Source organism: Ranitomeya variabilis, chromosome 5 (genome assembly GCF_051348905.1).
Source record: "Ranitomeya variabilis isolate aRanVar5 chromosome 5, aRanVar5.hap1, whole genome shotgun sequence".
Taxonomy (NCBI): domain Eukaryota; kingdom Metazoa; phylum Chordata; class Amphibia; order Anura; family Dendrobatidae; genus Ranitomeya; species Ranitomeya variabilis.
In genome coordinates, this window is record NC_135236.1 from 208265965 (window position 1) to 208405672 (window position 139708).

The window sequence follows — 139708 nt, forward strand, 5'->3', positions numbered from 1 at the left end:
ACAATAGCCGCAGGTGGCCGGAGCCTGCCGATATTTGCTGTGGGAATTACAAAGGTGGGGGAGGTCAGAAGGGGGATATCTTGTCCCCTCTGCCCAGGGGCGCAGCCTGTGGGCTGGTGCATTAGGGACATGCATCTCACATGGAACCTATTATACATACATATAACTGCACAACATATTCTGGGTACTGGGGGGTTCCGTAACAATATTCTATGGGTGGCTGTATTACATTCAATGGGGTGCTGTATTATAGTCTATGGGAGGCTGTATTACATTCTACGGGGGATTTATTATATTCTATGGGGTGCTGTATTATATTCTATGGGGGGCTGTATTACATTCTCTTGGGGGGGCTGTATTACATTCTGTGGGGGGATTTATTATATTCTATGGGGTGCTGTATTATATTCTATGGGGGGCTGTATTACATTCTCTTGGGGGGCTACATTATATTCTATGGGGAGGTGGGCTGTATTATATTCTCTGGAGGGCTACATTATATTCTATGGGGGCTGTATTATTCTCTGGGTGCTACATTATATTCTATGGGGGGCTGTATTATATTCTCTGGGGCTACATTATATTCTATGGGGAGGTGTGGCTGTATTATATTCTCTGGAGGGCTACATTATATTCTGTGGGGGACTATTATATTCCCTGGGGCTACATTATATTCTATGGGGGGCTGTATTATATTCTCTGGGGGGCTACATTGTATTATATGGGGAGGTGTGGCTGTATTATATTCTCTGGGTGCTACATTATATTCTATGGGGGCTGTATTATATTCTCTGGGGCTACATTATATTCTATGGGGGGCTGTATTATATTCTCTGGGGGGCTACATTATATTCTATGGGGAGGTGTGGCTGTATTATATTCTCTGGAGGGCTACATTATATTCTGTGGGGGACTATTATATTCTCTGGGGACTACATTATGTTCTAAGGGGAGCTGTATTATATTCTCTGGGGCTACATTATATTCTATGGGGGCTGTATTATATTCTCTGGGGGGCTACATTATATTCTATGGGGAGGTGTGGCTGTATTATATTCTCTGGAGGGCTACATTATATTCTGTGGGGGACTATTATATTCTCTGGGGACTACATTATATTCTAAGGGGAGCTGTATTATATTATCTGGGGCTACATTATATTCTATGGGGGCTGTATTGTATTCTCTGGGGGGCTACATTATATTCTATGGGGGGTTGTATTATATTCTATGAGAGAGGATTGCATCATACTCTTATGGGGCTACATTATATTCTATGGGAAGGTGGGATGTATTATATTCTAGGGGGGGTACATTATATTCTATGTATTAAAATTATGTTATGTATTAAATTTATTATATTCTATGAGGGTTGATTGCTTCATACTCTGTGAGGAGGCTACATTATATTCTATGGGGGCTGCATTATACTATATGAGGAGGGCTACATTGTATTCTATGGAGGGGCTACATTATATTCTATAGGGGCTGCATTATCTATGGGGGGGTTACATTATATTGTATGGCGGGGCTGCATTATACTCGGGGGCTACATTATATTCTGTGGGGTGGCTGCATTATATTATATGTGGTGTCATGATCTCCATGGCCAGAGAACTAGCATAAGCCTCTATAGGAACAAGCTCTTGGAAGATGTAACTGTACTGACCATGAACTAAACCTACCGCATCATCTAGAAGTAGCCAGGTAGCATGTCCTACTTTTTATCCCTATATGCCCAGCGCCGGCCGGAGAACTAAATAATGCTAGCAGAGGGAAATATAAGACCTGACTCACCTCTAGAGAAATGCCCAAAAGGAGACAGAAGCCCCCCACATATATTGGCGGTGATATGAGATGAAACAACAAACGCAGCAGGAAAATAGTTTTAGCAAATTTGAGGTCCGCTTTCTAGATAGCAGAAGACAGAAAGCATACTTTCATGGTCAGTAGAAAACCCTAACAAAACACATCCAGAAATTACTTTAGGACTCTGGCATTAACTCATAATACCAGAGTGGCAATTCCTGATCAACAAGAGCTTTCCAGACACAGTAACGAAACTGCAGCTGTGAACTGGAACCAAAATACAAAAACAAAACATGGACGAATGTCCAACTTATCTAGTAGATGTCTGGGAGCAGGAACAAGCACAGAGAGGCTTCTGATAACATTGTTGACCGGCAAGCATCTAACAGAGAAGCCAGGTTATATAGCGACACCCAGATCTAATCAGAACAGGTGAACAGGGAAGATGATGTCACAAGTTCAATTCCACCAGTAGCCACCGGGGGAGCCCAGAATCCAAATTCACAACAGTACCCCCCCCCTCAAGGAGGGGGCACCGAACCCTCACCAGAACCACCAGGGCGATCAGGATGGGCCCTATGAAAGGCACGAACCAGATCAGAGGCATGAACATCAGATGCAGTGACCCAAGAATTATCCTCCTGGCCGTATCCCTTCCACTTGACCAGATACTGGAGTCTCCGTCTGGAAACACGGGAGTCTAGGATTTTTTCCACAACGTACTCCAACTCACCCTCAACCAACACCGGAGCAGGAGGCTCAACGGAAGGCACAACCGGTGCCTCATACCTGCGCAATAACGACCGATGAAAAACGTTATGAATAGAAAAGGATGCAGGGAGGTCCAAACGGAAGGAAACAGGGTTAAGAATCTCCAATATTTTATACGGACCGATGAACCGAGGCTTAAACTTAGGAGATGAGACCCTCATAGGGACAAAACGAGAAGACAACCACACCAAATCTCCAACACAAAGCCGAGGACCAACACGACGGTGACGGTTGGCAAAAAGCTGAGTCTTCTCCTGGGACAACTTTAAATTGTCCATCACCTGCCCCCAGATATGATGCAATCTCTCCACCACCGCATCCACTCCAGGACAATCCGAGGATTCCATCTGACCGGAGGAAAATCGAGGATGGAACCCCGAATTACAGAAAAACGGGGAAACCAAGGTGGCAGAGCTGGCCCGATTATTGAGGGCGAACTCCGCCAATGGCAAAAAAGCAACCCAATCATCCTGGTCAGCAGACACAAAACACCTCAGATATGTCTCCAGGGTCTGATTAGTCCGCTCGGTCTGGCCATTAGTCTGAGGGTGAAAAGCAGACGAAAAAGACAAATCTATGCCCATCCTAGCACAAAATGCCCGCCAAAATCTAGACACAAATTGGGTTCCTCTGTCAGAAACGATATTCTCAGGAATACCATGCAAACGAACAACATTTTGAAAAAACAGGGGCACCAACTCGGAAGAAGAAGGCAATTTGGGCAGGGGAACCAAATGAACCATCTTAGAAAAACGGTCACACACCACCCAGATGACAGACATCTTCTGAGAAACAGGCAGATCTGAAATAAAATCCATCGAGATGTGTGTCCAAGGCCTCTTAGGAATAGGCAAGGGCAACAATAATCCACTAGCCCGAGAACAACAAGGCTTGGCCCGAGCACAAACGTCACAAGACTGCACAAAGCCTCGCACATCTCGTGACAGGGAAGGCCACCAGAAGGATCTTGCCACCAAATCCCTGGTACCAAAAATTCCAGGATGACCTGCCAACGCAGAAGAATGCACCTCAGAGATGACTTTACTGGTCCAATCATCAGGAACAAACAGCCTATCAGGCGGACAACGATCCGGTCTATCCGCCTGAAACTCCTGCAAGGCCCGCCGCAGGTCTGGAGAAACAGCTGACAAGATAACTCCCTCCTTAAGAATACCTGTGGGGTCAGAGTTGCCAGGTGAATCAGGCTCAAAACTCCTAGAAAGGGCATCCGCCTTAACATTCTTAGAACCTGGTAGGTACGATACCACAAAATTAAACCGAGAAAAAAATAATGACCAGCGCGCCTGTCTAGGATTCAGGCGCCTGGCGGTCTCAAGATAAATCAAATTTTTGTGGTCAGTCAATACCACCACCTGATGTCTGGCCCCCTCGAGCCAATGGCGCCACTCCTCAAACGCCCACTTCATGGCCAAAAGCTCCCGATTCCCAACATCATAATTCCGCTCAGCGGGCGAAAATTTACGGGAAAAGAAGGCACAAGGCCTCATCACGGCGCAGTCAGAACTTTTCTGCGACAACACTGCCCCAGCTCCGATCTCAGAAGCGTCGACCTCAACCTGAAAAGGAAGAGTCACATCAGGCTGACGCAACACAGGGGCAGAAGAAAAACGGCGCTTAAGCTCCTGAAAGGCCTCCACAGCATCAGGGGACCAATTAGCAACATCAGCACCCTGTCTAGTCAAATCGGTCACTGGCTTAACGACATCCGAAAAACCAGAAATAAATCGACGATAAAAGTTGGCAAAGCCCAAAAATTTCTGAAGACTTTTAAGAGAAGAGGGCTGCGTCCAATCACAAATAGCTTGAACCTTGACAGGATCCATCTCAATGGAAGAGGGAGAAAAAATATATCCCAAAAAGGAAATTCTCTGAACCCCAAAAACGCACTTAGAACCCTTGACACACAGAGAATTAGACCGCAAAACCTGAAAAACCCTCTTAACTTGCCGGACATGAGAGTCCCAGTCATCCGAAAAAATCAGAATATCATCCAGATACACTATCATAAATTTATCCAAAAAATCGCGGAAAATATCATGCATAAAGGACTGGAAGACTGAAGGGGCATTAGAAAGACCAAAAGGCATCACCAAATACTCAAAGTGGCCCTCGGGCGTATTAAATGCGGTTTTCCACTCATCCCCCTGCCTGATCCGCACCAAATTATACGCCCCACGGAGATCAATCTTAGAGAACCACTTGGCCCCCTTTATGCGAGCAAACAAATCAGTCAGCAACGGCAATGGGTATTGATATTTAACCGTGATTTTATTCAAAAGCCGATAATCAATACATGGTCTCAAAGAGCCGTCTTTTTTTGACACAAAGAAAAAACCGGCTCCTAAGGGAGATGACGATGGACGAATATGTCCCTTTTCCAAGGACTCCTTTATATATTCTCGCATAGCAGTATGTTCAGGCACAGACAGATTAAATAAACGACCCTTTGGGTATTTACTACCCGGAATTAAATCTATAGCACAATCGCACTCACGGTGCGGAGGTAGTGAACCCAGCTTGGGTTCTTCAAAGACGTCACGATAATCAGACAGGAACTCAGGGATTTCAGAGGGAATAGATGATGAAATGGACACCAAAGGTACGTCCCCATGAGTCCCCTTACATCCCCAGCTCAACACAGACATAGCTCTCCAGTCAAGGACTGGGTTGTGAGACTGCAGCCATGGCAATCCCAGCACCAAATCCTCATGTAGATTATACAGCACTAGAAAACGAATAGTCTCCTGGTGATCCGGATTAATACACATAGTCACTTGTGTCCAGTATTGTGGTTTATTATTAGCCAATGGGGTGGAGTCAATTCCCTTCAGAGGAATAAGAGTTTCCAAAGGCTCTAAATCATACCCACAACGATTGGCAAAGGACCAATCCATAAGACTCAAATCGGCGCCAGAGTCGATATAGGCGTCAGTAGTAATAGATGACAAAGAGCAAATCAGGGTCACAGACAAAATAAATTTAGACTGTAAAGTGCCAATGGAAACGGATTTATCAAGCTTTTTAGTACGCTTAGAGCACGCTGATATAACATGAGTAGAATCCCCACAATAGAAACACAACCCATTTTTCCGTCTAAAATTCTGCCGCTCGCTTCTAGACAGAATTCTATCACACTGCATGCTTTCTGGCGTCTTCTCAGTGGACACCGCCAGATGGTGCACAGGTTTGCGCTCCCGCAGACGCCTATCGATCTGAATGGCCATTGTCATGGACTCATTCAGACCCGCAGGCACAGGGAACCCCACCATAACATCCTTAATGGCATCAGAGAGACCCTCTCTGAAAGTAGCCGCCAAGGCACACTCATTCCACTGAGTAAGCACAGACCATTTACGGAATCTTTGGCAGTAAATTTCAGCTTCATCTTGCCCCTGCGATAGGGACATCAAAGTTTTTTCTGCCTGAAGTTCCAAATGAGGTTCCTCATACAGCAAGCCCAAGGCCAAAAAAAACGCATCCACATTGCGCAACGCAGGATCCCCTGGTGCCAATGCAAAAGCCCAGTCTTGAGGGTCGCCGCGGAGCAAGGAAATCACAATCCCAACCTGCTGTGCAGAGTCTCCAGCAGAACGAGATTTCAGGGACAAAAATAGCTTACAATTATTTCTAAAATTCTGAAAGCTAGATCTATTCCCTGAGAAGAATTCCGGCAAAGGAATTCTCGGCTCAGATACCGGAGCATGAATAATAAAATCTTGCAAATTTTGTACTTTCGTGGTGAGATTATTCAAACCTGCAGTTACACTCTGAAGATCCATTATTAACAGGTGAACACAAAGCCATTCAAAGATTATAAGGAGAGAGAAAAAAAAGAAAGACTGCAGCATAGACAGACTGGCAAGTGATCCAATTAAGAGCACAGAGGAAAAAAAAAAAAAAAAAAAAAACTCTCAGCAGACTTCTTATTTCTCTCCTTTCTCAGCCAAGGATTTTAACCCTTTAGTGGTCCGGTCAAACTGTCATGATCTCCATGGCCAGAGAACTAGCATAAGCCTCTATAGGAACAAGCTCTTGGAAGATGTAACTGTACTGACCATGAACTAAACCTACCGCATCATCTAGAAGTAGCCAGGTAGCATGTCCTACTTTTTATCCCTATATGCCCAGCGCCGGCCGGAGAACTAAATAATGCTAGCAGAGGGAAATATAAGACCTGACTCACCTCTAGAGAAATGCCCAAAAGGAGACAGAAGCCCCCCACATATATTGGCGGTGATATGAGATGAAACAACAAACGCAGCAGGAAAATAGTTTTAGCAAATTTGAGGTCCGCTTTCTAGATAGCAGAAGACAGAAAGCATACTTTCATGGTCAGTAGAAAACCCTAACAAAACACATCCAGAAATTACTTTAGGACTCTGGCATTAACTCATAATACCAGAGTGGCAATTCCTGATCAACAAGAGCTTTCCAGACACAGTAACGAAACTGCAGCTGTGAACTGGAACCAAAATACAAAAACAAAACATGGACGAATGTCCAACTTATCTAGTAGATGTCTGGGAGCAGGAACAAGCACAGAGAGGCTTCTGATAACATTGTTGACCGGCAAGCATCTAACAGAGAAGCCAGGTTATATAGCGACACCCAGATCTAATCAGAACAGGTGAACAGGGAAGATGATGTCACAAGTTCAATTCCACCAGTAGCCACCGGGGGAGCCCAGAATCCAAATTCACAACAATGTGGGCTGCATTATACTGTATCGACTATGGGGAATACATTATACTATATGAAGAACTATGGGGTGCATTATACTATGGAAAGTGAATTGTACTACATGGATGACTATGGCGGTGCAGTATACTATGTGGAGCACTATGAGGAGTGTATTATACTATATGGAGGAATGAGCAGTGTATTTTAATATATGAAGGACTATGAGGAGTGTATTATACTATATGGAGGACTGATGAGTGTATTATACTATATGGAGGACTGAGGAATGTATTATACTATATGGAGGACTGAGGAGTGCATTATACTATATGGAGGACTGAGGAGTGCATTATACTATATGGGCAACTGAGGAGTGTATTATACTATATGGAGGACTGAGAAGTGTATTGTACTATATGGAGGACTGAGGAGTGTCTTATACTATATGGAGGACTGAGGAGTGTATTTTAATATATGGAGGACTATGAGGAGTGTATTTTAATATATGGAGGACTATGAGGAGTGTATTATACTATAAGGAGGATTATGGGTAGTGTATAATACTATATGGAGGACTGAGGAATATATTTTAATATATGGAGGACTATAGGGAGTGTATTATACTATATGGAGGACTATGGGGAGTGTATTATACTATATGGAGGACTATGGGGCACATTATATTATATGGAGGATGCAAATGTGAAACCAGCAACACTGGATGAGTGCAGCAGCGCGCTCCAAGTGTCAGTGTGGGTTCACGCAATGTGGCTTAAGGCTCGCTACCTGTCTGCTCTTGGCTTCACTTTGAACACCTTCAGTAAAGAGGAAGGGTGAATGAGCAAACATTATGTCTCTATATCACTAGGCCTCTCCTCACTGAAGCAATGGTGAGGTCACCTATTTTAATCTCTTGATGACTTTGAAAAGCTGAAGGTGTTAAAAAAAGCTCAAAAGACTGAACCTGGGCATTAAGTGCAGACGTTCATTCTTTTAGTGCTTAATTAGCGCTTTTTAAAGCGTTTTACAGAGTAGATCTGCTTTAAATAGATGTCGTGTGCACAGACTCAGTGTGTGACGTCAGTAAGGGGCGTGACCATGAAAACTGCCTAGGGCAGCATGAATGCCAAATACGGCCCTGGTGACACACATTATATATATATATATATATATATATATACGAGATATATTATACAGAAGAAAAGCCGCGGTAGTGTAAAATCACAGCAGGAGCAGACAGCTGCAGGCTGATATTGATAGCCTAGGAAGGGGCCGTGGATACTGCCCCTCCCCTGGCTAAAACCAACAGCTCTATGCTGCCTCAGAAAAGATGCTCCAATTCTGACATTTAGCCTCGCTCTTCACACTTGCCCTGTAGCGGTGGCAAGAGGGGTGATAGTTGGGGGGGTTGATGTCACCTTTGTATTGTCAGGTGACCTCAAGCCCTGATGTTAGTAATGGAGAGGCGTCAATAACATAGTGAGTCAATAAGACGCCCCCATTACTAACCCCATAGTCAAATTTTATGAAAACACAGACACTCAGAATAAAGTCCTTTAATTGAAAGAATGACACAGACTCCTTTAATAAATCTTAATTAAACCATACTTACGACCTCACCCATTCCACCTTGTCATCTGCAAAAGAGTTAAAAATAACAATATTCCTCACCTTTCCGCAGAGATGCTGCTAAACCATTTGTCCCACAACGGGGTTAGCTCTGCTACATCTAGATGGCAGGCTGCATAGTTGCATGATGCGACCATACAGCCTGTCATCCAGCAATGACACTGAGCACCGTGTGCTCAGCGTCTCCTTGTGAACTCCTATTCCCTGTCTGAGCGCACCACAAGCATGAGAAAGTTCTGCTCGCGGTGCGGTAAGACATGTCCTGGGAGTTCACAGCCAAGGAACTCACTTTACGTTATTGATGCCTCTCCATTACTAACCTCGGGGCTTGATGTCACCTGACAATACAAAGGTGACATAAACCCCCCCCCCAACTATCACCCCATTTGCCACTGCTACAGGGCAAGTGGGAAGAGCGAGGCTAAGTGCCAGAATTGGTGCATCTTAGAGATGCGCCTTTTCTGGGCGCCTGAGAGCTGTTGTTTTTAGCCTGGTGGGGGAGGCCAGTATCCATGGCCCCTTACTAGGCTATTAATATCAGCCTGCAGCTATCTGCATAGCCTTTGCTTGTTATTAATTATAGGGAGACCCTACGTCATTTTTTTTAGAGTCCTCCATTTTAATAGCCAGTATAGTCTAAGTAGACAGTTGTGAGCTGATATTAATAGCCTGGGGATCTCCATGGGTATTACCCCCTTCCCAGGCTATAAACATTGTCCCCAATCCGTCGGCTTTGCCTCTGCTGGTTACAAATATTACGCTGGAGCCCACATTTTTATCAGAAAATTATCTTTTATTAATTAAATACATGTACAGTAAGCTGCACACACACTGTACTAATTGTATTAGTCACAGACATCTGTATATCTACCTATTCTATACGTATTTACTGTATGTAATCCATCTCTTCTATCCTGTCGGCTCCTGCTGTGATGTTACACTACGTGGCTGCTGAATTGCCGGCTTTTCTATCTATCTTAGGGTACTTTCACATTTGCGTTTCCCTGATCTGCGGACGGCTGCGGACTTCCTCCGTGAAGCCCCGCCCTCGGCCGCACCTCCGCCGCTAGCTCTGCCTACTTCTGCATGCCGCCCGCATGCGGCCTGCGTACCTATCTTTAACATTAGGTACGCAGGTCGTGCGGCTGTATGCGGAGGCTGCCGCATGTGTCGTTTTGACGCTGCGGATAAAAAAAAAATGCTACAGGCTGTGTCCTACGCTGGTCGCCGCAGCGTCAAAACGACGCATGCGGCAGCCTCCACATACAGCCGCACGACCTGCGTACCTAATGTTAAAGATAGGTACGCAGGCCGCATGCGGGCGGCATACAGAAGTAGGCGGAGCTAGCGGTGGAGGTGCAGCCGAGGGAGGGGCTTCACGGAGGAAGTCCGCAGCTGTCCGCAGATCAGAGAAACGCAAATGTGAAAGTACCCTAACATATATATATCTATATATATAAGAGGCATCGTGATTACTCGCTAATCCCGCCCCCTGCACAGTAGCTCCGCCCCCCCACATCACCACACACAATCCCGCCCCCACCCCATTACCACACATAGTCCTGCCCCACCACATTACCACACATAATCCCGCCCCCCACCACATTACCACACATAATCCCGGCCCCATTACATTACCACACACAATCCCGCCCCCACCACATTACCACACACAATCCCGCCCCCCACCACATTACCACACATAATCCCGTCCCCACCACATTACCACACATAATCCCGCCCCTTCACCACATTACCACACACAATCCCGCCCCCCACCACATTACCACACACAATCCCGCCCCCCACCACATTACCACACACAATACCGCCCCCCACCACATTACCACACATAATCCCGTCCAACCACATTACCACACATAATCCTGCCCAACCACATTACCACACATAATCCCGCCCCCCCACATTACCACACATAATCCCGCCCCCACCACATTACCACACATAATCCCGCCCCCACCACATTACTACACATAATCCCGCCCCCCCACCACATTACCACACATAATCCCACCCCCCATCACATTACCGCACATAATCCCGCCCCACCACATTACTGCACATAATCCCGCCCCCACCACATTACCGCACATAATCCCGCCCCCCCACCACATTACCACACATAATCCCGCCCCCCCAACACATTACTACACATAATCCCGCACCCCACCACATTACTACACATAATCCCGCCCCCCCACCACATTACCACACATAATCCCGCCCCCCACCACATTACCACACATAATCCCGCCCCCCACCACATTACCACACATAATCCTGCCCCCCACCACATTACCACACACAGTCCCGCCCCCCCACCACATTACCACACATAGTCCCGCCCCCCCACCACATTACCACACATAATCCCGCCCCCCACCACATTACCACAGATAATCCTTCCCCCTGCACAGTAGCTCCGCCCCCACCCAATCACCACACATAATCCCACCCCCCATCACATTACCACACATAATCCCGCCCCACCACATTACCGCACATAATCCCGCCCCCACCACATTACTGCACATAATCCCGCCCCCCCACCACATTACCACACATAATCCCACCCCCCCACCACATTACCACACATAATCCCGCCTCCCCACCACATTACCACACATAATCCCGCCCCCACCACATTACCACACATAATCCAGCCCCCCCACATTACCACACGAGGCTCCGTTCCCACACATTACCACATGAGGCTCCATCCCCACACATTACCACACGAGGCTCCGTACCCACACATCACCACACGAGGCTCCGTCCCCACACATTACCATACGAGGCTCTGTCCCCACACATTACCATACGAGGCTTCGTCCCTCCACATTACCACACCAGGCTCCGTCCCCACACATTACCACACGAGGCTCCACCCTCACACATTACCACATGAGGCTCCGTCCCCACACATCACCACACGAGGCTCCGTCCTCACACATCACCACACGAGGCTCCGTCCCCACACATTACCATACGAGGCTCCGTCCCCTGACATTACCATTGCCGGCTTTTCTATCTATCTTAGGGTACTTTCACATTTGCGTTTCCCTGATCTGCGGACGGCTGCGGACTTCCTCCGTGAAGCCCCGCCCTCGGCCGCACCTCCGCCGCTAGCTCTGCCTACTTCTGCATGCCGCCCGCATGCGGCCTGCGTACCTATCTTTAACATTAGGTACGCAGGTCGTGCGGCTGTATGCGGAGGCTGCCGCATGTGTCGTTTTGACGCTGCGGATAAAAAAAAAATGCTACAGGCTGTGTCCTACGCTGGTCGCCGCAGCGTCAAAACGACGCATGCGGCAGCCTCCACATACAGCCGCACGACCTGCGTACCTAATGTTAAAGATAGGTACGCAGGCCGCATGCGGGCGGCATACAGAAGTAGGCGGAGCTAGCGGTGGAGGTGCAGCCGAGGGAGGGGCTTCACGGAGGAAGTCCGCAGCTGTCCGCAGATCAGAGAAACGCAAATGTGAAAGTACCCTAACATATATATATCTATATATATGAGGCATCGTGATTACTCGCTAATCCCGCCCCCTGCACAGTAGCTCCGCCCCCCCCACATCACCACACACAATCCCGCCCCCACCCCATTACCACACATAGTCCCGCCCCCACCACATTACCACACATAATCCCGCCCCCCACCACATTACCACACATAATCCCGGCCCCATTACATTACCACACACAATCCCGCCCCCACCACATTACCACACACAATCCCGCCCCCCACCACATTACCACACATAATCCCGTCCCCACCACATTACCACACATAATCCCGCCCCCCCACCACATTACCACACACAATCCCGCCCCCCACCACATTACCACACACAATCCCGCCCCCCACCACATTACCACACACAATACCGCCCCCCACCACATTACCACACATAATCCCGTCCAACCACATTACCACACATAATCCTGCCCAACCACATTACCACACATAATCCCGCCCCCCCACATTACCACACATAATCCCGCCCCCACCACATTACCACACATAATCCCGCCCCCACCACATTACTACACATAATCCCGCCCCCCCACCACATTACCACACATAATCCCGCCCCCCCACCACATTACTACACATAATCCCGCCCCCCACCACATTACTACACATAATCCCGCCCCCCCACCACATTACCACACATAATCCCGCCCCCCACCACATTACCACACATAATCCCGCCCCCCACCACATTACCACACATAATCCTGCCCCCCACCACATTACCACACACAGTCCCGCCCCCCCACCACATTACCACACATAGTCCCGCCCCCCCACCACATTACCACACATAATCCCGCCCCCCACCACATTACCACAGATAATCCTTCCCCCTGCACAGTAGCTCCGCCCCCACCCCATCACCACACATAATCCCACCCCCCCATCACATTACCACACATAATCCCGCCCCACCACATTACCGCACATAATCCTGCCCCCACCACATTACTGCACATAATCCCGCCCCCCCACCACATTACCACACATAATCCCACCCCCCCACCACATTACCACACATAATCCCGCCTCCCCACCACATTACCACACATAATCCCGCCCCCACCACATTACCACACATAATCCAGCCCCCCCACATTACCACACGAGGCTCCGTTCCCACACATTACCACATGAGGCTCCATCCCCACACATTACCACACGAGGCTCCGTACCCACACATCACCACACGAGGCTCCGTCCCCACACATTACCATACGAGGCTCTGTCCCCACACATTACCATACGAGGCTTCGTCCCTCCACATTACCACACCAGGCTCCGTCCCCACACATTACCACACGAGGCTCCATCCTCACACATTACCACATGAGGCTCCGTCCCCACACATCACCACACGAGGCTCCGTCCCCACACATTACCATACGAGGCTCCGTCCCCTGACATTACCATACGAGGCTCCGTCCCTCCACATTACCACACGAGGCTCCGTCCCCACACATTACCACACGAGGCTGCGTCCCCACACATTACCACACAAGGCTGCGTCCCCACACATTACCACTCGAGGCTCTGTCCCCACACATTACCACACGAGGCTCCGTCCCCACACATTACCACACGAGGCTCCGTCCCCACACATTACCACACGAGGCTCCATCCCCACACATTACCACACGAGGCTCCGTCCCCACACATCACACGAGGCTCCGTCCCCACACATTACCACACGAGGCTCTGTCCCCACACATTACCACACGAGGCTCTGTCCCCACACATTACCATACGAGGCTCTGTCCCCACACATTACCATACGAGGCTCCGTCCCCACACATCACACGAGGTTCCGTCCTCACACATTACCACATGAATCCAGTTTGCTTTTGATTTTACACTGTGAATAAAATGTATTAGTATTATTCTGATTTTTAATTATTATTATTGTTATTAACTTCATTTTAAGTAAATCTACCACCTGCGTAAGCGCTATTGAATGTTGTCATTATTTACTTTAGTTTAATCACTAGCAGCGTTAATTAGATAGCAATGAGCATGCCGAGCGTTAGCTGGCTGGAAACAGCATATATATATATATATATATATATATATATATATATATATATATATATATATATATATATGTGTGTCACTGACATCTATATATCTATCTATTCTATTCTAACCTGCCACTCTGTGATTTTACTGTATGCGGCACATGAATTGCCGACTTTTCAAAGGACACCGATGCGTAAAAATTGGACAGCAATCGCATGGTCCGAGTGCTGTGCAATTTTATTCTCGCACCCATAGGCTTGCATTGGCGAGTCTCAGCCGAGTCTCAGTGCCAATTGCAGCATGTTACACTGTTAAGATTGGCTACAGGGCTTCTTTTATAAAGGGTGCATCCAGGTATGAGATGAAAGTCTGCAGTCACTATAGGTGACTTCAGCTTCTGAATTCTCACAGCACATGCACTGCACACTTTTAGGATTCTCCCTTCCCTGTGGCAAGAGTGGATGGTCATGTTGGCACACATATGCAATTTGTATACTTCTGACCACATTCCGACTAGACATGTCCAGCTTCGCTCAATTCATTTTCATTGACTGAGGCTACATATGTCTAGTCAGCACATGACTGCAGATATGCAAATCGCATACTTACGATTTCGTAACCTCCCACTTTCACCACTGGACCAGATAATCCTGACAGCAGTTCTAGCTGTGAGTATTCAGAAGTCTGCAGTCACACAGAATGACTGCAGACTCATCACAAACTTGGACAACCCCTATAATGCTCCTCGTTTTTTCTTTTTTAATAAATTTGCAAAAATTTCTACATTTCTGTTTTTTTTCAGTCAAGATGGGGTGTAGAATGTACATTAATGAGAAAACCAATGAACTTTTTTGAATTTACCAAATGGCTGCAATGACACAAAGAGTGAAAAATTTAAAGGGGTCTGAATACTTTCTGTACCCACTGTAAATAAAAACATAGTAATCCTTAACTTGTCAGATTGCCCAACTCTTTAGCCATGTATCACATAATTATTATTATTATTTATTATTATAGCGCCATTTATTCCATGGCGCTTTACATGTGAGGAGGGGTATACATAATAAAAACAAGTACAATAATCTTGAACAATACAAGTCACAGCTGGTACAGGAGTAGAGATGACCCTGACCGCAAGGGCTCACAATCTACAAGGGATGGGTGAGGATACAGTAGGTGAGGATAGAGCTGATCGTGCAGTGGTTTAATCTTACAAGTTTTGGATTGTTACATGTGCACAGGATCACAACCAATAACGGCACAAGAATCCATCACCACAACCAGCAGCAGTACAAAAATACATCACTAGAACCCCCATTAGTACAGAAACCTAGCTTCACAACCCTCATCATTTCAGAAACACATCATGAGAACCACCAGCAGTACTGAAATACATCACCAGAACCACCCGCAGTACAGAAATACATCACTAGAACCACCACCAGTACAGAAATATATCACCAGAACCACCAGCAGTACAGAAATACATCCGTATAACCCCTATCAATACAGAAACACAACATCAAAGCCCTAATCGGTAAAGGAATACATCACCAGAAAAATTCAGTACTATCAGTACATGAACATATCACTAGGAGCACCATCAGTACATGGTGCATCAATTGTAGTTGCTCAACACCTTTAATTCCCTCCTCCACCCACCACTGCCCCCTCCAACCTCCCTCATCTCTGATGAGGAGTTTGCCACGCACTTCAAAAATAAGATCGACCAAAAAAGGCAAGTCTTTGTTGTCCGACCACCACAACCCCTTTGTATGCCAGACCAATGTTTTAACCCCATAACTTCCCTCTCCAAAATCACTGACGGACAGCTTGCTCATCTTCTCTCCAAATCACACCTTACCACTTGACCCCATAACACCTCCTCCCCAAGCTCACCACTACCGTAATCCCATCCCTAACCCATCTCTGCAATCTATCACTTCTGGTACCTTCCCCTCTGCTTTCATACATGCCACAATTACACTTATCCTCAAAAAGCCATCCCTTGACCCGAGCGCTATGTCCAGCTATCGCCCCATATCTTTGCTCCCATTTGCTTCCAACTCCTTGAGCAGCACGTCCACGCTGAACTTTCCTCTCACCTTGCATCTAACTCTCTCTTCGACAACCTACAATCTGGCTTCCGTCCCTACAATTCCACTGAGACTGCCCTGACCAAACTTATGAAGGACTTACAGCCAAAGCTAACAGACAATTCTTTATACTCCTCCTTCTAGACCTGTCCTCTGCATTGGACACAGTTGACCTCTGCCTCCTACTACAGATCCTCTCTTCCTTTGGTGTCTAAGACCTTGCCCTATCCTGGATCTCCTCATACCTTACCAACCGCATATTTAGTGTTCCTACTCCCATACCACCTCTTCATCTCGCCTCCTCTCTGTTGGTGTCCCTAAAGGCTCTGTTTTAGGACCCCTTCTCTTCTCAATCTATAACCTTGGCCTGGGACAACTCATAAAGTCCTATGGCTTCGCGTACCATCTATATGCTGATGACACTCAGATCTACCTCTGGCCCAGATGTCACCTCTCTGCTCTCAGAATCCCAGTGTCTCTATCAGCCATATCCTCCTTCTTCTCCTCTCGCTTCCTCAAACTCAATGTGGACAAATCTGAACTAATTATCTTTCCTCCATCTCGCATACCCTCCCTACCTGATCTATCACAATAAATGAATTCACACTTTCCCCTGTCCCGGTAATCTGCTGCCTCGGAGTAACCCTTGACTCTGCTCTGTCCTTCACCTCCTGTCGCCTCCAGCTCAAAAATATTTCCAGAATCTGTCCTTTCCTCAACCATCACTCTACCAAAACGCTTATGCATGCCCTAATCATATCCCCACCTCGACTATTACAACTTCCTCCTCTGTGGCCTACCTTCTAACACTCTCACACCTCTCCCGTCCATCTTTAACTCTGATTCCCAACTAATTAAACTCTCTCCTTGCTACACTCCTGCTTCCCCTCTTTGCAAATCCCTTCATTGGCTCCCAATTTCCCAGCGTATCCAGTTTAAACTACTAACACTGACCTACAAAGCTATCCATAACCTTTCTCCTCCATACATTTCTGAACTAATCTCTCAATATCTTCCCTCACGTAATCTCCGGTCCTCCCAAGACCTCCTTCTCTCCTCCAAGCTTATTCGCGCCTCACCCAATTGCCTCCAAGACTTCTCCCAAATATCCCCCATCATCTGAAATTCTGTGCCCCAACATGTCCGGTTATCCACCACATTTGGATCCTTCAAATGGAACCTGAAAACCCATCTTTTCAAAGAAGCTTACAACCTGCACTGACCACACAGCCACCTCAACACTATCAGAGCTACTGCAACCCCCGACCTACTGTCTCCCTCCCCTTAATCCTGTAGAATGTAAGCCCGCAAGGGCAGGGTCCTCTTCCCTCTGTATCAGTCTGTCATTGTTAGTTTTATTTACTGTAAGTGATATTTGTATTTTGATGTAACCCCTTCTCATGTACAGCACCATGGAATTAATGGTGCTATATATTGTAGGTAATAATAATAATAATAATAACACTGTCTGGTCAGACTCATATACATTTGTATCGCATGAATCTACAAATTCTTTAAGTCTTTAGCAATGGTAAGGAGATGCTGGGAGTTGTTGGTATCTGTCATCATAAGGCTGCAGACTGTACAGGAACCGCAGTACTGATGACAATTAGTATCACAAATAAACATTTACATCCAGATACCTTATAGATGACATGGTTTCTGATTGGAGTCGTTCTCTTTCTTTTCTTCATCTGTTCAAACTCCATGATGACAGCCCATAGTCATCGATAAAGTGTAATGCACAACCCATAATCATCCATAAAGTATAATGCACAACCCATAGTCATCCATAAAGTGTAATGCACAACCCATAGTCATCCATTAAGTGTAATGCTCTACCCATAGTCATCTATAAAGTGTAATGCACTACCAATAGTCATCCATTAAGTGTAATGCACTACCAATAGTCATCCATAAAGTGTAATGCACAGCCGATAGTCATCCATAAAGTGTATTGCACAACCCATAGTCCTCCATATAGTACAATACACAGCCTATAGTCATCCATAAAATATAATGCACCTCATAGTCATCTATAAAGTGTAATGCACAGCCAATAGTTATCCATAAAATATAATGCACAAACCATAGTCATCCATGAAGTATAATGTACAGCCAATTTTCATCCATAAAGTATAATGTACAGTCAATAATCATGCACAAAGTATAATGCACCTCATAGTCATCCATAAAGCATAATGTATAGTCCATAGTCATCCATAAAGTGTACTGCACCTCATAGTCATCCATATAGTATAATGCACAGCTCATAGTCATCCATAAAGTACACTGCACCTCATAGTCATCCATGTAGTATAATGCACAGCCCATAGTCATCCATAAAGTATAATTCACCTCATAGTCATCCACAAAGTATACTGCACCTCATAGTCATCCATGTTGTATAATGCACAGCCCATAGTCATCCACAAAGTATACTGCACCTCATAGTCATCCATGTAGTATAATGCACAACCCATAGTCTTCCATAAAGTATAATACACAGCCCATAATCATCTATGTAGTAGTATGGCCACCGTGTTCTCACTGATTTTTTAAAAGAATACTCACCTTGCATCCTCTCCCCCGCTGTGCGGTGTCTTGTTGTGAAGCCAGCACCTGACTTTAGTGTGCAAGCGATGGGAGCGCATGACGTCACTGCCATGCGCTTCCTCAGATGCACATCCAGTTGAATGTTTCTGCTGGTGTCGGTGGGACACCAGCCGAATGGCAATGGTTGCGACCTCTGCATCCATGGTTGCAACACCCCAGGCCTCATAAACCAATATAAGCTGCAAGTTTGGGACGAGAGACTAGTGATCAGTCCGAGCATTGCACTGCCTCAAGTGCAGCTGGGAAGGGGGTGCCATCGGGCTGCCTAATGCGCCGGACTGAGGTGTCTTCCCCGACAACTGCATTTTGCGCCCACCGGACTGGAAGTTGGCTGTTCTCTGAGCCCACTGTCAAGCTGACAGCTGGTGCATGGAAGGTGCAGTGCGTTGGCTCCCAGTAAACAATTGTACTCGCGTCTCAGGGACAAGGTAACACTTAGGAGAGGATCTGGACGTTCAATGTGCACTTCTACTCTAGACGATAGCCTGATTTTAAGCTTTTGTCCTGAGTACCAATTTAAAGAAGGCTAGTCACTTGACATTATGTATTTTTTTCCTGATGTAAATTTTGCTGTTCTCCTGACTGACCTTTTTGTTCTTTTCTTCCTGCACCCTACCGTCCTTGAGGTGTGGCCACCTCTTCCTTGTATATAAATTGAGTCTTTTAGCCAAGTTGTCGTGGTCTTAGACTTCACATATTTGTGCGTGTCTTCTTGAGGACCCTGCCCACTTGGTAAAAAGATTAGATTTATATACGGATAAGAGGGGGCTATATCCAGTGGCGTAACTACAAAGTTATGGGCCCCGGTGCGAACTTCCAAATGGGGCCCCCCCGCCATAAAATTCAATGTAAGCCCCATAGAATACAATGCAGCCCCCCTCATAGTATAATGCAGCCCCTCCATACAGGGGCAGTGACAAAGACACGAGCAAATGGTGACGAGGGGGCAGAGGAGAGGGAACAAGGGGGCAAGGAAGACAGGCACTAGGGGACACATGGGGGCTAGGAGGCAGGGGAGAAGGATACAAGGGGTCTAGTGGGCAAGGGAGACTGACACAAGTGGGCAAGGGAGACTGACACAAAGGGCACATGGGGACTAGTGGACAAGAGAGACTGGCACACGGGGACACGGACTAGTGGGCAAGGGAGACTGACACACGGGGAATAGTGGGCAAGGGAGACTGATACAAGGGGACTAGTGGGCAATGGAGACTGACACACGGGGACAAGGGACAAGCACAAGGGGACAAGGGAGACAGGCACAAGGGGACACATAGGGACTAGTGAGCAAGAGACTGACACAAGGGGACAAGGGATACAAGCACAAGGGGACACACAGGGACAAGTGGGAAAGGGAGACTGACACACAGGGACTAGTGGGCAAAGGAGACTGACACAAGCACAAGGGGACAAAGGAGACTGACACAAGCACAAGGGGACATAGGAGACAGGCACATGGGGACACACAGGGACTAATGGGCAAGGGAGACTGGCACACGGGGACACAAGCATAAGGGAGACAGGCTCAAGGGGACACACAGGGACTAATGGGCAAGGGAGACTGGCACACGGGGACAAGGGACACAAGCATAAGGGGACAAGGGAGACAGGCACATGGGGACACACAGGGACTAATGGGCAAGGGAGACTGGCACATGGGGACACAAGCATAAGGGAGACAGGCTCAAGGGGACTCACGGCCCCCTGACCTGCCAGAGCCGCTTGCAGCTGCGACCGTAGTAGTTACGCCGCTGCCTCACACACACACATACTACAGATATCACACACACACTACAGATATCACACACATCATACTACAGATATCACACACACACACACACACACACATCAGTTATTACACACACTACAGATATCACACACACATCATATTACAGATATCACACACATACTACAGTTATCACACACACACACTACAGATATCACACACACACACAGACATACTACAGATATCACACACACACACATCATACTACAGATATCACACACACACTACAGATAACACACACACACACACACACTACAGATATCACACACACACACACACACACACATACACACACTACAGATATCACACACACACACACATACACACACTACAGATATCACACACACACACATCATACTACAGATATCACACACATACTACAGTTATCACACACACACTACAGATACCACACACACACACACACACACACACACACACACCAGAGATACCAGCTCATATACACAACTCACAATCTCCTCTCTGGTACAGGGGTGGCTGATGTAAACCGGCTGCAGCTCCTCAGCTTCTCCTGACTAAGGCTAGTTTCACACTAGCGTCGGGAACAACCTGTCGCTGTGCGTCGGGCCGACGTTCCCGACGCTAGTGTGGTCTCCGCCGCACAACGGGGGCAGCGGATGCATTTTTCCCACGCATCCGCTGCCCCATTGTGAGGTGCGGGGAAGTGCGGGGAGGTGGGGGCGGAGTTCCGGCCGCGCATGCGCGGTCGGAAAAAGTGGACCGTCGGGAGCAAAAAACGTTACATGTAAGGTTTTTTTCTCCCGATGGTCCACTACCACACGCCCAAGCGTCGCAAAACGGACGCGACGTTTGGCAATGCGTCGCAAATGCGTCGCTAATGTTAGTCTATGACGAAAAAACGTATCCAGCAAGAACTTTTGCTGGATGCGTATTTTCGGCAAAACGACGCATTGGCGACGTATTGCAGTTAACGCTAGTGTGAAACTAGCCTAAAGCGGCTCTGTCCCGCACCTCCCCCCTGCTCTCGCCTTCTGTCCCGGGGTTATTTTGGCTTTCTCGTAAAGGGAACCTGTCACCCCGTTTTTTCCGTATGAGATAAAAATACTGTTAAATAGGGCCTGAGCTGTGCATTGCAATAGTGTATTTTGTGGACCCCGATTCCCCACCTATGCTGCCGAAATACGTTACCAAAGTAGTCGTTTTCGCCTGTCAATCAGGCTGGTCTGGTCAGATGGGCGTGGTGTCTTCCCCCAGATCTTGCTTAGTTTTCCGTTGGTGGCGTAGTGGTGTGCGCATGCCCAAGGTCCCGAATCCACTGCACAGGGGAGTGAAAATAGCGTGATGTGCGACATTTCATTGGTGATCGGTGGGGGCGGCCATCTTCCTTTGGCCGCGCGTGCGCAGAAGCGGCGCTCTGCTGGCCGCGGCTTCAGGAAAATGGCCGCAGGATGCCGCGCGTGCCCAGATGGAGATCGCGGCGGCCATTTTCCTGAAGCAGAGATGCGACACCTCGTACACACCCGACTCCGCTCCGTACACCCCCGGCTCCGCTCCGTACACCTCGTACACACACGGCTCCGCTCCGTACACCTCGTACACACACGGCTCCGCTCCGTACACCTCGTACACACACGGCTCCGCTCCGTACACCTCGTACACACACGGCTCCGCTCCGTACACCTCGTACACACACGGCTCCGCTCCGTACACCTCGTACACACACGGCTCCGCTCCGTACACCTCGTACACACACGGCTCCGCTCCGTACACCTCGTACACACCCGGCTCCGCTCCGTACACCTCGTACACACCCGGCTCCGCTCCGTACACCTCGTACACACCCGGCTCCGCTCCGTACACCTCGTACACACCCAGCTCCGCTCCGTACACCTCATACACACCCAGCTCCGCTCCGTACACCTCATGCACACCCAGCTCTGCTCCGTACACCTCATGCACACCCGGCTCTGCTCCGTACACCTCATGCACACCCGGCTCTGCTCCGTACACCTCATACACACCCGGCTCTGCTCCGTACACCTCATGCACACCCAGCTCTGCTCCGTACACCTCATGCACACCCAGCTCTGCTCCGTACACCTCATACACACCCGGTTCCGCTCCGTACACCTCATACACACACGGCTCCGCTCTGTACACCTCATACACACACTGCTCTGCTACATCCACCCAAACCCCTCCTGACCTCACACAAAAGCTTACCCTCCTCCAGCACGATGACAAACAGCACTGCACTACTGTCCTGCACTACACGGAAGCCCTTGTTCATGTGACTCCAACTCCTCCCCTCCTGTGACCTCATCACAGGTCCTGTGCGCACAGAGCAGTGGCAGCTATAGTAGTGGTGTGCGGCTCTCTGCGGTGGAGGGGCTCTGCTGCGGGTCAAGTGCAGTCCCACCCGTGATCGCGAGTGCACGCGCAGCAGGGCCTGTAAGGAAGAATTATTTAAAGGGCCGGCGGCCCATTTTGTAGCTTAGAGTTCTTAGGAGTCCGCCCAGTCTGCTGGACTGGGTGGGCCCCTAAGCACTGCGGGCCCCGTCGCAATTGCGACCCCTGCGACCGCGGTAGTTACACCCCTGGCTATATCTCAAAAATGGAGAATGGAGTACACTTGTGACCATTAGCACAGCATCGTTTTGTGGTATATTGCAGTTTCCCAATTAACTGTTCCTCCGAGGGAGTGATAACGTGTGACTGTTCTTCCTCTTGGATCATACATTTTGACCTTGTTTGGCATCTGTTTTCATGATTTCTATAACGTTCCCCTTGGCACATAGATATATTCTCTTGTTTCTATTACTAAACGTTTGGCACTAACTACTTCGATTCCGTGCAAGTCTGTTAATAGGGTCATATTGACTAAACCACAAAAGCTATTTATTAAAATAAGTCACTGAAAGATAACCTCTATGTGTATGGTGTCGGACCAGCAATGTAAAACTGCTGACAATGGCATTTTTATTTACATCATAAAGTAACAACCATTTATTTTTTTCATTTTTGTGTTGCAGTCTTGATTTTATTTCATATTACTTTGCCTTCTAATTTGAAAGTATTATCCGGTAAGGCATTAACCCCTTGAGCCATGAGCCAATTTTTACAATTCTGACCACTGTCACTTTATGAGGTTATAGCTCTGGAACGCTTCAATGTATCCCACTGATTCTGATATTGTTTTTTCGTGACATATTGTACTTCATGTTAGTGATATCATTTCTTCAATAAGACTTGTGTTAATTTATGAAAAAAATGGAAATTTGACAAAAAGTTTGAAAATTTATCAATTTTCAAACTTTTAATTTTTGTGTCCTTAAATCAGAGAGTGGTGTCACACAAAATAATTAATAAATAACATTTAGGCTGCGTGCACACGCTCCTGATTTTTTGCATTTTTTTCGCGATAAAACTGCAAAAAAAAGCTCACATTAAGCATCCTATTAAAAGAATGCAATCCGTATTTTGTATGCACATTCTGCGATTTTTTCCTGAGCAGAAACGCATTCCAGAAAAAAACGCAGCATGTTCATTAATTTGCGGAATCGTGGGGATTCCGCACACATAGGAATGCATTGATCTGCTTACTTCCCGCATGGGGCTATGCCCACCATGCGGGAAGTAAGCAGATCATGTGCGGATGATACCCAGGGTGGAGGAGAGGAGACTCTTCTCCACGGACTGGGCACCATATAATTGTTAAAAAAAAAAAGAATTAAAATAATTTTTTAAATTTACAAAACCATTTTTTTAGGGACCACCTTACACTATGACAGAAAATACCCAAAAATGATGCCATTCTAAAAACTGCTCTCCTCAAGGTGTGCAAAACCACATTCAAGAAGATTATTAACCCTTCAGGTGCTTCATGATAACTAAAGCACTGTGGACGGAAAAATTTTTTCACAAAAATGTACTTTAGACCCAAACTTTTTTACTGTTGTGCAATTTCTCCTGAGTACACGGATACCCGATATGTGGGGGAAATTCACTATTTGGGAACATGGCAGGGCTCAGAAGGGAAGGAGCACCGTTTGACTTTTTGGATGCAAAATTGGCAGGAATTGATGGCGGGCACCATATCGCGTTTGGAGACTCCCTGATGTGCCTAAAACATAATCCTAATCCCAACGCTAACCCCAACACAACCCTAACCCCAACTCTGACCACAACCTTAACCCCAGCTCCAATCCCAGCTCTAACCCAACCCTAATCCCAAACCCCATCCCTAACCCTAACTGCAAAAAATGGAAAAAAAATTACAATGTTTTAATTTTATTATTTTTATCTAACTTAAGGGGGTGACAAAGGGGGTTTGATTTACTATTGTTTTTTATTTTGATCGCTGTGATAGGGTCTATCACAGTGATCAAAATGAAGTAATAAGAAAAATCTCCTATCGTTGTCTGGTATTGGCCGGCAGATCTTGGCAGGTACACTGCGCATGCGCCTGCCATTTTCTTCCAGGAAGATGACGTGGAGGGCCAGATGATGGAGCAGAAGGATCCGGGGATGGCAGAGGTACTGGGGGGCTTGGGAGACCCCATTTCTCTCTCCTCTGGTATGCTAGATCATATTAGAGGAGAGAGAAATTAATGGAAAATTGGACTTTTCTTTCTGTGATCGCCGCTATTCAGTGAATAACGGCAATTACATGACGGGATGGCAAAAACCGACCCAAATCATGTTCTTCGGGGCCTCAGCTACCCACAGTAGCCGAGACCCCAGAGATTTTCCGACTCTGGGGGGAACTATACACTTATTTCTCAGCGCCATTAAAAAGCAACGCTGAGGAATAAGGCCCCTTAACTGCCTCCGTTAAAATGCGTATCAGCGGTTGTTAAGGGGATAAGGTTGTGTGTCCATGAAGAGTTTTTCACGCTGCGTATAGTATATATATAGAGAGAGAGAGAGAGAGAGTTTACATACGTGATCCATAATAAAGGGATAAAAAAAAATCTTGGAGTGGTGCTATAAGCTTCAGAAATGATCATGTTTATATGGTTATAGAAAGACCTTGCTGCCAATAAACATATCAGTAAAGTGGAAAATTGTGTTACTAAAAAATGGCAGTTATTGTTACACACCTCTTCTATTTCCTTAGGTATGTGGATTGTTCAGATATTTTATGCAAATATACAGCTCCAGTTTTCAGTTGGTGTATGTTTTTCTTGTTTCTATTGTTAATCTGTATATAATATTTTTTTATCTGTTCACAAAAAATGTGTGATGATTAGCTCATCAACTGTTTAATGAGGTAGTCACAGAAATGCTTTTCATTTAAATCTTCAGCTAATTTATTAAAGTATGCATCATAAAATTTAATCAGTTCTACTTGTCCATTTAAATTATAGCCTGAGAGAGACATGTTTGTCTATGTAATTGTGGGCATTTTAGCCTGAGAGTGGCATCTTCAGTAGTATATGAAAGTGGCATGTCCAGTAGGATACGACCCATCAAAGAAGTGTCACCTTGCTGTGGTTGATCGGCACTCATTTTATCCATCTATCTAGAGAAAATCAAAGCAGCATCAGCAAAAAAGGGGGAGGGTAGGGGTGCAGAACCTCCCAGGCATATACCAATCTTCCAATATACATAAAAACAAAGGCAGCACTCCCAAAATAAAAGCTTCATTTTTATTTTTTCCTGCAGAGACGAGTCCTGCCTGAAAGAAGTGATGGCAGACTGTGCTGGATGAAGAAGAAAAGCAAAGATGAATATCTTCTACTAGAGACGTCACTATGCATTATGTACAGATCTCCTGTGTATAATGTCACTGGTGATCGCTGTATTATCTGTACACTGACAGTATATTGTTAAATATGAATTATTAATTTTTGACTTATTCTTATTCTCAATTCTGTACAGAGCACATTGTCTCTCGCTGACATTACAAAAGCTATTCCTGTATATTAAGCTCAGAGTAAGTTAACACCATATAGAGAGAACATGTGTTCTATGGGACATATATAATCACGGTTCTTAGGAGGGTGGAGGCTGCCTCCTCCTGCTGTCACCTGCCTTCTCCTTCACTCTCCACGGACTTCAGACTACTCACAGAAGAAATGAACAGCTGGTCGCCATGATTGCTTCTACTCCATGACAAAGACAGACGCCATTTACCATTCAGAATCTCAAATGGACAATGTCTTTGTAACTACTTCACCTATTTTAAGTTTTGCTGCAATGTGTTTTTTGTGGACAATCCAATAAACCGCTACATTTTTTATAAAAATATCATGACTTTTTTCTTTAAGAGTATCACATCTGGTAAAGAGTCCTGATTAAATAAATGTGCGAAATAAGCATATTTAACATATATACAGAGCTCCTGTGCATTATGGACCAGTGATCCCTGTATTACTTGTATACCCTATACACTATATACAGAGCTTCTGTGTATAATGTCACTGGTGATGACTATATTGCCTGTATACTGACACTATATACAGAACTCCCGAGTATAATATCACTGGTGATCACTCTATTACCGGTACACTTACATTATATAGGGAACTCTAGAGGAGCAAGGAGAGGAACTGCGGAGCTTACCATGCTGTAGATCGAAATCAGAGTTTCAAACTGGAGTTCCTCTTGAAGATGCCGCACCCACTGCTGATCACAGACAAAATGGTGGGAAAAAGGGAGAAGATCCTCAGCACAACCATCCAGGATGATAAAATTTGATTCTTTATTTTAAACTTGTTAAAACATTAAAATAGAAACCTCAGGACCTGACGCGTTTCTGGTGTATGAAAACACCGTTATTCATAGGATTACCAAAATGAAGTGTATTGAGCTGCCATATATATCAGACCTATGTCAGTTAGCAAATATAATTAATTAAAAACGATTCAGTGCTCAGGTGTCAGACTCCTGGGATGTGAATGCTTAGTATATGCATAGACAATTGATCAAGTGTTATAATACACATTATAATATATTGCATGTCGCTATGATGCCCCATATGATTGGATAGCATAAATGAATGATTACTGCAACATGCAAAAATACAAAGAAAACATGACAATTGTATCATAATTGCTTACAGCAAGAAAAAGCATGAACGGTGTCAAAAATTAATTAAATTCTTAATATGTGGTAGACACCTATAAACATTAAAGCTCTATATAACCGTGTTCACACTGACTGTAAAAGCATGGAATATAGCGCAAATGGAATACATAATGCAAAAGATTGTAAAAAAAAAAAATGCTTAAATGTGAATTAGGCTACTTCCCCACATCAGTTTTTTGCCGCCAGGCAGGATAGAGAGAGAGACCCCAGAATGGAAAAATACCATTTCTGGGCATGTGCAGCTGAAAAAAACGGAATCCAACGCCGGAGTCAGTCATTGACGGATTCCAGCGCCATAGGCTTCCATTATAGGAAAAGCCGGACAGTGCTGGATCAGGCGCTGGCCTGTTTTTCGTGGGACACAAAAAACGTTCATCTGACCGCTGTTGGATCCCAAATTTTTGCCTGCAAAATTTTGATCCAGCGAAAAATTTACAAAACGGAAGGCCATCCAGCAAATTCCAGCGCTAATACAAGTCTATGCGGAAAAACGGATCCGGCAGTGTCATTCGCCAGATCCGTTTTTTAAAAAATTTGCCAGATTGTGCCTGACGGCAAAAAACATGTGTGAAAGTAGCCTTAGCCACAATAGAAAGACGTAGTACAATCCTGGACATGAAAAGAAAAGCACCTAAAGTCTAAATTTTTCCTTCAGATATTGGGAGCTCCAATGGGGTCCAAATTTTTCCCATTTCTTGCAATCCTCTTCATGGCATGGTGAGAGGAAATCTACTTTTTTTTCAAGCTCCAGATCACTACACCTCATCTCAGTAATTCTATGAGTAAGGGTGTTTTCATACACCAGAAGCGCGTCGGGTCCTGAGGTTTTTATTTTAACCCCATAGTAACAGAACCAATTTTTACAATTCAGACCACTGTCACTTTATAGCTCTGGAACACTTCAATCCCACTGATTCTGAGAATATTTTTTTTTTGTGACGTATTGTACTTCATGTTAGTGGTAAAATTTCTTCGATATAATGCGTTTATTTATGAAAAAAATGGAAATTTGGCAAAAATGTAGAACATTTAGCAATTTTCAAACTTTTAATTTTTGTACCCTTAAATCAGAGAGACATATTGCACAAAATAGTTAATAAATAACATTTCCCACATGTCTGGCTTTACATCAGCACAATTTTGGAAACATTATTTTTTTTTGCTAAGTCGTTATAAGGGTTAAAAAATTGACCAGCGATTTCTCATTTTTCCAACAAAATTTTCAAAACTATTCTTTTTAGGGACCGTCTCACATTTGAAGTGAGTTTGGAAAATACTCAAATGTGACACCATTCTAAAAACTGCACCCTTCAAGTTGCGCAAACCCACATTTAAGAAGTTTGCTAACCCTTCAGGTGCTTCATGAGAACTAAAGCAATGTGGAAGGAAAAAATGAACATTTTACTTTTTTCACAAAAAATTTACTTTGGAACCAATGTTTTTTTATTTTCACAAGGGTATCAGGAGAAAATGGACCACAAAATTTGTTGTTCAATTTCATCTGAGTACGCCGATACACTGTATGTAGGGAGGTGCTATACATTTATTTCTCGTTAAAAAGCGACGCTGAGGCATAGGTATCCTTAATTGCCGTTGTTAAAAGGCGTATCGGCAGTCATTATGGGGTTAATGTTTTTTAAACAGTTTCCAGTTACCTGTACACAGACATTATATACAGAGCGCCGCTGTATAATGTCACCGGTGAGCATTGCATTACCTGTACACTAGATAAACTGTGTAGGAGGTGTGGGTTAAATCCGCGCTGCCTTAATGAAGTTCCAAAGGATGATGAAATTAGACGGTGGTTTATTCAACGCGTTTCAAGGTCAGTGCGACCCCTTCTTCAGGATATTCCACATACATCATCATACATCAGATGTGATCACTGTATTACCTGTACACTATATGCTATATACAGAGCTCCTATGTATAATGTCACTGGTGATCACTGCATTCCCTGTACACTTACACTATACACTGTATACTATGTACAAAGCTCCTGTGTATAATGGCATTTATGGTAATATTAATATTGTGGTTTTTTATTAATGATCACTATTGTAATATTCAGTCACTATAAGGTGGGAATTTGTGATCTGATCATAGTGTGGTGGTATTTATCCCTTGTATGTGGTATTATTTGGTCATTATCTGATGGTAATATGGGGTCTGGTCATGATGTGATACTATTTGTCCCTTGTATGTGATATTATTTGCCATTTTAAAAAAATGTATGTGATACATTCCCTTAAAGAAAAATAAATAACAATATACCTAAAAAGAGTGTTGAATATTTTAAGAAACTTAATAGGTGACAGTAGAGTAGGGCCCTGCCAAAAAAGTCTTCCTTGTATACCAGAAAATGTTGCTTGTATGGAGCCCTGAAATTCCTGGTGTCAGTCCTTCCTGAATATACTAAAGAATATCAAATATGTTGTGTCATAACTTAAAATACCTTGTAAGTGACAAATTTCTTGTTTCTGTTCCTGATTAAGAATAACCAGGAACCTTCATACCAATCTTGCATGACTTAAAATAAGATTTGAGCAAAAAGATCACAGGTCCTTGGTCCATCATCCACGCGTTCGGCCTCAACGATGATGACTCCTATCACTAAAATATTTGAAGGGTTTCTGAAGGATGTTATTCTGGATTATCTCAATGAGAATAACTGTTTAACTCCATATCAGCATGGGTTTATGAGAAATCGCTCCTGTCAAACCAATCTAATCAGTTTTTATGAAGAGGTAAGCTATAGGCTGGACCACGGTGAGTCATTGGACGTGGTATATCTCGATTTTTCCAAAGCGTTTGATACCGTACCGCACAAGAGGTTGGTACACAAAATGAGAATGCTTGGTCTGGGGGAAAATGTGTGTAAATGGGTTAGTAACTGGCTTAGTGATAGAAAGCAGAGGGTGGTTATAAATGGTATAGTCTCTAACTGGGTCGCTGTGACCAGTGGGGTACCGCAGGGGTCGGTATTGGGACCTGTTCTCTTCAACATATTCATTAATGATCTGGTAGAAGGTTTACACAGTAAAATATTGATATTTGCAGATGATACAAAACTATGTAAAGCAGTTAATACAAGAGAAGATAGTATTCTGCTACAGATGGATCTGGATAAGTTGGAAACTTGGGCTGAAAGGTGGCAGATGAGGTTTAACAATGATAAATGTAAGGTTATGCACATGGGAAGAAGGAATCAATATCACCATTACACACTGAACGGGAAACCACTGGGTAAATCTCACATGGAGAAGGACTTGGGGATCCTAGTTAATGATAAACTTACCTGGAGCAGCCAGTGCCAGGCAGCAGCTGCCAAGGCAAACAGGATCATGGGGTGCATTAAAAGAGGTCTGAATATACATGATGAGAGCATTATACTGCCTCTGTACAAATCCCTAGTTAGACCGCACATGGAGTACTGTGTCCAGTTTTGGGCACCGGTGCTCAGGAAGGATATAATGGAACTAGAGAGAGTACAAAGGAGGGCAACAAAATTAATAAAGGGGATGGGAGAACTACAATACCCAGATAGATTAGCGAAATTAGGATTATTTAGTCTAGAAAAAAGACGACTGAGGGGCGATCTAATAACCATGTATAAGTATATAAGGGGACAATACAAATATCTCGCTGAGGATCTGTTTATACCAAGGAAGGTGACGGGCACAAGGGGGCATTCTTTGCATCTGGAGGAGAGAAGGTTTTTCCACCAACATAGAAGAGGATTCTTTACTGTTAGGGCAGTGAGAATCTGGAATTGCTTGCCTGAGGAGGTGGTGATGGCGAACTCAGTCGAGGGGTTCAAGAGAGGCCTGGATGTCTTCCTGGAGCAGAACAATATTGTATCATACAATTATTAGGTTCTGTAGAAGGACGTAGATCTGGGGATTTATTATGATGGAATATAGGCTGAACTGGATGGACAAATGTCTTTTTTCGGCCTTACTAACTATGTTACTATGTTACTATGTTACTGTGGCTGGTAGGAGGCAGAGCGAACAGTCAGTGATTTCTCTGCTTCTCCCTTTGTTCAAAGTCAGTAGATCTGTATAAAAGATATACTGTACGAATCTAAGTAGTTGTTACAGTACAGTTCAATATCTGTTAAAGGGAACCAGTCACCAGGTTTGGTGGATACGAGTTACGGCCACCACCTTTTAGGACATATATACACACCATTCTATAATGCTGTATATAAGCCCCCAACCCATCCTGTAAGAGAAGAAAAAGACAATTTATTATACTCACCTGCGGGACGGTCCGGGCCGAGGGGTGTCGCTCTACTTGTTCCGGCGCCTCCCATCTTCTTATAATCGCCGTCCTCCTTCTTGGTTCGTGTGGATGATGCGTCCCTGCATCATCTAGGCAGTCTGCTCAGCATAATCGCGGGCTGCTGATGGTAGTTAGAGGTCAGATAGCTATGGTGGCCTGTTAGACCGTGCCAGGTGCATAGCCTAAAAGGCATTCTACCAGTGTAACACTGACATGTATAATGCATAATGACATTTTACATAATACATATATTTATGTAAAACAAAAATAAAAAGAGTACACATATTTTATATCAAAGTGTCTGGAGCAATTCGACCTATAAATCTGTCACAGTAGTTAATCCCTTCAGTGAATGCCATAAAAAAGTAGCAAAAAACTATGCTGTTTTATCATACCACCGAACAAAAAGTGAGATTAAACAAAACAAAATACTTAAATGTAAATAAAAGATGTATCTCTGAAAACATTTTCTCGTCCTGTAAAGACAAGCTGCCATACAGCTCTTTCAGCAGAGAAATAAAAAAGCTATAGTTGTCAGAATGTTGCCAAAAAATTGATTTTATTGTGTAACAGCAGCAAAGTATAAAATAAATTATATAAATGTGGTATCGCTGTAATCGTACTAACCTGAAGAATAAGCCTGCCTTATCATTTTTACCCCATTGAGAATGGCATTAAAAAAAGACAATTCCTGAATTGCTGGTTTTTGTTCATTCTGAAATCGGAATAGAAAAATATCAAAACATGTTATATGCCCGAAAATGGTACCAATAAAAACGTCAACTTGTCCAAGAAAAAACAAGCCCTCAAATGACTCTGTCGGCAGAAATCTAGAAAAATTATAGCTCTGAAAATGTTGTGATGCAAAAACTTTTTTTTTGTAAAAAAACACATTTTTTAGTGTCACAGCAGCCAAACACAAAACCCGATATAAATCTGGTATCGCTGTAATCGCACCGACCCGAAGAATAAAGTCATCTAATCACTTATACCGCACGAGCAACGGCATAAAAAATAAATAAAACCAATTCTTGATCGGCTGTTAATTTGTTTATTCTGCCTCTCAAAAATCACAGAAAGGCTCGGCGCACATTTATGGTGCGCTCTGAGCTGAGGTCTTACATCGTGGTTTACATGATAATTTCTTAGATACGCGATTCAGACTGAACCCCAGCGGAAAATTCCCTATGATGAGGCAAAAAAAGACACTTAGAACTATTTCTGGTCTGTGATCCAGCAGTGTGCATCCTTTTAAGTGTCTTTTTAGGCGTGCACAAAAGCGCGGTTAGCCACAGTTTTGTGCACATCTGTAAAGAAGGATACTGCTGAACAAAGGCCAGAAGTAGTCCAAATTAATTCTGCTGCCTCATTATAGTGAATGGATCTGTTGGGAGTTTCATTTGAATCACGTCACTCAGAGATTTTCATGGAAACCCCAATGTAAGTGCTCAGCGTAGTTTCTGGAAAACACTCAGTAAAAATTTTTCACTACACCTGTAAATAAATTCCCCGAGCGGTGTCATTTCCAAAATGGGGTCACCTGAGGAGGGATTCTGCTCTTCTGGCACCTTGGGACTCTGCATACAGAGTAGACAAATTATTCTACAAAAAATCTGTTCTCCAAAAGTCAAATAGAGCTCCTTCCCTCCGGAGTCTCACCGTGCGGCTAAGCACTACTGTCCAGCTCTCTATGGGTATTGCCATGTTCCGCAGAAATTATATGGAAAATTTTGGTACAATTTTTACCCATTTCCCTCTGTGTAAATGTAAAATTTGGGGCTAAAACAAAATTTTTGTGGTAAAAATGTAATTAGTTTTTTCTACACCGCCCATTGGTATAACATTCTGAGACACACCTATGGTATCAATATGATCACAGGACCCTTCTATGAATTCACTGAGGGGTTTAGTTTGTAAAATGGGGTCTTGTATTGGGGGTTCTGCTGTTCTGGCACCTCAGGGCTCTGCCAATGTGACATGACACCTGAAAACCAATCTGTACTATAATATGGTGCTCTTTCCCTTCTGAATTTTGCCCTATGCCTGAAAAGTAGTTCCTGATTAGATGTAGGGTGTTGGTGGACTCAGAAAAAATTGTACAGTAAACTATGTAGTAATTTTTTTCCACTTAGCCCTTACAGAATTTAAAACTTGTGGCTAAAACAACATATTAGCGTTAAAAATGCAATGATTCTTTCCTCATCACCAATGGTATAAAAATCTGTGAGGCACATGTGGTGTCAACATGCTCATTGCACCCCTAGATGAATTAATTGAGGGGTGTAGTATGTAAAGTGGGGTCACTTATTGGGGTCTGCTTTTCTGGCATGTCAGAAGCTCTGCCAATGTGACATGGCACCCTCAAACCATTCCAGCAAAATCTACACTCCAATATGGCCCCTCTTCCTTTCTGAGCTTTGCACTGTGCCTCAAAAGTATTTTTTGAGCACATATGTGTTATTGACATACTCAGAAAAATGTGTAACAAGTTGTACTGTTTGTTTTCTTCTATTTACCATTTACTCCACCCAATGTTATACAATTCTGTGAATCATCTGAGGGCTAAAAATGATAACTACACATCTAGATAAATTCCTCAAGAGATGTCGTTTCCAAAATGGGGTCACTTGTGGGGGTTTCTGCTGATTTGACACTACAGGGGCGCTTTAAATGTGACATGGCACCTGCTATCTAATCCAGCAGCAATGGTGCTCCAAAATTCAGATATTAATCCTTCCTTTGCAAGTCCAAATAGTAGTTTTCCAGCACTTGTGGGGTATTCATGTACTCAAGAGATATTGCACAACAAATTGTGTAGTCCATTTTCCACTTTTCCGCTTGTAAAAATGAAAAATGTGAGGTAAAAGCAACATTTTGCAGGAAAATGTTATTTTTTCATTTTCATCATTTTCAGTTCAATGGCATAAATTTCTGCGAAGCACCTTTGGATTCAAGGTGCTCACCTTACCTCTAAATAAATTCCTTGAGAGGTGTCATTTCCAAAATGGTGTCACTTGTGTGCGATTTCCACTGTTTAGGCACATCAGGGGCTCAGCAAACACTACATGACGTCAGCTATCTGTTTCAGCCAATTTTGCATTCCGAAAGTCAAATAGCCCTGTTTTCCTTCCGAACCCTGCCATGCGCCCAGTAGTTTTCCACTAGGTATGGGGCATTGATGTAGTGAAAAGAAATTGCACAACAAACTGTATCATTAATTTTCTCATGTTATCATTGTGAAAATGAACAATTTGGGGCAAAAGCAACATTTTTGTGGGAAAAATTCATTTATTCATTCCATATTGCTTTAATTCCTGTGAAGCACCTAAAGGGTTAATAAACTTCTTGAATGTGGTTTTGAGCACTTTTAGAGGTTCATTTTTTTTTTATAATAGTATCACTTTTGGGTAATTCCTGTCACATAGGCCCCTCAAAGTCCCTTCAAATGTGACGTGGTCAGTAAAAAATTGGCTTTGTAAATTTTGTCAGAAAATGAAAAATTGCTGATAAACTTTTGACTCTTCTAACTTCTAACCCAAACCCTAACAAAAAAATTATGTTGTAAAGTAAATATACGGTAAATGTTATTTATTGTCTATTTTGTGCGACATAACTATCTTGTTTAACCCCTTTCTGACCTCGGACGGGATAGTACGTCCGAGGTCAGATCCCCTGCTTTGATGTGAGCCCGCATCAAAGCCGGAACATGTCAGCTGTTTTGAACAGCTGACATGTGCCCGCAATAGCGGCGGGTGAAATCGCGATTCACCCGCCGCTATTAACTAGTTAAATGCCGCTGTCAAACGTAGACAGCAGCATTTAACCGGCGCTTCCGGCCGGAAATGATCGCATCGCCGACCCCCGTCACATGATCGGAGGTCGGCGATGCTTCAGAATAGTAACCATAGAGGTCCTTGAGACCTCTATGGTTACTGATCCCCGGCAGCTGTGAGTGCCCCCCTGTGGACGGCGCTCACAGCACATCTGCATTTCTGCTACATAGCAGAACATCAGATCGCTGCTATGTAGCAGAGGCGATCGTGTTGTGCCTGCTTCTAGCCTTCCATGGAGGCTGTTGAAGCATGGCAAAAGTTAAAAAAAAAGTAAAAAAAAAAATGTGAAAAAAAAAAAAATATATATAAACGTTTAACCCCTTCATGACCGTGGGATTTTCCGTTTTTCCGTATTCGTTTTTCACTCCCCTCCTTCCCAGAGCCATAACTTTTTTATTTTTCCGTCAATTTGGCCATGTGAGGGCTTATTTTTTGCGGGACGAGTTGTACTTTTGAACAACATCATTGGTTTTACCATGTCGTGTACTAGAAAACGGGAAAAAAATTCCAAGTGCGGTGAAATTGCAAAAAAAGTGCAGTCCCACACTTGTTTTTTGCTTGGCTTTTTTGCTAGGTTCACTAATTGCTAAAACTGACCTGCCATTATGATTCTCCAGGTCATTATGAGTTCATAGACACCTAACATGACTAGGTTATTTTTTACCTAAGTGGTGAAAAAAAATTCCAAACTTTGCTAAAAAAAACCCCAAAAACAATTGCGCCATTTTCCGATACTCGTAGCGTCTCCATTTTTCATAATCTGGGGTCGGTTGAGGGCTTATTTTTTGCGTGCCGAGCTGTCGATTTTAGTGATACCATTTTGGTGCAGATACGTTCTTTTGATCGCCCGTTATTGCATTTTAATGCAATGTCACAGCGACCAAAAAAACGTAATTCTGGCGTTTCGGATTTTTTTCTCATTACGCCGTTTAGCGATCAGGTTAATGCTTTTTTTTATTGATAGATCGGGCGATTCTGAACGCGGCGATATCAAATATGTGTAGGTTTGATTTTTTTATTGATTTATTTTGATTGGGGCGAAAGGGGGGTGATTTAAACTTTTATGTTTTCTTTATTTTTTTCACATTTTTTTTAACTTTTGCCATGCTTCTATAGCCTCCATGGGAGGCTAGAAGCAGGCACAGCACGATCGGCTCTGCTACATAACAGCGATCATCAGATCGCTGCTATGCAGCAGAAAATCAGGTGTGCTGTGAGCGCTGACCACAGGGACCTCTATGGTTACAATACTGAAGCATCGCCGACCCCCGATCATGTGACGGGGGTCGGCGATGACGTCATTTCCGGCCGCCCGGCCGGATGCGGTAGTTAAATGCCGCTGTCTGCGTTTGACAGCGGCATTTAACTAGTTAATAGCGGCGGGTGAATCGCGATTTCACCCGCCGCTATTGCGGGCACATGTCAGCTGTTCAAAACACCGCGGAGCCCTGCATCAAAGCAGGGGACCTGACGTCGGACGTACTATCCCGTCCGACGTCAGGAAGGGGTTAAATCACCCCCCTTTCGCCCCATTCAAAATAAATCAATAAAAAAATTATCAAACCTACACATATTTGGTATCGCCGCGTCCAGAATCATCCGATCTAGCAATAAAAAAAACATTAACCTGATCGCTACACGGCGTAACGAGAAAAAAATTCGAAACGGCAGAATTACGTTTTTTTGGTTGCCGCGACATTGCATTAAAATGCAATAACGGGCGAGCAAAAGAACGTATCTGCACCGAAATGGTATCATTAAAAACGCCGACTCAGCGCACAAAAAATAAGCCCTCAACCGACCCCAGATCACGAAAAATGGAGACGCTACGGGTATCGGAAAATGGCGCAATTTTTTATTTTTTTATTTTTAGCAAAGTTTGGAATTTTTTTTCACCACTTAGATAAAAAATAACCTAGTCATATTAGGTGTCTATGAACTCGTACTGATCTGGAGAATCATAATGGCAGGTCAATTTTAGCATTTACTGAACCTAGCAAAAAGGCCAAACAAAAAAACAAGTGTGGGACTGCACTTTTTTTGCAATTTCACCGCACTTGGAATTTTTTTCCCGTTTTCTAGTACACAACATGGTAAAACCAATGATTTCGTTCAAAAGTACAACTCGTCTCGCAAAAAAATAAGCCCTCACATGGCCAAATTGACAGAGAAATAAAAAAGTTATGGCTCTGGGAAGGAGGGGAGCGGAAAACGAACACGGAAAAACGGAAAATCCCAAGGTCATGAAGGGGTTAAGGGCATGAAACGTCAATTTTTGCAAATTGAGACATTTTCCAATTTTTTTGCGAAATTTTCGATATTTTCATAAATAAACATAAATCATATAGATCAAAATTCATCATTAATATGAAGTACAACATGTAAAAAAAATATTCTAAGAATTACTGGGATATGTTGAAGCGTTATTACCACAAAATGTGACACTTATCAGAATTGGAAGATTTGGCCTGGTCAGGAAGTTGAAAACAGGCCTGGGGTGAAGAGGTTAAGAGGTACACGTTGCTTATATGGGGCCGACCAGTCTTCTGGAAATGATTCAGGCACTAGAAATATTGTTTTTCTGTCTTCCATGTATGTTAAGGCAATTAATTTAATAAATTAAATACACAAAATGGAAAGTATTGAGAGTGTGATGAATTGACACATACTAGAGAATTAAATTGTAAAATATTTATTTTTATACATGTCTACTGTATATCTAGTGTCACACACAATAAACACCAGACACAATATAGGAAAGTTATTTATACAACAGTGCATCAGCTTAACGTAATAAATAATATCATCGGCAGACTACTCCTAGTGCAATACAGTTTTGGTGTTCTGTACAGTATTAATATTCAGGATATTATAGGACAGATTGTGTATCTTGCACCTGTGGCACGACATATAAAGACATGGACTACATCTTCTTGCAAGACTATGGGCAATGTCAGCAGAGTGTCGTGGGTGAGAGAATTGCATCAACAGAGTACAATAAAGCAGTAGGAAGGACTGAATCATTAATTTCAAATATTTACTTTTTTCTAAAAACACAAGGTGACACGATACACCCACTCTGTGTGGCATTGTTTAATAAATGATTTTGACAAATTATGCCTAAAATTACATTATTTTCAGATTTTAAAATGTGTAATACGCTGATCTAGCCAGGGAGGATTTACATGTACGGTCTGCTAAGGATGAGAATACAGCCGCTTGGAAAAAAAAAAAAGCCTCTTCACAATGTCATTGCCATAAAAGTCCAGCTCATTGAAATAAATGTCCTCCAAGAGGAGTTTGTCAGCACTCTATACATCAACGTCCACAAGTATCACCCCCCTGATAAGAGTGATGTATTGCGCTTTATATTTAGCATGTGCTAAAGTTGCACCACACCATGTCCTTGTCATTCCGTTCTATACAGTGCCTATTTACAGCCAGAAGTGTATATGCTAAGGGCAGTATATACCCGACATATTCTTACATTTTACCCTTATATATCTATCATCCTGGAAATTACAGAAATATTTCTAGAGAAGAACAGTTGTCAGACTTGGTGCTTTATTACAGTTCTTGGATGACTTGAAATATGTAGGACGTATAGAAATCATTTCACTATCAGCACTGTACACAATCCTGGCACATAAGTAGACACTTGCTTAAAACTAGTCTGTAAATAGTTTGTAATATGTATAGGCTGTATTGAAGCTAAGTGATACTTCGTTGGACATCTTAAAGGGGTTGTCCAGTCAAAAGCGATAAATCTGCAGTCACTTTTGTGTGACTGCAGATTTATGAATCCCCCCAGTGCACGCACTGCGAGCTGCAGGGATTCAGACCCAGGAACGGAGGCTATGTATGAGTTATACTCACCCCCAGCCAGTGGGTGCGACCTCGCTCCATACACTTACATTGCGCAGAAGCTGTGCCCCGACCAGTAACGTGGACGGTCAGTGGGTGTTTTTTCTAGAGGGTGCAGTATTGCTCCATACAAGTCTATGGACAAGTCTATGGCTGCGCCCACTGGCCGGGGGTAAGTATAACTCATACATACCCTCCGTTCTTGTGTCTGAAACTGGTGAATCTCCGAAGCGCAAAGTGCATGCGCTGGGGGGATTCATAAGTCTGTAGTCACACAGAGTGACTGCAGACTTATCGGTTTTGATCGGGCAACCCCTTTAAGATATTTAAAGAGTAACTATACTTTTATTTGGTTATTGATCAGCCATTGAAAAGGCATGAATCTTTTGTAATATACTCCAGTACCTTATTTTGTTTCCTTTTCCCTCAAACACCATGTCGGAAATGCTATTTCATCTGCCTTGTTCATGCTCTTTTAGAAGCTGCTCTGAACTGCTGCTCTACAAAGATTCATAACTTTTTAATAGCTCTTCTAAGTTTAAATAAAAAAGCTTTAGTTACTCAATAAAATGTATTTCTAGTAGTGTATACACTATAAATGATAGTGACTTTAATATTTTAGTGCTGTATCTTTTATAGTAATTGATTTGGATTACTTAAAAGGAGAATACATTGCTATTTCCAATATGGGCTCTTATGTAGGTATTTCTACAGTATTTCACTAACAGAATACCACTCCCTTATGCATTATCTAAGTAGTCACACGAGTCATGGGAATATGGCAGTAATATACATATATTGACAGACATGGAGAGTAAGAGTAGAGATCAGAGAAGGCTCGATCTATACCAGTATGTAGATGACATACTGGGAGAATAAAACCCTCCCCCATGGCCTCTATAGCCTTCAGAATGGTAGCAGCTTGTTACTGGTTCTACTTATAGCAGGAAGATCAGCACTGGAGAACTTACAGATGCCCCAGAAAATGACATACTAATCAGTGTAAAAGCACAAGAACATTCGTGAGCACATGCAGACGTTCTAGTATTTGGCTGAGGAGGCGCTGTATATTGTAGTTTTGATCCATTGACAGATAGGCATACTTATACTGACCACTGGAACATGGATGCTATTTCTACTTTCTGCCTGAGTATCTATTAGATATTGCTTGATTGCTGTATTGTAGACCAAACTAATAAAGTGATGATATAGTTATCATACATACATGTATTTTACTGTATTCAGTTTTTCACTGAGAAGCTATGATGTCATTGGGTTCTGTGGCTTCAACTCAGTGTTCAATCAGATGCACAATACATAGTCCAATATACTTATTTTATTACTAAGTGACTTTAATCTTAATGTTCAGATGATCACTCAAAACTGAACTCATATGTCCCCCAATGTCATCTCTATGATTGTCCGCATACTGGCTGTCGCTGTGATATTAACCAACTGTGTTGTAAAAAAAAGTGTACTGCCTTTTCTCTATGTACCATTGTTACACAGGACACCATGTTACTCCATCATGTTACTATGGTCTCATTTCATGCAAACATGAATATAGGTTAGAAGATCCAACTGTAGCTGTATGGATGTATGTATTAGCTATTGAAACACTAGATAGATAGATAGATAGATAGATAGATAGATAGATAGATAGATAGATAGAGTGTGTGTGTGTGTTTGTGTATACATATATAAACATATATATGCATGTACTGTACAACCCCTGGCAAAAATTATGGAGTCACGTCCTTGGAGGATGTTAATTCAGTTGTTTAATTTTGTAGAAAAAAAGCAGATCACAGACATGGCACAAAACTAAAGTCATTTCAAATGGCAACTTTCTGGCTTTACGAAACACTAAAAGAAATCAAGAACAAATAATGTGGTTGTCAGTAATGGTTACTTTTTTAACCAAGCATAGGGGAATAATTATAGAATCACTCAATTCTGAGGAAAAAATTATGGAGTCATGAAAAACAAACAAACAAACAAAAAAACACTCCAACACATCACTAGTATTTTGTTGCACCTTTGGCTTTTATAACAGCTTGCAGTCTCTGAGGCATGGACTTAATACAGTAAGTGTCACACAGTATTCTTCATCAATCTGGCTCCAACTTTCTCTGATTGCTGTTGCCAGATCAGCTTTGCAGGTTGGAGCCTTGTCATGGACCATTTTCTTCAACTTCCACCAATGATTTTCAATTGGATTGAGATCCAGACTATTTGCAGGCCATGACATTGACCTTGCGTGCCTTTTTTCAAGGAATGTTTTCACAGTTTTTGCTCTATGGCAGGATGCATTATCATCTTGAAAAATGATTTCATCATCACTAACATCCTTTCAATTGATGGGAAAAGAAAAGTGTCCAAAATATCAACATAAACCTGTGCATTTATTGAAGATGTAATGACAGCCATCTCCCCAGTGCCTTTACCTGACATGCAGTCCCATATCATCAATGACTGTGGAAATTTGCATGTTCTCTTCAGGCAGTCATCTTTATAAATTTCATTGGAACGGCACCAAACTAAAGTTTCAGCATCATCACCTTGCTCAATGCAGATTCACGATTCATCACTGAATATGACTTTCATCCAGTCATCCACAGTCCACGATTGCTTTTCCTTAGCCCATTGTAACCTTGTTTTTTACTGTTCAGGTGTTAATGATGGCTTTCGTTAGCTCTTCTGTATGTAAATCCCATTTCCTTTAGGCGCTTTCTTACAGTTCGGTCACAGACGTTGACTCCAGTTTCCTCATTAGTTTTGTTGTGCATTTCCTGTTTGGAAACATATTGCTTTAAGTTTTCGGTCTTGACGCTTTGATGTCTTCCTTGGTCTACCAGTATGTTTACCTTTAACAACCTTCCCATGTTGCTTGTATTTGGTCCAGATTTTAGACACAGTTGACTGTGAACAACCAACATCTTTTGCAACATTACGTGATGACTTACCCTCTTTTAAGAGTTTGATAATCCTCTCCTTTGTTTCAATTGACGTCTCTCATGTTGGAGCCATGATTCATGTCAGTCCACTTGGTGCAACAGCTCTCCAAGGTGTGATCACTCCTTTTTAGATGTAGACTAATGAGCAGATCTAATTTGATGCAGGTGGTATTTTTGGGTATGAAAATTTACAGGGTGATTCCATAATTTTTTCCTCAGAATTGAGTGATTCCATAATTTTTCCCCTATGCTTGGTTAAAAAAAAGTAACCATTACTGACTACCACATTTTTTGTTATTGATTTATTTTACTATTTCTTAAAACCAGAAAGTTGCCATTTGAAATGACTTTAGTTTTGTGCCATGTCTGTGATCTCCTTTTTTTCTACAAAATTTAATGAACATCCTCCAAGGCCGGTGATTCCATAATTTTTGACAGGGGTTGTATGTATATATATTTCTGTGTATATATACACTCAATGTTATGTAAAGAAAAGAGTGTTCACGAGATAGAAAATAATCTGCTACATAATGCTACATGCTGTCTATGACGATTATAATCTTTACAGTTAGATTGATTGAAGTGATGTGAAGACACAGAAAACTGCATTTTGCACGTGAATTATAATATCACTGTACTGAATCCTTCCGACATACTAGCAGTGTTAGGATTTATAGAAAACACCAGCTTAGTTTGTGGCCTTGTGTATTATGTCAGACGGTATATCCAGTAATAATATGAATGTAAGAGAAGGTCACTCTTTATATAAAATGAAAGGGAAGGGAAATCTATATTTAAACCAATGTCACATCTGCCAGTAACTGGAAAGGGAATTACTGTATTTCCTACCAGAAGCCAACACAGTAACCACAGTTTATTCAGTAGTATTCAAGGCAACCAGATACACTGAAATGCACTTTCATATACGGTAGTTTATCCACTGTAATAGGTGCAACCATTTTCTCAAAGGAAGAAACAGACATAGCAAAGCCCATCGGACATAATCCAATTCTAAGACACAATGCATCCATATGGAAGTATTGGAATATAGTATTACATGGATTATGGGAACCCTACAGCATATCTTAGAGGTCTAAAGATGGGAGGAGGTTGCAGTAGATGTCAGTATATGTCTTCAAGTTTATAGCAGACTCTGTGATATTACTTGAATCGACTCACTAAGGGAACATGACTATGCTGTCTGACCTTTAAATATATATATGTAGTACCTTAATTTACAAGCAGCTGACACTGGCCATTTTTGCTAGTACCTGTAAACTTTGAGGACAGTAATTTGCTACTAAACAATGTGTATCCATCGCAGTGCCCTGCTCCATCTCTTCCAGTACAGTGGGACTGAAGAGTCATTCATGAGTCTCTACCTTTTCACAGCTTGCATCAAGCCCAGATCTGTGGAAAAAGTGATAAAAATATTTCTACTGATAATGATATCAAGTGAAATTGAAGGAAATCCCTGCATACTGAACAATGATAAGCTCATCCCTAATATACTGTATATGCACCATTACTGGGAAATTACTCAAACTAATAAATTACCATTGAAGTTGACTGTAATAGCATGGTCTTTCTGAAAGCTACCAACCATTAGCAGGATAGTGCCAGAATGCCAGTGCTCTGTGTCAGGAGTGATCTACCATAGATCGCTTTTGCTGGGCACAACTGTAGGCACAGTAGTGAGTCACCTACAATCTGCCACTAAGGGTATGTGCAGACGTTCAGGAATTGTCAGCGCTTTGGATACAGCACATGTCCGCTACTTCCACAGAGCTGCCGGCTATTGAACCCAGGTGATTCCGCATGTGTTCATTGAACTGTGCAAATTCACTGCGTCCAATACATTGTACGGGTGACATTTATCTTGCGGAGGCTCGCCTCTCTGCAAGATAAATAGACATGCTGCGGTCGGGAAAGACGCGTGACATGTCCGTCTCCGTGGGTGATCCGCGAGCGTCTCTGGATGCATAGTGGGCATGGGATTTCTTGAAATACCATCCATGATGCTATAACATATGGACTCTGAGGGTTGGACGCTGGGCAAGTATGCAGTGTCCTACCCACAGCATTTACTTATAATGTGCACACACCCTAATTATTCTCTCATGGTCATTCTCTTCATTTCTGTGATGTGGGACAGTTTGGCTGTGACTGTATGGGGAGTAATGTACTTTATCTTTTACGGAGGCACTATAGCTGTAACCAATTTTGGGTAGTATGACTGTTTTATGGACAACAGTATGAGGAAATGAATTTCCTATGACATAGTACTATAACTTATCATATATTTTATATAAAGGGATAGGCAACAAGCAGCGAAGCTTACTCTTAGAGTGTGATCCCATGATCCTGAACAGAAGGCAGTACCATCTGGTGACACACGCAAGGTGCTGACTCTGTTCTCATGACCAAACAAGATGGACACACGACTTCCTTTAAGAACATCCCAAACATTGATTGTGTAGTCATTGTAGCCAGCAAATAGCAGACGACCTGAAACAAACAAAAGTGGGACATCAAGGAAAGCAGAACAGTTCATTCAACTGGGAAAGCGTTTATTCTGTACGGAGATTAATGTGGCACATAGTAGACAGAGTGAGGGAGCTGCACACCTAAAGGTACTTGGAGAAGCTTCAAATAGGATTTATTGTCAGTGATTTATATCCATTGGTTACACCACGGTAAGTACAGAATTATGTAGTGTTTTAGGTGAAAAACCCTTCATCAGACAGTATAGGCTATGTTCACTAAATATAGGTCCAAGGGGTCGAGGCTGCGGGGTGGGATACCCCCAAACAGGGACAACCAGGATCCAGCTGGATCCAGGCCTCCAGTGTGTGTGACACATATCATGGCATTTCCAAACTGAATGTATTACATATGTTTTCACAAAACACGCTGCAGAAAACTGCTCCATATCAGTAGCTGTGAGATATATACAAATGTAAGAGTCTTTTGCCACATGAATAATTATGACTTTGTGAATGCGGTGATATATTTTTATGTACCTCACAGGTTAACTTTACAATCAGAAAGATCTTAATTACAGTCATAATTCTGCCTTTTTAGTTCATCATTCTTCTCTCACTACTTTTTTGCTATAGCCATTTGTTCTTACTGATGGCAGTCTATGTACACAGATCTCTGTAGGTCTACACAGGACCTGATGAAGTGGTTTTTTTGTGTTCGTAGTGTTCTATTGTCTGAGAGAGGCCAAAAGAGTACCCTTTTGGGTTCTGCTTAGTCAATATATGGTATATAGTGTATGTAAGCATACCACTGGAAGAAAAAAAGGTATACACTAGCATTTCAGACCACATCATTCTATCCAGGAGTCCTACGGGTGTTGGATGACAGTTTGGCAGCTGTCACAGGCTTCTGATGAATGGACACATTATGAAGATTTCAATAAATTGATAGATGACGGATACCACTAAAGCCGATTGATGCCTTTGACAGATGCATAACTTGCAAATTTCACCCATAGACTATATAGCATACAGATATGTCACAAAGAGCCATTTAACCCCATTATAATCTCTGATAAGCATCCATCACAGCCTTCATGTATTCCAGATACTCCACAACAAAGATCCTTCTAATCTACCGTAATTACACAAAATCAATATGGACCCCCATAATTGTGCTCGTTTGTCCACCCAAAACAGAATGGCCTGGGGTTTGCTCCCCGAACATACCCTACTATTTCCTCCACAATATGTGTAATTAGATAATAAATACTTTTCACTCTACATTACATCTAAACACTAATGTCCAAATGTATCAATCAGTTTACATTAGTCTATGGTGTAAACGAAGGCAAATAAAAGAAGCAAATTACTTTAGGACAGTCCAAAGTGCTCCACATGTAATGTGAAGCATACTCCTTTTTTCTTAAACTAGAGTATGAAACGCCAGTGTTAGAAAATGTTGGCCTAAATCTGGCGGCATACTGGCCTAATCCAGAAGGCTACCGAAAGCCTTTTGTTGTCGTGCTGTGATTCATTATTCTATGAAAGGCTCATCTATAAAGTCTTATTCTAGTATCTGACTGATATTTCAAGCTCAGTGGTCAGATTTTCTCTTATAGTAACACCCTATGAAGCATGGCGCTGGCATTTTTCTGCCATCCAGTACCCGTCAGAACTGTTGACAGCTGTTTTTTCTTTGTACGAAGCAGAAGTGCTGACTGGATGCAATCACTAAAGATAGTTTTACTGAACTATGAGCTCACAGGACAAAAGGCGTACATGAAATACCTAAAAGCAAGCATCAACACAGCAGTCTCCTGTCACAAAGGCAGTTTAATTGCTACTGTCTGTTTCCAGCAAAATAAATGATACAATATGCAAATTTCAGTGAAGTCCTTAATTAAACAGGATAAATAGCATTTCCTTCAAGCTTTATATATTTTTTATTTGATTTTACAGTATTATGTGGTTGTTGGAAAAATTCCAGTATCTAAGTGCTCAAGATAATCACTAGAAAATACATTCAAATCACGAGTGACTATTTTCCCTTAAATAAAATCACCAGTGAAATTTGTAAAATGGCAGATTCATGTGCCCAGGCTGACTTCCTATTACAGAACATAAACAAAGTGGCCAGACATACCTGTTGTCCTCACTGTGCACAGTATACTACTTGTAGCCACAAGGAACATCTGCCGTATTCATAGTGAGCAGACATGTATGAGGCAGTGTAAGACGTGTTCCTGTGTATTATAGAGCAGCAGTGGGAGAAGGAGGGTAGAGAGAACTGTTACAAAGGTAAAACCTGTGATAGGTCCTAAGGGTGCTTCTGGCTCTGTGAATATGAAAGACTCAGATTAACCCTTAAAATTATCTGTGACCTCCACAGTGGATCAATCCTTTAGAAGCAGCCATTTCCCCTTCAAATAAATTAACCGTTTTGAAGCAGCTTTTTTGCCTACCACATTGCTTTAGTTTCTGTGAAGCACCTAAAGGGTTAATAAACGTATTGAATGTGGTATTGATGGTGTCACTTTGGGGTATTTTCTGTCATATAGACCCCGCAAAGTCACTTCAAATGTGAGGCGGTCCCTAAAAAAAAAATGGTTTTCTAAATTTTTTTGGAAAAATGAGAAATTGCTGCTAAACTTTGAACCCTTCTAACTTCCTAACGAAAAAAAAGATGTTTAAAAAATGATGCAGATGTAAAGTAGAAATGTGGGAAATGTTATTCATTAACTATTTTGTGTGACAAAACTCTCTGGTTTAAGAGCACAAAGATTAAATTAAAAGTTGGAAAATTGCTACATTTTTAACAAATTTCCGATATTTTCAAAAAGTCCAAAGTTATTAGCACATAAAGAGACACTGGTCAGAATTGTAAAATTTGTCCTTGCCAGGAAGGTGAAAACAGGCTTCGGTGTGTAGGGATCAATGACATGAATTTTCAGAAAAGTCTTATACTTTATCATTTTCTTTTCACACAAGTAATAGGTCCTCTACAGGAAATGCCTGAGTACAGTTTAAAAAAATATGAAAGAACAGAATATTATATCAATGTTCAAGAATAGATAGTGCACAGCATGTAACTAGGTAAGAACTTACCACTAAGGGAGAAATCTACACTTGATGCTCCAAAAATGATGCTCTCTTTAGAATAGATGGCGACTTCTCTATCCGCTCGGAGATCATACATGCGACACTGTCATTAAAATACAAAGGGATCATTGTACAAGACATTACTAGGATCCTGTCTATGTTATCTAAATATTTTAATACTGGTAAAATGACTTATAAAGAAAATTATTTGACTATGGGCAATCACTAAGTAGCACATACCCCTAAACAATCATCTCTTACGTTAACCCCCTTAAATGCACCCTATGGTAAGACTAGGGGGCGTCCAGTAAGGATTTCTCTACAATTACCATTAAAGTTTCCTAAAGTCCTACATAACAGATGTGTTTAAGTGTACGAGTAAATAGAAGAGGTCACAATGCTGTGGGAACTAGGTTGAGGGCCTCATTAGTTGTCATCAATGTTTCAGAAAAGAGCTAAATATAGTTTAGAACAACTGGACAGAAATAAACTGTTTCAGAACTATAAAGTTATGTTCATTGAGAACATTTTGAATTAAGAAAAAAATTAATTTGATGTCTAACTGTATTTTCAAACCAAATGCAAAAGGCCCCAAAAAGGTGTCTGTTTATTAACCCCTTCACCCCCGGAGCTTTTTCCGTTTTTCGTTTTCGCTCCCCTTCTTCCCAGAGCCATAACTTTTTATTTTTCCGTCAATATGGCCATGTGAGGGTTTATTTTTTGCGGGACGAGATGTACTTTTGAACGATACCATTGGTTTTACCATGCCGTGTAACAGAATACGGGAAAAAAATTCCAAGTGTGATGAAATTGCAAAAAAAGTGCAATCCCACACTTGTTTTTTGTTTGGCTTTTTTGCTAGGTTCATCAAATGCTAAAACTGACCTGCTATTATGATTCTTCAGGTCATTGCAAGTTCTTAGACACATAACATGACTAGGTTATTTTTTATCTAAGTGGTGAAAAAAAATTCCAAAGTTTGCTAAAAAAAAAAAATTGCGCGATTTTCCGATACCCGTAGCGTCTCCAACTTTCGTGATCTGGGGTCAGGTGAGGGTTTATTTTTTGTGTGCCGAGCTGGCATTTTTAATGATAGCATTTTGGTGCAGATACGTTCTTTCGATCGCCTGTTATTGCATTTTAATGCAATGTTGCGGCGACGAAAAAAACGTAATTTTGGCGGTTTGATTTTTTTTCTTTGTTTTTATTGATAGATTGGGCGATTCTAAATGCGGCGATACCAAATATGTGTATGTTTGATTTTTTTTTTTTTATTGTTTTATTTTGATTGGGGCGAAAGGGGGGTGATTTGAACTTTTATATATGTTTTATTTTTTTTATATTTTTAAACACTTTTTTTTTACATTTTGGAATGCTTCAATAGCCTCCATAGGAGTCTAGAAGCATGCACTACACGATCGGCTCTGCTACATAGAGGTGAAGCACAGATCACCTCTATGTAGCCGAAATGCAGGTGTACTTTGAACGCCGACCACAGGGTGGCGCTCAAAGCAATCGGCCATCAACAACCATAGAGGTCTCAAGGAGACCTCTGGTTGTTATGGCAATGCACCGATGAGCTCCGATCATGTGACGGGGGTCAGCGGTGCGAGTAATTCCGGCCGCGCGGCCGGGAGCGCTAGTTAAATGCCGCTGTCAGCGTTTGACGGCGGCATTTAACTAGTTAAAGGGCGCGGGCGGATCGCGATTCCGCTCGCGCTCATTGCGTGCACATGTCAGATGTACAAAACAGCTGACATGTCGCGGCTTTGAGGTGGGCTCACCGCCAGAGCCCACCTCAAAGCGGGGGTTCTGCCAGCTGACGTACTATTTCGTCAGCTGGCAGAAAGGGGTTAAACTAGCATGGCAGATTATAATATATTATATTTCATTATAGAATAATTTAGTAATCCTATGCACACACATGCAAACGGACAGCTTTGCACTACTTTCAAAGGAAACCAATTAATTTATAATTAAAGTGGTATTTCCCATCTCCAAGATCCTATCCCAATATGTCGTAGTTATAATAATAATGATATTAACAAATCCTTCAAATTAGCAATGTAATATAGTTTTTCTGATTCACGATGTTGCTTACCCCATGTACAGGGCAACAGGGCACATTGCAGTAGCGTAGGCATGGTCACAACCACTAACATCTGCCAAAGTAACTACCGTATTTTTTGGACTATAAAACAGACTATAAGACCCTTCGGACCACAAGACACACCTAGGTTTTAGAGGAGGACATCTTCCATTTTACCACACAACGTACGGGAAAAAAATCCAAATGCAGGGAAATTTAAAAAAGATTTTTGACAGTTTTTTAGGTTTTGTTTTTACGACGTTTATTGAGTAGTAAAAATGACCCCAAATCAAGGTTCTCTGCGTTAATACTATTATTGTATAATTATTTTAGTGGCGAAAAATTCTAAAAAAAATTATTTTTTTGTTTGTGTCACCATTTTTCGAGCCTTTTAACGTTTTCATTTTTCAATAGATAGAGCTGTGTGACAGTTTTTGGTTTTTTTGTGGGGCATACACACTATTTACAGTAGTCCTGTGTTTAGGGTATCAAAGACTGTCATACATTTTTGTTCACAAACCCTTCGGCGTTTTTATGATTTGAAGTTGCCTTTTAATATTACAACTTTCATATTTTTTATGTTGTGTGCTGGACCACCGAAATGCTTAGCCACAAGATGATGGGTCTGGCAATGAGGCCTCATCCTTGCTCTCAGTCTCTGTCCTGTTTCTCCCACATAGAGACCCCAATAGGACAAATAGTGCGCAGAATTAAACACACCACATTGGAAGAGAAACATGTGAATGTCCTGGAAGTCTTATAGTTCTGCTGTGCATTGCGGGTCTGTATGCTGTGTGTGGTCATTACATGAGTGCAGGTTTTGCAACTCTTCACATTGGAAGGATAGGTTGATCTTGGTGTATCAGAGGTCATATAACTTCTGAGCACAATATCTCTTAAACTTAGAAGTTGTCTGTAGCACAGCAAGGGAGGGTCCTTGAATATAATTTTTGTATATATTGTACATAACAGAGTTTATTTCAGAGCATTTATCAGATCAGAAATAAATCAGATTTCATGTTCAGTTTGGATTGCAATGTCCGGAGGACATTTTTGGACAGGCTTCAGCAGCTGACATGAAGACCTGTTCTGGAGAAGTACGGTACATAAAGACCTAAAAGGCCTGAAGAAATGCACTGTACACATAAACTTGCATAAATATTTGTATGAGCTTGAACACTTGCTGAGCTTGCCAATAAAATTAGTGAATACATAAGTAATGTGAGAAAAAGCACAAGTAGCTTCCGCACGTGGCATGGAGCTACTCAACATGCTACACTGTCACCACAATTACCGTAGCATCATCTGAGCCAGAGGCAAACGCGTCTCCACTGGGGTAATACCTAGAGAAAAGAAAAGTACCAATGAGCGATCGTAAAAGTAGAGGTAATATTTTAGTGTACAACATTAATATGAAGTGCATGTAAAAGTCTGGGCACCTCTGGCCAAAATTACCGTACTGTTAATGTGAACAGTTAAGCAAGATGAAGATGAAATGATCGCTAAAGGGGCCAAAGTTAAATATGGAACATTTCCTTTGTATTTTAGGCTATATTCAGTATATATATATATATATATATATATATATATATATATATATATACTGCTCAAAAAAAATAAAGGGAACACTTAAACAACAGAATATAACTCCAGATAAATCAATCTTCTGTTAATTCAAACTGTCCACTTAGGAAGCAACACTGTTTGACAATCAATTTCACATGCTGTTGTACAAATGGAACAGACAACAGATGGAAATTATTGGCAATTATCAAGACACACTCAATAAAGGAGTGGTTCTGCAGGTGGGGACCACAGACCACATCTCAGTACCAATGCTTTCTGGCTGATGTTTTGGTCACTTTTGAATGTTGGTTGTGCTTTCACACTCGTGGTAGCAGGAGACGGACTCTACAACCCAAACAAGTGGCTCAGGTAGTGCAGCTCATCCAGGATGGCACATCAATGTGAGCTGTGGCAATAAGGTTTACTGTGTCTGTCAGCGTAGTGTCCAGAGGCTGGAGGCGCTATCAGGCTGAGGTAGCAGACCTGCTGCTGGGTTGTTGCCCTCCTATGGCCCCCTCCACGTCTCCTGGTGTACTGGCCTGTCTCCTGATAGTGCCTCCAGCCTCTGGAGCAGTGTGTCTTGATAATTGCCAATAATTTCCATCTGTTGTCTATTCCATTTGCACAACAGCATGTGAAATTGATTGTCAAACAGTGCTGCTTCCTAAGTGGACAGTTTGATTTCACAAAAGTTTGATTTACTTGGAGTTATATTCTGTTGCTTAAGTGTTCCCTTTATTTTTTTTTGAGCAGTGTATATATACAGCTCTGGCAAAATTTAAGAGACCACTTCAAAATGTTCAGTTTCTCTGATTTTTCTCTTCTTAGGTATATTTTTTAGTAAAATGTAAATTGTTCTTTTATTCTATAAACTTCTGACAACATGTCTCCAAATTTCCAAACCAATAAATTTAGCATTTTTTTTCTGACAGAGAAAAATGGTCAAAATTAAAAAAAAATTAGTGCTTTAAGACCTCAAATAATGCAAAGAAAACAAAAATCATTTAGAAACAACAATACTAATGTTTTAACTCGGGAACGGTTCAGAAATCAATATTTTGTGGAATAACCATGATGTTTAATCACAGCTTTCATGCGTCTTGGCATGCTTTCCACCAGTCTTTCACACTGCTTCTGGTGCCAAAATTTAAGCAGTTCTTTGTTTGATGGCTTGTGACTATCCATCATCCTCTTGATTACATTCCAGAGGTTTTCAATGGGATTCAGGTCTGGGGATTGGGCTGCCCATGACAGGGATTTGATGTGGTGGTCTCGTAATTTTTGCAGGAGCTATATATATATATAAAATGTAAAAGATGAAACTATTTTTTGCCTAAAATACAAAGAAAACGGGTCATCTTTAACTTTAGTCCTTTTAGAGATTATTTCCTCTTCAACTTGCTTAACTGTTCAAAATAACAGTAATTTTGATCAGGAGTGGCCAAACTTTTACTTGCCACTGTAACTCTGATAATAGCACTGGGATCATTATTTACATTGCATGAAAGCATTTATGAAGGCACTGGAATAGAATGAATAACCATATAATGTGCATGCAAAAATAGCTGGGCACTAATGGTGGAAGAACAGTCTAAGGAATATAAGGTTATAGTCACACACGACAGATTTTCGTAGAAATATCTCCGACTGTAGCTCACTTCAATTAATAGAGCTGATTCAGTGAAAAAAATGAATGGAACATCCATGGAAATCTGAAAGTCACCCAACAGCTGCAACAAGGAAGACCATTACAAGGAATTCTACCTAATCTGAGAGAAGCAGCATAATAAAGGGGCAGAGACCCTGATTCCAGCAATGCATCACTTACTGGGCTGCTTGGTGTAGTTTTTATGAAACATTGTTTTATCAGCACGAGATTATTATAAGAGGAGTAGTAAATCCGTAGCTCCCAACCGTCCCAGATTGTGCGAGACTGTCCTGCTTTCAGGGCTCAATCCCGCGTCTTGTCACATCAGGGCTTTTTTCCCAGTTTCTATACTCACCTCACTTCTCTCCGATGTCTTCATGACTCTGTAGCCCCTCTTCCTCAGGAGGCGGGACAACATCTCTCTGCTCAGTGCATAAACTAAATTATATACTCACTGCTTCTCCCTCCTGTGTTCAGGTCTCCTTGAACTCACATCTCCTTAAGCTGCAGCTCTACCACTGAGCCACAGCTTATAATGATGTAGATGGGAGAATTTGGTTATCTTGACCTCTATTGCAGGAAATGATCACAGAAGCAGATTATACATGTCCATAGAGATACATTATATACATAAAAATGTATTTCTATGGTCTGTGTATACTGAAGTGAAGAAAAAGATTTTTTTTGTTCCTATAAAAGTTGTAGAAATAATAGGCAGAAATTACAAAAACTTCATTTTTTTTCCTGTGAGTCTCGCCAGATCTTGAACCCACAACCTTAACATTACAGGTAGATATTTAAGCTACTGAGCAACAAGATCTGACAATGTCATGGGGAGAATTCTGTGTACCTTATCTGTATTGCAGGCTCTGACTCAACAAGCAGATAATACTGATAGAAATACACTATGTGCAATGTATGTATTTGTATTCTAGAGGGAGAATAAAAGATTTTTACATCCTATAAATTACTAAAAAATAATAATGAAAAACACCTGACAATCAAAAAATTGTTTATTTTTAATGTGGTTTTTTTTTAATAATAAACATCACAAATTACCAAATAACACGGACATATTTGGTGTCCCTGTAATTGTAACTACCCGCACAACACAGTGATCAGATTATTTACAGGGATCGGTAAATTATGTAAAACATGGCGTTATTGATATCTTTTCTCTATTATAGCCATAAAACTTTAATAAAACTGTAATGCTGAGGCCATGTTCACACACAGAGTAAATGATGCGTTCTTTCTGCTGCTTTTTTTCTGCTTATTTGATGCGATTTGTGGGCAGATATGAAGCAGAGCTTTTAATGTGTTTTTAATAGAACAGAAAAGCTTTAACTCTGCATTTAGAAAATGCAACAGCGTTTTTTTTCATGTGTTTTTTTCCAGAAGACGCATAAAGAGAAAAAATACACCAAAACCACAGAGTTCAGCAGCGTCTTTATACCACAAGGGGCGGAGATTTCATGGAATCACATCCACTTTGCTTGAACATTTAGATCTTTGTTACATGCTGCACATTTTCTGTTTTTTTTTTTTAGCTCATCTCTAGTCCCCACTGTCCTGGATATGGTGGTCAGTCCCGGATTTGGGTCCACACCCTGCAGTGTCAGGCGTCTGCTAAATTTCCCTTACTACCACCGCCCCTCTGAAAACTCCTCCTGCCGGGGGAGAAGAAATGGTAAATGGATGTGGACTGGGGTGTGGCCAGGAGCGTGGTCAAGATTTGCCACGCAGTGCTACGCACGCCACATCATCTGTCCCTGTTTCTGTTCTCCAAAAGTTGTGAGGTATGGAAACCTGCCAAATAGTCCAACCATGCCACCATGACTAATTGGCAGCTTTCTGCCTATGCACAGTGTACACAGAAAGCTACGAGAACTGGTAGATCAGATGAAAACAGTTTTTAATCAAAACTGTAGCCATCAGCCCACTAAAGTAAGTGAAACATCGCTGGAATCAGAGTCTCTGTCCCTTCATCATACTGCTCTCAGAAGGGGTAGTAAAAACTTATTGACAGTTCGCCTTTATGAGACCAGAGAATTGTGATTAGTCTTCATGTAGTATCATAATACTATGGCTACCAAAATACCTACAGCTATGATGTGATTAATTTCTAGGAGGGGAAGGCAAAACTATACTGGATTACTGTATTTTTTTACTGAAATATCTTCATTACAATATTATATATCATTTGCACACATATTTACCGTACACAGCGCTATCACACTCTGCAGTGTTGTATACCAGAGGCATAATCTGAAGTCCCTTGGCCATGATACCAAATCTGGACCTACCTCCTCCCTACCATGTGCTATTTAGGCTACTTTCACACTAGCGTCGGTACGGGGCCGTCGCCATGCATCGGCCCGACGTACCGACGCATGCTGTGAAATAAAAGCACAACGGACACGACGCACACGTAACGTTTTTTTGTGCCGACGGTCCGCCAAAACACGACGCATGGATGTGATGTGTGGCCATATGTCGCAATGCGTCGCTAATGCAAGTGTATGGAGAAAAAACGCATCCTGCGGGCAACTTTGCAGGATGCGTTTTTTCTCCAAAACGACGCATTGCGACGTACAGCAAGCGACGCTAGTGTGAAAGTAGCCTAACAATACTGATTTCCTTTATTGGCCCCTATGGGGATCAGGACTCAGGGCTGCTTGCTGCTTCTTCACCCCCATCGCTGCAGTGTACATCTGCTGTAATGTTACCGTCAATCTATAAAACTGCCCATTGCTTAAGTTACATTAGAAGCACATAAAAAAGTCTGCTTTCATCCAGGCCACAATTACCATATAAACTACTTTAAGTTCTGTTCCACATTTTACAAAAGAGCTAATATTTCCTGCATGGAAATGGGTCAGCCCAGTAAAAGGCTCCTGCATTCCTTCCAGTTAGCCCCCAAAAACTGCTGAGAAATATATCCCAGAATAAACTGGTTTGAATAGTGGTCTCCGTATTTTCTGACTTGTGTAACGCTTTGCACAGATCCACGTGGCAGGTCGTGTACAGCACAGAGGCATCTCATACTGACCGGACACTATTGATGTCAGATTCATGAGTTTCAAATGACTGAATGCACTGGCCAGTTCGCATGTCCCATACCATTGCTTTCTTGTCACAGCCCTAAACAGGGAGAAAAATCATAAACATTCAGTCAGTAATTGACATGATATATTTTAATGTCAGGACTATATACATCAGTCTGAAGCTTAAGCTGCATTTACACTGCAAGATAGTTGAGAAAGAGCGTTGCTAAAATATCACGTTTATCATGCCGTGTAAACAGGCTACCGATTACCCAATGAAAGCAGCACAAAAAGCCATCGTTCTTGGCGGAGCATCATCCTGAGTGAACAGGACTCATACTGCCGAGAACCATGGCAGCTTATGTAGATCTACTACATTGGTCTGCCTATGTGAACAGGCATTTAAGCCACAAAGTTTACCAATCAGTGGTAGTATCGTGCTATCGGTCAGACCCTTATAATAGGCATTATATTACAATCATGCAGGCATCAGACTCCTCTGGTGTGACCTTTGTTAGGCTGAGTTCACACTGCGCCTGTGGCGTCCGTTAGACGGACTACGTTACACCACGGCATAACGCAGTGTAACGTAGTCCATTAACGCCGCCATTAAGTTCTATGTCGGACGCATCGCTAGCGCACGCCCACAATGGGTGTGCGCTAGCCATGTGCCGTCATTGAGTGACGGACCCCGAGACGCGGGCTGCAGCGTTTCCGGGTCCGTCACTGCTAGCGCAGATAGAGCTAGCAGAGCTCTATCTGAGCTAGCGATGTGACAAGTCGGCACTTGCGTTACAGCAGCCCATTACCGTATGTGTTGAACGGGCTGCTGTTAATGCAGTGTGAACCTAGCCTTAGAAACAATAGGAGTGGACAGGTACAAATCTACACTGTCCCACCTTGACCCTGACAGCAGAGGGTTCTACAAGCCCATAAGTGTGACTTTTCTCAGCATATTCCTCCAAAAGCTGACAGTAGAAATCTGTGGCTTGTTTAACATGCCATCCCACAAAGAAGAGAATGTTAGTAATACTCCTACAGGGTTATTCTAAGGGTATGTTCACACGATCCTGATTTCAATCCTTTTTTTTTCAGGACAAAAACCGCAGCTCTTGGCAGAAAACGCAGGTGCGTTTTTGGTGCGTTTTTGGTGCGTTTTTGATGCGTTTTTGATGCGGTTTTTAGTGCGGTTTTTAGTGCGGTTTTCTCTGCAGATTGTCTGTGTTTGACACAAATAAAGCTTTAACTGCAGTGGGGGAAAAAAAAAAAAGAAATGATGTCATTTCCTTGTCCAACCCTTTTCTTCTTCCATCCTCCATTTTGGGACTAAACACCAAAATGAGTGGACGTGTTTTGAATGACAGCGCTCCGCCGAGTGCGGAGCGTAGGCCAGATCACAGCCCGCGGATCCAGCTCTATCCAGCTATGCGTCATGCGCCCCTATATTTAACATGTCGCACTTGCGTTTTGCGCCGCATGCGTCACTGCAGCGCACGCATCCGGGCGCAGAGGACGCAGCAAGTTGCATTTTTGCTGCGTCCAAAATCAATCAAAAAAAGGACGCATGCGGCGCAAAACGCAGCGTTGTGCATGCGTTTTGCTGCGTTTTTGTTTGCGTTGTGTGTTGCGGCGCCGACGCTGCGGCGCACAACGCAAATGTGAACATAGCCTAAGTGCCACGTATTTAAGTGCCACGTATCACGTATGTCAGTGCCACGTATGTCAGTGCCACGTATTTCAGTGCCACGTATTTCAGTGCCACGTATTTAAGTGCCACGTATTTCAGTGCCACGTATTTCAGTGCCACGTATTTCAGTGCCACATATTTCAGTGCCACGTATTTCAGTGCCACGTGCCACGTATTTCAGTGCCATGTATTTCAGTGCTACGTATTTCAGTGCCACGTATTTCAGTGCCACGTATTTCAGTGCCACGTATTTCAGTGCCACGTATTTCAGTGCCACGTATTTCAGTGCCACGTGCCACGTATTTCAGTGCCACGTGCCACGTATTTAAGTGCCACGTGCCACGTATCACGTATTTCAGTGCCACGTATCACGTATTTCAGTGCCACGTATTTCAGTGCCACGTATTTCAGTACCACGTATTTCAGTGCCACGTATTTAAGTGCCACGTGCCACGTATTTAAGTGCCACGTGCCACGTATTTCAGTGCCACGTATTTAAGTGCCACGTGCCACGTATCACGTATTTCAGTGCCACGTATCACGTATTTCAGTGCCACGTATCACGTATTTCAGTGCCACGTATTTAAGTGCCACGTATCACGTATTTCAGTGCCACGTGCCACATATTTAAGTGACACGTATCACGTATTTAAGTGCCACGTGTCACGTATTTAATTGCCACGTATTTAAGTGCCACGTATCCCACGAAGATTTTCCATGGAGAACAGACACATCCAGAGACATGTCTGCTCTCCACGGCTGTAGCAACACACTGACAGGAGCCATAGTTCCTGTCGGTGTGTCACTGCGCATGCGCGAGCGAGTTTACCGGTGGTCATTGACCCCGGCACTCTCGCTTAACGGCAGTGCTGCGTGGGAAAGTTCAACGCAGCTGTACTGCTGTTAACCGAGACGCCGGAGTCATTGAACTCCGGAACAGTACGCGATACACTGCTAGGAGCTTCGCTCCTGGCAGTGTATCGCCGGAGAGCAGCCGATCGGCGTGGGACACTCGTTTTATGGATTCTGCGGACAGGGAGTATGAATTTGATTTTTTATTTTGTGATTTTTTCCTGGAGGATCGAGGGCTTCGCCTACCAGTGTGCTGTTGGTGAGTATATACTCTGTGTTATATGTTGTATGTACTGTACTGTGTGTCATGTATGTGTATTGTGTGTAGGTGTTTTGTGTAACTTTACAATTGTGCTAAGTCGCCGGACACAGGGACTACTCTCCCATCCTAATACCGGATGGGAGTCGTAGTCCCATACGGCGACTTAGCACAATGGTGGCGTCGCATGGGGACACACACACACACACACACGCATACACACACACATATACACACACCACACAGACAGACACACACACATACCAATTCAATCAAACGGCCGACACGATCCCCATGCGACGGTACGCCTCCATGTCTCTCCGCCCAAGCACTTCCGCCGACGCACTTCCGGCCGCTTCCCCGCACTTCCGGCTGCAGCGGTTCTGCACCACAAACCGCAATAAAACCCGCAGATATATTTTTGATCTGCGGGTTTTACTGCGGGTTTGACCTCACAATGGAGGTCTATGGGTGCAGAACCGCTGCAGTTTCGGGGAAAGAAGTGACATGCTCCTTCTTTTTTCCCGCACCGATTCATCGCGGCTTTTTAAGGGAAATTCAGGACCGTGTGCACAGTGGTTCCTGTTTTCCATAGGGGTACATTGTAATGTACCCTGCATGGAAAACAGCTGCGGAACCGCAGCGGCAAAACCGCTGCAGTTCTGCAGTAAAAAACGCACTGTGTGAACATGGCCTAAAGGTTATGCTTTTTTTTTCTTTTACACTTGGTCAGGTACTGTAGCGTACCCTGACACAAACTCACTCAGTCCATTCAAATTAAGGAACATTTTGCAAAATTAGACAACTCTAATCTTGTATTTGGAACTGCTACAATCAAGTTAATGACTGTACATGTTGCAATACACAGAACTCTATACCAGACAGCGGAAGATCTGTGTTCCGGTGTGTCATTACCACATACACAGCATTCTGACATAATTGGACAGATGCCTACTTGGCCAGGACACTGCTCAACTAGCAAAGCATCCACAATCTTCCTTCACTGACCACTATTTATCACTTCTCACTTTGTCTGATGATATTGGCTTCTTTACAAGAAAACATTTCTAAGCCTCTCTACCAGGAGGAACAGAATACAGGGTGGGCCATTTATGTGTATACACCTAAATAAAATGGGAATGGTTGGGGATATCAACTTCCTGTTTGTGGCACATTAGTATATGGGAGGGGGAAACTTATCAAGATGGGTGGTGACCATGCCGGCCATTTTGAAGTAAGCCATTTTGGATCCAACTTTATTTTTTTCAATGGGAAGAGGATCATGTGACACATCAAACATATTGAGAATTTCACAAGAAAAACAATGGTGTGCTTGGTTTTAATGTCACTTTATTCTTTCATGAGTTATTTACAAGTTTATGACCACTTATAAAATGTATTCAAAGTGCTGCCCATTGTGTTGAATTGTCAATGCAATCCTCTTCTCCCACTCTTGACACACTGATAGCAACACCGCAGAAGAAATGCTAGCACAGGCTTCCAGTATCAGTTGTTTCAGATGCTGCACATCTAGTATCTTCACAGCATAGACAATTTCCTTCAGATGACCCCAAAGATAAAAGTCTAAGGGGGTCAGATTGGGAGATCTTGGTGGGCATTCAACTGGCCAACGACAACCAATCCACTTTCCAGAAAACTGTTCATGTAGGAATGCTCGGACCTGACACCCATAATTGATGGTATGGTGTGGTATATGGGGTACAAAGATAGTGGGGCCATTCTTCATCAATGGAAACCTCAATGCCACTGGATATCTGAAATTGCTACATGGAGTTTTTCCAGCAAGATGATGCACCATCACATTATGGGTGTCAGGTATGAGCATTCCTAAAAGGAATCTGACCCCCTTAAACTAGCATTTCTTCTGCGGTGTTGCTATCAGTGTGTCAAGAGGGTTTCATTGGCAATCCAACACAATGGGCAGCACTTTCAAACCATTTTATAAGTGGTCATAAACTTGTAAATAACTCATGAAAGAATAAAGTTATGTTAAAACCAAACACACTATTGTTTTTCTTGCGAAATTTTCAATAAATTTGATGTGTCACATGATCCTCTTCCCATTGGAAAAAATAAAGTTGGATCCAAAATTTGCCACAAACAGGAAGTTGATATCACCAACCATTCCCATTTTATTTAGGTGTATCCATATAAATGGCCCACCCTGTATATTCTTATCCTGATAATATTGTTGGTCCCATATGGTTTCCAATATTCCATTACTTACTCCAGATACAAAGGTATTTCCAGTTTCAGATGGTGCAAGGTCCAGGCACAAAACATCTGCACCATGCCCATGAAAACTTTGCAGCAGCTGACCACTCTCCACGTCCCAGAGGGCACATGTCCCATCTCCACTGGCAGTCAGAATCTGAATGTAAAATCAAGCATAGTCTGGATCAGACATAGATACACAGATTTTCTGCACATACTGTACATACTGTAGAATCTATACACTTCATTTTTAAAGGAGTTCTAGATATATATAAATATGGCTAATATCACAGCACTAGGGTACCATTCCTTAAGATTGGCGTTTTTGTACACCAGTCTTAATGAAGGGTGTGCAGGAAAAACATGCACCTAATTCATTCAGATGCGCCTCGGAAGAAATTGTACTTCAATCTGCGAAAGGAACACTGCTACTTTTTTAATAAATTTGCCAGGAGGGCCTTGCCACACCACGTCCCACCCAAGCACCATTTTGGCAGAGATTCCCGAAACTGACGTGAAAATACCAAGGGTTGCAACATTTTGGAGCAGCTTCGTGTTGCACTAAAATACTTTGACACTTGAACATGTTTTACGCCAGAATTCTGTCTTAAGTTAACACAATGATTAATCAGGATGTAAATTTGTGTACAATTCCTAACACAAACTATGCAACAGAAGCAAAACCGGATCAATAGCAGCACTGTCATCAGTACTCAGACAAGGTTGTGGTTTGAAATCATTATTTATAGAGGACTTTTCACCAATTTTTTCACATTGAACAGGATACACAATGTAGTATCGGCTGTGGAGTGAAAGAAAACTTTTTGCTTTTCAACATTTTGCCTTTCTGTTGCAGAATTATTAGCAATCAAAGTATTTGGCACCTAATGAGTTACGGTACCTTTTGTGAAGTCTAAGTGGGTGTTATCAGATACACTGGGAGGTGTGTTCTTCTGCCTCCTGTATGACACTGACCAACCATTAGCAGGAAGCAACACAGAAGTGCCAGCCAGAGTGTGCAACCTAAATAAGCACTGAAGGTATATTACATTGTTCTTCTGTGCTGTGTACTTCTTTCCCCTGTATCAGTCGCTAATCATATGCAGGCAGCAACACAGCAGAAAAGAGCAAGCCCCCACAATACCTTAGGTTTGTCAGTGTATGAGATGCAATGATACAGCTCTCATCTCCTGGTCTAACCTCCTGCATAATTAGAAAGTGCTGAGAGATTAGAGCACAGATGTAACACCCTTCTCATAATGTCCCTGTGGGGGAAAGGTGCAGCACAACTGAGTTTAGCTGTTTCACATTACAAAACTTTCTATCAGTTTTCCTCCTCTTCTAGCATTGTCAGCTCTTCAGTGCTGCTGTTTCTTCACACTTCCTGCCCGGAGATGAGTCACACTTATTTAAGTTGTGCCCAAAGCTCATAGTGTGACTACGGAAATAACTCTGGACAGGCAGTGTGTGTGCATGAGGGGGGCAGTGTTATAAGAGGAGGAGAGTTGATAGAAGGGTTTGTAATGTGACACAGCTAAACTCATCTGTTGTGCCCCTTCCCCCACAGGGACTGTATCTGCTCTCATCTGTGGTGTAATCTCCTAGCACTTTTGCAGTCATGCATTAGGTTAGACCAGGAGGCCAGAGTTGCATCATTCCATCTCACAAACTGAAACTGAGAAACATGCTATGGTGGGGATGTGTTTTGTTTTTTTGCTCTGTTGCTGCCTTCTTATAATTGGGCAGCTCATACAGGAAGAAGTACACGTCCTCAGTAAAAAATATGATAACATCCACTTGTACGTAACAAAGGTTAATTTTTTAGGTGCCAAATACTTTGCTAATATCTCTGCAATGAAGAGGCACAATTAAAAAACAAACAACGTTTGATTCCACTCTGCAGCCACTGTTACATTATGTGTCCAGTTCAAATGAAAAACTTGGTGAAAGGTCCTCTTTATTTCCATGTCCATTAAAATATGTTTCTGAACCATATCAGGTCCTTCCTCCCTATTTGTTCACACATCATCATGCCCTGGTCCTGGAGGGCAGTACGTGTCCTTGCAGTCACTGCTGCTTTGGATTATTGACAGGCATAGTTTGCCATCATGTCGTGTATCCAAATAATTCGTTCATTTAAGCAACTAACCATATTATGAAGTGATTAAAAACATTTTATGGAAGAACAAGGTCAACATATTAATGATGATCATGAGTTGATTGGTGGGTCATTTACGTGCAAAAAAAAGGTTACCGGTGGTTTTACGCCTTCTACAAAAGGTTACTGGTGGCTCTACCTTGTATACATAGGGGTATGTATTGTAGCATTACACAATTGTTTTCTTGCAGATTCCATGAAATATTGAGGAGCCCTATAACAGCTCTGTACAACCATGTGTACATGACTTTAGGCAGTGTATCTATTGTTCTTAGACCGTCTCAAATGATTCAGGACTGAGATTGGGTAAAGAAGTAGTCACACCTGCCCTGCTCATCTTGTTCTGAATTACTAAGCAGGTTTTTAAGGCCTCTGTACACAATTCAGATTTTGTACAATTTTTAGTCAATCATCCTCGCACGTAATTTTCGTATTGTGAGCACAGTCGTCATCATTTCATTGTGTACTCTGTTGTAACTATTTCTGAAGAATCGTCTGAAAATTTCTATAAATGAGCTACGATGTGCAATGTCCCATTTTTTCCAATACTTAAAATAATTTTATAAGTACCTGAAAAAGTGACAGGAGGCATGAAATATACATCACTGGGCCTGACCATAATACTTTTCAATCAAAAGTACAAAGGAAAACTAATGTAATTGCATTGATAAATTTGCTCTTATACATTTTTCTTTTACATTTAAAGTTTTCAGTGATGTAAAAATCAAGATTTTATCTCCAAAGACTAAAACCTTAATAAACTGGTTGGGACTTAATGTCCAAAGTTATGGAAGTTTCCTGAAGCTACAGTCACAGACTTTTATTTGGATTTTTAGTAATATATTATTGTTGCAGTATTTTGATTTGTAGAATTACTAGATGGCTGCTGTTTTTGGATAGTTTTCGTAAAGCAATTTTCATCCAGGTCTTTTTACTAATGAGCTAGCTGCTACTATTAGTTGTCTCCTGACTTTGCATTCTGAACTACGGTAATTCTATGTATTATTGGTAATGTTATTACATGCCTTACATACCTGATCACAAAGGGTTCGGACTTACGTAATCTGGCAGTCTGCTAAAAAGTTCACAGTGACAAGACTGAACTTGTTCCTGTGACTCATATGAGTATATAAAAAAAGTTTCATATTTTCCTATGAAGATTTAGAAAACACCAGTCCTAGAAATTGCTTGGATACAGTAGCAACAAGAAGCAAACATTTCAAGCCCCAAAATATCTTTAGTAACTGACAGGTCGAGTCCAGCTGTTTATTAACAATACATACTTGTGTTCTTTGTTCCAAACCTTTACATCTTTGTCATACTTTCACATTTGTCTTCACATTTAGGGCTATGATCTGTGCACCAGGCACTAGACTAATAAAATGCTCATTTTAATAATAGATGAGAAAACATTCGCCCAGGGTTATACAGCCATAGTGACATGGATTTCCAAACTAAGTACACCAGCCTCCTCAGGTCTAAGAGAACTCTTTGATAACGTACGCAGCTTGTCCTGTACAAGCCGCTGACAGATCTACTTTAATGATTTGAACTTTGAAGAGTCTGGGTCACAAACTGCTGAATACATAAGGGATAGACGGCAAATGGTTACAACACATTACTGAGTGAAGGTACCAGCCCAGGCAGGCGATTATAATTATGACAGGCAAAAAATAATACTAAATCAAATACACAGCGTCAGTATAGAGGCAGGCCATGCCATTGCGATAGTCAGTGGTGACATGGGACCAAGCACTGACCTGAAGGATAACATCTTGAAGGGTTACTCTAATCTATATATATAATTGTCTAAGGGGTACTTCCGTCTGTTTGTCTGTAACTAACTTCCGTAATGGAAATCCTGCATCGCTGATTGGTCACGGCCGGCCGGGCGCGACCAGTCAGCGACAGGCTTAGTCCGGCCCCTCCCTACTCTCCTCAAGTCAGTGCCCCCTCCCTACTTCCCTCCAGTCAGTGCCAATGTGTTGCCCCATCCAGGATCAACTTTTTACTATTGATGCTGCCTATGCAGCATCAATAGTAAAAAGACATAATGTTAAAAATAATAATACAAAAAAACAATTGTGCTATTCTCACCTTCCACCGTTCACCGATGCGCGCGATGCTGCCGCCAGCTTCCGTTCCCAGTGATGCATTGTGAAATTACCCAGATGACTTAGAGGTCTCGAGAACTTCGGTGGACGCCGGAGGGTGAGTATATAACTATTTTTTATTTTATTTATTTTTTTTTAACAGGGATATGGTGCCCACATTGCTATATACTACGTGGGCTGTGTTATATACTACGTGGGCTGTGTTATATACTGCGTGGGCTGTGTTATATACTGCGTGGGCTCTGTTATATACTGCGTGGGCTGTGTTATATACTGCGTGGCCTGTGTTATATACTACATGGGCTGTGTTATATACTACGTGGGCTGGGCTATATATTATGTGGGCTGTGTTATATACTGCCTGGCTGTTATATACTACGTGGGCAGTGTTATATACTGCGTGGGCTGTGTTATATACTATGTGGCCTGTGTTATATACTGCATGTGCTGTGCTATATATTACGTGGCTGTGCTATATATTACGTGGGCTGTGTTATATACTATGTGGCTGCTATATACTACGTGGCTGTGCTATACACTATGTGGGCTGTGCTATATACTATGTGGCTGCTATATACTATGTGGCTGTCCTATATACTACGTGGCTGTCCTATATACTACATGGCTGAATGTGTTATATACTACGTGGCTGTGCTATATACTACGTGGCTGTGCTAAGCGTGACGTACATACATGCATACATATTCTAGAATACCCGATGCGTTACAATTGGGCCACCATCTAGTACTTATATATTGATGACGTATCCGAAGAGTAGCTCATCAATATTAGATCAGTGGGGTGCAATAGCTGGTGCCCCCCATTAATTAGCCGATTGCCAGTGCTGATAATCAGTCAACACCAAGAACAGCTGTCATGGGGGTGCTGGTTGTCGAATCCCCACTGATCTAATATTGATGACCTTTCCTGGTGATAAAGCAAACAAAAGAAAGGGAATGGTGCCTCACCGTATATTATATGGTAGATAGTCTCTGACACTGCAGTTAGGATCCAGATTCCGTTTGACCATCAGATAAGTTAGGGGAAAAAAAATTGGATCAGCAAACTGAATTTCAATAAAAAAAATTCTTCTTTATTTCATACTTTAAAAAAAAATTAATCCAGACAGATGATAAAATCATGTAGCATTCTACATGATTTTATCATCTGTCTGGACTTTTTTTTTTTTTTTTAAGAATGAAATAAAGAAGAAATTTTTTTTATTGAAATTCAGTTTACTGATCCAATTTTTTTTTTCCTGGTGATAGGTGTTAGTTCTATAGAGTGGCTCTCTTAGCTTGCAAATGTTCGCACTTGTCTTTTTCTGTTTTGAAGTGACAGTTTTTTACATTTGTAGTACACGTCCTCTAACTGAGCACACCATACATCAGCCTAAATAGAACTTGATCCTACCTGCCCATATAATTGTAGGCTTTTAGCCCGGGAGAGGCATCATGTTAGGTTCAGGGTCCCAACAAAGGCGTACATCTTGTTGCTGGCTGTTGCGTTCACATGAATTGCCCGATTTCTGCACAACGTACCTTTTTTAACATGTTTTCTACACTAGTAATGCAGTTCCAATTTCCTATACACATTGTGTACATATTGTCGCTTTCAGATGAGCTTTAATTTGTTAGTTACTATCCTGGTTATCAGTCATCAATATAAAAGTAATGGAGAAACCCTTTAAATGATACAATTCTGGTTACTTACAGCGATTACCAGAAGCTCAATGAGAGCCGTATGAAGTTATACACAGTAGGCATCCCCCACTGGTGTCTCCAGGCTGATAAAATTCTATAATTTATACTTATTATTACCCACCTAAATGGAATAAGGGATATTGAATCAGTAAATGAGAGACCTCTGTACATCATTTACCTGCATGTCGGAGTTGGTGAAGCTGCAGGCAGACAAGTAGTTGGTGTGCATCGCCACTGATTTCTTCTTAGCAGCCATGTTTTCATTTTTATCAAATGTCAGTGGGTATACAGAACACTTATTATCCAAACCGCTGTAATCATCAAAATACAGAAGTTAATAAGCAAATTACGGTAAATAAAAATTAAAGAGCTTCTCTATTGGAACAGAAAGAAATAACAAAAGAATATGTTATAAATAAAATCCTCAATATCTGTAATTAACAAATAAGAAAAGTTTTGTATAGAGAAGTAAACACTAAAGAGTTGAAATGACCGTTGACTTTTTACACTCACAGAAACATTAGCATGTTAATAGGACAGGTGCCTGTGAGCATGGGGAGGAAACACCCCCTGCACCCTTCATGTGTAGGAAGATATGATCCCAGTGGATATTCTGATCTAATACTGGAAATACCAGGAGTGCTGAGGGTTTCCCGCGACATAGAGGAGCCAGAAGACTGCAGTGTCTGATTTCTCCTACTGCTGCATTGATTAGAAGCATTCACCTTATTATTAAGCGGTGTAAATTTATTTTGGCAGTGCAGGGGTTTGTTGAGAGCTCTTGGAGCATTTAGGCTCTCAGCTGTACACTGCTCGCCACACCCATCTCCGACTCCTACATAATTTGGGTTCTGGCTAGCACTCATTGTCAAGCTAGCTTATGCTGCATGCCTGCATGGCTGGAGGTTGTTGTTGGTTATTATAGGAGAAGGTGTTTGGTAGGTTTATCTGTGACTGTTGCTAGGTTTTGAGTGAGTTATAATTTCCTTTCTTCTCCTAATTTTGTTTAACCCCATCCTCCACTCCCTGATGCATTCCTCTGTTATATGTATGAGTATATTTATGTGTTTGGTATTTTTTGTTACCCCTGTTCATATTACCTTATTAGTCTGATTGGTGTATTATGGTACACTACTACTTCTCTCCTCCTTGGGTGGGGGAAGGTTACAGACTGAGGTGGATTAAGGAGCTAAGGCAAGGTACGTGGCCCCATCAACGTCACCATCAGAAGTAAAGTGGGGAACAGGGTGAGCTAGGTTGCCTCTACTGTTGGGGACAGGGAAGAAGCTCATTGTCCTGGGACACTCGGCAACAGAGTCATGAAAAAGAGACTGCTCACACTGCTGCCCACCAGCCCACCATGTCTTTCTGATCTAATACTGGAGATGTCAGGGGTGCTGTGGTAAGAAGAGGCTGCTCACACTGCTGTCCACCCTGTATTTCTGATCTAAAATTGGATAACCCAGTGGTGCTGAGATAAGAAGAGGCTACTCACGCTACTGTCCACCTTGTGTTTCTGATCTAACCCTGGAGATACCATGACTGCTGAGGTAAGAAGAGGCTGCTCACACTGCTGTCCACCCTTTGTTTCTGATCTAATACTGGAGATAACAGGACTGCTGAAGTAAGAAGAGGCTGTTCACACTGCTGTCCGCCCAGTCTTCCTGAATGACAGCATGTGTAGGTTATCTCCAAGTTATTGCAACAGAACTTTCTACTGGACATACTCACAGGCATCTGCCCAAGCATTCTATGACAGGTTTCTGTCAGTGTAACAAGTAAAACAATTTAATTCTATAATGATTATCTCCCTAAAAAAATTTAGTGTGATTTTCTGATCAAAGGGAATCAGTCACCACATATTTCTACCCCATCTGAGCAGAATGATGTAGGGGCAGAGATTCTGCATCACTTACTGAGCTCCTTGCTGCCGTTTTGCTAAAATCACTGTTTTATCTGCTGCAGAACTACCAGTTCTTTGAATGCTGAGCTCTATATAAGTCTGTCCACACCACTGATTGATGGCTGTCTGTGTAGACTGTGCATAGGTAGAAAGCTGCCAATCAGTAGGTGGTGATTGGCTGGACTGCCTGGTTGCAGGCCAAGTAGTCCTCTAGTGATAATCTCCTGTTGATAAAAAACAGTGATTTTATCAAAACGGCAGCATGCAGCCCAGTAAGTGACACCACACTGGAATTAGGGTCTCTGTGCTTACATTCTGCTGCTCTCAGATTAGGTGGCAAAGACCTGCTGAAAAATTCCCTATACATGTATTTAGGAATGTATTTATAATGATATTTCCTTTAGTTACAGTGGTGCTTGAAAGTTTGTGAACCCTTCAGAATTTTCTAGATTTCTTAATAGATTTTCACACAAGTCCTAAAAATAAACAGAACCAAATTAAACAAAATTAGTAAAAATATTACACTTTGTTATTTTCTTTCATGAGGAAAATTATCCAAAATCACATCTGTGAGTAGCAAAAGTATGTGAACCGTTAGGATTTGCAGGTGAAGGTGAAATTAGAGTCTAGTGTTGTCAATCAATGGAATGACAATTTAGGTGTGAGTGGGTGACCTGTTTTATTTAAAGTTGTTGTTGACCACTGTATTTATTTTTTCTATTTCCGGAGAAAATATTTAAATTGGTTGTCAAATACATACATGTCTTTAAGTAGTCTAAAATAACAAAAGTAGTAAAACTTTGACAATCTTCCCTACAGTTACCATACCATTGCTTCCCTGGTTTATACCAATCTCTGGTAATAAGGCTCCAGTTGAAACCTGATAACACGACAAGTGACCACTGCTGCCAATCACTGGCTGCAGAGGTGATCTCACTACAGCCAGTGGTTGGCTGCAGCTTTTACAAATTGACATACCATGTCATCACAGTAACCTGGTAAACAAACACCAGCAGGGCATTATGCATACATTGACGCTGAAGCAGCAGGGATTGATAAGTGGATTGTTATTCCTGGAGTTATTTTACACAATTTACAGCAATCAGAAAAAAAAGATTATGGGACTGAACATTTAGGTCAAAGAACATTCCCACATGAAACTGAAAAATGTATCTATACTATTATGGATTATAGGAATATCTATTACTTACATAGATATTCTTATTATTCTATTTACGGTACTTACAACAGTCTATTACTCCAGCAATAAGAATAGGAAATGCGGCTATATTGACGCTATAAAATCCTCTCAGAAACTAATGGTAGAACTTTGATATTAATAGAACATAGTGAATAATTCATAAGTTTAGCAGACGGCTATTTAACCCCTTTCCAACATCGGGCGTAATAGTACGCCGATGTCGGACTCCCCTCAGCGCCAGGAGCCCGCACCTTTCCGGGCACATGTCAGCTGATATATACAGCTGACATGTGCCAGCAGGAATTTTAACTAGCTATATGCTGCTGTCAATTTCTGACAGTGGCATTTACAACGCGCTTACCGGAAGCACATTGTAAATCCCACCCATCAGTGACTCAGTCATGTGATCGTGGGTCACTGATGCGTCGGCATGACAACCAGGGGTCTCCAGCAGTCCTCTATGATTGTCAGTGCCCAGTGGTCGGCGCTCATAGTAAATGAGCACTTCTGCTACACACAGGCGATCTGATCATCGCCTATGTGTAGCAGAGGAGATCAAAGTAGTGCAGCTTCTATTCTCGCATGGAGACCATTGAAGCATGCAAAAAGTAAAAAAAATTTTTTTAAAAATATATAAAAGTTCAAATCACCCCCCTTATGCCCCATTGAAAATAAAACAATAAAAAAATCAAATATACACATATTTAATATCGCCGTGTTCAGAAGCGCCTGATCTATCAATATAAAAAAAGAAATAATCCAATCGCTAAACGGCGTAACAAGAAAAAAAGTCAAAACGTCAGAATTATGCTTTTTTGGTCGCCGCTACATTGCAATAAAATGCAATAACGGGTGATCAAAAGATCATATCTACACCAAAATGGTATCAATAAAAATGGCAACCCGACGTGCAAAAAATAAGCTCTCACCCAACCCCAGATCACGAAAAACGTTGGATTTTTTTCACTACTTAATAAAAAAGAGCCTAGACATGTTTGTTGTCTATGAACTTGTAATGACCTGGAGAATCATAATGGCGGTCACTTTTAGCATTTGGTGAGCATGGTAAAAAAAAAAGAACTGTGGAATAGCACTTTTTTTAGCAATTTCACCGCACTTGGAATTTTTTTCCCGTTTTGCAGTACACGATATGTTAAAATCAATGGTGTCATTCAAAAGTACAAATCGTTCTGCAAAAACCAAGCCCTCATATTGTAGCTGGCCATATTGACTGAAAAATAAAAAAGTTATGAGTCTGGGAAGAAGGAGAGCAAAAAACGAAAACGCAAAAATGAAAATATCTCTGGTCGTGAAGGAGTTAATATTGATGTCCAGCTTTAAATACATGGTTATGTGGTGCAGGTGCAGTAGACTACATTTATAAGAATTTTAAGAAGATTACAATAAATCTAAAAAAAAGAAAACTTCACAAAGTATTTAAATATACCGTACCTTTGTATAACATTCATAAACAAAAATTTAAAGAAAACAAGAAAGCAATAATTTGGATATCTCCTATAGCAATATTTCATTCACAAGAAAACATAGAACCAGGGGCGAACATTATCATTACTGCAACCTGTGCAGCTGCACAGGAGCCCAAGAGGTTAGGGGCCCATTTCCACCTCCAAAGCAGGTGACATTTTGCATTATGATGAACTATTGGATGGCAAAGGGACCATATAGTGTTCTTGCACAAGCATCATTTTTGGTCTGTGTTCGCCAGTACATAGAACACATATCAGAAGTTAAAAGTTAGATATTTGTGTTAAAAAAAAAGAAACCAATTAGAAATTGATGGCTTTTTATAAAAAAAGATTGTTATAAAAAAAGATTGTTAGAGAGGCAGAGTCTCTGAGAAGCCAAGATGGTCAGAGGTTCACCAATCTGTGAACACCAGGATCTTAAAGGGAACCTGTCACCCCCAAAATCAAGGGTGAGGTAAGCCCGTCAGCATCAGGGGCTTATCTACAGCATTCTGTAATGCTGTAGATAAGCCCCCAATGTATCCTAAAAGATGAGCCCGTCCGATGGGCGTCACGGTCCGGTCCAGCACCTCCTATCTTCATCAGATGAAGTCCTCTTCTGGTCTTCACACTGCGGCTCCGGCGCAGGCGTACTTTGTCTGCCCTGTTGAGGGCAGAGCAAAGTACTGCAGTGCGCAGGCGCCGGGCCTCTCTGACCTTTCCCGGCGCCTGCGCACTGCAACAGGGTACACAAAGTACTCCTGCGCCGGAGCCGCACCATGCAGACAAGAAGAGGACGTCATCTGATGAAGATGGGGCGCCCCGGACGGCGACGCCCATCGGATTGGACCACCCGCCCAGGTGACTATAATCTATAACCTCTTTTTCTCATCTTTCAGGATACATCGGGGGCTTATCTACAGCATTCCAGAATGCTGTAGATAAGACCCTGATGCCGGTGGGCTTAGCTCACCCTCGATTTTGGGGGTGACAGGTTCACTTTAAGATTGAAACAATTAAGAAAAATGTTTCTGTTCCGTAAAATTAAAAGACAATGTGACTCCTCTCCTAGGCTGAAGCCTGCATCTATACATTAGATAGGTTCCCAGCAACCGGAGATCGCCTTGTCATTGGCTGCTGGGCATGCATGAAGTGGCCAAATTATGTGCTAAGTATCTCTATTTTTTCTTATTATCAAGAGCAGTAATTGAATTCAAATTTCATATACAGTTAAGTCCATATATATTTGGACAGAGACAGCAATTTTCTAATTTTGGTTATAGACATTACCACAATGAATTTTAAACAAAACAATTCAGATGCAGTTGAAGTTCAGACTTTCAGCTTTCATTTGAGGGTATCCACATTAAAATTGGATGAAGGGTTTAGGAGTTTCAGCTCCTTAACATGTGCCACCCTGTTTTTAAAGGGACCAAAAGTAATTGGACAATTGACTCCAAGGCTATTTCATGGACCGGTGTGGGCAATCCCTTCGTTATGTCATTCTCAATTAAGCAGATAAAAGGCCTGGAGTTGATTTGAGGTGTGGTGCTGACATTTGGAAGGCTTTGCTGTGAAGTAAACATGCAGTCAAAGGAGCTCTCCATGCAGGTGAAACAAGCCATCCTTAAGCTGTGAAAACAGAAAAAACCCATCCGAGAAATTGCTACAATATTAGGAGTGGCAAAATCTACAGTTTGGTACATCCTGAGAAAGAAAGAAAGCACTGGTGAACTCATCAATGCAAAAAGACCTGGGCGCCCACGGAAGACAACAGTGGTGGATGATCGCAGAATAATCTCCATGGTGAAGAGAAACCCCTTCACAACAGCCAACCAAGTGAACAACACTCTCCAGGAGGTAGGCTTATCAATATCCAAATCTACCATAAAGAGAAGACTGCATGAAAGTAACTACAGAGGGTTCACTGCACGGTGCAAGCCACTCATAAGTGTCAAGAATAAAAAGGCTTGACTGGACTTTGCTAAATAACATCTTAAGGAGCCAGCACAGTTCTGGAAGAACATTCTTTGGAGAGATGAAACCAAGATCAACCTCTACCAGAATGATGGAAAAAGAAAAGTATGGCGAAGGCATGGTACAGCTCATGATCCAAAGCATACCACATCATCTGTAAAACACGGCGGAGGCAGTGTGATGGCTTGGGCATGCATGGCTGCCAGTGGCACTGGGTCACTAGTGTTTATTGATGATGTGACACAGGACAGAAGCACCCGAATGAATTCTGAGGTATTCAGAGCCATACTGTGTGCTCAGATCCAGCCAAATGCAGCCAAACTGATTGGTCGTCGTTTCATACTACAGATGGACAATGACACAAAACATAAAACCAAAGCAACCCAGGAGTTTATTAAAACAAAGAAGTGGAATATTCTAGAATGGCCAAGTCAGTCACCTGATCTCAACCCAATTGAGCATGCATTTCACTTGTTAAAGACTAAACTTCAGACAGAAAGGCCCACAAACAAACAGCAACTGAAAACCACCGCAGTGAAGGCCTGGCCGAGCATCAAAAAGGAGGAAACACAGCGTCTGGTGATGTCCTTGAGTTAAAGACTTCAGGCAGTCATTGCCAACAAAGGGTTTTCAACCAAGTACTAGGAATGAACATTTTATTTAAAATTATTTCATCTGTCCAATTACTTTTGGTCCCTTTAAAAACAGGGTGGCACATGTTAAAGAGCTGAAACTCCTAAACCCTTCATCCAATTTTAATGTGGATACCCTCAAATGAAAGCTGAAAGTCTGAACTTCAACTGCATCTGAATTGTTTTGTTTAAAACTCATTGTGGTAATGTCTATAGCCAAAATTAGAAAAATGTTCTCTCTGTCCAAATATATATGGACTTAACTGTATTTCATGTGTACATGCTATAGCGCTACAGAGTGCTACTTTATTTGTTTGTTAGCACTGCAATAAAAACAGGCATGATTTGGTCTTTTAAATCACTGCATGGGCTCAGGAATATTTCTATTAATCATTATGAACACAGTTCGCTGTGCAATTCACAAATGCACGTTAACGCTCTATCAAGCAAAGAAGAAGCCCATATATCAGCACAGAAACGCTGCCATCTTATCTGGGCCAAAGCTCATTTATAATGGACTGAGACAAAATGGAAAACTGTTCTGTGGTCAACTGACTTTGAAATTCTATATGAAAACCAAGTACGCAGTGTTCTGCAGCACAAGAGGAGAGGACCATCCAGCTTGTCAGCGCACGGTTCAAAAACCTGTATAGCCGATGTTGTGGGGTTGCATTAGTCCCTATGGCGTGGGCAGCTTACACATCTATAAAGGTATTATCATTGCTGATCATTGTATACAAGTTTTAGAACAACATATCTTCCCTTCCAGACGATGTCTATTTCAGGGAAAATATTGTATCTATCAGCAAGACAATGCTAAACCACATACTGCATACATCACAACAGCATGGCTTCCCAGAAGAAGAGTTTGGGTGATGGACCGGTGGCCTGCAGTCCAGACCTTTCACCAATAGAAAATATTTGGTGCATTATGAAAACGAAAACTTCGGAAAAGAAGATCCCAGGACTGTTGAGCAGCTGGAATCCTACATGAGACAAGAACTGAACAATATTCCTCTCTCAAAACCCGAGCAACTGGTCTCCTCACTTCCAAGATGTTTACTGACTGTTGTAAGAAGAGGGGATGCCCCTTAATCGTAGACATGGCCGGGTCTCAACTATTTGAAATTTGTTGCTCAACTTCTAAATAAGTAATTTTTTTCAAATGAAATGGAAAAATGTCTAACTTTCACCTTCTGATCTGTGATCTATGTTCTGTTGCGAATAAAATATGGCTTTAAGAGATTTCCAAATAATTACATTCTTTTTTTCTTTACATTTTACACAGCGCAGCACAACTTTTTTGTAATTGGGATTGTGCATGCTGTTATTATGTATGTAATTGTATTTTCATGTATACAACATATAAAAAAACATCAACACTTACCCACAAGCAATAGCACAACCAGAAGGAGCATATGCACAGGCCATCACCCAGGTGCACGGCATGGTGACTGCATGCTCCTAGAAGACAGGGAACATATACAAATTCTAATCACATAAAGTATACATAAATGTTAGAGAATCACATTTCATGCTATATTATTTTTAACCTTTATTGTTATGCAATACATATTCTGGCATCAAGAACAAGAGCATAGTTCCACAGGGCACACCCTTCAGAGCAAAAAAGCCTAACAATGGAAAATGTCGCCTCCACTGTACTTGATTTTGACAACAAGATGCTAAAAATTACTCAACTGAGCTGGTGAAAGCCATTGAACCACTAGTCTGTTACTGAAGCATGGATGTGCTCTTCCATTATATCCTCTCCTGTCTGCCACTAATGGCAGAAGGTAGAAAGGATTAAATGTGCAGGTTACGTGCATTACGTAATGCAATGAGATAAAATATTGATTTGGCAAAAAGATTGTAAAAACTGCTTTTAAGTTTACATTTTTCAATTAAAAAAAAGACATAAGAGTGATTATTAAGTGATTGCTACATATGGGATCAGTGCTTTTGATGAGGGTAATATCAGCTGTATATATGGATTCCATACAGTCATGGCCAAACGTGTTGGCATCCTTGCAATTCTTCCAGAAAAAGAAGCAGTTTCCCCATATAAGTATTGCAATTTCAAGGATGCCAACACTTTCGGCCATGACTGTATATACATAGGCACTGTACTGTGACATCATTATGTAATAGTTGGGTTTTAATGTTACATCATTATTAGCTTTGAATTTAATTTTACTATGGTAGCTCTGAATGTACGCCATTCTTCTTGTAGCTCTCAGTCTTCTGATAGACAGTCTAATTGCAGTTATATATTGTAGAGGATCTAGGATCGTCCCAGCACACTCTCCAGCTATATTAGCCACATGTGTTTGACGTAGATATACATTCAAAACAATCATATCTTAGTAAATGTGAAGGCAGAGCCAGGGTAAGTTCTCACGGTGTGCAAGACAGGTTTCAGAATGCCCTTCTTCAGCCCCTAAAGTTTAGTATTATAGCTATTTACTAAGTAGCCAAAGGGCCCAATTCCTTCAGTAACCCTTTTATTAGGCTATGGTGGTACGGTTGTGTCATACAGCATTATCAACTAGTGAGGCAGAGTGTCCAACTGGCTGCAGAAATACACTTCTTACATTTTAAAGGAATCTGTGGGCAGGATTTCACACCCAAACTATTTATTCGCGCATGTAGCTCTTTCAAAGTCAGGTCCAGCACCTCTGTCACTCCAGCTCTATTCCTTGCCCAGCGCTGCATCCTGCTGTTTGACTGACAGTCTCTATGCTATGTGACTTCAGGCAAATCAGCAGTCAGTCAAGAAACAGTAGGTGATGCTGAGTAGAAAATTGAGCTGGAGTGACAGAGGCTTCAGATCTACTGCCTCATTTGCATATCAACTCAAATACTGAATTGGAATAATGGACTGGTCATGTAAAGATATTGTGGAACTTCTCTTTGAAACAGCTACTTGCGCATATAAATAATTTGGGGGTGAAATCCAGCTGACAGATTCCCTTTAACCTCTTAAAAACCAGAGGTATTTCAGTTTTAGCATTTTCATTTTTTGCTCCCCTTCTTACCAGAGCCATAACTTTTTTATTTTTTGGTCAATACGGCCATGTGAGGGCTTGTTTTTTTGTGGAACAAGTTGTACTATTGAAAGAAATCATTGGGTTTAACATATCATGTGCTGGAAAACGGGACAAAAATTTCAAGTGTGGTGAAATTGCAAAAAAAAGTGCAATCCCCCAAATGTTTTTTGAGGTTTTTTTTTACCATGTTCACTAAATGCTAAAACTGACCTGCTATTATGATTCTCCAGATCAGTTCACAGATTTTTTTTGTATGCCGAGCTAACGTTTTTAAATATACCATTTTGGTGCAGATATGATCTTTTGATCGCCCGTTAATGCATGTTAATGCAATGTTGCGGCGACCAAAAAAACGTAATTCTGATGTTTTGACTTTTTTTCCCGCTACGCCATTTAGCAATCAGGTTAATCCGTTTTTTATATTGATAGATCGGTTGATTGTGAACATGGCAATACCAAATACGTGTATATTTGATTTTTTTATTGTTTTATTTTGAATGGAGCGAAAGGGAGGTGATTTGAACTTTTATATATATATTTTTTAAAACATATTTTTTTACTTTTTGCATGCTTCAATAGTTTCCATGGGAGACTAGAAACTGCACCACTTCGATCACCTCTGCTAAACAAGCTATGATCAGATCGCCTGTGTGTAGCAGAAATGCCACTGAGAGGCGCTCATAGCAATCTGGCTATGAGAACATAGAAGTCTGCTGGAGACCTCTGGTTATCATTGCAACCCATCGGTGACCCGCGATCATGTGACGGGGTCACCAATGGGAGGCATAAAGGACACGGTTTCCGTAAGTGCGAGTTAAATGCCGCTGTCAGAGATTGACAGCAGCATTTAACTAGTTAACAGCCGCAGGTGTATCGCAATTTCACCTGCAGCTGTTGCAGGCACATGTCAGCTGTATAGATCAGCTGACATGTGCCCGGAAAGATGCGGACTCAGTGCTGGAGCCTGCACAAAACAGGTGGAGTTCGACATGGACATACTATTTACGCCCAACGTCAAAAAGGGGTTATAGACAATTATACCCTCTCTTAAAATAGTCTTCTACTATCAAGTTTTATGTCCCCCAATACTCATATCCCTTTAAAACAGCAGACCAAGCTGTTAGTCCTCCCCCCTGCCATTGCTCTAGTCTCTATTTACTGGCTGCAGTAGTGAGATCATGAATACAGTGCACATCACCGCTGTAGCCAATCATTAAACTCAGTGACACTGATGGCGTCTATCTCGTCATAGCCACTGACTTCAATGATTGGCTGAATCTATGATGTGAGCGGTAGTAGTGATGCCACCAGTACAGTCTAGAGAGCCCACACTGAAACAGGGAGGGCAGTGTACCTGCTGTGTGCTGTTGTAGAAGCAAATGAGTGTTTGGGGATATAAAACGTGATAGGGGAAGACCCCTTTAACTAGAACTGCGAAAGTGGTCATAATGACCCCTTACTTTATTTTTCTTCATTAATTTATTGTTTTTTACTAGTTTCCTCCAAGTACTTTGATGTTTATTTATTTTTTATTCTCTTTACAATATGTATTGCAATCTACAAAATATTTTTTTTTTTCACTTCTATAAAAAATTATTTTATAGGTTTTAAAAAATTATATTATTAACATTGGTTTGAACAAAACTTTGTGAACTATGTCCCTTCTAAGGGGTTTAAATGAACATTTACTTACTGGTTAAGTTCTTACTTACTTGACTGTAGCGATAAAGTCTTCATTGCCACTGATGAGGCCAAAGACTGACTGCAGGGGTCACATGTGTAAGGCTAGGTTCACATTGCGTTAATGGGTCAAAGCTAATGGACTGCGTTGCATGGCGAAATTGTCGCAATTAACGCCATGCAACGGGTCCGTTAGAGCACCCATTAACGGCAATGTGATTCTGATCTCTAGCGCATCGCTAGCGCATGCCATTTTCGGCACGCGCTAGCGATGTGCCGTTATTTTCTGACAGACCTCGGACGCTGCTTGCAGCGTCCGAAGTGCGTCCGAGGTCCGGTCCTCGCTAGCGCTTAACGGATTGCCCTAACGCAATGTGAACCTAGCCTAAAGACGGAATCACTGCAACCAAGTAAACAAAGACCTGCAGGAAGCAGCTGAGTGACTGTGCTACAGCAAGATATGTAAGGGTATGTGCAGACGATCAGGAACTGGCAGCGCTTTGGACGCAGCGCATGTCCGCTGCATCCAAAGAGCTGCCGGCTATTGAGTGCAGGTGAATGCTAATGTGTTCACTGAACTGTGCGGATTCACCCCGTCCAATACATTGTACAGGTGACATTTATTTTGTGGAGGCTCGCGTCTATGCAAGAGAAATAGACATGCTGTGGTCTGGAGAGACGAGCCACATGTTCCTCTCCACGAATGAGCCACGGGCATCTCTGGGCGCATAGTTGGCATGGGATTTCTTGAAATCCCATCCACTATGCTGTAACATCGGGACGCTGTGGGTTGGACGCTGTGAAGGTGCGCAGCATCTAACCCACAGCGTTCACTGATCATCTGCACTTACCCATAAGGTTCACTTGTTAATTAGTCACTTGGCTTTTTTTTCTGATCTTGGAAATTGCCAAAGTACTATTGTGGTTCTTCTTAGGAACTGATGTGACACATGTTTATGCATAATGACACATAGACATGTATTATTGCCTCCATTTGTAAATTAATGAGCAAACTATACTGGGTCATACATACACGTTGGGCTGATGTGACAAACCTTATTTGTAGTAAAAGCGTCCCACACAATCACTTTTCCATCCTACATAAGAAAAAAATAGACAGAAAATCATACATGTAAGTAGATAAACAGCAGATCAATAAGGCAATATAGAAAGAATAATAAGACTAGGAAACACCATCAGCTATATGATAAAATACAAGAAAATCTATCTTGTGTGTCTGTCTATTTATCTTGTCTGTCCAACTTCAGCACCTAACCATAACAATTGAGTTTTTGAATTTTCTTGTATCAAAAATGTGAATTGTATCTGGGCCCAGTATATGGTCTCAGCTGTGGAGTTATCATATAATCCCAATGTCTGTCAGGCTTCACAGTGTACATATTTTTCTCCCGGTGCCTTATTGATTTAACATATGAATATGTGTTTGTATAGGGAATAATGGCATTAATGCGTGGACCACCTACTCATCACCTAAAGAGTCAAAGTGGAGAGCTCGCCCTGGTAGACAATAGCTAGCTGTCAGCTGAGCAATGTTTCAGCTGATCATTTGGCTGGCAGCTATCTTTCCCAACCCTTCCATAGTCAGGAGCGATTGCTCTCCCGGGTGCACCTATCTTCCCTGCGAGTTGCCATCAGACTTTTCTGGTGGTGACTTATCTCCCTGAAAACAACAGGATCAGCAGTCCAAACTCACAAATGCGGTAGGCCCCCATACACAATAGACTGTTGGAAAGCCCACTCATATCGGCAGACGTTAGTCTTATATGTATGGAGGCCTTTAGACTGGCCATATATTACATGGATGACGCTTCACTTGAATAGTCGTCATGTTATACAACACTAATCTGACAGATGACAGCTTCCCTGGGGAATAGTTGATTTTAATAACGGAAGTTGACTTGGGACCAAGACCTGCGATGACTTACAGATTGCCACTGTGGCTCCCAAAGAAATTTTCAGTCATGAGACAACCCATTTTATTGCACTGAATTATTAACGGCAACTTGGGAGTGATCAAGAGAAAAAACGCAGTTTTAACCACAATCCATAGTGACTTAAAGGGACTCTGTCACCTGAATTTGGAGGGAACAATTTTCAGCCATAGGGGCGGGTTTTTCGGGTGTTTGATTCACCCTTTCCTTACCCGCTGACTGCATGCTGGCGGCAATATTGGATTGAAGTTCATTCTCTGTCCTCCATAGTACACGCCTGCGTAAGGCAAGATTGACTTGTGCAGGCGTGTACTATGGAGGACAGAGAATGAACTTCAATCCAATATTGCAGCCAGCATGCAGCCAGCCGGTAAGAAAAGGGTGAATCAAACACCCGAAAAACCCGCCCCTATGGCTGAAAATTGTTCCCTCCAAATTCAGGTGACAGAGTCCCTTTAAGATATAACAGTGACTGGAAACACTACTTAAATGCTTCACAATGTAAAATGCCACATTATTAATTTCATATAAAAGATCCCGTTAAGTAAAGGACAAGTGTATTGTCCGTCATAAGAAATTCTTATTATACTGTACTGATATAGTATTATACTATACTGTTGTGCAATGTTACTTATTGTGTAGTCATACTATGGACAACAACCACAGCTATCAATACCGACAAACTCATGGGAACGTCACTCAATGATTCATATTGCTTCTGACCGTAAAGTGGACAAACACAACATTTTGACAGTATTTTTGCCCATGATTTTTGGTCACGTCCATCTTATGTAAGATTGTGGATTAGTTACCTGAGAGGAGCTGACAATCCTTCGTTTGTCTTTACACCAGTCCATGCAGAGTACTTTATTACCATGGCCCTTCAGTGTTCGCCTCGTTTTCATGACAAACTGGCCCAGAGACTCCACACGTTCAGCCACTTGATGTACTACAAAGGAACAGCACAGGCCATTACTGAAAGGCGTAAATGTCCCATAAAAACACTGTGCTATGAGAGAAGTTTTCTACGATTGTAGTGAATTTTTACTCCGTGATCAACATTTCACATATTGTGTAATGGCTTATCTTTATGTGAGCATGAACACATTATTTAATAGATGTTTCTTCACGAAAGTAGTTTTCACTATAAAGACTGAGAGGAAGAACTGCCTCATGAATGAAGGAAGCAGCTCTCCCTGGAAACAAAGACCACACGGCCAGCAGTAGGGCCAGGCTCGGACTGGCCCACCGGAGAACCGGAGGATTCTCCGGTGGGCCCAGGCACTGACACCTGCTGGCATACTGGCCAGCAGCTGCTTAGGGCCCCCACTGCTCCAGGGCCCCCCCCAGGTGCTGCACCGGGAGTCGGGACAGAGCCAGAGGGATGTCGGCACGGCCGCGCGGTGTGGGACAGGTGAGTATGAGGGACGGGGGGACGGAGGGACGGGGGGATGAAGAAATGAGGGACGACATAAGCCGGCGGGCCATGCAAGATGGGAGCAGGAGCGGGAGCAGGGGGTGGAGATATAAGCCATGCATACAGGGGGGGATATGAGCCATGCATACAGGGGGGAATATGAGCCATGCATACAGAGGGGGAATATGAGCCATGCATACAGGGGGGGATATGAGCCATGCATACGGGGGGGGGAATATGAGCCATGCATACAGAGGGGGAATATGAGCCATGCATACAGGGGGGAATATGAGCCATGCATACGGGGGGGGATATAAGCCATGCAAATGGGGGGATATGAGCCATGCATACAGGGGAAGAATATGAGCCATGCATACGGGGGGGATATGAGCCATGCATACAGGGGGGGAATATGAGCCATGCATACAGGGGGGAAATATGAGCCATGCATACAGGGGGGGGAATATGAGCCATGCATACAGGGGGGATATGAGCCATGCATTCAGGGGGGGGAATATGAGCCATGCATATGGGGGGGGGAATATGAGCCATGCATACAGGAGGGGGAATATGAGCCATGCATACAGGAGGGGGGATATGAGCCATGCATATGGGACGGGAGGGAGATGATCCATGCATACAGGAGGGGGGTCATTATACAGTATTGAGCATCATGTGGGATCATTATACAGTATGGAGAACTGTGTGTGGCCATTATACAGTATTGAGCATCATGTGTGGCCGTTATACAGTATGGAGCATCATGTGTGGCCGTTATACAGTATGGAGCATCATTTGTGGCCATTATACAGTATTGAGCATCATGTGGGATCATTATACAGTATGGAGAACTGTGTGTGGACGTTATACAGTATGGAGCACTATGTGTGGCCATTATACAGTAAGGAGCACTGTGTGGCCATTATACATTATGGAGCATCATGTGTGGCCATTATACAGTATTGAGCATCATGTGTGGCCATTATACAGTATGGAGCATCATGTGTGGTGGCCTTTATACAGTATTGGGCATCATGTGTGGCCATTATACTGTATGGAGCACTGTGTGGCCATATTTTTGCTTATAATTATTGTATATAAAACAGTGTGACCAGCAGTGCTAAATGGCTGTGGTTGGGACGTGGATATGGGTGTGACTAGTTGTGAAATGGGTGTGGTCAGAGGTGTGGCCTAAAATTTGCCGCGGCGCACTACGCACGCCACAAACTTTATACCTCCTTCCCTTCTTCAAAAGTTGGGAGGTATGGTACCGCATTTGCCAGGTCACGGCAAGTGCCGCAAATCCCATAGGGAATGAATGAGGCCGAACGCAGTGTTGCTGTAAGTGATCCGTTTCGCGGCAGATGTAGAAAAACTGCCCGATCTGCTGCAAAAGGCGACTTTCACATCAGCGATTCTTGCCAAAGCCACTGCTGATAGTGTCATACTCACCAAAGGGGGAGGCAGCACTAAAAGTGCCTAGGGCAGCAGAAACTCTAAATACATCCCTGGGGGGCTACATTATATTCTGTGGGGGGACTGCATTATACTCAGGGTACTACATTATATTATGGGGGGGCTACATCATACTATATGAGGGGTTACAGTATACTCTATGGGGGGCTGCATTATATTCTGTGGTGGGGCTGCATTATTCTATCAGGGGACTACATTATATTATGGGGGGCTACATCATACTATATGAGGGGGCTACAGTATATTCTATGGGGGGCTGCATTATATTCTGTGGTGGAACTGCATTCTCTCAGGGGACTACATTATATTCTGTGGTGGGTTGCATTATACTATATGAGGGGGGCTGCATTATACCCTATGGGGCTGCTACATTATATTCTATGGCGGGGACTGCGTCATACCTGAGGGGGTTGCATTATATTTTGTGGGGTGCTGCATTATATTCTATGAGAGGGGACCGCATTATATTTTATAAGGGGGCTACATTATATTCTGCGAGGGGGCTACCCCAACCCTTGCTACATAATTAAGACGTGAACTACCTTATATTATACCCTGATATTAGCGCTTTTTACCGCACAATTGGTGGTCTTGTATCTATGTAGCTACATAGTGGGCCCCAAGAATGATTTTCTCTGGTGGGCCCAAAATGGAACCAAATCAATGACTTTTTTGCAAAACGCAATGTGTGAACATACCCTTCGACTATAGAAATTCGAACATTTTGAGCTGATGCATTTTGTCTCAAGAATGAGCACAGATGAGCTCTCTTTTTGTGAATATAAAAATATATAAAAGTGCAATTCAATATATAATGTCACAAAAGTAATTCAAATAATTCTCCATGCAAAAAAAACAACACTTTTGATACCTTATATGTTATTGGATCATTCTGTTTTTGAAACTAATAAGCGAATTTGAGAAAAGTATCATGCTGATAATGCCAGCTGCCGGCGCCTAATAGAACCTCATTATTTATTTTTCCAATAGTAGAAGAATAATTAGGTTATCATGCGCTATCAGCCGGTATTACCAGAATGCGTACAGCTTGATTCTTTTCTCAAATTCTTTAGTTACAAAAAGTAAGACAAATTGATGCAATAAAATATAAGGTGTTAAAAGTGTTGGGTTTTTTGCATGGAGTATTACCGTATTCTGCTTACTTTTATATATTGAATTGCACTTTGATATATTTCAATCTACTAAAGTGAGCAGGAAATTCAAATGAAAAAATAAATAGAAAAAAAGTGTGAAATTTAATTGTGGATCATGTTGGCAAACTGGTTGACTGTTGACATGTAAAGCATGTCCAAGACGAGTAATCATAAACAGGAAGAAGACCCATGATGTATTAGATCAGTTTTCTGGAAGAGATAACTTATTTCACAAGACAGTAATAACATAGTGTCACGCGCCTCTATGGTGAGGGAGTAACACAAGCCAGTTATGTCTGGCACAAGGTCGGAAAGTTGAATTCAAGTTTCGTGACCGGGTGACTGTATTATTTCATAAGAAATTGAAAGAATTGGAGAACTCTCCTAGATCCTTCATGATGTGCAATTTTATTCCATAGAAGCGCCAAGCCGAAACAGCCATAGTCCATCAGGCTCTCTCATCTGCATAGCTCCCCTGCTACCTGCACTGCACACTTTGATATAATTTGATGTCACGTTTTACCATGGAATAAAACTGCACAACAAGAACGATCTGGATGAGTGCTCCAATTCTTTCAATTTCTTATGATTTACCTTGATGTTACCTATGTGAGTGCACCACCCTACAGAGATCCTAAGGAGGCATAGTGGAGGTGTGAACATTGCTTGACTTCAGCACCTGGTGCCTAATTCTCATTTTTCAAATGACTGTATTATTTAATTATACAAGTAAAGATAATAAGTGTAGATTGATGCCATGACATTGCCTGATTGAGTAGATGAAGGTATTGTACATTAATACTGTACTTCTGCTCACCCCTAGATTGATATACGAAAGATATATATCATGGTACCGTGTTAGCCAGTAGAAGGTGCCTGATGAAGAGACCCGAGTTGTCTCGAAAGTTTTTCCAATTTGTTACCATCTTTTCAGTTAGCCATTAAAAAGGTATCAACCACTGAGGACTCTCAATTCTAAATATTTTTCTAGATTGATATACAAACCTTAAATACCACTAATGAAATGCAAAAAAAAAATCTCTTGATAACAGATGATGAAAACATTGATATTTAGTAAGGACAAGGAAAACAATAAAACATAATAAAGTGCTGTGTTTCGCTATGATATAACACAACCGCTCTTTTCCTCATTCCAGATCATCCTTCACACCCAAGTATAATAATAGTCAGCCTTGCCCTTAGTTACATAACTATTACATAATTTGCTAAGGTGACTTTAATCTCAAAATACAGTAGCTTTGCTCCATAGCATTGATACTACTCAGGGAAATGTTTGTTTTATGTCAGCAATGACAAATCGAGTCGTTCTTCTAGTTGCGCGGTCACTAAGGCTGTAAGGGATGTTTTGGCAATGAGCTGCTTTAATGTCCACTACTGCCAGTATTGGGTTCTAGGTATGCATCTCAGCAGTATGGTGTTGGTTTGGCTATAATAGTCCCCTGATCCTCTCAACATTTCTTTACATGTAGCTCTATGGTTTAAGCATACACGTTTTATATTCTACAAAGAGGTTAGATTCATTTGTTAAGAAACTAGTTAAAGGGACCTGTCATGTTGAAAATGGTATCTGACCTCCAGGCAGGGGGCTAAAGAGGAGCAGGAGCTGATCACATTCATATTTGATAATACATTTTTGTGGGAAATGTTTCAGTAAAACGTGAATTTTATTCATTGAAATCCCTGGGGTCTCTATGAGTCCAGCGTGTGGTCCTGTTTGATGATTGACAGTCTTCCCTGTATGACTGTGCATGTAGAGACATCTGTCAATCAATAGTAGGAACATACTAATAACTGGAATTCTTTCCTCAGTGGACAGAATTAAATATTCTCTAGCTGGAATATACATTGATAACATGGGAGACCTATCGAAGACATGTGGGAACCACTGAGGTTAGTAGTTTACCTGCCAGGTGAAAACTAACCTTTAAATGAAGGTGGAACCTACAATAAGAAAGTCTGTGGTGTTGGGAGATCAAACTTCCCTAAGTTGAAAATCTTAATGAGATAAATTTCTTAATGTTTCAGTGATTTGTGCAATAAAGTAATCTTTCTTCTACAGTAACGTATATCCTTCCTGTGTTTCACCAGCGGTTGTCTGAGAAATTACTTTGAAGTGAAAAGAAATACTGCAATAGTTTAGCAAAAATAAAAAAGCAAACCAAAGAACTGTTGAATGAATTTTCTATATACTGTACATGATATTTATAGCCATATGCTTTCCATAGATTTGTAGGTCAGTTAAACAGAACATTGTTTACCTTATATGAAATGATCCAGGAGCAATTTGATGATGAACAATGATTTTTCCAGCATGATAGAGTACTATGTCACAAGGCAAAAATGATAAATAAATGGCTTGGTGACCAAAACATTGAAATTTTGGATCCATGGCCAGGTAACTCACCAGATCTCAATCCCATTGGGAACCTGTAGTCATTCCTCAAAAAGCAGGTGGACAAAGAAAAACACAAAAAAATGTAATAAACTCCAAGCACTGATTAGGCAAGAATGGATTGCCGTCAGTCAGGATTTGGCCCAGGAGCCTCTTGAACAATAATGGAGAACTTTATGTCATGTTGGACGCTGTTCAGACCAGGTCGTCCGACAGACAGCGGTAATTCTGCTTTTGACCACTATTTGCTCATTGGCGTCTGCTAAATTTTATCTAGCTGTTCCGGGGTTAATTTACCTAATCCTTGGATTGGAAGCTGGGCCATGCCCATTGCCTTTAAATAGTTCTCCTGATCTTTGGGTGTCGCCGATTATAGCTTCTGTCTTGTGCGTTGTTATCTCGGTCTGGTGAGGAGAGCTGGTGGTTGGAGATTCGTTGCTGGTGGTGTATTTTCCTTTGTCTTATTTACTCCTTCCTATATTTGTATTTATTTTGCCCTGCACATTTATAGTGTATTCCTGAGTGACTGCGGCGTGGTGTATATTTTCCTTTATCCTTGTCTGTGCTAACTGTGGGTATTGGTGAATTACCTCTTCACTGGGTGGTGGGCGGAGGTTTCAGCCTAGGGTTGAAACAGGAGACAGAGTGAGGTTCGAGGCCTGGAGATGCACACCTTCAGTGTAAACTCCAGGTAGAGGGTCAGTCAGGATTTCCCTAGTCTGAGGGAAACTGCAGGGGCCCGGGTCATTAGCTCTCGCTCACCTAGTCTCTCCCTGACACTTTATAACTATTGAGTCTTTACATAAACTTGATGCATTTGTCAATAAAAGTTTAAAAACTTGAAATCATTAAAGTTGTACTTCAGTAACCATAGACACATCTGACTAAAAGCTCTAAAATCATTGAAACAGCAAACTTTATGAAAAACAAAATTTGTGTCAGTCTTAAAACTTTTGACCATGACTGTACACAGTTTCTGCTGTTTGCAATAAACCAATCAAAGAATAACAATTTAAATTGCTCAAAAGAGCTAATATAAGAAGTGGTTTCTTCAAATTCAACACAAAATGTCACTTTGAATGACTACTGCAGTCTCAAGTTTCTTGAGTAGAGCATCCTTTGGCTGTTATAACCTGCTGCACACAAGAGACATAGCCAGACACTAGATTCTGGCAGGATTTCCGAAGAATCTTAAACCCTCATAGGTAATGGCCTCTAGTTCACTAATATTCTTTGGTTTTCATGCTGCAACCGCCTGCTTCAAAAGCTACAAAGCTGACTTTGACAACCACTCCAAAATCTTTCAAGATTCCTTCTGAAACCAAGTCTTGGTGGATTTTGAGACATACTTGGGATCATTGTTCTGTTGGAAAGTTCAATGACGCACAAGCTTCAGCTTCCTCACGGATGGCATGCCTGATTAAATCCATTTTGCCCTGCACACACTACTTGCCTTTTGCAACAGAGGAAGAACTGCAGGAGTTCAACCTCAGTGAGTCACCACCATGCTTCATTGTAGGTAGAGTATGCTTTTCAGCGTATGCTTCATTTTCCGTTCTCTGGACCTATTGCTAATCTATAGGCATAAATACTTCCAGCTTTGCTTCAAAGCTCCAGAGAACAAAATCCCCAAACTTCTATGGCTCATCTATATGGGTTTGAGCATTTTCGAGAGGACTTTTCTTATGTTTTTGGGTCAGTATAGGAGTACATGTTAGAGTAGGACATGGAGACCTTCAGCATTTAGTAGGCCCCTTACTGTGCAGACTGAAACCTTCTGTTGCCATGTTTCTTGCTGCAGGTCTTTTGCAGCACCTTGAGGACTTTTAACCACCTGCTACCTGAAGAATCTGGTAGCAGTGAGTAGTAGCTTCCTCTTTTGGCACCATCCAACTGTATCTCTAAAAACATTCAATGCTTTTGCCATCTCTTTGTATCTTTTTACTTGATTTTTTAAAGCCTCAATGTCTCTTATTATATTTTTGGGCTTCTCTCCTGTCAACTTATATTTATTGGAAGGTCATTGCTTATGAGGAATGTCTAAGATTCCTCAGGAACATAGCCAGACGATGGTGTCTGTCTATGCATCATGTTTGCAGTAGGTCATAACAACCGAAGGCTGCTCCAATAAGTGCTAACAACATTTATCATGAAGGGGATGACTAATTCTCAGACTGCAGTAGTGAATAAAAGTGAAATTTTGGGTTGAATTTGGAGAAACCAATTGTTATATTAGTTGTGTTGAGCTTTGTTTGCATTTTTCTTGTTTCCTTGACTTATTGCAAACAGCAGAAATTTTGTAAATGTTGCTAATAAATCTAATTTTCAATGGGGGTTAAATAAGTTTGATAGCAAATGTATTTATAAAGTATTTCAAAACACTTCCCTACAGACTTATAGCATTAGGAAGTATATAGCCATATTTATTTATTTTTATTGGATCCAGACTTTTATGTGGTATGGCAAATCATCAAATTCAGACATTCAAGCCCAAGACTGTCCAGGTCTAAGGGTATGTTAACACAGTCAGTAAACACTGCGGGTTGGACGCTGTGTACATCCACATCAAACCCGCAGTGCCCAGATGTTACAGCATAGCGGATGGGATTTCAAGAAATCCCATGCCCAATATCCGTGCGCGGACACCTCCGGATTCCCTGCGGAGACAGACATGTGGGACGTCTTTACAGACCGCAGCATGTCTATTTATGTAGCGGAGACGCTCCGTCTCCGCTGCATAAATTACCCATTTACTATCATTAGATTCGGTGAAACCGCATTAACTTTCTAGTCACATGCTTATTAAGTGCAGGAACGTGGCTTACTACTCATGTATACTAATACCTTGTGACACAGCCGAAAGTTCACCTAGCCTGTAGTTCTCACGATGAGCTGAGCTGATTGCTAGAACTGCTGTACACGTGACCACTGGGGGATGAGGTTGTCTCCGGTCACTAGCCAAGTTCTCACAATCCATGCACGTGACCACTGGGGACATCTCTAGTTATCATCTTCAAGCTCCGCTGTGTCTGGATGTCAATCTGAATGGTGGCATAATGCCACTGTTCAGCCAAAGGCACCCAGATGTAGCAGAGCCGGACTTATCGTGGGACAATATGTATATCTTCTCAGCAGACAGGTAAGGATATTGTTACTTTTTTGTTTTAATTCTCTTACAGGAGAATGAGGGCTTTGGTAGAATAGGCGATGCAGTAACTATGCTTTAATTAAGCTCTATTAAAGGAGTCTATGTCAGTATTTCAATTAATTACAGGATTTTATTCTGGCTGTGTCTTTATTTACCATACAACTATAGGATTAGTAATGGATAGGTGTATTATAGACAATTCTCCATTACTAAGCTGTGGGCTTGATGTCACCTGATAATACAAAGGTAACATCAACCCCAAAAATATTACCCACTTGCCACTGCAACAGGGCAAGCGGGAAGAGCCGGGTAAAGGGTCACAATTGGCGCATCTTTGGATGTGCCAATTGCTGGGTGGCTGCAGGTTGCTATTTTTAAGCTGGTGAGGGCCAAAATCAATAAGCCATGCCAGCCTGAGAATACCAAGCCACAGTTGTCGGCTATTTCCTTGGCTGGTTAACAAAAATAGGGGGACCGAACTCTATTTTTTTTGGAGGGGACCCACTATTTTTGCTAACCATCCAAGGTAGCCGACTGCTGCAGCCTGGTATTATCAGGCTGGTAGGGTTCATGGATATTGGATCCTTATCAGCCTGAAATACCAGACCTAGTAGTCTGCTTCACTCTGGCTGGTTAACATATATAGGGGTACTCCACACTATTATTTATTTATTAAAAAGGAGGGGACCTCTCCCTGTGCTTTCCTCCACTTCCTGTGTCATGTACTATGGTTTTACCACAATTAATGAAAGTGTATGGGTAATTTACGCAGCGGAGACTGAGCGTCTCCGCTACATAAAACTGACATGCTGCTGTCTGGAAAGACGCACCACATGTCCCTTTCTGCGGGTTTTCTTACTATGCTGTAACATCTGGCTGCTGTGGGTTGGATGCTGCAGATGTACGCAGCATCCAACCCACAGCGTTTACTGACTGTGGGATCATATATTGGGTGTATCTGCAAACAGGAAATCACCTTTTTTTCCTTCAGAGAAGCCAACTTTCAATTATCTTTATTTCAAGTGACAAAAAAAAACGCATGCAATGAAAAAACACATCAAAAACGCATGTGGAAAAATGCATAATAAACGGATGTAAAAAATCCCCATCGAAAACGCAGGTGACCTGCCAGTGACCACAGATACACGTACTGTATAAGGGGCATGACTAGCTTTAGGTTGTACACATATCCTCTGAATTGTACAGCGATGCGGAATAAGTTTGCACTATATAAAGATTGCTATTCTTATGCAATTGTTTGCTTGTTATTGGATCTTGTCCTGTTTTGGGAATTTCACATCACAAGTTACCCTTCCTCTATTTGGGTGATACTTTACATCACATTTATCTTTGCAGTGAGACACCAGGTCTTTTTCGGGGACACATGACTTTGTTATCGTCTGCACGTTACTACATTTGCTGCTTACATATTCCTAGCTGACCTACATTACATAGAAATACTCACAGTCAGAGATCTTCCAGCTCGGAAGATAATATGGGTCAGTGTTACCCAAAACAAATCCCGTATGTACAGTGGGGCAAAAAAGTATTTAGTCAGTCAGTAATAGTGCAAGTTCCACCACTTAAAAAGATGAGAGGTGTCTGTAATTTACATCATAGGTAGACCTCAACTATGGGAGACAAACTGAGAAAAAAAAATCCAGAAAATCACATTGTCTGTTTTTTTATCATTTTATTTGCATATTATGGTGGCAAATAAGGATTTGGTCAGAAACAAACAATCAAGATTTCTGGCTCTCACAGACCTGTAACTTCTTCTTTAAGAGTCTCCTCTTTCCTCCACTCATTACCTGTAGTAATGGCACCTGTTTAAACTTGTTATCAGTATAAAAAGACACCTGTGCACACCCTCAAACAGTCTGACTCCAAACTCCACTATGGTGAAGACCAAAGAGCTGTCAAAGGACACCAGAAACAAAATTGTAGCCCTGCACCAGGCTGGGAAGACTGAATCTGCAATAGCCAACCAGCTTGGAGTGAAGAAATCAACAGTGGGAGCAATAATTAGAAAATGGAAGACATTCAAGACCACTGATAATCTCCCTCGATCTGGGGCTCCATGCAAAATCCCACCCCGTGGGGTCAGAATGATCACAAGAACGGTGAGCAAAAATCCCAGAACCATGCGGGGGGACCTAGTGAATGAACTGCAGAGAGCTGGGACCAATGTAACAAGGCCTACCATAAGTAACACACTATGCCACCATGGACTCAGATCCTGCAGTGCCAGACGTGTCCCACTGCTTAAGCCAGTACATGTCCGGGCCCGTCTGAAGTTTGCTAGAGAGCATTTGGATGATCCAGAGGAGTTTTGGGAGAATGTCCTATGGTCTGATGAAACCAAACTGGAACTGTTTGGTAGAAACACAACTTGTCGTGTTTGGAGTAAAACGAATACTGAGTTGCATCCATCAAACACCATACCTACTGTAAAGCATGGTGGTGGAAACATCATGCTTTGGGGCTGTTTCTCTGCAAAGGGGCCAGGACGACTGATCCGGGTGCATGAAAGAATGAATGGGGCCATGTATCGTGAGATTTTGAGTGCAAACCTCCTTCCATCAGCAAGGGCATTGAAGATGAAACGTGGCTGGGTCTTTCAACATGACAATGATCCAAAGCACACCGCCAGGGCAACGAAGGAGTGGCTTCGTAAGAAGCATTTCAAGGTCCTGGAGTGGCCTAGCCAGTCTCCAGATCTCAACCCTATAGAAAACCTTTGGAGGGAGTTGAAAGTCCGTGTTGCCAAGCGAAAAGCCAAAAACATCACTGCTCTAGAGGAGATCTGCATGGAGGAATGGGCCAACATGCCAACAACAGTGTGTGGCAACCTTGTGAAGACTTACAGAAAACGTTTGACCTCTGTCATTGCCAACAAAGGATATATTACAAAGTATTGAGATGAAATTTTGTTTCTGACCAAATACTTATTTGCCACCATAATATGCAAATAAAATGATAAAAAAACAGACAATGTGATTTTCTGGATTTTTTTTTCTCAGTTTGTCTCCCATAGTTGAGGTCTACCTATGATGTAAATTACAGACGCCTCTCATCTTTTTAAGTGGTGGAACTTGCACTATTGCTGACTGACTAAATACTTTTTTGCCCCACTGTATGCCATTTTAGTAATAAAGGAGGGATTATTCATGGCTCCATCTCAATCACTTGGCCTTAAAGGGAACCTGACAGATGATAAAAGCTGATCGATCCGCCAGCAGCATGTATCAGGCACTGGCTGCAGGATGTCAGCTCGGGGACCGAGCTCGGGAGACTAGACAAACCCAAATGGATTTTTCCCGCCCACTAACACTGTTTTAATACTTCATGCCTTTTGTCTCTCATACAGAGCGTTTCTGTTTTATGTCTGAGCCTTCATAGAATAATTTTTGTTCTATTATTCAGTCATTTTATGTATAGAAATAAATAGACGTTAAAGGGGTTGTACAAGATATAAAAAAAGACTGCTGTCCTTTAAAAACAGCGCTACACCAGTCCAAAGGTTGTGTTTGCTGTTGCACCTCATCAATATTCACTGTTCAATGTTCCCAGCACGTTTATATTACACTGTAGAAATAATGTCTGGCTTTCTGCATTTTCCTTGGCACAATTGCCTGTTAGGGTCGTAGGGAGCAGGACCCAGGGTGAAGAGCTGACCGCCCTGTGATCTGCAGTCTGAATGAGATGAAACAACCCCTTTAATCAAGAATAGATTATCTGCTTAATTCATCCATGTTGGATAAAATGGGGTATAAGAATAGAAATTTGTTGGCAACTCTCATGATTATAAAACCACCGAGATTGTTTAAGATGTTTATGACACTTTATGTCATAAGTTCTCTACCCACTAAATAGAGGAATAATGATCACTGGCACTCCAAATGCTGCCTGTCTGAAGGTCGCAATGAAGCAATGGTCACACATCCATCCTGACACAGCATTTACAGGGAATCTGTCAATAAGATCAAGCCTCCAAAAGTCATATACAGTGCCTTGCGAAAGTATTCAGCTCCCTGGAACTTTTCAACCTTTTCCCACATATCAAGCTTCTAACATAAAGATACCAAATGTAAATTTTTGGTGAAGAATCAACAACAAGTGGAACACAATTGTGAAGTTGAACGAAATTTATTGGTTATTTTAAATTTTTGTGGAAGTTCAAAAACTGGAAAGTGGGGCGTGCAATATTATTCGGCCCCTTTACTTTCAGTGCAGCAAACTCACTCCAGAAATTCATTGTGGATCTCTGAATGATCCAATGTTGTCCTAAATGCCTAATGATGATAAATATAATCCACCTGTGTGTAATCAAGTCTCCGTATAAATGCACCTGCTCTGTGATAGTCTGAGTTTTCTGTTTGAAGCACAGAGAGCATCATGAAGACCAAGGAACACAACAGGCAGGTCTGTGATACTGTTGTGGAGAAGTTTAAAGCCGGATTTGGATACAAAATGATTTCCAAAACTTTAAACATCCCAAGGAGCACTGTGCAAGCGATCATATTGAAATGGAAGGAGTATCATACCACTGCAAATCTACCAAGACCCGGCCGTCCCGCTAAACTTACATCTCAAAGAAGGAGAAGACTGATCAGAGATGCAGCCAAGAGTCCCATGATCACTCTGGATGAACTGCAGAGATCTACAGCTGAGGTGGGACAGTCTGTCCATAGGACAACAATCGGTCGTTCACTGCACAAATCTGGCCTTTATGGAAGAGTGGCAAGAAGAAAGCCATTTCTCAAAAATATCCATAAAAAGTGTCATTTAAAGCTTGCAACAAGCCACCTGGGAGACACACCAAACATGTGGAAGAAGGTGCTCTGGTCAGATGAAACCAAAATCAAACTTTTTGGCAAAAATGCCAAACGATATGTTTGGCGTAAAGGCAACACAGCTCATCACCCTGAACACACCATCCCCACTGTCAAACATGGTGGTGGCAGCATCATGGTTTGGGCCTGCTTTTCTTCAGCAGGGACAGGGAAGATGGTTAAAATTGATGGGGAGATGGATGGAGCCAAATACAGGACCATTCTTGAAGAAAACCTGTTGGAGTCTGCAAAAGACCTAAGACTTGGATGGAGATTTGTCTTCCAACAAGACAATGATCCCAAACATAAAGCAAAATCTGTAATGGAATGGTTCACAAATAAATGTATCCAGGTGTTAGAATGGCCAAGTCAAAGTCCAGACCTCAATCCAATCGAGAATCTGTGGAAAGAGCTGAAAATTGCTGTTCACAAACGATCCCCATCAAACCTCAGTGAGCTCGAGCTTTTTGCCAAGGAAGAATGGGCAAGAATTTCAGTCTCTCGATGTGCAAAACTGATAGAGACATACCCCAAGCGACTTGCAGCTGTAATCGCAGCAAAAGGTGGCGCAACAAAGTATTAAGTTAATGGGGCCGAATAATATTGCACGCCCCACTTTTCAGTTTTTTAATTTCCACAAAAATTTTAAATAACCAATAAATTTTGTTCAACTTCACAATTGTGTTCCACTTGTTGATTCTTCACCAAAAATTTACATTTGGTATCTTTATGTTTGAAGCATGATATGTGGGAAAAGGTTGAAAAGTTCAAGTGAGCCAAATACTTTTGCAAGGCACTGTAAGGGCATGTGGGTCTTTGAAATATAAATCCATCAACACCTTTATATCTTCCACCTTTTGCTGCATTCCCATGCAATTAGCATTTTAGTGATAAGAGCTTTGGGTGTGACTGAGCACTTAACTAGCCCCTACTTCCCAAGTATGTTCAGCACCAGCCTTTTTAACTTGATTGATAGCTCACTGTCTGTGTGATGTCATGCATCAGGCATAGAAATTAGACAGTGAACTATCAATCAGGTTAAAGAGTATGGTGCTGGGCAGGGAAGCAGACATAGGAGGCAGGGGCTAGTTAAGTGCTGTGTCAATCCCAATGCTAATAAAATGAAAATTTCCCAGGAATGCAGCAACAGATAAAAGATATAAAGGTGATTCTTTTATATTTCAAAGACCTGCATGCACTTATGTGCAGTTTTGGCGTTGGCCTTACTAAAAGATTCTCTTTGATATCTACAGACTAACAGAGATTCCTCCAAGACCGGGGACTTGAATAATTTGAGTTTATTATTTTGCATTGTGGATGGGTGATAAATGCTTGTTGTAGGGTGTACGCCTTTTAGACTATTTGAATTTGGTCTTATGACAGTATGGCCTGGTAGTCTCTGATCATCGCACCATGTTTTCACAATATGGCGTTCCTTGCAGAAATATGAATCAGGACAATCTTTTTACAGATCTGTGGATTATGTTGGCGCTAAGTAATAATAATAATAATAATAATAGTGCAGGAGTCCTTGTGTGATTTGGCAGAATACCAGCAGTGAACAACGGCCATGTCTGTAATGTATCATCCCGTTATTACTATTTCTGTATCCTGCCTGAATAACGTAACACCATAACAACAGAACATGTGACATTGTATTTCCTAATATCTTCCCTCATAGTAAGACCTGATTCACCAGTCAGACCTCCATACAGTACCATGATTCGTGCGTGTCCAAATGATCGCAGTCCTGGGGAAGCCGCAGATCTGTGGCCACGTAAAGGGAGATTGGGTATAGTGCATGGGATGACACACTGACGACAAGACACGCAGATACACAGATAATATTGTAGACTTTCTGCCTCCCTCCTCTGGCATGTCACCAACTCTGGTGACTTCCCAGCTGAGTCCCCAGCAGCTGTCACAGGGTACAGACACAGGCATGAATACGTACGCTCCACATCATGCAGCTTGGCTCGCTCTTCCTCCAGCTTCCCTTTCAGGCTTTCTGCCTCATTCTTCAGGGAGGCCAGGGTCTCGTTCTCTTGCAGTCCCTCGGTTGCCATCTTGAGATAAACAAGAGAGAGAAGGTTGGAGGAGAGGAGGGAGGTGGAAGCGGAGCAGTGTATGATGGGGATGGCTGCACTATCAGGGATGCTGGAGCAGCAGCTGCTTGGCTGGAGACAAGTCTTTTTTTTTGCAACAAGAATAGCTTTATTTTTCAAAATACAAAAGAACATTTTTGCAATATTTTCTATTTCGAGATAAGAGAAAGACCCTTATCCTCTATAACTTATTGTAATACAGAAAGATACATGTAGATGTAAATATTTATATATCATGCCGAATAGAATATCCTCAAATATTTTCATTTTAATTAATACAATTTACAGTAACTATGATGTGTTACAAAATCCTGTGCACTGCATGGTCTTACAATTCAGAGTCATTTTACAAAGGAGACGTTTCAGGAATTTATAGCACGAGACATGGAAAGGCAGTAAGTGTTAAAGATGGAAATATCCTTTAAAAAACTTCTGGTTTTAAATATGTAAACATTAAAAGGGAGCCTGAAATGAGGTTGTACCTCTCAGTAGTGTATACAATCCTCAACATTGAAAGTGCAACACCAAAATGGAAAAGTCTTCGAAATAAGGAAATCACAGGATAGACATCTTAATGATATGCAAATGAGGAAAAAAAAGGAAACTACATTTGCAAAAATATCTTGGTTTATTCAGTATCGAGTTAATTGTAAAGTGCTGAGGAATATGTTGGCACTATATAAATAAAAATTATTATTATTATTATAAGTACCACACTAAGAAATACACACACTTACACACATTGGCTTGCTATCGATGAGGTTATTAATGATTGTCTGAGGATTGTTCTGCCTTGCTGAATGCACTTCAGCATGTAAATCATCAAGATCTGCTGCTGGCAGCTCCCTCAGAGTAGCATGAGCAACATGCGGCCTGACGTTGTCATGTTGAAAAATGATTCCTGGGATTCATTTAAAAAAAATGACCACACCATTGGTTCCATAAGTAAATGAATGTAAATCCAAGCTGTTAGTGTACCTGGAATAAAGACTAGAAGGGTCCTGGACCATAAATACTGCCACCCCGAACCATAATCATGAGCTTAAGACCAGTGTGACGTTCTTCGTGATAGCCTCTTCATTGACCTAATGTCACTGCCCTCAAACGCCATCATGCTGCAGAGCAATACGGCAACGGAGGCTGGAAAGGTGGACTATTCTCTTCAGTGATGAGTCCCACACGCATAAAACCAGATATTGGTCTAGAGACCATATTGGCAGGGTCGGTGTTAGGGGCAGGCAGACTAGGCATATGCCTAGGGCCACCACTCGCTCAAGGGCCCCCCGTCCAGTGGCATACTGCCACTAGGCACTTTAAGTCTGGTCGAGGTACGGATCAAAGTGCTCTGCCCCGTGTCTCCCTCCAGGGTCCATACGTGCACACGTCCCTGTCTGCTTAGCTCCTCCTTCCACCAGGACAGCTTCCTGCTCTCTGCTCCTGTTTTCTGCCTCTGCAGATAGAGGTCAGCACACACTGGCCTGAGCTCCACCATCTGTCAGGTTCCTTCAGCTTCTCACTGACTCCGCACTCCCAAGAGCAGGTGAGGCCCAGCCAGAAATTGTTTTATGTCCCAGAGCAGCAATAACAGGGCTGGACTGGGACCAAAAAAGCAGCCCTGCCACACAAATCCCACCAGCCCACATACTATGGCACGTTCCACCCCCGATCAGTGGATTTTTATTTACTTACTCCATCGGTTTGTTTTTTTTTTTCAGCGCTGGAGTGGCGCTTTAAGTATAAGCCCCCTAGCCCCAGTGATATACTCACCCTCTGGCGTATTCCCCACTTTTCAGCACCACTCCGGTCCCACAGCGCCATTTTCTAAGCGCAGCTTCTAACAGCCGGAAGTCAGAAGTTACATCACAAGCTCTCAATACAAGTCTATGAGAGCCAGAAGGAGGCCAGGAAGACACTCTTGTAGACTTGTACTGAAAAGTTACCTCTGCGCCGCTCCATGAAACTCTAGAGCTGCAAGCAGGTCAATTCTAACAGGAGACGAACCGGAGCAATGCTGGAGACCAATAAAGACAGTGGAAGGCGAGTATGAGACAGAGGGCAGCAGACTTACATTTAAAGTACCACTCCAGCCGTGCAATGAAAAATAAATGCTGGCGTGGTGCTTAAAGGAGAGGGGATTACTTAGAGTAACCCATTTAAACAGGGTTTCCAAGATTTATTTTTGTTTGGCCATAGGAATACAACAACAAACCAATAATGACATTCTAGAAGTGCAATGCTGCCTCTCCGACAACAAGAGAGCAAAAGTGTGTATATAGACAGAATAAAGCCACGATCACACTTTGGTCAGTATGTTACCTCAGTATTGGTAAGCCAAAACCAGGAGTGGGTGATAAATGCAGGAGTGGTGCATATGTTTCTATTATACTTTTCCTCTAACTGTTTCACTCCTGGTTTTGGCTACAAATACTGATGTTATATTCTGACCAAATACTGAACGTGTGAATGTGGCCTTAATACAATTACTAAGAATTAGGCCGGGGTCACACTTGCGAGTGCAATGCGAGAAACTCGAGTAAGTCTCTTGCATCAATACCCGGCACTGCCGCCAGCACTCAGGACCGGAGCGTACGGCAGCATAGAAATACATACAGCCACACGCTCCGGTCCTGAGTGCCGGCAGCAGTGCCAGGTATTGAGGCGAGAGACTTACTCGAGTTTCTCGCATTGCACTCGAAAGTGTGACCCCGGCCTTACACCCCAGTATTCAGGACAGGAGAAGTGTGCAGAGTGTGTATGTGTGTGGGAGTATAGTGGTGCCACACTATTTACTACATGTGTACTGTACCAATACATGGACTATATTGTAGTATGTCCTGTGGAGCTGTGATATAGTTATTTAGTGGGCGCTGCACCTGTGTATATATTTTGCAATGGGGAGTCCACACTATATGCTGTGTTATAAAGCATGGTATGGAGCGGTGTGTATATTATATAGTGTAGAGCTGTGACTGTGTATATAGTATAGAGTCGACACCATCTAATACACACAGCACCATATTATATACATGTATCTACACTATAAATATACACAGCACCTTACTGTATGTGCAGCGCCCCAGAGTCCTGGTCGTTGCAGTAATGTCGCTCTTCCACCTGGGGGCGTGATATTACATCTGATGGTACTAAAGGAGTTCACCTTACCAGGTATCACAAGTCACACACCACTTCACACTCCAGTCCACCAGGGGGAGCCTTGCTCCTATCTATTAGGACACTCCTCACATTAGGGTAAAACTGGTGGTTTGGATAGAAAGTTAGAGAGACGCTTACTGGGCTTTGCCCAGGAAACACCTGTCAGGCAGACAGGGTGGGAAAAGGAGGAACATCTGAGCTGCAGACAGAGGGTCCCTGTCAAGTGTGGGATCCTGACAGAGGCCTAGCACAAGATAGAAAGCTATGGAGCTGCGTCTGCCCCTACGTGCGGCAGCATCCTAACAAAGGACAAGAAAGGAATTGTATTGTGGAGAGTGAGAAACTAAGTCACAGCACAAGGAGATGATACCGGGAGGAGTTCTGCCCCAAGATCGGCAACATCCTTCTGAGGCGCGTAGCCGGTGGCTGGAACACCGAGGGAGTAATAGACTCTACGCTTTACTTCAGAGACCGGCAGGACAGTCAATTCCAAGTTGGCTGCCCGACCTTAATACCTAAGAAGACACGGTGGCAAATTGTGGGGGTCGGGGCATCTCTAGGGTCCCTACAAACAAGCCCCAGGCTATCCCAGTCATACGGGTTGTCCTATCCATACCATCTGGGGGACAGAGAGGAAGAAATAACATCAAGGACAGATACAAGAGTTGCGAGGACTATCCCGTGGTGCTCAGCAGGGAGGTACTACAACACACAGGCGCTAGTAGGAAGGCTACTGATTTCCACCTGGATAAGGGAACTCCGGATGTGCCTTCCGACCGGCCGGATTCTGCCTGCCCTGTGATCAGTGCTCAGCACTGTGGATGCTGAAGCCTTCAGTAAAAGGTAAAGAGACTGCAACCTTGTGTCCTCGTTATTCACCGCGTCTCACACCATTCCAATCTACACTTCTGGGAAGCCTTGGGAATTTACTTCACCTGTGGGAAGGTATAGCATCTTGCTGCCATAACATCACCCCAGTGGACCCCTAAGCAGCATCGGTCACCCTGACCGAATACCACAGGTGGCGTCACGAACATCATACAAACTACACCTTTAATTGGACGCCCCCTGAGGGCCACGGACCGAGTCAGCCACCGTGGCATCCCCCGAACCGCGGGACCCGGTACCGAGTACCCCATTGCCCTGACGTGGGGGCGCTCCAAATGCTATATACACAAGTCCTTGCTATATACTTAAAGGGAACCTGTCAGCAGGATTGTGCACAGTAATCTGCACACAGTGTCAGGTCGGCGCTGTTAGGCTGCCATCACACTCACAGTATTTGGTCAGTATTTTACATCAGTATTTGTAAGGCAAAACCAGGAGTGGGTGATAAATGCAGAAGTTGTTCATATGTTTCTATTATACTTTTCCTCTAATTGTCCCACTCCTGGTTTTGCCTTACAAATACTGATGTAAAATACTGACCAAATACTGCTAGTGTTACGGCAGCCTTATACTGATTACAATGATACCTGGGGTGAAGGAATCCATTTTGTGGTTGTTGTTTAATCTTTATTTTCAGTTTTTAGTAAATGATATATGTGGGCCTGAATGGGGGTCTTCATGTGGTGCTCTGATTAGCTATTCATCTGTATGGCTTCTGACAGGTCACTGATCCCACACTGACCCGCCCCCTATTTTACATAATGAATATTATATATATATATATATATATATATATATATATATATATATATATATATATAAATCTTGGGGGAAAACAATCCCCTTCCGCAGTCAGGTGAGAGCCCCTGCGCTGCATAATCACATACACTGTGTTCCAAATTATTATGCAAATAATATTTCCTCATATTTTCTCTAAATTACCTATGTGAATTGCAGTCATTGTTAGTCTCCAGTCATCTACTATTCTAGTATAATTGCAATGTTTTGGAACAAACTGCCTATGAAAACAGAATCTTTTAAAAAAAAATAAACACTCAAAATGCATGTTCCAAATTATTATGCACAGCAGAGTTTTCAACCTTTTTTATTTTATTTTGAACAAAAAAATGGTCAATTGTGAAGTTATAAGCATTATCAGCTTATTAAAAAATGAAATCAAACAGTTTTCAAGTGAAAACTTTATTCTAGGTGATGTTACATTTGCACATAGCGGAACAGATGAATGACCTCGGGGAGACCAAAACATCCAACACTGCGGAGACACCATCACGTGTTTCTCAACGCAGTGATCCAGAACACTGCCCCCATCCCTTATGGGAAATATGCAAACGCATGTAAAGTAAGCTGCGGAGACACCATCACGTGTTTCTCAACGCAAGCAATGAATAGCCAGGCCTTTCTCCGGGAAGGAACAACCACGGGAAGGGCAGCATCCAATAAAGGAGAATATCCAATAAAGGAAGACCACCTATGCCAAGCATGGTATCCATCCACAAACAGCTGTTTCGGGGTTTTTGCCCCTCATCAGTGTGGAGTAGGAAACTGGCTATTAGGAGCAGTGCCTGGTGAAAGGCTATGACGGAACAGATGAATGACCTCGGGGAGACCAAAACATCCAACACTGCGGAGACACCATCACGTGTTTCTCAACGCAGTGATCCAGAACACTGCCCCCATCCCTTATGGGAAATATGCAAACGCATGTAAAGTAAGCTGCGGAGACACCATCACGTGTTTCTCAACGCAAGCAATGAATAGCCAGGCCTTTCTCCGGGAAGGAACAACCACGGGAAGGGCAGCATCCAATAAAGGAGAATATCCAATAAAGGAAGACCACCTATGCCAAGCATGGTATCCATCCACAAACAGCTGTTTCGGGGTTTTTGCCCCTCATCAGTGTGGAGTAGGAAACTGGCTATTAGGAGCAGTGCCTGGTGAAAGGCTATGACGGAACAGATGAATGACCTCGGGGAGACCAAAACATCCAACACTGCGGAGACACCATCACGTGTTTCTCAACGCAGTGATCCAGAACACTGCCCCCATCCCTTATGGGAAATATGCAAACGCATGTAAAGTAAGCTGCGGAGACACCATCACGTGTTTCTCAACGCAAGCAATGAATAGCCAGGCCTTTCTCCGGGAAGGAACAACCACGGGAAGGGCAGCATCCAATAAAGGAGAATATCCAATAAAGGAAGACCACCTATGCCAAGCATGGTATCCATCCACAAACAGCTGTTTCGGGGTTTTTGCCCCTCATCAGTGTGGAGTAGGAAACTGGCTATTAGGAGCAGTGCCTGGTGAAAGGCTATGACGTTGAGAAACACGTGATGGTGTCTCCGCAGCTTACTTTACATGCGTTTGCATATTTCCCATAAGGGATGGGGGCAGTGTTCTGGATCACTGCGTTGAGAAACACGTGATGGTGTCTCCGCAGTGTTGGATGTTTTGGTCTCCCCGAGGTCATTCATCTGTTCCGTCATAGCCTTTCACCAGGCACTGCTCCTAATAGCCAGTTTCCTACTCCACACTGATGAGGGGCAAAAACCCCGAAACAGCTGTTTGTGGATGGATACCATGCTTGGCATAGGTGGTCTTCCTTTATTGGATATTCTCCTTTATTGGATGCTGCCCTTCCCGTGGTTGTTCCTTCCCGGAGAAAGGCCTGGCTATTCATTGCTTGCGTTGAGAAACACGTGATGGTGTCTCCGCAGCTTACTTTACATGCGTTTGCATATTTCCCATAAGGGATGGGGGCAGTGTTCTGGATCACTGCGTTGAGAAACACGTGATGGTGTCTCCGCAGTGTTGGATGTTTTGGTCTCCCCGAGGTCATTCATCTGTTCCGTCATAGCCTTTCACCAGGCACTGCTCCTAATAGCCAGTTTCCTACTCCACACTGATGAGGGGCAAAAACCCCGAAACAGCTGTTTGTGGATGGATACCATGCTTGGCATAGGTGGTCTTCCTTTATTGGATATTCTCCTTTATTGGATGCTGCCCTTCCCGTGGTTGTTCCTTCCCGGAGAAAGGCCTGGCTATTCATTGCTTGCGTTGAGAAACACGTGATGGTGTCTCCGCAGCTTACTTTACATGCGTTTGCATATTTCCCATAAGGGATGGGGGCAGTGTTCTGGATCACTGCGTTGAGAAACACGTGATGGTGTCTCCGCAGTGTTGGATGTTTTGGTCTCCCCGAGGTCATTCATCTGTTCCGTCATAGCCTTTCACCAGGCACTGCTCCTAATAGCCAGTTTCCTACTCCGCACTGATGAGGGGCAAAAACCCCGAAACAGCTGTTTGTGGATGGATACCATGCTTGGCATAGGTGGTCTTCCTTTATTGGATATTCTCCTTTATTGGATGCTGCCCTTCCCGTGGTTGTTCCTTCCCGGAGAAAGGCCTGGCTATTCATTGCTTGCGTTGAGAAACACGTGATGGTGTCTCCGCAGCTTACTTTACATGCGTTTGCATATTTCCCATAAGGGATGGGGGCAGTGTTCTGGATCACTGCGTTGAGAAACACGTGATGGTGTCTCCGCAGTGTTGGATGTTTTGGTCTCCCCGAGGTCATTCATCTGTTCCGTCATAGCCTTTCACCAGGCACTGCTCCTAATAGCCAGTTTCCTACTCCACACTGATGAGGGGCAAAAACCCCGAAACAGCTGTTTGTGGATGGATACCATGCTTGGCATAGGTGGTCTTCCTTTATTGGATATTCTCCTTTATTGGATGCTGCCCTTCCCGTGGTTGTTCCTTCCCGGAGAAAGGCCTGGCTATTCATTGCTTGCGTTGAGAAACACGTGATGGTGTCTCCGCAGCTTACTTTACATACATTTGCACATAGGACCCCTTGTTCGAAAGAAGCTTCTGAACTCTCTCGTCCATTGAATTTGTCAGTTTTTGGATGGTTTCTGCTTCAATTGTTTTGCATGTGGACAGAATACCCTCCCAGAGCTGTTGCTTAGATGTGAACTGCCTCCCGCCATCATAGACACTCCTTTTGATGATGCTTCAGAGGTTCTCAATGGGGTTGAGGTCAGGGGAAGATGGTGGCCACACCATAAGGCCATGTGCACACGTTAAGTATTTTTCGCGTTTTTTTCGCGTTTTTTCGCTATAAAAACGTGATAAAAACGCAAAAAAAACGCTTACATATGCCTCCTATTATTTTAAGTGTATTCCGCATTTTTTGTGCAAATGTAGCCTTTTTTTCCGCGAAAAAATCGCATCGCGGAAAAAAAAGCAACATGTTCATTAAAATGCGGAATTGCAGGGGATTCCGCACACCTAGGGGTCCATTGATCTGCTTACTTCCCGCACGGGGCTGTGCCCACGATGCGGGAAGTAAGCAGATTATGTGCGGTTGGTACCCAGGGTGGAGGAGAGGAGACTCTCCTCCACGCACTGGGCACCATATAATTGGTAAAAAAATAAGAATTAAAATAAAAAACAGTCCTATACTCACCCTCGATGTCTTCCCGCCTCCAATGCATGCTGCCGCTTCGGTTCCTGTAGCTGGTGTGCGGTGAAAGACCTTGCCGATGACGTCACTGTCCTGTGATTGGTCGTGAGCGGTCATGTGACCGCTCACGTGACCGTGACGTCACGGAAGGTCCTGTGCGCACACACCAGCTATACGGAACGGACGCCGGTGAGATGTCTGGGTGAGTATAAGCATTTTTTTATTTTTTTTATTATTTTTAAACATTCTATCTTTTACTATAGATGCTGCATAAGCTGCATCTATAGTAAAAAGTTGGTCACACTTGTCAAACGCTATGTTTGACAAGTGTGACCAACCTGTCAGTCAGTTTTCCAAGCGATGCTACAGATCGCTTGGAAAACTTTAGCATTCTGCAAGCTAATTACGCTTGCAGAATGCTAAAAAAAACGCGAAAAAAACGGAAAAAAAACGCCCAAAAAAAAATGCGGATTTCTTGCAGAAAATTTCCGGTTTTCTTCAGGAAATTTCTGCAAGAAATCCGCAACGTGTGCACATACCCTAAGTTTGTCCTCTTTTATGCCCATAGCAGCCAGAGATGCAGATGTGTCTTTTGCAGCATGAGACGGTGCATTATCATGCATGAAAATGATCTTGCTGCGGAAAGCACGGTTCTTCCTCTTGAACCATGGCAGGAAGTGTTGTTTTAGAAACTCCACATAGATTATGGAGTTCATCTATACCCCTTCAGGGATCATAAAGGGGCCGACAATCTCTCTTCCCATGATTCCAGCCCAAATCATTACTCCATCTCCTCCTTGTTGGCGCCTTAGCCGTGTTTTCATGGGGTGTCCATCAACCAGCCATCCTCCACTCCATCCATCTGGACCATTGAGCATTGCACGGCACTCATCGGTGAACAAAACAGTTTGGAAGTCAGTCTTCATGTATCGTTTGGCCCACTGGAGCCGTTTCTGCTTGTGTGCAGTGGATAGAGGTGGTCAACAGGATGGCTTACGCATAGCTGCAAACCTCTGAAGGACCCTGCATCTTGTTGTTCTGAGGATGTTGGAGGCACCAGGAGCTTCAAAAACTTGTCTGCTGCTATGACAAGGCATTTTTGCAGCTGCTCTTTTAACCTTACACAATTGCCTGTTGGAAAGAGTCCTCAATTTTTCCTTATCAGCACGCACACGTGTGTGCTGGGAATCAGCTACATACTTCTTGATTGTGCGATGATAAGGATGAAGTGTCTTGGCAATGTTGATTGTAGTCATGCCTTGACCTAAATACTCCACAATTTGTTGCTTCTCAGCAGCCGAGTCAGCCGACACATCCTTTTTCTTTCCTATTTTGGCAAAAAATGTAGGCTGCTTAATAATGTGGAACAGCGTTCTTAAGTAGTCTTGCCTTTATTTGGACACACCTGCCAAACTAATTTGCACAGGTATCTGCAATTGCTTTCAGTGATATAAAGAGCCCTGACACACATCACTATCAATGAGTTTAAATGACAAACAAAAAAATTCTAACCTTATCACTCCTAAACTCTTTGTGCATAATAATTTGGAACACAGTGTATATAATGTACATATAATTAATCTGTTTGATGTAATCCTGGAATTCATAAAAAAAAAAAATCTGTTTCAAAATGGCGCTGGCCGCACCTGCACAGTAGCAGCTATCATTGTATATAGAGGTGATCCAATAGTTGCAACTGCGCAGGCACGGCCAAAGCCATTTTCAAATGGATTTTTTTTTTTAGGAATTTCAGGATAACCTTAAACTAATGAATTATAAACACATTAGATATGCGATCAGACTGCACCACAGGGACTACCGCCAGCGCCGAACTGACACTGTGTGTGTAGGTTACTCAGTACAATCCTGCTGACAGGTTCCCTTTAATTATGCCATTTACATCACACGGGACACGCCGAGACCAACAAGTACCCGCCACACGGGACACGCCGGGGTTGACGAGTACCCGCCACACGGGGCACACCGGGGCCGACGTGAATCTGTCACACGAGACATGCCGGGGCCGACGTGAATCTGCGAGACGTGACAGGCCAGTGCTGACGTATATCTGCCACATGGGACACACTGGGGCTGACGTGCATCCGCCACATGGTACACACCGGGGCCGATGTGTATCCACCACATGGGACACTCCAAGGCCAGAGAATCTGCCACTTGTGGCACGCCGGTATAACAGGCCAGATTAACCCCCCGCCCAGAATATACCCGGGGTTAAAGTGGCCTAGGCCAGATTATAACCCGGGTATATTCTGGCCTAGCTCAAACTATACCCCGGGGTACAAATTGGACTAGTCCAGTTTATACCCCTCCAGGTCAGAATATACCCCAGCTACTGTAGATCAGATTTTTCAGGCTTTTGAGAACCATTGAGTGACATTCTTAATAACGGGGCCCCAGGCAGCACCTAGGGTCCCAGGCAGTGCACGGGGCCCCAGGCAGCGCACAGGGGCCTCAGGCAGCCCACAGGGCCCCATGCAGCCCACAGGGCTCCAGGCAGCGCACAGGGTGCCAGGCAGCAAACAGGGGCCCCAGGCAGCGCACAGGGCTCCAGGCAGTGCAAAGGGGCCCAAGACAGCGCACAAGGGCCCCTGACAGTGCATAGGGCCCCAGACAGAACACAGGCCCCCAGACAGAACACAGGGCCCCATGCAGCCCACAGGGCTCCAGGCAGTGCACGGGGCCCCAGGCAGCGCACAGGGCTCCAGGCAGTGCAAAGGGTCCCAAGGCAGCGCACAAGGGCCCCAGGCAACGTGCAGGGCCCCAGGCAGTACACAGGGCCCCAGACAGAACACAGGGCCCCAAGCAGCACACGGGGCCCCAGGCAGCACACGAGGCCCCAGGCAGAGCACGGGGGCCCAGATAGCGCACAGGGGCCCCAGGCAGCGCACAGGGAGGCAGAGATAGTGCACAAGGGAGGGGGAAGTGACAGTGTGCAAGGGGGGAAGAGACAGCGCGCAGGGCCCCTGTGCACTGTCTCTGCCCCCTGTGCGCTGTCTGGGATCCCATGTGCACTGTTTGGGACCCCCTGTGGGATGTATGTGGCCCCGTTCTTCAGTATATTAAAGATTAAAGCATATTAAAGATCAGATTTTTCACGCTTATGAGAACCATTGAATGATGTACTCAAGAACGGGACCCCAGACATCGCCCAGGGGCCCCAGACATCGCACACTGCACGGGGGCCCTAGACATCTTAGTCTAGTTTCACATTTGCGCACGGCTGTGTACGTTCTTAGTGAAGCCCCGCCCACTGCTGCGCCCGCCAGTTAAGCTCCGCCCAGGTACACAAGCGGCTGCATGCGGCCTGCGTACCCTATCTATATCATTGGGTACGCAGGCCCTAAGGATGTTTGCGTTTGCGTCCACATGGGTTGTTTTGAGGATTCGGTGAACGCAAGAAAATCCAACTTGTTGCCTTCGCCGTGGGTTGCAGCACCGTCAAAAGAACGTGGGCGGAGCTTAACCAGCGGGGCGCAGCAGTGGTCAAGGCTTTACTGAGAGCGTACGCATGCGTACGGCTGTATGCAAATGTGAAACTAGCCTTACAGGATTGAGTGATATACTCAAGAGCAGGGCCCCAGACATCACAAAGGGGGTCCCAGACAGCATACAGTGGGTCCCAGATAGCGCACAGGGGGTCCCAGACAGCACACAGGGGACATGCACTCTGTCTATCTCTTACCCCCTTGCTCACTGTCTCTGCCCCCCTGTGCGCTATCTGGGACCCCCTGTGGGCTGCCTGGGGTCCTGTGTGCTGCCTGAGGCTCCTGTGGGCTGCCTGGAGCCCTGTGTGCTGCCTGGGGCCCCTGTGGGCTGTCTGGGGTCCTGTGCGCTGCCTGGGGCCCCGCACGCTGTTTGGGGCCCCGTGCACTTCCTGTGGCCCCTGTGCTCTTCCTGGGGCCCCTCTGTGCTGCCTGGGGCCCCTCTGTGCTGTCTGTCGCCCTGTGCGCTGCCTGGGGCCCCGTGCACTTCCTGTGGCCCCTGTGCTCTTCCTGGGGCCCCTCTGTGCTGCCTGGGGCCCTTCTGTGCTGCCTGTTGCCCTGTGCACTGCCTGGGGCCCTGTGTGCTGCCTGGGGCCCCTGTGCGCTGCCTGGGGCCCCATGCACTTCCTGGGACCCCTGTGCTCTTCCTGGGGCCCCTCTGTGCTGCCTGGGGCCCCTCTGTGCTGCCTGGGGCCCCTTTGCTCTTCCTGGGGCCCCTCTGTGCTGCCTGGGGCCCTTTGCACTGCCTTGGGCCCCTGTGCGCTGCCTGGGGCCCTGTGTTCTGCTAGGGGCTCCGTGTGCCGCTTGAGGCCCCTGTGAGCTGCCCAGGGTCCTGTGCACTGTCTGGGGCACCGTGCACTGTTTGGGGCTCCGTGCGCTGCCTGGGGCCTTGTGCGCTGCCTGGGGTCCTTGTGCGCTGCCTTGGGCCCTGTGCACTGCCTGGGGCCCCGTTTGCTGCCTGGAACTTCGTTATTGATTATATCACCCGGGGTATAGTTTGGGCTAGGCCAGAATATACCCGGGTATAATCTGGCCCAGAGGGGTATAAACTGGACTAGTCCAATTTATACTCCGGGGTATAGTTTTGGCTAGGCCAGAATATACCCGGGTATAATCTGGCCCAGAGGGGTATAAACTGGACTAGTCCAATTTATACTCCGGGGTATAGTTTGGGCTAGGCCAGAATATACCCGGGGTATAATCTGGCCTAGACCACTTTAAACCCGGGTATATTCTGGGCGCGGGGGTTAATCTGGCCTGTTACACCGGGGCCAACGTGTATCCGCCACACTGGCCCGCCAGGGCTGACGTGTATCTCCCACATGGGACATGCCAGGGCCGACGTGTATTCACCACATGGGATATGCTGGGGCCGATGTGTATCTGCCACACAGGACACGCCGGGGCCAACGTGTATCCACCACCTGGGATATTTGAAAGTGAAATTATGGGCTGCCTACACATACACATATATATGAAAATACACATGCACGCTCTACCACACTGCAAAACACGAGCACACATTGGAAAATTCACACGCATGCACACTCCCACATTGCAACACACATATATGCATGTTCACACACATTGCAAAAGACATACACAAAGCACACTCACACACACGCTGACACACATACATGCATGTTCACACGCATTGCAAAAGACATACATACACGCTCCTCACACACACTGCAAAATACACTCACACATTGCAAAAGACACACACAAAAGCACGCTCACACACTTAGGAAAACACACATACTCTAACCTGCCATTTTTAATTTATCATTTGCGTGACCCCAGCACTAAAGGGATGTGTGTGAGCCCTTACCGACATTGTCACTCCCAAGCGTGCCAGAATTTCATTTTTTAATTTGTCATACTCTTTGGAATCCTGGAGGGCTAAGTCGTAATATGCCTTTTGGGGTTCACCATTCAATTAGGGGGCCAGCACCTCAGCCCACTGCTCTGATGGTAGCATCTCATGCTCCGCTACCCGCTCGAACACAGTCAAAAAGGCTTCGACATCATCTCCCGGGGTCATTTTCTGTAAGGCTCGTCTTACCATCATCACCTGAAGACGGAGAGGAGACCGCCAGCTTTACACGAACTGCCTCTGCAAGGAGCTCCATTTGCAATGTTAGCACCTCCTGCAGCTGTCGCTGCTGCTGCATTTGGTGTTGAAGCTGCTTTGCTAACAGCTTATTCACTTCTTGCTGCTGCTGACTGGCCAGCTGATGTTGTTGCTGTACTTGGACAAAATGCTCCACAAGCACCTAAATACTTGTTCCTAGAACGATGCCCGCATTCTCCACCACGTGTGAGGGAATAACACGCTTAGCTGCTTTCTCAGGAAGACACAGGAACACTTTGGTGGTGATGCACCTGCTGGTTTATTGGAGCCAGCATACACCAAGGCAGAGTTCACAAAACCAAAACAGAGCCTTTCTGGCTTAATGGAAAACAAAACAAATAAAGTGTAACAGAGTCCTTTTCTCTGCAGGTCTCAACCTGCAGGCATCTGGCAATGTCCTCCGTTCCTACTTGGAGCTAAAAAGGAGCACTTCCTCTCCCAAGACACCACCCAGACTGTCTCATATGTCCAGGTATTTAACCAGGACCATGTGATGATCACATGATTGTGACATCATCTCAGGTCCTGCTAATACACCTGTCAGTGTCGGCTGCAGCAAGGGTGAGCACTTTCCCTCCCACTCTATGAGTGCTCACATAAAACCAGCCCATGTATGCAGTGACCCTGTCACAGTACTCAGAGTTATCACTGTATTATCTGTGGTGTTACATAGGACTGCAGGTGATATCTACTACATTATCGGTACTCCGAGTTATCACTGTGTTATCTGTAGTGATACATAGGACTGCAGGTGACATCTACTACATTATCTGTACTCAGAGTTATCACTGTGTTATCTGTTGTGTTACATAGGACTGCGACTGCAGGTGACATCTACTACATTATCTGTACTCAGAGTTATCACTGTTATCTGTGGTGTTATATAGGACTGCAGGTGACATCTACTACATTATCTGTAAGCACAGAGTTTCACTGTTATGTGTGGTGTTACATAGGACTGCAGGCAACATCTACTACGTTATCTGTACTCAGTTATCATGGTGTTATTTGCAGTGTTAAAATAAATTTTAGGAGGGGGTTGGGGGGCAACTCTTTGTGTTAGGGCTTGGGCCCCCGATCTTTTCTGACTCCAGCAACGCCTCTGTGTACTGCTAATAGTCACAGACCACTTGGCCGATATGAGGCCCCTGAATATGGGGACCACGGTGTCAGCACTGGCTCCAGGCCCCTCCGCCAATTGTATCCGCATCCTGCTCATGTATTGTAACCTAAACGTTTCTGTGTGATGGTGCAATATGGTAGCATTTGGGGCCCCACTTGAAACTTTTGCCCAGGGCCCTTCTTTGTCTAAATCCGGCCCTGATGGAACCTCATGTTTTCCTCTTACGCAGAGCAGTAGGTGATATGGACTAAAATAAAGGTTCATTTAAATAGGGGGTCACAAATTATAATATGGGGCTGTAGGTTATTTGCTGTCTGTTTTTTTGTTTTTGTTAAATTAATTAATTTATTGAAGTTGTAAACTTGATACATAAAACAGCAGTGTCAGTTCTGATGACATCAAAAGGGGCATGACATCAGAGTACTTGGCATCATAGACCCCACATAGCATCACAATTGCTACAGAATGTGCAAAGTTCTATTCCTGAGCCATCTTGTGTCACAGCTTGAAGAGGACGAGTCCAGGTCGGTCGCTCTTCACTGAGCGCTGAGGATCGGTCACATCGGAGAGGGAGGAGGACTCGCTGCACAGCATTATGCACAGCACAGACAGCACAGCAGGGCCAGGAAGAGATCTACGCTGTGTGGACGGCATCCTCATCATCACCATGATTTCTCCAGATGATTATTAGCTGCATTTTTTTCTTCTTCCTGACCTTCCCCAGGCTGCTCTGAGATTGGTGGAGTAACTATCATAGGACCTGTAAGTATCAAGTGCGAAGGCTTTTTGGGGTCCAGCATGAAAGATAAGTGGGCGTGTATGTCTGTGTGTGCACACATGTACACGTCCCCTGAAATGCAGCAGTAACAGGCTGTGTGTCTGACCCCAGCACTGAAGGGTGTGTGCGTGATCCCAACACTAAAGGGGTGTGTGCGTGACCCCAGCACTAAAGGGTTGTGTGCGTGACCCCAGCACTAAAGGAGTGTGTGCGTGACCCCAGCACTAAAGGGGTGTGTGTGTGATCCCAACACTAAAGGGGTGTGTGCGTGACCCCAGCACTAAAGGGGTGTGTGCGTGACCCCAGCACTAAAGGGGTGTGTGCGTGACCCCAACACTAAAGGGGTGTGTGCGTGACCCCAGCAATAAAGGGGTGTGTGTGTGATCCCAGACCTAAAGAAGGGTTTGCGTGACCCCAGCACCAATGGGGTGTGTGCGTGACAACAGCACTAAAGGGGTGTGTGTGTGATCCCAACACTAAAGGGGTGTAAGAGGGTGGTGCTGTTATGCACAGTAAGGAACACGCTGTCACTTTAAAAAACTGCACCCCCTTGTCTGGTGTGAGATGGAATGTTCTGCTTTTCCCCCTGCTTTAGGCTGTGAAGTTGAACTGCCCTAGCTTGAGGGGAGGAGTTGAGCCTGGACTGCGTGGAGAGAGAGAGAGAAGTTTCCAGAGGGAACTGTGTGAACTGTGTGCTGGTCTGTCTGCTGGTCTGTCTGCAAGGAAGAGCCGTAGGCTGCAAGGAAGATTTCACAGCTTGAGACGAACTGCGTTTGGTAAAGAGACTTTCCCGGATACAGCAAAGGGTGGCTGTTCTGCGCTGGTTTGTGAAGCCACGAAGATTCTTGGAAGGGGACTTACGGTCTCCAGGAGCAAGGAGAAGACCACGCTTAGCAGAGCTGATAGGAATCCGTGCGCACCGCCGTTGTGGACTTTTGGGGGCCCCCTGGGACTGGACCTGTGTCCCCAACATCACATCACCGTGAGTCTGTTCCTGCCTGGTGCACCAGTTAGGGTCTAGTGCAGGCTTCAGTAGCTAGAGCACGGTAGCCGTGTGGCCTGAGTAGTAAAGGCCAGGGAGGCTATGTACAGAGTAGCATCGATATATGTTTCATTGTGTACAGTGGCTGGTGAGATAGATTTTGAGTTTGTAATTGTTGAAGTACCGTGCTGTTTTACAGACAAGTTGATTCATGTGCATTATCTTTTGCTATTGTAAATTCCTGTTTGCACCTTCCATGTCCCTTCCATTCCCTGTCTCCCAATAAATCTATCCTTTGTTGTTTGCACCTCGTCTTGTGTACAGTAGTCTCCTGCACCGTGGTGGTCCCTCGGGCCATCGCTTCAAGTGGCGCTGCGAGCAGGGTACTGTCATCAAGATGGAGGCAGCAGACAGCAATGGCGGGAATGCTAACATTAATGGGGATGCTGTTGGCATTGGTGGAACCCCTGCAAGGACACTCCCTATGGGCACCATATTTAGTGTACTCCCAAAATTTGACGGCAAGAATATGCCACTGTCCGACTGGGTGTCCCGGCTGCAATGCACCCTGAAGATTTATAACATAAGCCCAGACCTTGAAGTGGACATTGCTTTAACTGCCCTAGAGGGGGAAGCCCGCAGAAACGTCTGCCTACAACCAGAACTCACCCGCAGTACCCTGAAGGAGCTAGTGAAGTTCCTGGAAGAGATCTACGGCGAGACTGCTAGCGCGGGACATCTTCGCGCCAAATTTTTCTCTAAGCTGCAGCGGGAAGAAGAAGGAATTTCTCAGTATGCAACAGCACTGCAAGAAGTGTTCGAAGAGGTGCAGAGAAAGGAGGCAGATGGACTTGGCGGCATGGGCTCTAAGGACCGGATACTCCGGGAGCAATTCATTCTGGGACTACACAGCACATCCTTGAGGCAAGCACTGTCAGCACGGGTCCGGGCAGATCCAGCCCTTACATTTCGACAAGTCATGGCGGAAACAGTGGCCCGAAGTAAAGAAGAAAGCTATGCGTCGGGGGCATTCAGAGTAGAATTTCAATATTTGCAGATGACACTAAACTCTGCAGGGTAATCAATACAGGGGAGGACAATTTTATATTACAGGATGATTTATGTAAACTAGAAGCTTGGGCTGATAAATGGCAAATGAGCTTTAATGGGGATAAATGTAAGGTCATGCACTTGGGTAGAAGTAATAAGATGTATAACTATGTGCTTAATTCTAAAACTCTGGGCAAAACCGTCAATGAAAAAGACCTGGGTGTATGGGTGGATGACAAACTCATATTCAGTGGCCAGTGTCAGGCAGCTGCTACAAAGGCAAATAAAATAATGGGATGTATTAAAAGAGGCATAGATGCTCATGAGGAGAACATAATTTTACCTCTATACAAGTCACTAGTTCGACCACACTTAGAATACTGTGCACAGTTCTGGTCTCCGGTGTATAAGAAAGACATAGCTGAACTGGAGCGGGTGCAGAGAAGAGCGACCAAGGTTATTAGAGGACTGGGGGGTCTGCAATACCAAGATAGGTTATTACACTTGGGGCTATTTACTTTGGAAAAACGAAGACTAAGGGGTGATCTTATTTTAATGTATAAATATATGAGGGGACAGTACAAAGACCTTTCTGATGATCTTTTTAATCATAGACCTGAGACAGGGACAAGGGGGCATCCTCTACGTCTGGAGGAAAGAAGGTTTAAGCATAATAACAGACGCGGATTCTTTACTGTAAGAGCAGTGAGACTATGGAACTCTCTGCCGTATGATGTTGTAATGAGTGATTCATTAATTAAATTTAAGAGGGGACTGGATACCTTTCTGGAAAAGTATAATGTTACAGGGTATATACACTAGATTCCTTGATAAGGCGTTGATCCAGGGAACTAGTCTGATTGCCGTATGTGGAGTCGGGAAGGAATTTTTTTCCCCATGGTGGAGTTACTCTTTGCCACATGGGGTTTTTTTGCCTTCCCCTGGATCAACATGTTAGGGCATGTTAGGTTAGGCTATGGGTTGAACTAGATGGACTAGTCTTCCTTCAACCTTAATAACTATGTAACTATGTAACTATGTAACTATGATACGTGTCCAGGGCGCCAATTCCAGAGGGGACCCAAACCATCAAGATGTGCTGGTCCAGGTAGTGCAAGATTTGCAGCGGTCCCTTGTTAACGTGCAAGAGAAACTGACCCAGATGGAGCGGAGAGTGGGGGAACTACAAGGAACTGACCCACCATACTCATACAACCATTCTTCAGCCCGATCGACAAGGGATCAGTGGGAACAGGCCCCCTCCCGTCAGGCATCGGCGGCACGAGGACAGGCTCGAAGTACCCCCTCGGCGAGGAGGAGGCATGCAATGCTGGGAGTGTCTCCCAATAAATCTATCCTTTGTTGTTTGCACCTCGTCTTGTGTACAGTAGTCTCCTGCACCGTGGTGGTCCCTCGGGCCATCGCTTCAGGGGTGTGTGCGTGACCCCAGCACTAAAGGGGTGTGTGCGTGACCCCTGCACTAAAGGAGTGTGTGCGTGATCCCAACACTAAAGGGGTGTGTGCGTGACCCCAGCACTAAAGGGGTGTGTGCGTGACCCCAGCACTAAAGGGGTGTGTGCGTGACCCCAACACTAAAGTGGTGTGTGCGTGACCCCAGCACTAAAGGGGTGTGTGCGTGACCCTAGCACTAAAGAAGGGTTTGCGTGACCCCACCAATAAAGGGGTATGTGCGTGACCCCAACACTAAAGGGGTGTGTGCATGACCCCAGCACTAAAGGGGTGTGTGTGTGATCCCAGACCTAAAGAAGGGTTTGCGTGACCCCAGCACCAATGGGGTGTGTGCGTGACAACAGCACTAAAGGGGTGTGTGTGTGACCCCAGCACTAAAATGGTGTGTGCGTGACCCCAGCAGTAAAGAAGGGTTTGCGTAACCCCAGCACTAAAGGGGTGTGTGAGCCCAGCACTAAAGGGGTGTGTGTGACCCCAACACTAAAGGGGTGTGTGTGACCCCAACACTAAAGGGGTGTGTGTGACCCCAACACTAAAGGGGTGTGTGTGACCCCAACACTAAAGGGGTGTGTGTGTGTGACCCCAGCACTAAAGGGGTGTGTGTGCGTGACCCCAACACTAAAAGGGGTGTGTGCGTGACCCCAGCACTAAAGGGGTGTGTGCGTGACCCCAGCACTAAAGAGGGGTGTGCGTGACCCCAGCACTAAAGGGTTGTGTGTGAGCCCAGCACTAAAGGGGTATGTGCGTGACCACAGCAATAAAGAGGTGTGCGCGTGACCCCAACACTAAAGGGGTGTGTGCGTGACCCCAGCACTAAATGGGTGTGTGTGTGACCCCAGCACTAAAGAAGGGTTTGCGTGACCCCAACACTAAAGGGGTGTGTGCATGACCCAGCACTAAAGGGATGTATGCGTGACCCCAACACAAAAGGGGTGTGTTGTGACCCCAACACTAAAGGGGTGTGTGCGTGACCCCAGCACTAAAGGGGTGTGTGCGTGACCCCAGCACTAAAGGGGTGTGTGCGTGACCCCAGCACTAAAGGGGTGTGTGCGTGACCCCAACACTAAAGGGGTGTGTGCGTTCTCCCAGAACTAAAGAAGGGTTTGCGTGACCCCAGCACCAATGGGGTGTGTGCGTGACAACAGCACTAAAGGGATGTGTGCGTGACCCCAGCACTAAAGGGGTGTGTGTGACCCCAACACTAAAGGGGTGGGTGTCTGACCCCAGCACTAAAGGGGTGTGTGCGTGACCCCAACACTAATGGGGTGTGTGCATGACCCCAGCACTAAAGGGGTGTGTGCGTGACCCCAGCACTAAAGAGGGGTTTGCGTGACCCCAGCACTAAAGGGTTGTGTGTGCGTGACCCTAACACTAAAGGGGTGTGTGCATGACCCTAGCTCTAAAGGGGTGTGTGCGTGACCCCAGCACTAAAGGGGTGTGTGCGTGACCACAGCAATAAAGGGGTGTGCACGTGACCCCAGCACTAAAGGGATGTGTGCGTGACCCCAGCACTAAAGGGGTGTGTGTGTGACCCCAGCACTAAAGAAGGATTTGCGTGACCCCAACACTAAAGGGGTGTGAATATAGAAAAACTGACTGAACAGCCATCTAGTCTGAACTGGTGCATAACCAAAAAGTCTTACATAGCAAATAGATAATGGCTGCACTCAAGTTTATTGTGCTAAAGCAAGGAAATGTGCAATACATGAAATGTGAACAGCATAATGGCTTGTGAAATTTATGAAAAAACACATGAGATTTTTAGCACAAAATTTGGCCAAATATTGTGAGCCCATTCACCAAACGTCAAGGTAATCTGAGATTACCTTGACGTTTGGTGAATGGGCTCACAATATTTGGCCAAATTTTGTGCTAAAAATCTCATGTGTTTTTTCATAAATTTCACAAGCCATTATGCTGTTCACATTTCATGTATTGCACATTTCCTTGCTTTAGCACAATAAACTTGAGTGCAGCCATTATCTATTTGCTACTAAAGGGGTGTGTGCATGACCCCAGCACTAAAGGGGTGTGTGCGTGATCCCAGAACTAAAGAAGGGTTTGCGTGACCCCAGCACCAATGGGGTGTGTGCGTGACAACAGCACTAAAAGGGTGTGTGCGTGACCCCAGCAGTAAAGAAGGGTTTGCGTGACCCCAGCACTAAAGGGGTGTGTGCGTGACCCCAGCACTAAAGAGGTGTGTACGTGACCCCAGCATTAAAGGGGTGTGTGTGTGACCCCAGCACTAAAGGGGTGTGTGTGAGACCCCAACACTAAAGGGGTGTATGCGAGACCCCAACACTAAAGGGGTGTGTGCGTGACCCTAGCACTAAAGGGGTGTGTCCGTGACCCCAGCACTAAAGGTGTGTGTGTGTGACCCCAAAAATAAAGGGGTGGCTGTGTGATGATTTGTGTGTCCCTGCAGTAATGGGGTGTGTGTTTGTGTGCCCAGCACTGTAGCACTGAATGGGTGTGTGCACCTGTGTTTATGTGTTGAGGTGAATGTGTACGTATGTGTGTATGGTGAAGTGTTTGTGTGTGTGTGTGTGTGTGTGTGTGTGTGTGTGTGCACTTGTGTATGTTGTGTATGTATATTGTGTGTTGAGGTGTGTGTGTATGTTGTGTATGTTGTGTGTTGAGGAGATTGTGCATGTGTGTGCGTTTGTGTGTGAGTGTTCATGTATGTATGAAAGGTAACCTGTCACTTCATTTCAGGCCCCTAATCTCCCACCACATTGGTGGTGACTTCATTCCTAGCTCTCTTAAAGGTGTTAATTGGGACTTGTATTGATGACTTATCTGTAAGATAGATCATCAATATGTGATCGGTGGGATCCGACACTTGGCACCCCCACAATCAGCTGAAATCTGCTGTGGCAGTTGCCAGGTATATGATAAGCATACGTGATCGGCCGCTGCCTCTGATCTATAAGACGCACACAATATTTAGCAAGATTTTTGTTGTTAATAAGTGCATCATATAGTCTAGAAAATACAGTCAGTGACAGTCACGCTTTATCTAAGAAATGCATCTTAACCCCTTAACAACTTATGATAGGCTATGTCCGTCATAAGTCAGCTCTCCACCTTTCACACGGGCTACCGTAGCACACCCAACCTCATCTTTATCGGCAGATGATGGCTGTGTTATTCAGCCATCATATGCCTCTAACAGCGGCGGGGGGTGGGGTGGGGGGGAAGCGAAGATCCACCCACTGCTGTTAACCTGTTAAATGCCGCAGTCAATCTATGACAGCTGCATTTAATGCTCGCCGGCAGGGGGACGCACTGTACTATCCCCTCATTGGTGCACCCGTGACCACTGAGTATCCCTGTGACTGTCACCACTGTACTCCTGTGAAAGCCAGTCTGTGACTTCTGTATATAGGAGATTGTGATTTCTGCTATATATAGCAATGCTGTATGTAGCACAAGCAATCAGATGATGGCAGGTTCAAGTCCCCTACGGGGACTAACAAATACAGTGAAAAGTAAAAAAAAATGTTTTGAAAAAATATGAAAAAAATAAAAGTTCAAATCACCCGTTTTTCCCCATTAAAAATTTAGAAATATATATAAAAAAAAAAATTACACATATGTGATATTTCTGCTTTTGTAAAAGTCAGATCTATCAAAGTATAAAATAAATTAGTCTGATCGGTAAACAGCCTAGCTAGAAAATAAAATAAAATGACAGAACTAGTCTTTCACCATTGCAACAAGAGAAAAAAAAGTAATAACAGGTGATTAAACCATCGTATATACCCCAAAATAATATCAATATAAACATCGGTTATGGTGCAAAAAACAAGATCTCACACGGCCCCATTCCTGAAAATGTAAAACATTGTGGCTCTTGGGAAGGAAAAAACAGAAGCTCAAAACCGAAACATCGCCCAGTCCTTAAAGGGTTAAAGGGGTTTGACTGTAATGTGTGCTAATAACACATGAAGCTTTCCTACCTCCTGCCGCTCCAGTTCTGGCTCTTCACTGCTGCTTCTGATCTTTAGTCACTGGCTTCAGGGGTCACCTCATGATGGCAGTTCTGCAGCCAATCACTTGGCTCAGGGGCCCATGGCGCCAGAGCGTCTAAGCTCAGTGACTGGCTGCAGCAGTGATTTGTGCTGTAGCTGAGCCATCACCGCTGCAGCCTGTCAAAATAGATCACAGGAAGTGCTGAAGATCCAGAGCTGGAGCAGCAGGGAGAAAGTAAAGCTCTGTGTTTTTTCTACCAATGGTAACCTCCTATATAGTTAAACAAACATTCCTGTAAAGACAGATAATGATTTATTACCTACCAGCCTCCCAGCTCTTAGACACATGTGGCTAATTTCACCTCTATTCTCCCTATTAGGAGCCTCCATCGCAGATTTTATCATACAGGACGAGTGCTCAGGCAAGAGCTATTTGGTCGTTGTTCACATGACGTATCCCAATGTTATATACAGCAATATGCAGCAGGACACAAGATCCAGGGAAACATCCGATCGCCAGCAATGGGGTCAGGAAGGAATTTTTTTTCCCCTTGAAGCGGAACTCTTTGGGGGGTTTTCTTTGCCTTCCTCTGGATCTTTGGGTCCCAGTGGTTCTCAGGTGGTCCCCAATGACCGCAGCTCGTTCTGTGGCCGCCATCGGGGACAATCTGAGAGTCACTGTGACCAGAGTTTAATTTCTAAAAGGGCCAGTAATATTTTCATTACAATGTTGCTTATTGCCATTTCAATAAAAAAAAAAAAAAAAAAAAAAAAAAAATTCTATATAAATATATTGTGTTGTATGTTTTTTTCCTGGATTTCACCTTACACAATGACAATGATGGGAGTAATCACTACTACCCTGAATATTCCACAACTAGACCTGGAAATATAGTGGGCTTCATATACAGAGAGCAGATGTCGGGTAACAAATGACATTACACTTGTTATAGGGCTCAGTCTGTGATGGAGGCTCTAACATTGTATACAGTACGTCCTACACAACATACCAGAGAGAAGACTGAAGACCGGGGCACAGAGCCGCAGAATACAGAACACACAGGGTCTTGTGTAAAAGTAAAAACCAGAGGAAAGATATTCAACAAGTACCTGGGGGCTCCAGGACCAAACCAGGAGGGAGGCCTCAGTCATCAGTAGCCCCTGTTCGCATGGAATGGCCCACATTTACCAACCGTTCTGCAGCCACTTGTTTACCTTTGTCCAACACCTCCGTCGTCCTTGCAGTTATTAGGCCACTACTCAAATTCTTTCCTGACTATACACAGACACATTGGTGTAAACCATGTATGCCGCCATCATCGTGCACAACCAGAGTCCTGTTCTGGACCAGCGGCCTTTACAATTCAAGTCTAAGTGGGTTTAAACAAGGATCTGTCTCTATAAGAGAACCATGTGCTTGCAACATGGAACAGCAGTAATGCAGTAACACCAGATTAATATTCTTTGGTCACACAGATGACATGCAGCAAACCCTCTCAGAAAGGAGAATTGGACTCTGACATTCCCTAAACAATAAGTACCCACACAATTGCATGGAAAAATTGCTAGTCCTTGCTGCACCATGGTGTGTGTCCAGTGGTGGCCACTCTTAGGCCGGTTTCACATGCCCTGACATTTCTGGTACTGGAAAGACCTGTACTGGAGATGTCAGTGTCTATGTGTGTAATACCAGATTAATATTATTCATACACAGAGATGACATGCAGCAAACCTTCTCAGAAAAGAGAATTGGACTCTGACACTCCCTCATGGGCTCCCATCCAGAGGCACATCACTAGGCACTTTAATTCAGGCCGAGGCCCAGATAAAAGTGCTCTGCCCATTGTCTCCCTCCAGGTTCCATACGTGCACATGTCTCTGTCTGCGTAGCTCCTCAATGCCAGGACAGCTTCCCGCTCTCTGCTCCTGTTTTCAGCCTCTGCAGATGGAGGTCAGCACACACTGTGGCTTGAGTGTAAGGGGTGTACCCGGGCTGACGTGTACCCCATCCCTCTGTGTTAATGTGCAATGTATATAACTGTATATACTGTTTTTACTTATGTGCTGTTGAATGTACAGTATATTGTGAATAGGGAAAGTCCAGTATGTTGATTAGGACACTAAATGGAGATACCCTAGTACAGTAGCTTCAATAGGAAGAGTAATAGTTAACATAGGAGGGGCCAGCTTTGGATAAGAGAGGAGTATTTCCTTGTTGAAGTTTACTGGGGCCAGGGAGTTCAGACAGCCCAGGAAGGCCAGAGAGCCCAGGCAGTCCCGGAGTGACGTAGACCCCATGGCAACACAGTGAGTCCCGTAACGTTGGAAGCTAGAAGCCCAGACATCCAAGGCCAGGCGATCAGGAATTGCAGTATCACAGGAACGCAGGTGGCTCTATCATGTGGCAGCTTACTACGTGGGCAGAAGCCCTTATGTCTGTTGCGAAACAGGCAGGGGAACACCTAAGAGTAGTAAAGCTGGCAGGGAGGATGCTGCGGTCCAGAACCAGATGGCACGAGCCGGAAACGTGCCATTGGACATGAGGGAGAGCACAGGGAAAGCGAAGGACGTAAACTGTGTGGAAGCTTATGTTGATGCTGCAATAGACTTAGATGTGCTGAGAAGAAACCAGTAAAGTTGTCTGTTTTAAGTTGAACATGGACTCTGTTTCCTTATGAGTAACAGCGCCAGCAGCAGAACTTCAGCAGCCCCTATGGGACCCTGACGGTGCAGAAGCTGAAGCAGAAGGTATGCTGAAAAGGGGATAATGTATTCATGTGCTGGGGAACCAGGGCGAGATTGAGCAATATATGTCAGCCATGACTATGGCCCTGCTACCCCTTACATGAGCTCCACCATCTGTCAGGCTCCTTCAGCTTCTCACTGACTCCGCACTCTCAAGAGCAAGTGAGGCCCGGACAGAAATTGTTTTATGTCTCAGAGTAGCAATAACAGGTCAGAGAGCAGTGATTTACTCACTGTGGCCCGGAGCTCTGTGCTGATCACTGCAGGATCAGGATTCACAGCCACATACAGCAGCGATCAGCATCGGCTCTGACCCCAGTCACTAAATCACTGCTTGTAATCTCTGACAGGGCGACCTGCTGTCACTACTGTCTGGATGACATAAAACAGATATTGTCTGCTGAACCAGTGTATTCATTATATAGAAGTAAATTATATTCCATGTGAAATAATAAGGGTAAACCATACACATAGTACAGGTGTGTGTTATCAGTATATACCTTTATAGTAAAAACACTGCTTCCAAAACTTCCATTTTTTAGAGTTTTTGCTGTTTGTTTTTTTAGCATTTTTTTGGGTGCAGATTACATGTGCATTTTGTCTTACAGCAACGCAGCGAAAAACAACGTTTCGATGTCTACAGCTTTTTTTTTTTCACTTTTTCATTGCTTTATATGGGTGGAAAAATGCTGAAAGAAGTGACATGCTGAAGATTTAAAAAAAACAAAAACAGCAGTTCTTAAATGCATTCAGGAGAAAATAAAAGGGTGTGCAGGAGATTTCTGAAATCTCAGAGTTTTTGCTTGTGCTGTAAAATGCAACTTCTTATATGCAGAAGAAAAAGCAGCAAATATTCTGCATATGAACAGAGCCCAAAGCTGCTTTTTAAAGCACCAGCGAAACACATGAGATTTCCAAAATCTCCTGCACGTACTTGTTTTTTTTTCCTGACTGAATTTCAGAAAGGCAACATTTTTTAAATCTGCAGCGTGTCACTTCTTTCAGCATTTTTTCACCCATAGAAAGCAATGAAAAAAGCTGCAAATGTCGCAACAGCACTTTTTGCTGTATTTTATTAAGTGTTTTGGGGGAATTAAAGGGAACCTGTCAGCCCCAAAATGGAAGGTGAGCTAAGCCCACCAGCATCAGGGGCTTATCTACAGCATTCTGTAATGCTGTAGATAAGCCCCCGATGTAACCTGAAAGATGAGAAAAAGAAGTTAGATTATACTCACCTGGGTGGGCGGTTCAATCCGATGGGCATCACGGTCCGGTCCGGGGCCTCCTATCTTCATCGGATGATGTCCTCTTCTTGTCTTTACGCTGCGGCTCCGGCGCAGGCGTACTTTGTCTGCCCTGTTTGTCTGCGCAGGTGCTGGGCCTCTCTGACCTTTCCCGGCACCTGCGCACTGCAGTACTTTGCTCTGCCCTCAACAGGGCAGACAAAGTACGCCTGCGCCAGAGCCGCAGCGTGAAGACAAGAAGATGACGTCATCCGATGAAGATAGGAGGCCCCGGACCGCGACACCCATCGGACCGAACCGCAGCGGGACCGCCCCTGGGTGAGTATAATCTAACCTCTTTTTCTCATCTTTCAGGTTACATCAGGGGCTTATCTACAGCATTACAGAATGCTGTAGATAAGCCCCTGATGCCAGTGGGCTTAGCTCACCTTCCATTCTAAAAACCACATATCAATGTATGTAAGGTATTAGTTTATATTGGGGCCTCAATACGTAAGCTGGCAACCCGCGTCAAGGGTCCTTACATTTTGCCAGTCCTAACGCTAAACATTGAGTAAAAGCTCACAGACACAATAAAGAGGACTTAAAAATCCTCCAGAAAATTGAAAAAAATCACAGAGAAAAAAGCAGAGATGATTACCTGCTTACGTATTGAGGCCCCAATATAAACTAACATACCTTGATATGTGGGTTTTTTTGCACTTCATCTTGCAGGGCGCAGTCGGACCAAGATGGCTCTGTAAACTGTAGGCTTCTATTCACACAGCATGCATTTTGTAGCAATGGGCGGCCCGCCTGTATGTGCGTTAGTAATAGGCTGTAAACCAGATGCTCTGCATTGATTATGTGAACAATGCCACATACAGACTATTGTCGCTTATCTTTTTGTGCACTAATGCCAAACAGCCAATTGAAAGTGGTTGTTTCATCGGTATTTTTTGCACCTGTGTTTTTGCCATCATTAATCGGGTCCGATACACCCTGCTAGTGCATTTGTTTGAAGGCTTCCGCAGGTAACCATCTCTGCTTTTTTCTCTTTGATTTTTTTCAATTTTCTGGAGGATTTTTAAGTCCTCTTTTTGTGTCTGGGACAGCTCATAGAATCTCACAGCTTTCAGTATCATCTCTATGCTGACGACACACAGATTTACATCTCTGGAACAGATATCACCACCCTACTAGCCAGAATCCCTCAATGTCTGTCCGCTATTTCATCCTTCTCCGCTAGATTTCTAAAACTTAACATGGACAAAACAGAATTCATCATCTTTCCCCCATCTCACGCGACCCCCCTCCAACGAACCTATCCATTACAGTAAACGGCTGCCCACTCTACCCAGTCCCACAAGCTCGCTGCCTCGGGGTAATCCTTGACACTGATCTCTCCGTCAAACCACATATCGAAGCCCTTTCCATTTCCTGCCGCCTTCAACTCAAAAATATTTCACGGATCCGTACATTCCTAAACCAAGAATCTGCAAAAACCCTAGTCCATGCCCTCATCATCTCCTGCCTCGACTACTGTAACCTCTAAACTCTGCTGCCCGACTAATCCACCTGTCCCCCCACTATTTTCCGGCCTCTCCCCTCTGTCAATCCCTTCACTGGCTCCCCATTACCCAGAGACACCAGTACAAAAGCCTAACCATGACATACAAAGCCATCCACAACCTGTCTCCTCCATACATCTGTGACCTCGTCTCCCAGTACTTTCCTATACGCAACCTCCAATCCTCACAAGATCTCCTTCTCTACTCCCCTCTTATCTCCTCTTCCCACAATCGCATACAAGATTTCTCTCGCGCATCACCCCTACTCTGGAACTCTCTACCACAACACATCGGACTCTCGCCTACCATCAAAACCTTCAAAAAGAACCTGAAGACCCACCTCTTCCGACAAGCCTACAACCTGCAGTAACCACCGATCGACCAAACCACTGCACGACCAGCTCTACCCTCACCTACTGTATTCTCACCCATCCTTTGTAGATTGTGAGCCATCGTGGGCACAGTCCTCTCTCCTCCTGTACCAGTTGTGACTTGAATTGTTCAAGATTATTGTACCTGTTTTTATTATGTATACCCCTCCTCACATGTAAAGCGCCATGGAATAAATGGCGCTATAATAATAAGTAATAATAATAATTTACATGCCCCTTCTGCCCCAATTCATTGTCATGTCTTCTCTCCCTCCTCCCCACCCTCTATTAATTATCAACTGCTCTCCCCCCACATTCAATACATCATTTATTCCAACCACCCTCAAAATTCATCAATATTTTCTCTCCCCTAGGGCCTCATTTGCTCTTCTCGTTCCCCACCTTCAATTCAATTGCTGTCCCAGTCCCTCACTTCATCATTTGCAGTCCCCCTCACTTCATCATTTGCTATCCTCCTCCCCCCTCACATATACAAAAAAACCCTGTTTGGGAGAGAAGAACAGACAAATCGTGGCGCCCTAAGTGTGTAAACACAATATTATAGTCTTTAAAGGGTGCACAATTTTATGCACTCACCTGATAAAAGACTAAAATGGCTTTAGATTGTGTTTCCTCAAAATTCCCTCTGAGATACTTTTCAATAGACAGGGCTTGCAGCTTGCCTCGGGTGGATCCAAATGAAAGAGTCAGAGTAAGGCCGGCGTCACACTCAGCGTATGAAAATACGGTCCGTTTTTTACGGCCATAATACGCAGAAATGTTCCCAAAATAGTGATCCGCATGTCATCCCTAGGCAGGGTGTGGCAGCGTATTTTGCGCATGGCATCCTCCGTATGTAATCCGTATGGCATCCGTACTGCGATATTTTCTCGCAGGCTTGCAAAACCGACATCTAATGGATTTATGTGCTCAAATGTTCGTTAAAACATATATACAGTACATATATATATATATATATATATATATATATATATATATATATATGTCATTGAGACACATATATATATATATATATATTCTGTATTTATATTTAATTCAGCGCGATATATGTGAAAAGCCAGTAATTCAATTGCCGGCTTTTTCTTTCTCCTTCACAAACCCGACAGGATATGAGACATGGTTTACATACAGTAAACCATCTCATATCCCTTTTTTTTTGCATATTCCACACTACTAATGTTAGTAGTGTGTATGTGCAAAATTTGGCCGCTGTAGCTGGTAAAATAAAGGGTTAAATCGTGGAAAAAATTGGCATGGACTCCCGCTCAATTTTCTCCGCCAGAGTGGGAAAGCTAGTGACTGAGGGCAGATATTAATAGCCTAGAGAGGGTCCATGGTTATTGGCCCCCCTGGCTAAAAACATCTGCCGCCAGCCACCCCAGAAAAGGCACATCTGTAAGATGCGCCTATTCTGGCACTTGGCCACTCTCTTCCCACTCCCGTGTAGAGGTGGGATATGGGGTAATGAAGGGTTAATGTCACCTTGCTATTGTAAGGTGACATTAAGCCAGGTTAATAATGGAGAGGCGTCAATTCTGACACCTATCTATTATTAATCCAATAGTACGAAATGGTTAATAAAACACACACACATTATTTAAAAGTATTTTAATGAAATAAAGACATAGGGTGTTGTAATATTTTATTATACTGGTAATCCACCTGAAGACCCTCGTCCTGTAAAAAAGGTAAAATAAAAAATCAACAATATCCCATACCTTCCGTCGTTCTGTCAGTCCCACGATGTAAATCCATCTGAAGGGGTTAAATCATTTTACAGCCAGGAGCTGTGTTAATGCAGTCGCTCCTGTCTGTAAAATGTTGTGAATGAATGTAATGCAGGGGAATGTCCTGTAGTTACTTTGAGTCGCGGTGATGCGCCCTCTGCTGGATGTCCTCATATGATCTCGAGCGTGGGAAAAATTCCGCCTCTCCATTGACGCCAAATTGACGCCTCTCCATTATTAATCTGGCTTAATGTCACCTTACAATAGCAAGGTGACATTAACCCTTCATTACCCCATATCCCACCGCTACACGGGAGTGGGAAGAGAGTCGCCAAGTGCCAGAATAGGCGTATCTTACAGATGTGCCTTTTCTGGGGTGGCTGGGGGCAGATGTTTTTAGCCAGGGGGGGCCAATAACCATGGACCCTCTCTAGGCTATTAATATCTGCCCTCAGTCACTGGCTTTACTACTCTGGCGGAGAAAATTGCGCGGGAGCCCACGCCAATTTTTTCCGCGATTTAACCCTTTATATTACAAGCTACAGGGCCCAAATTTTGCACATACACACTACTAACATTAGTAGTGTGGAATATGCAAAAAAAAGGGATATGAGATGGTTTACTGTATGTAAACCATGTCTCATATCATGTAGGGTTTGTGAAGGAGAAAGAAAAAGCCGGCAATTGAATTACCGGCTTTTCTCTCTAACACCGGTGCGTATTTCTCGCAGGTCACACTGCTGGTCCGTGTGTAATCCGTATTTTTCTCACCCCCATAGACTTTCATTGGCGATTTTTTTGCGCAATACGGTGACAAACGCAGAATTTTCTACGGCCGTACAAGACCGTATAATACGGCTGATAGGAGCTGGGCCATAGAGAATCATTGAGCCGTGTGTTAGGACAGTCTCACACGTCCAGATAATTCCTGTACCGGAACAATCGGTACCGGAATTATCCGTGTCCGTGTGCCCCTACGTTTCTGGTGTACATCAGTGTGGCACACTTGCGGCACACGTGTGCCCACTGGGTACCACACGCACCGTGCTGGGTACCACACGTACCAGCATCTGGTGCTGAATCCGCGATTCATATCTTCTCTGCAGCAGCGTTTGCTGCATAGAAGATATGAATAATAGTGTTTAAAAGAAAGATCTATCTGGCCGCACCTTCTACTGTATGCGGTCACGTGGGGCCGCTCATTTACAGTCATGAATAGGCGGCTCCACCCCTATGGGAGGTGGAGCCACATATTCATGACTCTAATCGGCGGCCCCACGTGACCGCATACAGTAGAAGGTGCGGCCAGGACAGGAAGCAGCGACAGCCAACGAGGGAGCCGGGTGAGTATTTTCTGAACAGCGGGGGGCGCACAGGGGGTGGGGGGGCGCACAGGGGGTGGGAGGGCGGGGGACAGCTAGATCTTTCTTTTAAACACTATTATTCATATCTTCTATGCAGTAAACGCTGCTGCAGGGAAAATATGAATGGCGGCTTCAGCACCATGTGGGGGGGACAGCGCTTACTGTAGCGCTGTCTCCTGCATGCCACACGGAGAACGTCCGTGTGCGGTCCGTGTTTTACACGGACCCATTGATTTTAATGGGTCCGTGTAATACGTGCGCTCCCACGAACACTGACATGTCTCCGTGTTTGGCACACGGAGACACGGTCCGCAAAAAATCAATGATATCTGCACAGATGCATTGATTTTAATGGGTCTACGTGTGTCAGTGGCTCCGGTACGTGAGGAAACTGTCACCTCACGTACCGGAGCCAATGACGTGTGAAACCGGCCTTATGCGTATTTTACGGGTGTATTTTCTGCGCTCATACGTCCGTAAAACTCACCAGTGTGATGCCGGCCTTAGAAAGCACAGTTCTAATGACTTTATTTGACTTTTTATTTTGTTATCCCTATATGCACCATTTATCAAATTTTTCGGGTATCTTTTTTCCTTAAATTTTCTTTTTAGAATTTTAGACTGAGCTACATAATCAGATTCTCTCGTACAATTCTTTATCCCATTAATGGCCACAGAAATAGAGCAAAAAACGGCTTTTTAAAACAGTCTCTCAAGGCATCTGCTAATTAAACATAATAAAATTTTTAACATAAAAGCAACTCCAGTGGAGCAGATACCCTCTAGAGTTGCAAACAGGAATGCTCTTTTAAACAGGAAAGAAACGTTTTGGATATATCTTTTGGGAACATTATTTCCAAATAGATTGAATGATATCATAGAGAGAGTTTAAAGGTTGTTTTTTTTTTGGTTTTTTTTTCTCCTTCTTCCATCAATGTTAACAAGGCTGTATCAATCAGTGGGTGTGTTCCTGAACTTGGTCCACACCCCAAATCAAGTTTCTGAGGCTGGGATAAAAGGTTTGATACTATATATAAGTGTAATTGAATTTTATACTAGTAGGATTTGTACTCTGTTTTTATGGCACCTGAAGAAGGATATATACTGTATCCGAAACGAGTTGTATCTCTTCTATTTTAAGTTATGAAATAAAAAAATATAAAATATCATCTTTGGATGTGAGTCCTGGGAAGCGCTGCCATTCATGGGCTGGATGTGCTTTTCTTGAAATCCTCCCCCCTCACGTCATCATTTACTGTCCTCCTCCCCCCTCACTTCATTTGCAGTTCTCCTTCCCCCTCACTTCATTATGTGCAGTCCCCCGTCCCCTCCCTCACATCATGAATTACAGCCCCCTCCATCATTTGCAGCTCCCACTCCATCATCATTTACAGCCCCCTCCAACATGTGCAGATCTCCCCTTTATAATATGCAGCGCCCCCTTCAGCATGTGCAGCGCCAAATTCATGTGCAGTGCCCCCTTTATTATGTGCAGCCTCCTTTATCATGTGCAGCCCCCCTTCATCATGTCCAGTGCCCCGTCATCCCCTCCTCACCCATTTAATTCATTTTATATAAGAAAAAAAGTTTTACATATTTACCTCATAAGCGATCCCCAGCAGGCACAGCTCCGCTTCTGGTCAGTGTCCTCGTACATGTCGGCGCGTACGCGATGATGTCATAGATGCGCCAACACCAGACTAGAAGTCCAGGGAGAGCGGATGGTGTCGGAGCTGCACAGCCGTCCAGGTAAGACGGCCATGCACAACTCCCAGAAAGCTCCGGGGCCCCGGCGCCGACGTGTGCGCTGCAGGCCTGCAGCACATTAGCACCCTGTTGGCCCCCCTGTGTGCCGCTGGTCATCGGGCCCCATACAGCAGTAAGGGCAGTAATGCCCTGATGGTGGCCCTGAATACATTACAGTGCACACCATAGCAAAACATTAGTAAAACATCAGGGTGCCACATGTGACACAGGTGAACAGCATTAAGGAGAGAGAGGGTACATGAGGGTCCTCGCCACCTCCTTACTCACTGCCACAGTCATAGCAGCCTTATTAGTAGTGTCCGAGCGTTATCTAATTCTACCATTTGTGGTGCACACTAGAGGACCACATCAGACTGTCTTCTGGAGCAGCCAGACTGCAGAAGACACATAATCTACATAGGAGACAATGGCACCTCTATCAAGCAAAACAATGTCACCATGTGGCACTGCCACTGCACATGGTGTCCCCATTGTGATACACAGGACTGCAGGTGACATCTACTACATTATCTGTACTCAGTGAGTTATCATTGTGTTATATGTGGTGTTACATAATAATAATAATAATAATCTCTTTATTTATATAACACCAACATATTGTAATGTAACTTCAAGGCAGTTGCACGCAACCTCCACCAGGGGGCGCAGGTAAGGGGAAAAAGGTAGCACTCACCGTGTAGCACCACAGTGCAAAGTGCGGAACTCCACTAAGAGGCGGTAGAGTAGTCAGACAGGCTGGTCAGCAACAAACAGGAAGACGAAGAACCAGAGGTCACAGCAATGCACGTGGTCAGAGACAAGCCAGAAATACAGAGACGGAAAGCAGGAGGCAGGGTTCAGAATTCAAGCCGAGCCATACACTGTAGGAAACCACCAAATACAAACTAAATAAGGCATAGGGAACGGGTCAGGCATCAGTACAGGTACGTCTGAGGCAGAAGGATCACTAGGGTATACGGGTCAGCTGCTCAAGCCAGAGACTGGAACTATCGCTGACAAATGCTATCAGGAATGGCACCAATACATAGCCACCCATGAACCAAAGAGAAGCAGGAAAGGTTAACCACACAATAACCAGGCCGGGGAAAGAAAAGCAAGAAGCAAACCCAGACCTGGTTCATGACACATATTCCGTAGTGCTTTACAGTTTTTGCACACATTATCATCGCTGTCCCCGATGGGGCTCACATTCTAAATTCCCTATCAGTATGTCTTTGGAATGTGGGAGGAAACCGGAGTACCATAGGAAACCCACGCAAACACGGAGAGAACATATAAACTCCTTGCAGATATTGTCCTGGGTGGGATTTGAACCCAGGAATACAGTGCTGCAGTGCTAACCACTGAGCCACCCTGCTGTCCTGCAGGACTGCAGGTGACATATACTACATTGTGTGTACTCAGAGAGTTATCATTGTGTTATTTCTGGTGTTACATAGGACTGCAGGTGACATCTACTACATTATCTGTACTCAGAGTTATCACTGTGTTATCTGTGGTGTTACATAGGACTGCACGTGACATCTACATTATCACGGTGTTTTTTGCAGTGTTAAAAAAAAAGTTTAGGAGGGGGTTGGGGGCAACTTTTTGTCTCAGGGCTTGGGCTTTTCTGACCCTAGCAACGCCTTTGTGCACTGCTATTAGTCGCAGACCACTTGGCCGATATGAGGCCCCTGAATATGGGGACCATGGTGCCAGCACTCGCTCCAGGCCCCTCCGCTAACTGTATCCGCATCCTGTTCATGCAGTGTAACCTAAGGCTACGTTCACACGATCCTTTTTTCTCTGCGGATTTTTCATGTCCTTTTTTGGAAAATCCGCAGTGAAAACCGCGGTGCTTTTTTTCTGCGGATTTGTGTCCTTTTTCTACTGTGGATTCCACTGCGGGTTTCCAACTGCAGTTTCCTATTGGTGCTGCTGGAAACCCGCAGCGGAATCCGCAGAAAGAATAGACATGGTACTTCTTTTTTCCGCAGGCAAATCCGCGCAGATTTTCCTGGGAAAAAAGGATCGTCGGCACAGCGGGTTTTGTTTTCCATTGGGTTACATTGTACTGTAACCTACATGGAAAAAGGATGCGGATCCGCAGCTGCAATTCCGCTGCGGATCCGCACCAAAAACCGCACCGTGTGAACGTAGCCTAAATGTTTCTGTGTGTCAATATTCCGGGTTTTCCAAGTCACCTTGTGAATGATCTTGCCCTTTGTTAAGATGGAGTTTGCTGTTTTTGTCTGCCCTACTTCCTGTTCGTTTGTTTAAAACCCGACTCAGGTGTCAGCCTCCTTGCTGGAATATTCTGCTTCCATTTCCCCTTCAGCTCAGCTGCTTGTTCTACTGTGCTTCTACCTGTGGCTTTGGACATTCTCTGCCTATGTAAGCTACACTCTCAGTTATCTTTAGTCTGTTGACTTTGGAACTTAACCCTTGGTTCACTCCTCCTGGTAAGAACTCTGTTTTTGAAATGTGTGTTGGAACTATGTTGCTGGACTGTGTTTTTGCTATTTAATCCTTCATTTACTCCCCCCGGTGTGAGCTACCGGAATCTACACCAGTATAATACTTTAATGTGAACTTGTTTCTGGACTTACCCGTGTTCATGCCACACCTGGGATTAACCTGAGGACTTGTCCTGGACTTCCCTGTGTTTACTACATACCTGGATTTGACTCTTTCTGCAACAACAGTGTTTTGGATCTGCACCACGTCACCTGTCACACTCACCTTGCCGAGGACTCTGCCCTAAGAACTCTGCCCATTTTTGGTTAAGGGACTTGTTTCATTGAGGGTAATCAGTATATTGTTTTGGATGTTATTGCTGTGGTACAAATACACTATTTGCACTAAAGAACCCCGTCTCTGTCTGTTCATTGCCCCACGCTACCAGAATCCTCGAGTTCCTACAATAGTATTACACTGTGTAATGGTGCAATATGATATCATTTGGGTCCCCACTTTGAACTTTCACCCAAGGCCCCACTTTGCCTAAAACCAGCCCTGCATATTGGGCAATATCATGAAAGGCCTTCATGAGGGAGCATCACACTGGTCCCACTTTCGGTATTGTGGTGTAGAATGACATAATGTCCCATAGCCAGACCCCTCTAGTCTTCATTCCAGGTACACTAACATCTTAACGCATTGATTTGGTGGTGGAACCAGTGATATGACCATTTCTCCAAATTGTCCAGGAGCCGATTTTAAATATGACAATGCAAGGCCTAATTTTGCTCATGCTACTTTGAGCAGCCTGTGTGGCCTTAGCATGCTATTATGGCCTTCAGAGTCTCCATACTTGTCTCCAACTAAGCACATCTGAGATGTTATTGGTCGGTTATTGCAAAAGGAGCTGCCAACAGAGAATCTTTATGATTTAGATGCCCAAGTGCATTCAGAGTGTCAGAGTATTCCTCACACAACCATTAATAACCTCAATGATGGCAGCAAAGGTGTGTCAGTGAGTGTATTTCTAAGCATAGTGATCATACTCAATGCTGAATAAGGTCGAAATGTTTTGAAAATGTTGCCTCCATTATATCAGTATTTGCAAAACATAAACATGTCTAATGATCCAGTAATTTCCATAATTCCACAACTTTTCCCTTTTGGTGTTGCAATTTCAGCATTGAAGAGTGCATAAAAATTCTACAAAGTAAGAATGCGTTTGAAAATAAGTGTTAACAGTTCTATTTATCAATTAACAAAATGCAAACGGAAATGAGAAACGTAAATCAATTTAATATTTGGTATGATCACCCATTGTCTTCAAAACATGAATCAATTCTTCTAATTATATTTGAAGCACAGTCTGTCTCAGTCTCCTTATGATGGAACATGTTTGTGCTTCGGTGCAGCCTGTGGGCAGGTCTCTCCTTGGTTTCTCTGGCCTAGAGCAGGACGATAAGACTCTGCCTACAATTTTCCCCCCAGAATGGGCATATCATTAACTGTAAAATTCTAACACTAATTACACAAGAACCACAAGACTGATTTCTTCACCCCAGATATCATTTTAACCAGTATAACGGCTCCAACATGACAGTGTCTGCAGTTTACTTAGCAACCTCCTGCTGACAGGTTCACTTTAATGTTTTGTTGCACAACCTTTTGACGCAATCACTGCGAACAATCAATTTCTGTAACTCTAAATGAGACTTCTGCACCTGTACAAAGGTATTTTGCCCCACTCCTCCTGAGCAAACTGTTCCAGCTGTCTCCGGTATGAAAAGTGCCCTCTCCAGACTGTGTGTTTCATCTCCATACAATAGGATTTAGTTCAGGAATCATAGAAGGCCACTTTAGAAGACTCAAACTTTCTTGGATGTTCTTAGCTATGTGATTTGAGTCATTATCCTATTGGAGGACCCACGACTTGTGACTCAAACCAATCTTTCTGACACTGGGCAGCACATTTGGCTCCAAAATGCCTTAAAAGTCTTGAGATTTCATTGTACCCTGCACAGATTCAAGACACCCAGTGTCAGATGCAGCGCAGTAGTCACTAAATATAACCGAGCCTCTTCCATGTTTCACAGTAGGTACAATGTTCTTTTCTTCGTATGCTTCATTTTTGCATCTGCGAACATAGATCTGATGTCACTTGCCACAAAGCTACAGGTTTTGTCTCATCTGTCCAAAAAACATTCTCCCAGAAGCTTTGTGGTTTGTTAACATTCAGTTTGGCTTTTTTTTATTATTTGCTTTCAACAGGGGTTTCCTCTTCAGTCATCTTCCATAAAGTCCTCTTTAGCCAAGACAGTTACCAATCCTGTGTCGGAGGTCCCAATGTAGCCTCCCTTCCCAGGCTAATGTGGCTGTGGTAGGGATCTGTGGTGGATCTCCGCCTGCATTTCGTCGAAGCTCGGAGGCCCCTGAACATCCATTGCTGCGATGATGTCAGGTGGCCTCTGACAAAATGGCCGCCGGAGGCGGCACATGCTCAGATTCAGATCTCGGCAATGAGAAAATTATTATTATTACAACTGTAGTAACAGAAGCATCCAGATGTTTGGAGATGTCTTATAGCCTTTAAGATTAACATGTTTGTCTATAATTTTCTTTCTAATCTCCTGAGACAATTCTCTCCTTAGCTTTTGTTTGGTCCATATTCACTGTGGTACACACAATGATACCAAACAGCACAATGACTACTTTTCAAACTATAGTTAGACAGACTGACTGATTACATGTTTGTAGATATCTGTGATGCTAATTACAGGACGCACCTTAGTTTTACATGTTCCTATGGTCAAATTATTTTAAATCTTTTCAAGAGGTACAGTATCTTCATTTTTGTCCAGGCCATTTTCATTAGTTGATATTCTGTAAGTTTACATTGAAAATTACTTTTGTTAGTTTCAAGTTATTTCGGTGACCTTTTTTTTTTTTTTTCTTACTTTTCTTATGGGTACTTGTGTACCCATATGTAGTGGAGAAAAATTAAAACCCATACCCATACAGACATCTCCAGAGAGCGGACACATTGAACATATGGGAAGAGAGAAAGAACTAACACTTCAACCTCCATTGAAGAAAAATTACACATTGAACATATGGGATTAATAATAGCTGGAAAGAGAAAAACTAATTATAACTATGGAAGAAAAAAAAAGCTGACACTTCCATCTCCATTGAAGTAAGGGCCTCCTGCAGTGACCAGATATTACAGCAGGGAGATGTGTTGAGTAGAAGATAACAAGACTGAGATCTGTTTACACAGAGGCGGAGAAGTACCTTTCCCAAGGATAGGGCTTCCTCTGATCAAATAATCTTCCTAGACGTTTTGGAGCCAGTGGTCAGTGATGAATATTGGGGTTTGCATCAATCCGATATTTATGGGAGATATATTTTCGGAGTCATAGCGAAGGAACAAACATAACGCATTTGTAACGTCATGTTTAGTAATGTTCTTTTGTTATTCCTTTTTATTTCATGCAATTGTGTTTGTTATTGTTTTGTTTCCATTTGATATCATCTTGTATATTTTCATAAACACTAGCTTATATTTCTGGAAAATACATAAAATGTAATAGCTCTGTTCTTTTTGTTCTGTCAACCGTACCTCTGAAGTCATACACTATCTGTAATGAGTGTCCAATTGGCTTGTATGATTGATGGTGACAGCTAATAGTGGTGGTCTTTTTTTGTTATTGTGCAGCTGGCAGTGACAAGTCAGAGGTATATATATATTCCATGCATTGGAATCAGAGGTGTATATAGCATCCGCTCACTTTAAGTTCCCAAATAACTAGCCAAGTAGTGAAAGCAGCCTTGGCCTTGTCAATCACTCATCATTCAATTGTATAATTGCCCTCACAATTGGAGGCAGCGGAGTTGCGTTCCTTTGACAACTGGTGGCAGTGGTGAGATCTGTGTGACCCCCCGGCTGTTAGCCTTGACAATATGTATATACTGTATATATACACGCACGAGTAGGAGCACACATACTACATAGTAATAAATACCTTTCTCACGCTCACGCCTTGACTGGGTGGCATGAGTGAAGGGATTGTGGCCCCACTGTGCCACTAACCAGACAACCCTGGAAGGGGCATGACTAAGCAGCTCCCTTGGTGTTCATTGGCGCCTCTGATGGTGAGGTCAAGCTTGGGCGGCAGGTAGCTGCCAGGTACCACTCCAGGGTGGTGTCTGGCTGTGGCAGCTGATTCCACTGAGGGATGGAATGCTAGGACAGGAGCGGGCATGGCTGAGACACTAGCAGGCGGGCACAGTTGAGACACTGGCAGGCAGGCATGGCTGAGACACTGGCAGGCGGGAATGAATGAGACACTAGCAGGCGGGCACAGCTGAGACACTGGCAGGCAGGCACAGCTGAGACACTGGCAGGACAGGCGGGCACGGCTGAGACACTGGCAGGACAGGCGGGCACAGCTGAGACACTGGCAGGACAGGCAAGCACGGCTGAAACACTGGCAGGACAGGTACTGACTTGGTAGGGACAGGAATACGGGCAGGTATATGGAAACAGGTAGGGACCTGTTCAGACTGGAGGGTATATTGGAAAAGGCA

The 139708-nt window shown here is 43.6% G+C and overlaps 2 protein-coding genes across 2 annotated transcripts; one reads left to right on the forward strand and one right to left on the reverse strand.

Annotated features, from left to right (window-relative positions):
* Positions 1 to 43850: 43850 nt before the first annotated feature.
* On the reverse strand, positions 43851 to 98424 carry GNB5 (G protein subunit beta 5). The gene is made up of 11 exons (XM_077263760.1): positions 98196 to 98424; positions 82611 to 82747; positions 80902 to 80943; positions 76504 to 76580; positions 68116 to 68248; positions 61976 to 62119; positions 56935 to 57026; positions 51963 to 52011; positions 48586 to 48682; positions 45336 to 45502; positions 43851 to 44404 (listed from the first exon to the last, which is right to left on the reverse strand). The coding sequence occupies exons 1-11, from the start codon at positions 98305 to 98307 to the stop codon at positions 44393 to 44395; spliced, it is 1062 nt and encodes a 353-aa protein (XP_077119875.1). The 5' UTR covers positions 98308 to 98424; the 3' UTR covers positions 43851 to 44392.
* Positions 98425 to 114150: 15726 nt separating this feature from the next.
* On the forward strand, positions 114151 to 116842 carry LOC143773546 (uncharacterized). Its single transcript, XM_077260953.1, has 2 exons — positions 114151 to 114398; positions 115010 to 116842. Exon 2 carries the CDS (start codon positions 115794 to 115796, stop codon positions 116475 to 116477), a length of 684 nt encoding a protein of 227 aa, XP_077117068.1. The 5' UTR covers positions 114151 to 114398; positions 115010 to 115793; the 3' UTR covers positions 116478 to 116842.
* Positions 116843 to 139708: the final 22866 nt, after the last annotated feature.

Excerpts from the sequence above, each read along its gene's own strand:
- GNB5 (XM_077263760.1), bottom strand. The coding sequence starts at position 98,307 with ATGGCAACCGAGGGACTGCAAGAGAACGAGACCCTGGCCTCCCTGAAG. Across the intron at positions 82,748-98,195 it reads CAAGCTGCATGATGTGGAGC|TACATCAAGTGGCTGAACGT; the intron begins GTACGTATTCAT and ends GTTCCTTTGTAG. Across the intron at positions 68,249-76,503 it reads GGTTGTGCTATTGCTTGTGG|CGGTTTGGATAATAAGTGTT; the intron begins GTAAGTGTTGAT and ends TGATGATTACAG.
- LOC143773546 (XM_077260953.1), top strand. The coding sequence starts at position 115,794 with ATGGAGGCAGCAGACAGCAATGGCGGGAATGCTAACATTAATGGGGAT.